This window comes from Protopterus annectens, chromosome 13.part0 (assembly GCF_019279795.1).
Source record: "Protopterus annectens isolate FY-2018-M chromosome 13.part0, PAN1.0, whole genome shotgun sequence".
In the NCBI taxonomy this organism is placed as follows: domain Eukaryota; kingdom Metazoa; phylum Chordata; order Ceratodontiformes; family Protopteridae; genus Protopterus; species Protopterus annectens.
In genome coordinates, this window is record NC_056747.1 from 80,162,830 (window position 1) to 80,307,008 (window position 144,179).

Genomic DNA, 144,179 nt, shown 5'->3' on the forward strand with positions numbered 1-144,179 from the left:
ACTTTATCTCACACCTCTTCTGGCAATACCCCTGCCAATGTACCTGAAAGGTCTGTAATTAGGTCCCTTTGGAGACATGTAAAATGTGCCAGGTTGTTCAGCGACCTTAAAGCAAAGGTCACTGAAGCGTAAGTCAACTTCCCTAGTCTGTCTGTCATCTGTGACTCCCTGTTTGGTGGATGGACAGCCGAACTTTCTTCAGCAAGTTCTTTCTTAGTTGGCACAGCCACAAACATAGAATCTACTGCCAAGCCTCTGGACCAGTGGGAGTGGTCTTGTGGTGGAGAGAGGAATTTATCAGGTCTTTGGGGTATCGGCTCAACAGTGTCAGGGGCCATCCAGGCAAATTGCGCAATGAGCTTAACCAGCTCATCTCCAGGTGGGGTCACCAGGAAGTAGAGGGTCGAGCACAGAAGGCTTGCAAGAATACAGATTCCTCAGTAGAAAGGTTGATGGGCTTCCAGTCACCCCTTTGTTTAGGATCTCCAATATGTCTCCGAATGAGACATCCTCAGGGAGTGACTGTGGGGACCACTCCCTCAATGAAATCTGTATCTTCAGTGAGGGATTCCTCAGGGGAATCGATGTGGTTCCTCTTGCACATTCTCTTTCGGGGTGGCTCCTCAGTGGGACCTTATGAGGAGGACTCCAAAGAGCAGGTGCCCTGGAGTAGAGTTTCTTGTTGCTCCCATGCCAGATGTCCATGCGTAGTGGGCTGTGTCAGCTGCATACCAGAGGAAAGGGAAATGTCAGGTTCCGACGCTGGGTGTCTCCCAACTCCATGCTTGCAGAAGCACGAGCCCTCTCCATCACCTGGAAGGCAGGCCCACCTGAACAGGGATGGGAGCTGGGAACTGAGAAGAACAACCTTGGAACTGGGGTCACACCCTGCTGAAATGAGCCCGCTTCCAGGATAGGAGGCCCGTGAGGACTAGGAGCTTCCTAAACAACCGGAACCATAGACGGCACCATAGAAAAAGCTGGGGCTGAACTAGCGGTCACGGTGCAGACAGGCCAGTCACAGTCCCAAGGGTGGATTAGCTTCAAATGGACTGAAGTTGAGAGGGTAGTCTCCGGAAGCATGGAAGGTAGCATCAAAGAAACCAAAGAAGTTGGCACTGGGAAAGACATCAGTACCGAGGACTCCAAAGCCTGAGAAGAGGTTGAAGGAGGATATGTTGGAGTCTGTGCAGAAAAACCTTCAGCTCCAGGTGGGCGGGAGGTCTTGGTAGGGGTTGGAATGCTTCTGGCAGCTAGGAGCTGATTGACAAGCCTCCCTACATTGAGTTTGTCAAGACTCCTGGTTGAATGTGCAGATATTCCGGAAGGAGAGTCAGGTCTCTTGAGAAATGTACTATACTGTAGTCCAAAAAAGGGGCTGATTGTAGGAGAATATATGGTCCTGGGCAAAATTTCAGTTTTCGGCACCAAGGTCGAAGGAGCCATGGGAGAAATTACTGTAGATGCCGAAATTGTGTCTGGTACTGAAGGAATTATCAGTACCGAAGCAGGTATCATTGCTGTCAGTTCTGTGGATAGCGTTATTGACTTCAGCACCATAGACAGAGCTACAGGCTCTGGTGCCAAAAAAGTCAGAGCAGATATTTTTGGTAATTTTGGTGCCGGCTGAGGTATGGTCTGAGAAGATTTTGGTTCCTTGGAACCTGGAGAAGTTGGATCTGAATGGCTTCTCTTTTTGCTTTCTTTTCTGGGAGGCGATGAGACCTCCAGCTCAGAAAGGGCTTACGAAAAAGGAGTTTTTAGTAATCCCTTCAGGATCAATTTATTTTTTTGCTCTGCTAAAGTGCGAGAGCTAAAATTTTTACAAAGATCACACAGCGGTTGAAGCTGAAGATGAGGAACCCCGAGACAGTAGACACACAAAAGATGCCCATCAGAGTTGGGCATCTTTTGCCCACATTTGTCACACTGCTTGAACCTGGTCATCCCTTTCTTGTCAGACATAGTTTACAAAGAATAGTCACAATGTTGACTAAACAGGACAATAGTCAAATTAAAAAAAATAGTCACAATTTTGACTAAACAAGACAATAGTTAAATTCCAATACACTCAAGGTAAACACACACACACACACACACAGACACACACACACACACACCTTGAAAGAAATAGGGAACAGTGCTTACTTTAGCTGCATGGCTCTGATTCATGAATAGGAGAGGAGCAAACGCCCCAGGGTTCTTCAAGTCTAAAAGGTAAGCTTTGAGCAAATGAGGAGGAGGGGGAAGAAGAAAATAGGGACTGGATTACAAGCTTTTTTGTAAACATTCAGCGGCGAATATCATGATGATACAAACAGATAAAGGTCCTGGAGAAGGTGAAAAAAGAAGTTATGTACTCACCATAACGTTCCGTGTGAGTTGTTCATCTTCCCTTCATTCTTACAGATGGGAGTCAGCCTACTACAAAGCTCGAGGTCTTCAGACAGCTTGAGGCCAAGTGCCTATCCCATGATGCACCTGGAGTTACCTCAGATCTTGTTTGCTGCATATAATAATACCATGTGTCATTCTATCACTCTTTAGGAGAAAGCCATAGAAGGATTGAGCAACCAGGAAGAATCTAGTATCTCGGTCCTCGAAAAACCCTGGAGGGGGTAGGAGGGTGAGATGTAAGAATGAATACGAGATGAACAACTCACATGGAACGTTATGGTGAGTACATAACTTTTTTATGTGAAGTTGCTCTATCTCACCATTCATTCTTGCAGATGGGTAGCGTCCCAAGCACCATCTTTCTCAGGTGGCTCACGGGAATATGTTTTTCAGGACAGTAGACCCAAAGAAGGCCCTGTCCCTGGAGGCCTTGTCAACTTTGTAATGAGTGATAAAGGTATAGGGTCTTGACCAAGTGGCTGCTGCACAGATGTTGTTTATACGAAGCCTAGCAGAAAAAGAAGATGTGGACACTGCTCTGGTAGAATGAGCCTTAATTTTGTGTCGTAAGGGCATATTAGCAGCTGAATAAACAAATTTGATACGATCAGATAACCATTTAGACAGTGTTGTTTTTGCTACTGGCATACCTTTTCTGGAATCTGAAAAGGAAACGAAAAGCTGTTCTGATTTTCTGAACTCTTTTGTTCTCTCCAAGTAAAATCTGAGCTGTCTATGAACATCAAGCTTGTGCAGCATATACTCTTAAGTTGTCGGTGTGTTTGGGAAAGAACACTGGCAAATCTATAATCTGGTTAAGGTTAGTTTCAGTACAAAATTTGGGCAAGAATGAAGGATTTGTTCGCAGGGAGACTCTGTCAGCATGGAAAATCAAATAAGGAGGCTTTATGGACATGGCCTGAAGCTCTGACACTCTACGTGCAGAAGTGATGGCTACTAAGAAGATAGTCTTCCATGACAAATATTTCAAATCGCATGAGGAAGCTGGTTTGAAAGGTGGGAGAATAATGCATGAAAGCATACAATTTAAATTCCATGGGGTATAAGGGGATTTCACAGGTGGTCTGAGATGAAAAGTCCCTTTGAGAAAGGCTTTGGATAGTTTATGTGACATTATGTTCAATCCTTCAAAGCCAAGGTGAAAATTAGAGATAGCAGCAAGTTGAACCCGAACTGTTGCTGCTGCAGCTCCTTTATTGAAAAGCATAGTCAAGAACTGTAATATGGAGGCAATAGGGGCTTGGTAGGGATCAATGTTATTTTGAGAGGCTCATATAGAAAATCTTTTCCATTTGCTAAGATATAGCTTCCTAGTAGAGGACTTGTGAGAAAATATCAGAATCTGCTGCATTTCATTTGAGAGGTTATGGAACCTGGCTATGTTGGGAATTGGAGCAGACAAGCTGTCAATTGTGAGGATGAAGATCTCCGACAAATGCTTCAGAAGATATGGAACTGGGTCCAGAATCCAAGGGTCTTCCAATTGATGAAGTCGAAGGAAGGGGAACCAAATCTGATGAGGCCAATGAGGGGCTATTAGAATGATGGTCCTTCCTGGGGCTTTTGCTTTCTTTAATACTTTGGGTATCAAGAGAATTGGTGGGAATGCATAGAGGAGACCCGGAGGCCAATCATGTACGAGTGCATCCCTTGGGGCTTCTTCTGGAGGGGGAATCAGGGCAAAGTAGCTTCTGCATTTCGTGTTCATGTGGTTGGCAAAATGGTCGCAGCAAGGCTGGCCCCACCTGTGGAAAATTCTCTCCGGTATTTCTTTCTTGAGGGACCACTCGTGAGGCAAAAAAATTGCTCTACTCAGTTTGTCTGCTATCACGTTGGATTTCTCCGGGATGTGCTTTGCTAACAGAAAGCACTGGGTGGATGTAGCCCACTGCCATATTCTTAGGGCTTCACGACAAAGGGAGTAGGACCTGGTTCCTCCTTGTTTGTTCAAGTACAAAACCACTGACATGTTGTCCGTCTGAATCACAATTTTTCCCAGAAGAAGAGAATCCTGGAGGTACTGCAACACTAAAAGTACTGCTCTCATCTTCAGGACATTGATATGCAGATGTACCCTCTTGTTCAGTCCACGTGCCTTGGGCTTTTCTTCCCTGAAAATGCCCCCCCATCAGGGAAGTGTCCGTGGTCACTGTGGCCGCTGGTGGGGGTATAACAAAGGGACGACCTATCGTTACATGAAGAGAGGTCAACCACCACAGAAGATCCTTTTTGCATGTGTTTGTGATCATTATGAGATGAGACATTGGGAGCTCTTGGTAAGACCAATGAGTGAATAACAGCCATTGCGGAATCCGCATGTGCATGCGATCCAACGGTATCGCTAATATTGCAGCTGCCATCATGCCTAACAATTTTAGTACTTCTGATACTGGAGCCTTGTCTTTGGATATGATATTGTAAACCTGCTGAAGGAGTAGTAAGACTCTTTCTGCTGGAAGTCTCAAAGTGGTGGTGGTGGTGTCCAATTCTGCTCTGATAAAAATGATATGTTGCGATGGCGACAAGGTAGATTTTTCTGAATTTATCATAATACCCAGATGACTGCAGAGAGAAAGAGTGGTGTCCCTGGCTTGTATAAGCTAATGCCAGGTGGTGGCGGTGAGGAGCCAATTGTCTTGGTATGGAAACACCTGGAATCCTATATGTCTCAGGTGAGGCGTGACCACTGCCATACATTTGGTAACACTCTGGGGGCTGTAGTGAGACCAAAGTGCAGGGCTCGAAATTGGTAATGATTGGCTCGCAGCCAGAAGTGCAGATGAGCCCTGGATGGTCTGGCCATTTTGATATGGTAGTATGCATCCTGGAGATCTATCATGCACATCCAATTGTCTTTTCCTAAGAAGAATATAGAATTGGACCTCTACTGTTGCCTGTTCCCTGTAACTGTCCGGGACTTTTGTTGTCAATGGAGGGGGTCAGGCGAAAGGAATGAAATATCCTCTGGAAACTATACTTTGTACCCAGTTATCATTTGTTATTTTGAGCCAGGCATCTGGATACAAAGATAAGCGACCCCCGACTGCCTCCAGAGTAGGACAGTCAGGCCTTCTTTCAGGAGCAGTTGTAGGGCTTCCCAAAGAACTGTTCTCTGTCGCCCTGGTTTTGCAGACCTCCTCTGCCACGAGGGTGGCATCCTCCATTATTGCCCCCTCCTCTGCCCCTGGAGGGGGGGTTCACCACGTGTGTCCTGAAAGTCTCCTTGGGCTTTTCGGAAACACATCTTTCCTCCCCTTTGACCCTTAGGGGTTGGGTCTGCTAGGGGTGGAAAAATGGACTCCGATGGCAGAGTCTTTCCTTCCTGTTCACACGTGGTCAAAGTTTCCTTAACTTTGGGCCCGAAAAGGGATGAGCCATCAAAAGGGGTGTTGGCAAAGGATGACTTAAAGGGCTCCACAAAGGAACACAAACGCATCCAGGAGTGTCTCCAAAGAGCAATTCCTGTACCCGCTGCCCTACTCATTCCATCAGGTGCATATGAAATGAGGCGCATGGATGAGTTCACTATGGAACTGAGGGTAGCAAGCTGGGAGACAGCTTTTTCTGAAGCTCCTGCAGCTAATGTACCCTGAAGAGTATCTCCAAGCTCTTTTAGGAGATCTCTTTGCAGTCTCGTAAAATGATTGAGATAGTTCAGTGAATGCAAGGAAAAAGTCACTGAACTGTACGTGCACTTCCTGTATCTATCCATGATCCCTGAATCTTTGTTAGGAGGATGGATACATGAAGAAGTTTCCAACATTTCCTTTTTGGTGGCTGCTGCCACCACCACGGCATCAACTGGCACTCCCTTGGTAAGAAAAGACTTTTCCTGGGGGGCAGAAATAAATTTATTAGGCCTCCTGGGGATAGGCTCCATGGTGTCTGGACACTCTCACACCCTTCGTGAGACAAGCTCCATGAACTCATCGAAGGGCGGAGACACCCAAGAGGTGGAGGGTTGAGACCCGAAACCCTTCAGGAGAAACGATTCATCTTCAGTAGGGTTGGTGGACTGCCAGTCACCCCTCTGCCTAAGGATTTCTAATATCTCAGCAAATGAGATATCCTCAGAGGGGGACTGTGGAGACTCTTCTGATTCATCCAAGTTGGTATTGGATGTGAGAGACTTCTGCGAGGAGTCTAAGTGCTTCCTCCTACAGATTCTCTTCCTGGGAACCTCATTAGTGGGAACTTCTGGTGAGGTCTCAGAAGAGCAGGGGCCACACAATGGGGCTTCCTGAGGCTGTGGGTCTCTACGCTTAGAAAGGATCTGTGAAGCAGAAGCGACACAGGTGCTTTTGGAGAGGAGGTAGCCAGATCTGAAGTCGTAAATGTATTAGGAGACATAACTCTCCTCATGGCTTTGAAGGCACCTCTGCTCTGATGAGAAGAGACCGACGGATCCGAGGAAACCATCGATCCCCCCGACACTGAGACAGTAGGCTCCAAACCAGAGGTAGGAGCTGAACTCATCCAAGCCTAAACCCCGACAGGCAAAGTCGGAACTGACAATTCAGTCTGACTATCCTCCCCGTACTCGACCAGAGAGTGTCGGCTCCTAAACTCCTCGATCAGCACCAAGGACATCCGAGTAAATGGGACCAATGACACTGGACAGGCATCGGCTCCGAAGGCTCAACGATCATTAATTCCGACACCTCTGGCTCCGAAGGACCGGTATGGCTTCGAGGAGGAAATTAAGTAAATGGCAATACAGTCTTTGGTTCCAAAACCGCTTGAGTCGGAGCCAATAAAAATTTTGCAAATGCCGGTGCCTGTAACAACTTCTGCACCACACGACCCACATCCAAATCGGAAAGCTTATCAAGGACCGAGATGAATGGATGGATGGATGAATGGAGGCACTGATAGCAGGACTGGCGATTTAGGTACTTCGGATACCGGTTCCAGGACTGGGGACCAGCTCCAAAAAGACAAGACGCTCAGCTCCAGGGGCTGAGGAGCCGACGTTGATGTTTTATTTAATTTTTTTACTTCCGAAGAAGTAGAAGCTTTGGAAGATTTTGAAGATTTACTAGACCTGTCCTGGTCACTCAAAGCTTCCTGAAATGATAGTTTTACTAGTCATCTATCAATTAACTTTCTCTTTCTCTCCTGAAGAACCCTGGAATAGGAGGAATGATAGGTGGAGAAGCTTTCCTAAAGGTGCAAGGCTCCCAAACAATATGCACAGTTGACATGGCTATCTGTAACGGACATTTTCTGTCCACATTTTGGACATTTTTTGAAACCTGACTTAGGATGTTTATCCCTATCCTGGTCAGCCATAATGAACAACACAGCATCAAGAGAAAAAACTACTGTAATATAATAAAGACACACCCAAAAAATATTTAAATAAGCCCTGACAAAAACTATGGGCTAAATATGCTGTGACAAAGTGTCACTCTAAAACACACACACACACCTTAACTAGTTATCTAAGCACTTTAAGTAGCTAAATATATAAAAAACTATGACAAATATGTCACTTATCAAAGGCACACAAAGTACTAATTAAACTACACTAAATATAAAGGCCTAGAGAAAAAACAAAGGCTAAAAGCTATATCTAAATATGAAAAGGAATACACACTATAAAGATTTAAAGGCTATAGAAGCTAAAAGCTAACTCTAAGTAGAGAAATAACAAAGTTATTTAGAAAAATTATTGATAATAAACTTGTACTGGCCCGAGCTATGCAGAGGAACTTCTGCTCTATTGCAGCGGCAAACTAGATCTGTGGTAACTCCAGGTGCATCATGGGATAGGGACTTGGCCTCGAGTTGTCTGAAGACCTCAAGCTTCGTAGTAGGCCGACTTGGAGCCAAGGATCGGCTCCGAACCCATCTGTAAGAATGAACAGTGAGATAGAACAACTTCACATGAGCTGTTTTGTGAGATATGCACAAGAGGATTAAATGAAGAAGTCATCAAGGCTCTCTGTAGTATTGGTTCACAGAGTTAAAAAAACACCCACAGTAAAATGCTGTGGTGGAGAAGAGGATTTGTGGCTTAGATGTGGTAAGGAAGTAGCAATAACAACTAGGGCTATTAGAGCTGCTGAATGAAGAAACTAGACTTTTGATATTAGGAACTTGAAGTGAAGGCAAAGCATTTTCAGGTTAATATGTGAAAGAAGAAAGAAGAAAGAATCACCTAGGTGAGAATAGGCCATCACAGACACCAGGAAAAAGATGAAGAAATTAAATGACTTTTATTCATCATTGCTAAATGAGTATATGACATATTTCCCACATCATCATCATCATCATCAGCCCCCATTTTCCCATTTTTCTACATGGGGTCAGGGTCTTTCCCAAATCTTCCTCACCACATTGTCTTCTGCTTTTCTACACATGTGCCCAAACCACTGTAGTCTGTTCTCTTTGATCTTTTCTGCAATTGGAGCTACTTTGGCTTCTGCTCTTATGTCTTCATTTCTTCTTCTGCCCCACAGTGTGCATTCTATCACCTTTCTCAGGCACTTCATTTCCATCACCTCTAGCTTCTTCAACTGTTCTGCCTTTACTGCCCAGGTTTCTGTACCATACAGTAGTACTGGTCACACCACTGTCTTGTGCACCTTACTTTTCAGCTTCTTTGGCATTTTTCTGTCATAGACTATACCTGATACTCTATGCCAGTTGGCTGCAGCCCCTCTGATTCTAGCTTTGACCTCTTCATTTAGACTACCCTTCTCCTCAACTACTCCTCCCAGATACTTGAAGCTGTTTACCTGTTCCACTATCTTCCCTTCTATCTCTATTCTGGGTCCACTTTTAAATATCGAAATTCCAAAATCTCGACTTTGAAAAAAACGTACCCAAAATATTGAGATTTCAGAATCTTGACATTTAAAAGTGTGTTAAAAAAAATAAAGTAAAAGAAACTGTTTGCAGGGGGAAAGCCCCCCTTGCACCCGCCACACCCCCCTACTTAAATATATCAACTCCGAGATCGCACTACAGTGAAGAGAATGGTAAGTGCAACAGGAGATACCGTTCTCTTCACTGTAGCGCAATCTTGGAGTTGGTATATTTAAGTAGGGGGGTGGGGGGTGCAGGGCCCCCCCCCCCGCAAACACTTTATTGAAAGTCTCTGTTTTTTTAACACACTTTTAAATGTCGAGATTCTGAAAGCTCGATGTTTTGGGTACATTTTTTTAAAAGTCGAGATTTCGGAATTTCGACATTTAAAAGTGGATCCCTCTATTCTCAGCTTCTTCTGATTTCCCCAATTTGCTGCCATTACCACCGTCTTATCTGTGCTTAGTTTCATCCCATGTGCCTTCAGATTTGCATTCCATTCTCCTATCCTTTGCTGAAGTTCTAGCTCAGAGTCTGCCTGTACTGCCACATCGTCTGCATACAGCAGCTTTGTTGATCCATCCCCTCCAACCTGTGTGCTAATGTAGTCCATCACCAGTATGGACAGTAGTGGGCTCAAAGCTGAACCCTGATGTACACCCACACCTACTGGGAACCCCCCTGTGAGGCCGAGCACCATCTGTACTTGAGTCATTGGGTCCTTGTACATAGCCTGCACTAATTCTACCAATATTTCTGGGACTTCAAACCACCGCAGTACTGCCCAGATCAGCTTTCTTGGGAACTTGTCATATGCTTTCTCCAAATCAATAAAAAGCCCAGTTGGAATCTTTCCTCATCTCTAGTTTCTTGTCAAGTATCTGTCTCAATGCAAACATCGGGTCAGTTGTGCTGCATCCTGATATGAATCCAAACTGCTCATCTCCCATCTTACATTCTACTACTCTGCGTACCCGTTTATCAATCACCCTCTCCAGAACGTTCATGCAATGTGATAGAAGTTTGATGCCTCTGCACTGCTCACAGTTGTGGATATCCCCTTTGTTCTTGTACACTGGCTTGAATATGCTTATTTTCCAGTCATCTGGGATATGCCTTTCTCTCCACACTGCTGTTAGTACCCTCAGGAGCTATTTCTCCCCTATCTCACCCAGCATCTTTATCATATCTGCTGTGACCTCATCTGAGCCTGCTGCTTTCCCTGACTTCATCTTCCTTAGTGCTGTTCTTATTTCTTCTAGGATGGGCTCCTGTTGTCTCATCGTAGGCTGTTTCTGGGGCAGTACAGCTTCTGTGGGGTTTTCTTCATTCAGAAGCTGCTGGAAATACTCCTTCCATCTGCCTTTGATGTCCTCTGTGCTGGTGAGCAGGTTGTTGCTGGCATCCCTTATGAAGGGTATCTGACTATCTTCTTTATCTTCCTGTCTTTGCCTTGCAACCTGATATAGTTTCTTTGTGCCCCTTACTGAGTCACTTTCCAGAAGATGGTACAGTGCCTCTGATGCCCTATTCTTTGCTATTGCAACTTCTTTGTTAGCCAACCAGTAGTCATTCCTAGCCTGGTCAGTCTTTTCTGTCTCCCACTTCTTCCTGCACTCCTTTTTTCTTTTGATGACTTCCTGGACTTCTATATTCCACCACCAGCTTTCCTTACGTACCTTATTTCCATACCTGGCTCAGCCACACATCTTTTCTGTAGTCCTAACACATACTGCTTTTAGGCGCTGCCATTCTACAACTCCACCTATTTTCTCCTCTTCTTGGGGTGCTAGAGCCCTGAGTAATTCCTTGAACTGTCGTACTTTCTCTCCAGTCACCTTCCAGGTCTTCAGCCTGGTCTCTGTTGACCTTAGAGCTTTCTCTGACCACTGCATGCAGCTGATTGTGGCAACTAGTGGTTTATGCTGTGGGCCGACTGTTTCACTGGGGATGACTTTGCAATCATGGATTCTGCCCCAGTGCCTTTTCATTACTAGGAGGAAGTCTACCTGAGTTGCATGTTGACTACTCTTGTATGTGACCTTGTGACTGTCTCTCTTTCTGAACCATGTGTTGGCTACTATTTCCCACACTGTGAGGTAAATGTAGAAATTGGGGTTGGTCGTCGATATACCATATGATGGGAGAAGATTGAAGAAGGCCAAGAGTAACTCAGATGAGGTTTTAGGGAAATAACCTAGACAGAATGTACTTGGTGTGAATTGGTAGATGTGTTAATCACCCTATTCAGATATCTATGTAATATGTCTTAATAAGTCATCTTGATCCCAGGAGAAAGTAAAATGATAAACTTTACCCTGTTTTGCATGGACAAGTTATTCAAGATATCAGGTTTACAAACAGGCAGTTGGTCATATCAGACTAGCCTGTTTATGCACCATGTAGCATTGGTGCTAACTGTGATTATCAAAAGAGGTCCTAGAGTTCACAAATGGTTCAGACTCTTTAAAACATTTAACATTGTCATTTAATTGATGTTTATGTGCCTTTTCTTGGAATGATGGTCTCAAAGACCTGGTAACTTGATTGCCCAGGCCACAGCTCCCCACCCCAAAGTGAAGGCTGAAGCATGCATGGTTAGATTGGAATGGGGATGAAGGGGAAAATAAAAGACCTGGATTGGTCTATCCACCAGCAAGTTACTTTCTTATCAAAGTTCATTACAGAAAAGACAAAGGGTGCCGGTGCTGGTTCCGTATAAATTTGAGAAACCACTGCATTTTTCTCATGTATAATCCGGCTAGTGGGATCATTAGAATAGTAGAGGTCATATTTCCCGAAGCCTGTAATATTCCCTTGCTGTAGTTATACACTGTTGAAAAAAATGAAGAAACTCTTCATGGGAAAAGGTTATGTTTTACTGAGGCAGTTAAGCCATTATCTAAGAGATGTCTAGCAAGTATCCTAAAAATGTCACTCTGTGAAAAGAAGTGAGAGATGACTTCTCTCGGCTGAGACAGATTTTTGGCAAATAGGAAAGTTTCTTGAAAGTTTTGAATAGTTTCTGCAAATATAAGGTAGTCCAAATATGGAAAATGTGAATGTCTTAAGGCCTGCAAAAGCAATCACTGATCCTAGACACTTTGTGAACGCCCTTGGGGCTGTGCGTAGACAAAAGGGCAAAGAAGAACACTGAAAATGTGAACAAAAACAGAAAACCTTTAAAAGTATATGAATTTTCTATGAATGGGAATAGGGTGATAGGCATCTTTTAGGTCCACAGCCACCAAGAAACTTAGAGGGGGAGATCAGAGGAAGAAGGGCCTACAGGGTGACCATTTCTTGGAATTCATAAATTCCAATGCCCTAGAGCAACTAATTCATAGCCCCACCAGGGGTACCACTATTCTAGACCAGGTCATTACCAACATGGGAGATTGATGCTCTATACCAGTGGTCTCCCCCTCATTGGTCAGATCAGACCATAAGCTAATCACCCTTGACATCCACACCCCCCCCCCTTTAAGAAATCTCCGTAAAAAAACTTCTCCAATGCCATCTTCATGCTTCTCAAGTCAGAAATAATAAACTTCATGACATCCATTCAGATGGGTACTGGAAGTTCAACTTCTGAATCCTACACTAAGGTGCTGTACGAGCACATTCACTCATGCATGGACCGAGCCATCCCAAATAGAACCAAGACACTGTCCTCTAAAAAAGGAAGCCAATCTGGTGGTCCCTTGCCATAAACAAGCTGTACAACAGAAGGAAGAAACTGTTGCAGAAAAGGGAAAGAATCCAGGATTTAAATAAACTCCCCTCACCAGCCTCAGTAGAAAGCTGAGATCCCTCATAAAATCTTCCAAAGCTAGTTACGAAAACAAAATTGCCAAATATTCCAAAGACAACCACAAGGCATTCTGTAGCTATGTCAAGAATCTAAATGGCAATACTCAGATCTGCTCTGAGATACAGCAGAATGGCACTAGATATACTGATCCCAAGGATATTGCCAATATCCTGGCAGATAGATTCAGTGCCAACTTCACCCCCCTCTCACCCTCTAAAGAGCCCATCTCAATACCGAAAGAATGCCAAATTCCATTTATCACAGCCACTCAGGTAAAAACTGCACTCTCCAAAGCCAAGAATACAGCATCTATGGGACCAGATGACAAACCCTTGCTGTGTACTGCATGAGCTACACAATGAACTGGCACCTCACCTATGTGTCATGTTTAATCATAGCCTCACTTCAGGCTTCATGCACACAGAGTGGCGCACAGCTACAGTCATCCCACTCCACAAGGGGGATCCACTTTAGATCCTGGGAACTACCGTCCCATCAGTCTGACGAGCCTGATCTGCAAGGCCATGGAACGTATTATCATGGAACTTATAAACAAAGACATTGGCAACCTTCAAACACTGGACCCCACCCAGTTTGGGTTTGTGAAGGGCTGATCTTGCCTCCTGAACCTGATCGACTTACTTCGAATCAGTCTCCAGAGCTGTGGACGAGGGTAAGGTGGTTCACACAGCCTATTTGGACCTCGCCAAGGCTTTCGACACTATCCCCCACTCTGGAATCATAGATAAACTTACTAAGCTGGGCATTAATCCCTACATCACTCGATGAGTTGCAAACTGGCTTACTGACAGAACACACACTGTAAAAGTAGCCAACTCCAAATCCAGCTCCAGACAAGTGACAAGTAGTGTACTGCAGGGTTCTGCCCTGGGACCACTCTTGTTTGGCACCTACTTTTCTGAAGTACAGACCCAACACTAAGGGACTCTGGCTTACAAAGTTCACAGATGACTGCAAGCTGGGAGCCATTATTGAATCCCCAAATGATGTGGATATACTACAAAAGGGCCTTACCGAACCAGATGCCTGGTGCCAGAGCCATGGGCTCAAGCTAAATGGCAAAAAATGTATAGTTGTCCCCTTTGGGAAAAACCATGCACCTGTGAACTACTACATAGGTGGCAGTACACTAAACACCGAAAGTGTGATAAGAGACCTAAGGACCCAGATGGACAGTGGTCTCACCTTTGATAATCACATAGCCACAACAGTTAGAAAATCCTTCTACATGGCACACCTCATCACTAAGTGCTTTTCATCCAGAAAAAAGGAGGTTATTGTCCCTCTGTACTCATCCCTTATTAGACCCATTATAGAATACAATGCCCTGTTTGGTTTGTACCTCACAAGATATCTGCAACAACTAGAAAGGCCGCAGAAATACATCACAAAAAGAATCACAGGCCTAAGGCAGGTGCCTTATGCTGACCGTCTAAAGAAACTGCAGCTATACTCTGTTACATATATCACCTACTCAGAGGTGATCTCTGCGTAACATATGAGGCCATGTCAAACCCAGAGTTGTTGGACATGCTGCACTTAAAAAAATCCCAATCCCTCCGAGCTACATGCTCCAGGGATCTTAACATTGTCATCATGATGAATAGAACATGCTGGAGAGATAAGTTCCTGACCCAGAGACTACCCATACTCTGGAATAGGCTGCCGATACATGTCAGGCAGAGCGCCTCAATGGCCCTCTACAAGAGGAACCTTGACGATTGGATGGGCGATAGGAAATTCACTCCAGGGATCACATCAGTAGCCCTGCTAGCCAGGGGTCCAGGAAAATAAATAATTTGTGGGAAGCAATAGCCAGGGAATTGTTTTGGCTAGGCTTGTATGGCCGATAGCCTAGTACCTACCTATGAACCTATAAACTCTGAAACCTTGATGTGAAGATTTAGGATGGGCAAGACCAGAATGGACCTCCAAGTTCTTTTTTTTTGGGGTACTATAAATATTTCAGAATATAATCTTTTTCCTTTTCAATCTTCTAAAACAGATTCTATTATACCTTTGTATAGAATATGGGAAATAATTGGAGGAAAGAGGTAGGTTGATTTTGAGGAGTGAAGGGGAACATTTAAATTTCGAAGGAAAGCTTCCCACTGCTACCTATACCTATTTTGAATGCTTTCTAGTACTATGACATAATTGTAATCTTGTTCTAAAGGGGGAATATAAACAGAAAGATTCCTTGAAAGGTTTAGATGGTTGCTAAGGTGGTGTGCAGAGGGTGATGGAAGTGGGACATAGCCAGTCATTTTTCTTATACTGAGATTGGGCCTGAAGTGCCCCTCCTTTTTTTTTCTTAGAGTTGCCCTGCCACTGCTTTTTAAATTGCTGTTTCCCTGATTTTTGTTGGGATTGTTTAAACAGTTTCCTATAAAGTGGCTAGGCTGGAAGGGTTAATTTCTGTTATATGTGGGGATAGAGGATTGAAATAATTTACCTAACCCTCTTGGATCAGTTTCTCCCTCTCATCAAATCCCTAGCAGAGGAGATGTCAAATAATGCTTCCTTATCAAGAGGGCATTAAGAATCCGAGATTTGACATCGTGAAGAAGGTTTTGGAATCTTAGCTATGTAAATATGTGCATTATTGATCCCAGTTGTTGCAGCTCTAGAAAAAGCATCTAAAGAATCATCACCGTCATCAACCCCCTTTTCCTATTTTCTATATAGGGTCAGTGTGTCATGTCAAATATCGCCATCTCTATCTCTCTCTCTCTATTCAGTGCCACTGTCCTGCCTTCTTCAGCACTCATGCTTGACTGTCACAGGTTCTCTTTCACACAATCCATCCACCTCTTTGCTGGACAACCTTGATTTTATTCCTCTTGCCTTCTTCCTGTCTGTCCCAAATCTTCTTCACCAGACTGTCTCCTGCTTTTCTGCACACATGCCCAGACCACTGTAATCTGTTCTCTTTGACCTTTTCTGCAATTGGAGCTACTTTAGCTAGTGCTTTTATGTCCTCTTTTCTTCATCTGTCCCACAGTATGCACCCTACCACCCATCTCAACACTTCATCTCCATTACCTCTAGCTTCCTCAACTGCTCTGCCTTTAAAGTCCAGGCTTCTATACCATACAGTAGTACTAGTTGCACCATGTTTTGTACAACTTAGTTTTCAGATTCCTTGACATTCTTCTGTCATCTACTACACCTGACACACTGTGCCAGTTGGCTGCCGCACCTCAGATTCTAGCTTTGTCCTCCTCATTCAGACTTCCTTTCTCCTCAACCAGCCCTCCCAGTTGATACTTGAAGCTGTATGACCTGTTCCACTATTTTCCCTTCTATCTCAATTTTCAGGTTCTTCTGAACCTACCATTTGCTACCATTACATATGTCTTATCTGTACTCAGTTTCATCCCATGTGCCTTCAGTTTTGCATTATATTCCCATATCCTTTGCTGTAGTTCTTACTCAGTTTGCCTGTAATGCCACATTGTCTGAATACAGCAACTATTTTGATCCGTCCCCCCAGCCTGTTTGCTAATGTAGTGTATCATCAGTATGAACAGCAGTGGGCTCAGAGCTGAACACTGATGCACATCCACAACCCCTCTGTTCGACCAAACAATGTTCGTAATTGAGTCACTGGGTCCTTTTATATAGCTTGTACTAGCTCTACCAATGTTTCTGGGACTTTGAACCACTGCAAGACAAGTCAAATCAGCTTTCTTGGGACCTTATCATATGCGTTCTCCAAGTTTAGGAATGCCCAGTTGGACTCTACTCATCTCTAGCTTCTTCTCAGCTATCTGTCTCACTGCAAACATCGGGTCAGTTGTGCTGCATTCTAAATGATTCTAACTGCTAATCACCCATCTTACTTTCCATTACTCTGCATATTCGTTTATTGGTCACCCTTTCCAGAACCTTTACACAATGTGGCAGGACTTTGATATCTCTGTGCTACCTAAGTTGTGAATGCCCCCTTTGTTCTTGAATGCTGGTACTAGTATGCTTATTCTCCAGTCATCTGGGATAAGCCTTTCTCTCCACACTGCAATGAGTACCATCAGGAGCCATTTCTCCTGTATCTCACACAACAACTTTATCATGTTTGCTGTGACCTCATCTGAGCATGCTGCTTTCTCTGACTTCATTTTCCTTAGTGCTGTTCATACTTCTTCTATGGTGAGCTCCTCCTCTTCTCTTATTGTAGGCTGTGTCTGGAGCAGTACAGCTTCTGTGGGGTTTTCTTCATTCAGAAGCTGCTGGAAGTACTCCTTCCACCAGCCTTTGATGTTGTATGGACTGGTGAGCTGGTTGTTGCTGGCATCCCTTATGAGGAGTGTCTATTTTCTTTATCTTTCTGTCTTTGCCTTGCAACATGACGAAGTTTCTGTGTGCCATCTACTGACTTACTTTCCAGAAGATGGTAGGGTGCCACAGATACCTTGTTCTTTGCTACTGCACTTTCTTTCTTAGCTTATGTGTTATCCCAGCAGTATTCCTTCCGAGGCTGGTCTGGCTTGTCTATCTCCCACTTCCACCTGCATGCCTTCTTTCTTTTGATCATACCTCTCAACCATATCAAATTCCTCAGTAAATATCGGTTTTGAGGGCAAAATATTGGGGTGCCACAAATTCCTAAGTGGCCCCTTTAATTTCTGAATTTCATGGGGGGTTGAATATATATATATATATATATATATATATATATATATATATATATATATATATATATATATATATATATATTTTTTTTTTTTTTGGTCAAATTTTTGCTGAAGTCACCACATGTGGTGCGTGCATGATGATCTTAGCTTCACACAGCAGACTGCCAGCTTGTCAGAATTCAGCTGAAGGCTCAAGTGGGTGTGTACTCTCTCTGTTTACTATTTTCTGTAAGGTAACGTGGTTGCCATTGCAGCAGTTAGCAGGTTACAGTGAATGAACGGAGCGGTGGAGTGAACAACTCTCTCATCTCGAGCAAGCACCAGGCAGTTGTTTTTGTTTTAAATTAGTAAAAGCAACTGCCGGCTCATTCAGTATCATCATTACTACTCAACTGACGTGCAGGAGTTGAGGGCTGCAGAGTTGGACTGATCCGTGGGTCTAAGAAATACAAGTTGAGAGGTATGCTGGGAAGTGTAATGTAGAACTGTTATCAAGGACAATGAGTATCAGAATAGGTGAAAATAGCTGGCAAAGCTTGCAAGGGCTAAAATAATCTTTCTGCAAAGAAAGTCTCTCAGCATTGTTAATACTTTTTTACTGCACTGCAATAACCTGTTCAGCTCTTAATATTTGTGCAAGTAGGAAAGGAAATGTTTTCTGCTGACAAAGAATTTGATCTGCAGCACAGCCTTGTTTATATTAAGCCTGGTTAATGTTTAGCATATGTTAAACAATGCAGAGAAACATACAATTAATGTGAGCAGGGCATGTTTTGTGTCAAATATATCATAATGGAGTCTTTGCATAAAACATTACATGACAGCCCTTACTGATGTAGCCTCTAGTCTCAGCCTTGAAGTTAACTGCTTCTTATACAGGCCTCTAGGCAGATTATGTTTGATGCTTTAGCTTGTAATATTACAACACAATAGTTTATGGACATGTTAAAAATTCATGAGGCAGGAATTTTAAGTGAACAGTTAGGAACTGTTTAGTCATGGTAGTAATCCTAGTTTGGAAGACCCCTGATAGTCACTAGGGAAACTTCTTGCAGAAGTGTTTGGAGAGAAATGTGCCCTAGGTAGAATTGATTGCTGTGATTTGTAAAATTCTTTATAATAAAAGTTGTAAAGTTTATAGTGAACTGAAATCTCCACTCGTTGTTTACCTCCGATCTCATTACAAGAGTTTTCCCTTTTTTACTTCCCCTTATGCAAAGCAGTCATGTAGCCAGTGATGTATTTAATGACATAATCCAGTTTGGTATAGAACTGACATGAATGATGGTTGAGAGTAGAAATGCCATTTAGAGAAATACCAGGATGTTGAGAGCTCTGACAAAAAATTTCAAATATTATATCAACAACAAAAATGAATTCTACAGTGTTTTACATATATTTTAGAAAATGAACTTTGGTCTTGGATCAGGCAAGTGACTGCAGCAGAGTGTGTGTGTGTGTGTGTGTGTGTGTGTGTGTGTGTGTGTGTGTGTGTGTGTGTGTGTGTGTGTGTGTGTGTGTGTATTCACATACTGTATGCATCTGGTAACAAAAAATTGAAGATACAATTTGGTGCGTTTAGGCTATTATTTATATATTGATTCATTTGTTTGATCTCACTCTGAAGCCTGAGCTGTAGAAAGTCAACAAAATGGCTGCGTGTGTGTGTCTGTAGTTTTGGGGGTTGGTATTAGTTTGTGCTGTGTGTCGTAACACTAATGAGCTAAAATACATCATAATGGATATTATGTATTTATCCATTTCAATGTATGCTCATGTGATTACTGTTTACATCTATTAATGTCTAAGCCTCTGCATCAGGTCTACTTAAAACCGCAAATATATATGGATCGAACCATATGCATCGAAAGTGCAAGCTGTCGAAAACTGTAAACGGAAATCTCCGTAGGTGGAGATTTCCATTTACTTCAATGTAGTGCGATCCTGGAGTTGGTATATTTAAGTAGCGGGGGGTGTGGGGGGGGGGTGCAGGGGGGCTTGCCCCCCGCCTACATCTTTTTTTTTTCTGTGTATTTTTTTTCTTTATTAACTTTCGAAAGTTTAAGAGTTCGATGCATATGTGTCGATCTTTATGCATTCTAACTTTTTACTGTTCGAGTTAATAAAGTAGACCGTCTGCATCTTATCTGTGTTTGTGCATATGCATGTGTTTCTGTCTGTGTGAATATGTGTGTGTGTGTGTAGACATTATTAAATACTTGCGTAACTTATATTTTTTATGTAAAATGCTTCTAACAACAATTAATATCCTATACCAACTTTGAAACAATAGACAGAGGTAGCATTTTTATATCAAAAATATAAAAAATACATGCATACTAATAATAAAGCAAATACAAAGCAATTTATCAGGTTAGCTTGACTCATTCTTTCCCAGACTCTGAAGTTTTAGGGTAAATATTATAATAAATTTGTATGTCAACTGCATAAAGTACAGTGAACTGACTGTAATTTTTAAGTTAATTAACTATTTACCTGAGACTGTACTAATGGGGGTTACTGATTGCAAGGGCAATAAACACCACTTGGCTGCTTTGTACTATATGGAATATGTTTAACTAGTCTATGTCAAGGATACATTTTGCTCATGTATCTATGTAGGAATATATCTGTTAGCTCCAGAGGCATTCACATTTTATAGGTTGTACCCTCATGAGGGCTAATTTACACATTGTGCCACCATATCTTGGGGTTCAAATTTATAAATGCATATACTTTGAGTGCTATGATTGTGGACCCTCTGCTATGATTTTTGCTGGTTTTGTGCTATTATTTTGAAACTGAGAGTTGGAGAGCTGTGATAGATTCTGAGGGTGAGTAGGTTTACACCCTTAGACACATGCCATCTAGACAGGGAGGAAATGAACTATGAAATTACAAAGAGTACATGCCTTATTTTACAACAAAAAAAAAACACAAGTGTATGTTCCTCAGGAGATATTTCCAATGATATGGCAGATGTTAATATAACCAGAACACAACTGTTTTATTTATATTTTGTGCTATTTAGGTTCATAGGTTGGTACTAGGCTATCAGCCCTAGGGCCTATACAAGCCTAGCCATAACAATTCCCTGGCTATTTCTTCCCACACTATTTACTTCCCTGGACCCCTGTCTAGCAGGGCGACTGACGTGATCCCCAGGGTGAATTTCCTTTCTCCCATCCAATCGTCAAGGTTCCTTTTGAAGACAGCCAAAGAGGCACTCTGCTTGACATGTATGGGCAATCTATTCCAGAGTGTGGGGAGTCTCTGGGTCAGGAACCTATCCCTCCAGCATGTTTTGTTTATTGTGATGACAAGGTTTAGATCCCTGGAGCGTGTGGCTCTGAGGGATTGGGATTTCTTTAAGTGAAGCATGTCCAACAGCTCTGGGTTTGACATGGCCTTGTATGTTAAGCAGAGATCGCCTCTGAGTAGACGATATGCGACAGAGTATAGCTGGAGTTTTTTAAGGTGGTCAGCATAGGGCATCTGCTTTAGGCCTGTGATTCTTTTAGTGAGGTATTTCTGCGGCCTTTCCAGTTGTTGCAGATGTCTTGAGAGGTACATACCAAATGGGGCGTTGTATTCTATAATGGGTCTAATGAGGGATAAGTACAGTGGAACAATGACCTCCTTTTTTCTGGATGAAAAGCCCTTAGTGATGAGGTGTGCCACATAGAAGGGTTTCCTGGGACTGTTGTGGCGATGTGGTTATCGAAGGTGAGACCACTGTCCACCTGTGTCCCTAAGTCTCTTATCACACTTTTGGTGTTTAGTGTACTGCTACCTATATGGTAATTCACGGATACATGTTTTTTCCCAAAGGGGATAACTATACATTTCTTGGCATTGAGTTTGAGCCCATGGCTCTGGCACCAAGCATCTGTTTCTGTAAGGCCCTTTTGTAGAGTATCCACATCATTTGGGGATTCAATAATGGCTCCCAGTTTGCAGTCATCTGCAAACTTTATTAGAAAGAGTCCCTTAATGTAGGCCTGTACTTCAGAGAAGTAGATGCCAAACAAGAGTGGTCCCAGGACTGAACCCTGAGGTACACCACTTGTCACTTGTCTGGAGCTGGATTTGGAGTCGGCTACTTTTACAGTGTGGGCTCTGTCAGTAAGCCAGTTAGCAACCCATTGGGTGACGTAGAGATTAATGCCCAGCTTAGTAAGTTTATCTATGATTCCAGAGTGGGGGGTGGTGTCAAAGGCCTTGGCAAGGTCTAAATAGGCTGTGTGGACCACCTTACCCTTGTCCATGGCTTTGGAGACTGATTTGAAGAAGTCAATCAGGTTCAGGAGACAAGATCGGCCCTTCACAAACCCAAACTGGGTGGGGTCCAGTGTTTGAAGGTTGCCAATGTCTTTGTTCATAAGTTCCATGATAATACGCTCCATGGCCTTGCAGATAAGGCTTGTCAGACTGATGGGATGGTAGTTTCCAGGATCCAAGGTGAATCCCCCTTTCTGGAGTGGGATAACTGTAGCTCTGCGCCACTCGGTGGGCACGAAACCTGAGGTGAGGCTATGATTAAACATGACATTTAGGTGAGGTGCCAGTTCATATTGTAGTTCATGTAGTACACAGCCCGGGATGTCATCTGGTCCCATGGATGCTGTATTCTTAGCGTTGGAGAGTGCGTTTTTTTACCTGAGTGGCCGTTATTACCGGAATTTGGCAATCTTCCGGTATTGAGATGGGCCATTTAGGGGGTAAAAGGGGGGTGAAGTTGGCACTGAATCGATCTGCCAGGATATTGGCAATATCCTTGGGATCAGTATATTTAATACCATTCTGTTTTAGCTCAGAGCAGATCTGAGCATTGCCATTTAGATTCTTGACATAGTTATAGAATGCCTTGTGGTTGTCTTTGGAATCTTTGGCAATTTTATTTTCATAACTATCTTTGGGGGATTTTATGAGGGATCTCAGTTTCTTACTGAGGCTTGTAAGGGAGTTTTTGCATCCTGTGATTTTTCTCTTTTCTGCAACAGTTTCTTCCTTTTGTTGTCAAGTTTGTTTATGGCAGGGGACCACCAGATTGGCTCCCTTTTTTTGGATAAGAGCATCTTGGTTCTTTTTGGGATGGCACGATTCGTGCATGAGTGGATGTGCTCGTACAGTGCCTTAGTGTAGGATTCAGCAGTTGAACTTTCGGTTCCCGTCTGCATGGGTGTCATGAAGTTTGTCACTTCTGACTTGAGGAGCATGAAGTTGGCTTTGGAGAAGTTTTTTATGGAGGTTTCCTTACTGGGGGGTGGGGGTGGGATGTGGATGTTAAGGGTGATTAGCTTATGGTCAGACCTGACTAACGAGGGGATGACCATAGGTGGGGAGCATCGATTTCCCATGTTGGTAATGACCAGGTCTAGGATATTGGAGCCCCTGGTGGGACTATGGATTAGTTGATCCAGGGCTTTGGAATTTATGAATTCCCAGAACCGTTGGGCAAAGGTGTTGGTACATGAGTAGTTTTCCCAGTTAATGGCAGGGTAGTTAAAATCACCCAGTATTAGGGTGTTTGTTTCTATCTTAATATTTTTCAGTATGTTTAGAAAGGTGTAGTGAGAATCTTGGGGTATGGTGGGAGATCTGTAGCAGGCTACAATTTGGATTGCAGTCTTACCTAGTGTTAGTCGCACCTGGAGAATTTCAGATGCATTGTGTTGGGCAACTAGCCTGGTGGTGTGAATATCCCTGGTGAATACTGACACTCCTCGACCTTTAGTGTTTCGGTCCTGGTTTGGTGGCCGAAAAGTGTGGTAAGAGTTGTAGCCTGGTATTGCAGGGGTGCTCTCTGGAGCCTTGAACCAGGTCTCAGTTACTCCACAGATATCGATGTTCTCCATTTTTAGGAGTGCCTCGAGAGAGTGCCTTTTGAGGTTTAGACTTCTAGCATTGAGTAGCATTACCTTCAGATTTTGCATGCTTGTACCTGTTACATTGGTGGTTTTGTCCTTTGAACTTTGCCTAAAAAAGGCACTATAGGGGTGGCAAGAGCCTTAGCCAGTAACCTGAATCCCAGAGGCGACAGGTGCAGACCATCTCTGACAAAGCATCATGGTCTGTCAATCATGTCGTCCCAGGCAGACAGATAGTGGATCCCCTTTGAATGACACCAGAAGCTTAGCCAATTGCTGAAGTCAATCATTTTGTCCTTATATTGTGGTATCATTCTGGGCGAAGGCAGGATGCTACTCAGGGCTAGGGTCATACTTGCCTGGGCAACATGATCCGAGAGCTCTTCCATGTCTCTTTTCATGTAGTCCAGAGAGGTATGTCTCAAGTCATTCACTCCAACATGGACAATGACAGAGCCATATTTGTACTTGTTGTGGAGTGACTTGAGTGCATGCGTTATGTGGCGGATCCTGGCACCGGACAGGCAGCTGACTGTAATTTTCTCCTTGTTCAACCTGGTGAGTGGGACATCAGTGTGCCAGACTATAGAGTCAACTATGACTAAAGTGTTAAGTATGTTGTCTTGCCTTAGGGGCTGTTGCTGGGTAGCACACTGGTGTTGTGAAGTATGTGACACTTTGGTTGTGATTGGTGTTTGTTTGCGTTTCAGCTTCAGAGGTCCTTGTTGCTTGGGCAGGTTACTGTTAAGGGTCTCTGCATGTGTGGATTTAGTATTGTTATATGTGGGAGTTGGTGGTGTGGGTTTAGAAGGGCTATGTGTTGCTTGAGGTGTAGTGTGGGTGTTAATCTTGGGTGGAGAGAGCTTTGCTTCCATTTTGGCTATGTAAGTGCATCTCTCACAGGTTGTAGTGTTGGGTGGTAGAAGGGGAGGGTTGTCTGTGTACATGAGGCAATTGCTGCATTGCCCCAGTATGCCCAGATTCACCAGGTGGACAGGAGAAATCACCGGAAGCTGACCCTTGGACATGCCTGGTTTGGTGCTTTTTTTTTTTTTTTTTTGTAAAGTACAGGAGCTGTTTTCCCTTACCTTAGCAAGGTAGTTTCCAGTTATAGGCTGTTTAGTGCCTACTATGAATTTCTTCTTATTAACAAGGAGAGATGAGTGCTTGTATCAGTTTAAGGCTTCCTAGTGCTTTCCAGCAGGTATCAGAGCAAGTGCTAGTCACAGGGATGCTTTAAGGTAAGATGAAAAAAAAATGCACACTGCAGTGTGCACTAGAGAAGTTAGATGTGAAAGTAGGTAACTTAAGTTTTACCTGTTAGAAAGTTAAGGTTTAGTGGAGAGTTACTATTTTTAAAACAGCAAGATATTAATGTAGAAGGCTGAAGCAGTTAATTTTATTTTTATAAAAGAAAATTATATTTTAGTTTTGCAGTTTGCACAAGTTCAAAGTTTGGTAAGTTCAGATATTAATATAAATAAAACACCATGCTGTTTATGCGGTTTCGTGATCATATTTTGTCTCTTCTTCAGTTTGCATTGAAAAATTGGTATCTCACAATCCCACTGGAGTGGGTGGGGTTACATAATTATGTATGCAAATTTGATTTTGGCCAGTTGTACCTGTTTTCCATAGGCATTTGTCCAGATTTGTCATGATTCCAGGTTGAGAGGTAGACTTTTGATGACTTCCTGGACTTACGCTTTTGACCGCCAGCTTTCCTTATGTACCTTACACACAACTCAACTGTCCAGATTTTTGCAGAATGTCTAGATTTTCACCTCATATTTTTTGTCTGTTACTCATAAAATTTGTGCTTTTCTGGCAAATCATTGAGGACTGAAGTCACTAAAAAATATTAAATAATGACAGAAAGTTGAGTTTCAGATTTCATATACTTCAGAAAACACAATGTAAAATCTATTATTCTAGCAATTTTCTAAGTTTATAAAAGCAATATTTAAAATCTGCCCATATTTTAGGGCCTTTGTACCCCATTAATTTTGGAATTGTCCAGTTTTCCTGCACTGAGAGGTTAAGAGTTTGGTACCTCATTTTCATACCTGACTTGACCACGTATCTGTTCTTTAGTTCTCACACGTGCTGTTTTGAGGCTTTGTCATTCTTCTTCTTCAGCTCCACCTATTTCCTCTTCTTCTTCTTGAGGTGCTAGAGCTCTGAGTAATTCCTTGAAATATTGTACTTTCTCTCCAGTCAACTTCCAGGTCTTCAGCCTGGCCTCTGTTGACCTTAGTGCATTCTCTGACCACTGCTTGCACCTGATTTTGACAACCAGTGATTTATGCTGTGGGCCGACTGTTTCACTGGGGATAACTTTGCAATCACTTATTCTACCCCAGTCTTCTTACTAGGAGGAAGTCTACTTGAGTTGCATGTTGGCCACTCTTGTATGTGATCTTAAATCTTTAAATACTGCTTTTTATAAACTTAAAAAATTGCTAAAATAATAGATTTTACATTACTATGCATTTTCTGAAATAGATGAAATCTGAAACTCAGTGGTCGGGCGGTGCAGTGGTGCAGCGGTCGGTATGATTCTCGTCCAAGCTGCCTTCTGTGCAGAGTCTGCATGTCTTCCCTGTATTCGTGTGGGTTTCCTCTGGGTGCTCCAGTTTCCTCCCGTATTCCAAAGACACATCTGGAGCATTTCTCCCTGGGCATCTGCTGAAAATGGATTCTGTCCCAGTTGGACTTTCCTAGTTAATGAATGTTAAATAAATAAAATAAAATCTTGTGATAGCCCCTCTTTCTGAACCATGTGTTGGCTACTATCAAGACAGTTGACAGATAGAAGTCTAGAGTGGACTCTCCTTCTTTTTATTCCTGTTGCACCACCCATGTGGACCCAGGCAGTCCTCATATCCTGTTCTGTCTGCCCTGATATGTGCATTCAAGTTACCCATTATTAACATCATTTCATGTTGTTCTGCTTTATCTAGTAGGTCCTACAACTGATGTCTAAATGCACTCTTTTCCTCATTATCAAAAGTCTGTTGTGGGGCACAGGCCAATAATATGAATACTCCCCTATCATTAGGATGGAGTCTGAATGTCGTGTGCCTGTCACTACTTCTGATGACATCCCTCACTGTTTTCTGAACCTTCTCCTTAACCACAATTTCCATACCATTTCTAGCATGACCTCTTCCTGAGTAGTAGACTCTGGATCCCAAGCCAAGTGGCTTTGCTGCACTGCCCTTCCTTCTTGTCACCTGGAACTTCCTACTTATCATGCCAACCACTTCCACACTGCATCCTGCCAGTGAACCCTCATTGAGTGTAGCAATTTTTAATGCACCATAAGAGCATCTCAGAAAATGTAGAGTGACTTGTGTGATCAAGGAAATCACTGAAGGTAATGAGGACTTAATGTCAAAAGAGAGTAACTCAGAACTGATTATCAGTGGATATTTAATCATGTGTGCCTGACAATTAATTGCATGAAAGCTAGGGTAGAAGATGTATAATCTTTCTTCCCATAGCATTCAAAAGCTCTGCCATTCTTGTCTGAAGGTATGGGATTAGAAGCAGTAAGATGTTTAGGGTCAGTGCTTCTGGTTAAAAAAAATAACAGATGGGTTTAATGCACCTTGTAAAGCCTGTCTGACTTCTTAGGTGCAGGGGCCTGACTGTCAGGTGAAGGACAAGAAGCATTAAGAGCATCATCTAATGCACCAGTGATAGGAGGAATAGCCAAAGGTTTAGGTCATAGTATCTCCTTTGTGAATCATAAATTTCTTTTTGTTCCGACTGGGATAGGTCTTTCTTCTTGCCTAATTTGTCAGAAAAGGAAATTTCCTCAAATGGAGAATCAGAAACTAATATTTTTTTTCAAATGGGAAGAAGCTGATAAAGCAGCCTGAAGTGACTAAAAGGCTTTAAAAAGATCTTTTGCACAGGAAAAATCCTTCATTCCCATCTTCTTTTTGAAGAAGTGGTTGCAGGAAGAGAAATATGTTTAACTTTCTGGTTCTTTCTGGTTCTTTTTCTTACCAGTATCTAAAAAGAAATTCAGAGTAGATTCCAACATATGGATTTCAACACAGGTGCACCTCTTCATTAATTAGCACTTGTGAGATGCTGTCTGGCCCTTCCAAGATAACCAAGCATAGTTCTCCCTTCTTAGTTCCATCCCTGGAAGAAGTGCTAGACTCATGACTTTAGTGGCTTTCCAAGAGGTAACACCAGAAAGTTTGGAAGAAGCAAATGAACAGTCTTAATTAATCCAAGATGGCCACTGTGGAGCCATCTGTCAAGTGCCAGGGAGGAGAGGAAGCAGCAGAAGCTGTTTTCAAGGACCTTTTTAATCTCTTTTTTTCATGCTAGCTGAAAGGGGGGAAAGTCTGAGGTACAGACACCTGCTATCATCATCAGCTTAACAAGGTCCTTAAGCTGCTGGTTCTGTAAGTAAAGGTTAAGGAAGCAGAGACAACATCTAATCTTTTTTGGGGTAAACAATGAACAGACGGTGCACGACCAGATGTCATGTCCCTCTACTAAGCAAAAAAGACAAGCTGTGTGGGAATCTCTATACTGCATCTGCTGTCCACAGAAATATTTTGCCTTTCTTCTAAACATTAGCAATAACAACAACATATCACAGAAATATGGGAGGAAAGTCTGCAAAGGGAAATTTACCTGCCCAAATATATAGAATAAGACAACTGTTGCACCACTGAAGACTCAGTGAAAACTGAGTATGGCTTGTACCTCAATGAAAAGAAAGTTCTGAATTTTGGGATCTATACTTCTCTATTTATACCACAACAAAGTGCTTCCTCAGACATATGTTGTATGTGGAAGGCACCCAAAAGCTTTGAATACTGGTCAGACATCTGATCTTTTGCAGGACACCTCCGATATAGCTTAGGCTACTGCAACAGTGATCTAATGATGAACATAAAAAAGTCATACTGAACCATTAAGAAGGTAAACTATTAAAAAAAAAAAGAAAGAAAAAGAAGGCAAAACATTTAATGAGTTGGGTGCTTTCATTCATAAAATAAAGGGAACCTCATTAAAACTGCAACAAATAACAGTATTCTCTAATAAAAATACATAAATCATGGGGTTAATCTAAATAATAAATGTGATCACAGTTAAAAAAAAAGTAGAACTTTTTGATACAAATACCAAACAGAAAAAAAACTGATGTTAAATAACTACCTTAATGGTCGAACCTTAAGTAAACATTTAATGTTTAAAGGCTCATTAAGACCTAGTGGTTTATCAGCAGCTGAAAAGAGTTCCTGGCTTCCAGAAAATTATCAGAATCTTCAACAAGGAGGTCATGGGAAACATGTTTTACCCTAATGAATGCAAATTTCTTGATTTACTTTTATGTTTTTCAGGAGGTAGATTTAAATAATGCTGTTTTGTGGTCCTTGTATAATGGCTAAATAATACTTATAAATTCTCCATAAGAGCTTTCTTATTGGTATTACCCAAATAAAAGCTCTTGCAGAAGGAGCATCAAGTAATGCAGACCACTCTTATTGTTTTACAGTTACACTTGTCACAAATGGGGAGAACACAGTTAAGGTGGATAAATACTAATATTAAACTATTGTCTATATGTCTACTGTTTGCAGAGAACACAAAGAAAAGTATCACCTTTACTTTATATCTTAGTGGTTATCGCAGGCTTCTCCAATAATGATTTCAAGTAGCAAGCTTTTTTAAATAAAGGTTTAGTAGCAATAGTTTTCATTAAACCATTATTTCCCAATATAATGTTACAAATAATTTTAGGTAAAGTTGGTACTTTTGCTTGTGGTCTCTGCAAAAATGTAGATACATAGTTCAATATTAGTTTTCATTCATCATCATCTTAACTATGTTTTGTGGAACCATCTCCAAAAAGGGGAGTGTAAGGGCTTGACACTTGCAAAAAAACTTATTCTGAAATAAGTATTCATTTTGGTTTATTTACTCCATTATGTTCTGCAACATTGAATTATACCACCTTTATCATTTCCTACATTCCAAACCATGAGTGTGTATATATATATATATATATATATATATATATATATATATATGTGTGTGTGTGTGTGTGTGTGTGTGTGTGTGTGTATATATACACATATATGGGTCTGCTTTGACCCACTGAATTTCCACTTTAGCGAAACTTAGTTTCGCAAGTCCATTTTCGCAAAAGTACATTTATCCAAAAATGCACTTTCGCGAAACTACAGTTAACTGAACAATAAAAAAAATAAAATACACTAAACCCACTTATGCAGGGGGCAAGCCCCCCTGAACCCCCCACACCCACACTACTAATATATACTAACTCTGAGATCAGACTACAGTGAGGAAAAGTGAATATTCCCTTATCCTCACTGTACTGTGACCTACAACAACCTCCCCTCCCATACATCAGTTAAGGTACACTGTACCTGCACCACTGCATCAGGAAGTCTGTACGGTGAGCTGTAGTTTTGCAAAAGTGCATTTTCGGATAACTAGACTTTCGTGAAACTGGACTCGCAAAACTAAGTTTCGCTAAAGTGTAAATTTGATGGGTCAAAGTACAAAGTAAACCCATATAGATATAGATATATATAGATATCTATATATATATATATATATATATATATATATATATATATATATATTTTTTTTTTTTTTTTTTTTTTGCAGTCCTTGCCCCACCAGTGTCTGTTGATCATAAGCCCCCTCCATGGCAAATTGGACTATTTGTTCCCTAGCACTGGGATGGGGTCAACCAGAAGAGGTTATCATTGTGACTGCCATCAGGAGATAGTTAGAGGTTTTCTCTATTTATAGGTTATAGATAAGTATAGACAATCAATTTGCAATTAATTTCAAGCCTAGTCAATAAACAATATTTAAAAATTCCTTCCAGCCTCAACAAGTACATTACTAGATAGACAGGACAGAGAATCTGAGGCCACCCATAAAACCACCGAGGTTTACCTTGAAGGTGGCAAGGGTGCTACTCTGCTTGACATGTAGTGTACATTTGCACTAGAAATGAGGGATATTTTGTGATATGAATCTATCACGCCACTATGTCGTATTTATTTGTTGATGAAGGTTTAGTTTCTTTAGTATGGAATTTGAGGAAACTTCTGTATAAAGGAGAAGAAGGTCAAAGAGGGTCATATCTTTCATGGCTTGAAAGGTTAGATGCAGATTCCCATGCAGGAGTGTATAAGAAACGGAGTGTGTGTGTGTATATATATATATATATATATATATATATATATATATATATATATATATATATATATATATATAGGGTTTCTGTTTCATTGAAACATGTAAGCGATTAGTCCTAGACCCATATATATATATATATATATATATATATATATATATATATATATATATATATATATATATATAAACTATATGTAGAGAGAGAGAAAGAGAGAGAATCTGCACTGATAAAGTAGAGCTGCATAAGCTGTACTAACCTGTAATAGTAGATGTTCATAGAATACACTGCCTTATTGGCATTTGGGTAGTAGTGCCCTGCTACCCTCCTGAGAGTCTCTCCCACAGCCTGTCTGTCCAATTTGGTAGACCAATCACCTTGCAGTACAGGGACTGCCTTACAGACCCACAGACAGGACATCTACTCTTACAGGTAATTAGGACTTACCCAACTGTATATACATATATATATATATATATATATATATATATATATATATTTAACAAACCACTGCCTTACATGCATATGGATTGGGTTCCAAAGCTTACTGAAATTGGGGGTAGGAGGAAGGATAGGGGTCAATAAGCTGCTGGAGAATGATCAGAGTGAAGCCTGCTCTGTATTTAGATAAGGCAACCAGGTTGGAATGCTTCATAAAGGTATGGACAGAGGACCAAATTGCTGCCTCTAGAATATTTCTACAGTCCAATCCTTTCCAATATGCCACTAAAGAGGAAAAGACCCTTTGGAATGTGCCTTTTCCTTGCCTGGATGTGCCTTGCCATGGTGGGTTTTCACAAAAAAACAGTACCAGAGGGCAACCAGTGTGCAGTGGCTTTCTTAGAGACAGGTTGACCTTTCTTTACCCCTGAGAAGGAAAAAAAAACCTTTCAGCCTTCCTAAAGAGTTTCATTCTGTCAATATAGAACCTGAGCTGCAAATGCACATCCAAGGTATGAAGTATCCTCTCTCCCTTGTTCTTAGGTTCTGGAAAGAACACAGGGAAATTAACAGACTGTTTGAAAGTGAATTCTGAGACCACTTTTGGCAAGAAGGATTTGTGCGTAACACAAACCTATCCCTGTGGAAAATCAGGTTGTCCCACAGTGTGAACTTGCAACTCAGAAACTCACCTTTTAGAGGTCAGAAACTCACCTTGCAGGTCAGAACAGTAAACAAAACAGTTTTCTTCATTAAGAACTTGAGATCAGCTTGAGCTGTCAGTTCAAATGGTGATAAGGTCAATTTTTAAAGAACATAGTTGAGATCCCACAAAGGAGGAATTTGCTTGCGAATGGGTTTCATATGCAAAATTCATTTCATGAACTGTTTTACCAGAAGAGGAGAAGAAAGAGGGGGATCCAGAGGAAGACAAGCTGAGATGGCTGCTAAATTTACCTTAATGAATGCATACGACAAGCCATCCTGACGTAGCTCACACAAATAATTCAAGACCAGAGGGATACTAACCTCCCTTGATCCTCTGTTTCCATTTAGTCATCACTTAGAAAACCTCATCCATTTGTAAACATAAGATTTTTTGGTAGCATATTTCCTGGCCTCCTTTAATATCTGCAGCACATCCTCATGAAACAAGTGCCTAAATGGATTCAGGCCACTCTTGTCACTAACTATTATTTTATTTTATTTATTTTATTTTACATTTGTTAACCGGGGGTGTCTGACTGAGCCGAAAAGGCCCTTTTTCAGCAGAGGCCCGGGGAGAAAAGCTCCACAAAGAAAAATTACAGACACATTTAGTTATTTAGACATAATCAGTATACACACAAATTACAAGAGACATGTTTTTACAGTGGTATGCGGCACAAACAGTTACAGTGGAGAGAACAATCAAAAAAGATAGTAATTTTAAAAATAAAGGTAAGTAATAGATTTGTGGTGTACAGCTGAACTTTGGAATGTAGGTAGAATACATACATAGTACACAGGTACAGTACATACATTGTAGATTAGCCAGTGTTTGTGAGTAAGATTGAAAAACTATTATAAATTGCTCTAGATTTAGTATGCATATGTTATCCGCTTTCACTAGCCTGGGGAGCAATCATGGCACTGCCAACTTTGCTTGAGATGTTGCCTGATGAGGTCTTTAAAGGTGGCTTTGGATGATGTGTTTTGAATGCTAGTAGGGACAGAGTTCCATTTTTTAGCCACCGAACTACTATATAGTGTATCTCCAAAGCTATTGTAGCTGTTGGTGACTTCTAGTAGTAGTTTGCTTGATGATCTAAGAGGCCTTTTGGCTGAGTGATGTTGTACTAGGTTTTTGAGGGCAGGACACTTATTGGGGAGGTAATAGATAGAATGACAGAGGCAGAGCTGATTGTAGGTTAGGAGGTTGGGCAGTTCAAGCCAGTGGAGCTGTCTCAAAGCAGTACAGTGATGAGTTCTATATGAGCAATTTGCAGCAAACGGGCAATTCTGTTATAGCAAGCTTCCATTTTGCTTAGTTCAGTTTTGTTGAGATTAGTCAGAATGGGAGATGCATAGAGTAGGGTGGATAGAAGTTGGGAGCGAGCAATGGGCTGATCTTGTGTTGTTGGTAAGAAATGGTTTGATACGGTAGAGTGACCCCAGTTTGGCATGTACTTTTTTAATAGTTAAGTTCAGATGACTATCAAATTTTAGGTGGGAGTCTATGGTTATTCCCAATAGCTTAGCCTGTGCCACTGGAGCAATTGGAGTAGCATTTGTGGAGTAGATAGTGAATTGACTGTTAGTGTTTTTGTTAGAACTGGTTATAATCATAAGCTGAGTTTTATTTGAACTGAGGGTAAGTTGGGCTTTGGTAAGGTAGTTTTCAACGTCAGAGAATGCTAGTTGAGTTGTTTGCAGGAGGGTGGGAATGTTTTGTGCAGCACAGATTAAGGTAGTGTCATCTGCATACTGAATTATAGATGCATGCTGTGTGAAGGTGTGGAGGTCATTTGTGAAGACTGTGAATAGTAGTGGTCCTAAGATAGAACCCTGTGGGACTCCTATAGTTATGGGCAACTGAGGAGAGAGAGAATTTTCCCAATTCACAGCTTGGTACCTGTCAGTTAAGTAGCTTTGGAACCAGGTAAGAGTGGAATTAGATAGATGATATTGGTTTAGTTTGTTTAGCAGGATTTGGTGTGAGACTGTGTCAAATGCTTTGGACATATCCAAAAAAAGAGTTGACACTTGCAGGCCTTCATTTTTGAGATGGTTTACTGTGTCTGTGAAGCAGAGGAGAGCTGTAGTGGTACTATGGGCAGGTCTGAAACCATGCTGAGTAGGTGACAGGATGTTGCAGTCTAGGAGATAGTTTAGCATCTGGGTATGGATGCATTTTTCTAGGATTTTGGCCAGGGGGGAGAGTAAAGCAATGGGTCTGTCGTTATTAAGTTCAATGGATGTCCCGCCTTTATGTATGGGTGTAACATAGGATATTTTCCAGAGTTTGGGCACATAGTTTTCAACAATTGATCTGTTTATGAGAGTGGAGACTGGGATAGCAATAGCATCTGCTGTAAGTTTCAAGAAATAGCTGGGGAGTAGGTCAGCTGCTGTTGATGAGGTTTTTAGTTTGGAGAGCATGCTTTTGATTGAAGTGGTGGAAACTGTTTTGAGGGTAAAGCTAGTATTAGAGTTATTTGTGTTGGGGGGGATAGTGAGGAAGGAACTGTCCTGTGATACTAAGGATAGAATTGAGTTCACAAAGTGGGAGTTGAATTGTGTTTCGATGGGAACTTTAGTGTCAGGGGTGGTTGGTTTGGGGGTAGCCGTTTGGGTGGATTTTAGTAGCTGGTTTACATTTTGCCAAAATTTTTGCGGGTTATGTTGGTATTTAGTTTGTAATGTTGTGTAGTATGATTTTTTATCCAGCCTAATGCATTTTTTGCACGGTTGCGCAGTTCTTGGTACTTAGTTAGGCTTTGTGTTTCTTTGTTTTTTTGATAGTAACGCCAGGCAGTGTCTCTGGACTTGAGGATTTGTTTGGTTTCTTTACTGAGCCAGGGGTTTGTAGAGGTTCTAACCTTGATTTTGCGCAATGGAGCGACAGTGTCTAGGTGTTGTAGAAATGTTTTGTTGAAATATGCTACAGCCTGGTCAAGTGGGAGGGTTTTAGGGGTCCAGTCACAGTTACACAGTAAAGTGTTGAGGACCCCAGGAGAGAATTTTTTTGTGTTTCTATTGGATATATAGTTAGTGGTTTTGCATATGCTTGTTCTACTACATATAAAGTATATTATGTTGTGGTCACTTAAGGTGTCTGGGAGACTGCCTGTGTGAGGGTACAATGTGGGGTTGCTAGTTAGGACCCAGTCAAGGATGGATTCCCTTTTAGATTTTTATCACACCTAGTTGGAATTTGGACTAGCTGCTGGTAGCCATGGAGATTTATTAGATTACTTGGTGGTTCTGATATACAGGTGAACCAATCTAGGTTGAAGTCCCCCAGAATAAGGGTTTCTTGTGAGTATGTGGAAGAACACCAGGATAAGAAGTCTTCAAGGCTAGCAGGTGTATTACCAGGTGGAATATAGATCACAATTGTGGTGATGACCTTTTAGGGTGAAGTTGAAGTTGTGAGATAAGTATGTCCCAATTATTGGGGGAGGGTAGGAGTTTGGTAATTGACGGACAGTTAAGTTGGACTTGTAGAGTAAGGCAGTTCCACCCCCTTTACGAAGTGGTCTGTCTTGTCTAATGATATTGTAGCCGGTAGGGAGAACTTCTGAGTTAGCTATGTTTTTATTTAGCCAGGTTTCTGTTAAAGCAACTATGTCTGGGGAGTAGTGTGCTATTGTGGCCTGGAGTTCAGGTAGTTTATTTTTGATACTTCTAATATTAATATTTAGCATTAAAAGATGGTTGTTTTTGCTGCTGTTGATGATTTGCCCAAGGATGAAGAAAGTGGGGGTGTTATGTTCTGACATTTGTGTTTGAGCAGTTTGTGTTGGACAGGATGGATTTGGGCCTGGGTTGGGGTGGATATCCCCACTTATGGTGAGCCTGGAGTTAAAATGGTTATACAGATGTTGGAGTTTGGTGAGGAGTGTGAGAAAGTATTGTGTTTTTTGGAGTAGGAATGAGAGCATATGTGTTTAGTTCTGAATTGGTCCGTTATGTAGTTCTTGAATAAGTGTGGGCAGATATTGTTATAATGTGTGGTGTCTGTGTATGAGAGTGCATAATGCAGTGTTGTGCTACTAAGTTTAGGGATATTGCTAGAGTGATAACTTGTGGTGTTGTAAAGAATTATGAGAAGACAGACTAGATTTAGTTGTGTGATAGTCATGGTTATAAAGTTTATGTTGTTTCTAGGTGGGGGGTCTGAATAGGAATTATAGGGTTGCACTATATGTGGATGGGGAAGTAGTGTGGGTGATGCAAAATATGCCTAGTGGGAATGAGAGTGATTGGGAGTATTTTGTGTGGAGCAAGTTGGCGTGGTTTAATGTGATATGACTTGAGGAGCTGTGATTGGTGGAGGTGATGTGAGGGTGAGCTGTGGGTGTGGCTATGATTACTATAAATGTAGAGGTAGTGGGGGCGAGAGGGAATAGGGGGCAGGGCAGGGGAGTGGAGAGAGCCCGAGCGTTAGCGAGGGTGAACGGAGCGGGGCAGAGCCAGAGCCAACCAAGGCAAGAGAAAAAAGTAAGTATTACTTTACAAATCTGAACACTTTTAAAACAAATTCCTGAGGTCTAATGGCTTACCGGCTAGCAGAATGTAATTGCTGAAAGCACTTGTGTCCTGGTGGGAGACTAGAAATTTAAAGATGGCTCCATGCTCAGCAGGATTCTAATATAGACTTTGTATTGGGGAGGGAGATAGCACAAGGGGTGTAAACCAGGTGGAATGCAAAGAAACCAGAGAGGCAATCAGTGGAAATCAGTGAAGGCCTCAGAGAGGGTAAGTAATAATTCAAACTACCTGTAAAGTGAAGGAGAGAAGAGACAGCAAAGTTTATTAAGGTTGGGAGTGTGTCTTTACATTGACTTGCTGATTAGTAACCAGTTTGTGCACAGATTAGAGTAGGGAGATACATTAGCAATGATAGAGATGCAAATAAGCAGGTGATCCTCCAAGTGATACAAACTAAGGCAGAAAGAACTGAGAGGGCTGCTTGATGGTTAATTTAATTTAGTCACAGGGATGTGAATTAAATATATACTGTCTATTGGACAGTTAGGATTACTGTACTATCAGGGGGACACAAGGCTACAACAGTCAGTTTTATTAGCAAGCTGAGAACTACTAAGAAATACTGCTAATGTAATAGCTTCACTCTCATAAAACATACAAGTAGAATGCCTGGGTGGACTGACCCTGCTCTTGAGGCTCACAATGTATATCCTTGTTTAGTTTGCAATACTGATTCCTTCTTACACTGTATAGATGGAGTGGTAGCCGCAGACTGCAGATTTGCTTGAGTGTGCTCCTGCTCTTGAGGCTTACAATGTATATCCTTGTTTAGTTTGCAATACTGATTCCTTCTTACACTGTATAGATGGAGTGGTAGCCGCAGACTGCAGATTTGCTTGAGTGTGCTCCTGCTCTTGAGGCTCACAATGTATATCCTTGTTTAGTTTGCAATACTGATTCCTTCTTACACTGTATAGATGGAGTGGTAGCCGCAGACTGCAGATTTGCTTGAGTGTGCTCCTGCTCTTGAGGCTCACAATGTATATCCTTGTTTAGTTTGCAATACTGATTCCTTCTTACACTGTATAGATGGAGTGGTAGCCGCAGACTGCAGATTTGCTTGAGTGTGCTCCTGCTCTTGAGGCTCACAATGTATATCCTTGTTTAGTTTGCAATACTGATTCCTTCTTACACTGTATAGATGGAGTGGTAGCCGCAGACTGCAGATTTGCTTGAGTGTGCTACTGTATAGATGGAGTTGTAGCCGCAGACTGCAGATTTGCTTGAGTGTGCTCCTGCCCTTGAGGCTCACAATGTATATCCTTGTTTAGTTTGCAATACTGATTCCTTCTTACACTGTATAGATGGAGTGGTAGCCGCAGACTGCAGATTTGCTTGAGTGTGCTACTGTATAGATGGAGTGGTAGCCGCAGACTGCAGATTTGCTTGAGTGTGCTCCTGCTCTTGAGGCTCAAAATGTATATCCTTGTTTAGTTTGCAATACTGATTCCTTCTTACACTGTATAGATGGAGTGGTAGCCACAGACTGCAGATTTGCTTGAGTGTGCTTGGCTAGCAGAATGTAATTGCTGAAAGCACTTGTGTCCTGGTGGGAGACAAGAAATTTAGTGGGCACATCCCAATCAACCTTCAGGCTACAGTTAAAAATACATTGGGGGCATATTAAAATAAGGCTGAAAAAAATTACTGCTAACAAACAAAACTGCAGGCACCACTGTATTGCCATTTAGGATTTGAACTGTCTTGAACTGCCTCACCACTTTACATACAGCTTATCTCCACACACAATATTATTCAAAAAGCCAATGACTGCCTTGCTTTTACTCCTATTCTCCATTCTTATCACCATAATGTACTACTTCAATCTAATGAAAGTACAGCTGTGTAAAGTCTTACCATAACAGTAGATGTCCTTCTTTTCACTGTTGTAATATTAATTACAATAGAGATCCCTGCCTTGAGCAGCTCAACATCTGGACAGTATACCAAAGCCTTTAAATTGTAATGGGTACACCGTACGTCACATGTATGCTCCCCACACTTGGTGTAGGGCATAAAGGGGACGTCCAGACATACCATCCTCAGAAATGAAAAGCCCCAGTAGGAATGACAGCTTAAGGATATCAGTAGGAAACAATTACATCCAGAAGGAAAAAAGGACCAGCGGGAGGAGGGAGGAAGAGAATACTGCAACAGTGAATAGAAGGGCATCTGATACAACCGTACTATGTCTTTCCATATCACTATTGAAGTATGCATTACAATAGGGAGAGTACAATATCTCAGGAAGAAGACTGAGACGAGGAAGAGCCAGCACAGCCTTCAAGAAAGCCATGAAGAATGGCCCTAGCAAAACCAGCTCTGACCCTAGAAATCACATCCAACTTATAGTGTTTGGTAAAGGTGTGCACAGAAGACCGGGTAGCTGCCTCAAGAATAGAATTAGTATCTTACCCCTTGAAAAAAGCACCATAAGAAGCCACATCTATAGTAGAATGAGCCTTAATAGAAGGAGGGCTCTTCCCATGGAAGGAATAACAAAAAGAAATAGCTTTCAATACCCAAGAAGAAATTGTTTGCTTGGAAACAGACAAACCTAAAGACCTAGGATAAAAAGAAACAGAAAGCTCCTCAGATTTATGAAAAGCTTTTTTATCCAAATAATATCTGAGCTGTCTATGCAAATCCAAGGTGTGCAGAACCTTCTCCCTAGCAGATTGCAGAGAAGGGAAAAAGTGGGCAAATGAATAGCCTGATTAAGAGACAACTCATTAACCACCTTGGGCATAAAAGAAGGATTAGTATGAAGGGACACCCTGTCCTTATGAAAAATTAAGAAAGGAAGTAAAGCCATAAGGGCTTGCAAGTCAGACACCTGTCTGGCAGAGGTACGTACTGAAAGAAAAACAGTCTTCTAAGAACAATGCTGTAAGGAAGCTGAAGCAGCAGGCTCAAAAGTAGCCTGAATCAATTGTTCCAAAACAAAATTAAGGCCCTGGAAAGGAATGACAGGCTTTCTTGGAGGCCTAATGTGAAGGACACCTTTAAGAAACTGTTTCACCTCAAATCTAAAGGCCAAAGGGGGAGTCAAAGGCAGATATGCAGAAATAGCTGATAGGTGGGCCTTAACAGAAGAATATGCCAACCCAGCATTGAGCAATTCATACAGATGAGAGACCCAAAGGAACATCTGCAGTAAGTGGATCCAGGTTATGAGAAAACACCAAACAGAAAATCCCTTTCATTTGGACAAATAATATTTTTCTTGTAGTGAGTTTCCTGGCCTCCTGCAGGACCAGAAGCACGCCTTCAGAAAAAAAGTGTCTGAATGCGATCAAAACACAATCACCCACAATGTCATTTGAAGAGTAGACAGGTGGGGATGGATGAGATATCCCTTGTCTTGAGTGAGTAGGTCCACCCTGTCAGGTAACTTGTGATGATTGCCCTTGGCTAAATGCAGAACAAAAGGGAACCAATACTGTCTTGGCCAAAAGGCAGTCACCAGCAAGATTTTGGAAGCATCCTGTTCTATCTTGAACAGGACCTTCAGCATGAGAAGAAGGGGAGGGAAGGCATAAAGAAACATCCTCTTCCAGGAAAAAAAAACTTCTAGGCCAGAGGACATGGGACTATGGTGCAAAAGAGAGGAAGTTGTCTGTTCAGAGGGGAGGCAAACAGATCTACTTGAGGAGTCCTCCACTGGTGGATAATGTCCAGAAACACATCCCTGTGAAGCATCCATTCATGGGACTGAATTAAGGACCTGCTCAGAGTGTCTGACACAATGTTCTGAGTGGAAGGGATATAAACTGCCTGAAGAGTCACTTGACACTTGACAGCAAGATCCCATGCCAGAAGTGCCAACTGGAAAAGAAGATAAGATCTCATTCCTCCCTGTTTGTTGATATACCACATCACTGAGATAATTTCTGTGAATACATTGAGAGGCCCTGGAGAAAAGAGAGACTGAAAGGCCTGAAGAACCAGCAGAAGATCTCTCATCTTTTTGACATTGATTGATCCTTCTGCTGACAAGGCGACTGCAACCCCTCTACCTTTAAGGAGCCAAAAGCATCCACTCATTGGATTGAGTTATGGACCTGCTCAGAGAATCTGCCACTCACTATGTTCTGATCTGAGGGAATGTAAACTGCCTGAAAGATCACCTGATACTGGATAGCTAGATCCCAAGCTTGAAGAGCTAGTCTGCACAGGAGATAAGACCTTGTCCCCCCTGCTTGTTGATATACTACATCACTGTGGTATTGTCTGTGAGAATTTTGAGGTGCCCTGGAATTAAAAGAGGATGAAAAGCCTGAAGAGCCAAACAAAGGGCTTTCATCTCTTTGACACTGATGTGTTCTTTCTTTTGTCTGAGAGACCAAAGGCCTTGCACTTTCAGAGGGCTGAAGGAAGCCCCCCACCCCACATCCAAGGCATCTGTGAAGAGTTCATGAGAGGGGACTGGATGTTGAAAGGAATGCCCTGGGTTGAGGACAACTGATGAATCCACCACTGAAATTCCATCCTGAGACATGGAAGAAGAGGGAATACAAATTCTAAAGGATGAGAATGCTAAAGCCAAACTGACTTTAGAAACCACTGGAGCTTTCTCATAAGGAGCCTGGCCAGAGGAAGCATAGCAATGGTGGATGCCATGTAACCCAGGGCCCTCACAAACTCCCTGGCAGTAACTGAAGCCAGAGGAAGAAGGGATTGAAAGAAGGCAATCAGAGTTAAATCCTTGAGAAGAGACAGGGATGCCAGCACTGGAACAGTCTGGAGCCTGCACCTTAGAAAAGCATGACACTGAGAAGGAGTCAAGAATGATTTTTGGAAATTTATAGTAAACCCCAGGCTTTCCAGGAGATATATGAAATCTGTAGATGCTGAAGTAAAATGCCTGCAGAAGAAACCTGAATGAGCAGATCATCCAAGTAAGGAAAGATCTGTAGTCCTCTCATTCTGCAAAAAGCAATAACAGGAGCAAGCCATTTGGTGAAGACCCTTGAGGCAGAAGAGAGGCCAAACAGCAAAGCATAGAACTGAAACTGCCAGGAAGCAACAGAGAAATGCAAAAACTTCCTGAAAAGTGAATTAATGGGAATATGTAGATAAGCATCCTTGAAATCCAGGGAAACTATAAAAGCTTGAGGAAGTAGAAGAGGAAACAAGGTTTGAAGAGACAGTTTCCAGAAAGAAGGAACCTTCAAAAAGGTGTTTAACTGAGAAAGATCCAGAATGGGTCCCCAGGTGCCATCTTTCCTGGGGAATAAGAACATTCTAGAGTAAAACCCTTTCCACTCTGAGGAACTGGAACATATTGAATTGTTCCCTGAGCCATATGACCCTGAAGCACCTCAGGAAAAAAGATAGTTGTTCCTAAGGAAGCTGAGGAATTCCCAAAAAGGGGGGAAGAGATTTCCAAACCATGTAATACCCATACCATGGTGAATTATGGAAAGAACCCAGGAGTCTTGGGTGACCCTTAACCAAATAGAAAGGGACAGGGGAAGGCACAGAGAAACAGGAATGTAACTAAGAAGAGCAGGGGAAGGATCATCAGACAGCTCATAGTTTGTCAGAAAAAGAAAGCTTCTGAGAAGGAGTTTGGGTAGCCGTAGCTGGAGAAATCCTTCTACCACCCTTCTTGCCTTTGGGGGGAGGCAGAGACTACCTACAAACAAAAGCAGGCTTGTCAGGGTAAGTCCTTTGAAATTTGGGAACAGATAAAACAAAAATATATTTCAAATCCTGTAAAGTCTCACCCCTTTGTTGCAGGGACTTAAACAATTTATCATCAGCAGAACCAAACAAATACTTATTACCTGGAGGGGTAGCCATGAGTTTTGCCTTTATATTGTCAGGCAAAGGTTGAAATCTGAGCCAGGAATACCCTCTCAATACAGAGCCAAAAGCTGCAGCCCTAAATGAGGCATCAGCTGCATCATAGCTGCATTTAATAGAATGACGAGCAACCCGAGAAGACATCCCTAGTAATGAAAGAGCAGAGGCCTCCCCCTCAGAATCAGGAAGATCAGAAATATCCTGACAGGCCTGAGACAGAAGAGCCAAGACATATATGGACATATGTGTCTGATAGTTTACACCTCTAAAAGCCAGTGTAGCAAAAGTATACTCTTTGTTACCTAACCTCTCCATAGTTCTGCTGTGCCCTTGTCAGAGGGAAGCACCTTTGCAGACGGCAACAGTTTGTATGGTTTATCGGAGGCAATTGACATCACAAAAGGGTCAGCAGAGGAGGACTTATAAAGAAATGTGCAATCATTTGGCACTTAGTAAACCCTATCAGATTTTATGGGGGCAGGGGGCTGGGAATCAGGATCCTGAGAAGCTGTACAAAATGCATCCAACAATCAGCAAGGACAGGAGGAACAGCAGAAGTTCATTGTACCTCTTCTGAACATCAGACTCCTGTGCACAGTCCCAATTAAAAAATCCATCATTTGGGAAATAGTGTCACCAAAAGAAATCTCCTAAAAAGGAGAGTCAGGATTGATGTACGCTTCTTCCTCAGAACTTTAATCTAAGGAAGAACAAATCTGAGAAGAATAAGTCAGGGATTCTTCATCAGAATCTGCATCAGCAGAGGAGGAGCCCTGCTTCCTTATCCTCTTAACAGGGGTAAAAGACCAAGGAGGAGAAGCAGCAGAAACCCTTTGTGGAGGCTTTCAAGGCATAAGGGCATTAAATAGGCCTTGACTGAAGTTTTGTCATTCACTCTGGGCGTCCTTAGGAGTAGGAGCAATGTGCTTAGTTTTTGCTTCTTTTTTCAGAGGGACATCACCCTTAAAAATGTAAGTAGGTTCTGACCTCTGGCAACATTCAATGATAGTAGTCAGTATCTCTTCCCTTACTAAAATCTGAAGGACTCCCCCAGGCCCTTCGGTAATTATCAACTGCAGTTTCCTCTGAACACCCAAAGCAGATATCTGCAAGGCCTCCAGGGACATGTGTGAAGCCAGATCTATGGCGGACTCCAATGCGGTCGTAACAGAGGAATCCGACAAGGAAACTGGACCAGTCCTTCAGGCTATCACTAGCCTCAAGAGAGACATCCAGTGAGGGCAGTACAGCCAAAGAATCCAACCAAGCTTTCTTGCCTTCTTTTTACAGATGGCTGACCCTCTGGTCAGTAAGATCATTCCACAGTGTCTTTAACAGTTTAAGTCACTGGTTTTCTGAATAAACAGCTAAGGGAGAAAGCCAACTATACAACATCTTAGGGACAAAAGCTTAATAAATCGCACAAGACATATGATGAAGCACCTCAGCAAAGTAATCATTGCTTGTGATGATCTTTATGGGGAGTCTGTTTCCCACATTTCCTCTTTCTGGATGACATGAAACCAACAACCAGAAACAACTCAAAAAAGCAATAAGAAAAACAAAAAATCTCAATGGGGCACTTATCTGAAACCGGATTGGTAACCAGCAGACGAACAGGAGTTCAAGACTGACAATAGAAGATAGCACTTGGACTGGCGACAAAGAAGTTCAGAGGATGGTACATCCAAACATCACCTTTATGCTCTACATCATGTACGGCATACACAATACAACCTAAAGGCTTTGGTACACTGGCTGGACTTCAGGCTGCCCTACACAAGGGATGTCTATTGTAATGAATACTGCAACAGTGATATCAAAGAGCATCAATATATTCTCAGCACATATAAACCACACAAAACTCTCTTGCCAAAATCTCCCCTGTACTCTCTCACTAAAAATGGAATTCTATCCCTTTGAAAATTAGATCCAACTTGAACTTCTCCAACTTCAAACAACTACTAAAACACTATTTTAATAAGATTTGGCATGTCTCCTGAACTAGTCTTTCCTCCTTCCATCCCCCAACATACTTTGAATATGTTTGGAGAGAATGAATTAGTAAAATGTATTTTTATATCAAGGACTGTGATGATGTGAGGTATTAGCTGCTATGCCAGGAGAAGTAGGGCAGTGGATTTGTAACATATGCCAGCATAGCTAGCTGGAATTTAGTAAAGCAAAGGAATTTAGCAAATATGTCATTTGTATATCAAACTGATTTGTACAGGTGCTCTGGCTGAAAATGTATTTGTAAAGCAGCTTGCATTAAAAATGTACCAAAAGTAGGTCCTGCTGGACAGAAAAGGAATAAAGACTATATTTTAACACTTGTAATGAATATATTGTAACAGAGGATACTGGAAGAGAAGAGGTTAATCTCAGTCCAGCTAACTTTGAAAAATAGTCTGAAATTAAATTACCTGGTTTAGGCCATAAAGATTGTATCTTACAGTTCTGATTGCAGCCAGAGACAAAAAGTCTGTAAAACACAGGACTAGGAATCCTACTATATTATCCTTAGGGGTGAACTAATTCCTACCGTGGAAGAGTGGAAGTTTTAGAAATGGTTTTATACCTTCCAGATGACTATAACACATTTTAGCAAAGCTCTATGTGTGTCTGTGTGTATTATGACACATATGTGCTAGATTCTGGTTCAGTTTCTAGTAAAGGCGATAGCTTGGGAACAAGTCAGATGACGAGATGTATGTGATGTCATTCTGTAATCCAGCACTGAAATGATACTTTAATACTAGATGAGACAGAAGTCTCGGGGCAGTCTGTTTTTGAAACCTGACACAGAAGGACCACTCACCTACTTAACCTTGCCTGGCTTTAGTAAGTAACCAGGGGATAGTAATTCTTTAGATCAGTCAGGAAAATATAGTGAACTTAGTTAAGTACTGTTTTTTTTTGTATCTGTGTGAATCTATCCATCAGTGTTATTTTTAGTATTTCCTGTGACTGAAACTCTGGTGTTTATTGTAAATAGATATTTAGTATTTTCATGTTCTTTTATTATTTATTATTAAATATATTTAAACTTTTCATTTTGGCTGGTCTTTTAGAGAATATATTAATATTTGAGAGTACTTATATTTATTTGGTGACACTGTGGCTGCTTCTGAAAGCCTGACTGCATTGGTCAAACACTACCATTTGTATTAGTATTAATTGTACTCAGTATAATTTGGTACCCTTAAAACAGCCTTAGAGTAACTAGCTTTGGAGTGCTCTGGTGGCAGTATCTACCTTATAATATGGGCAAAGGGGGCATAGCCATTAAATCTGTGCCAGCCTTTCCCAGGCATGTGTGTGTGAGCGTGTGTGTGTGTGTGTGTGTGTGTGTGTGTGTGTGTGTGTGTGTGTGTGTGTGTGTGTGTGGTCTGCTACTTTGAACAGGGATACAGAAAAAGAAGTTATGTCTTACCATAATGTTCCATCTGTATTGCTGATCCTCATTCAGTCATTACGCATGGGTATCGGTTCTGACCTCGGAACTGAGCCGGCCATTTTCCAAGCACGTGTCAGCTACAAACTCTCGAGCTAAACTCTTACCCATAACCCCCCTCTCCCTGTTACCTCAGATTGAGTTTGCAAGTCAAAAGAAGGTAGAGGTTACCTCTGGCCAAATAACCTAAGAGAATCGGATGGTGAGATCCACTAGAAGCGACAGGAGGGGGAAGGAGGGAGGGTCGTAATGACTGAACAAGGATCAACACTACAGATGGAACGTTATGGTAAGACATAACTTCTTTATCTGATATTGTCAATCCTTTTTCATTCCTTATGCATGGGACAGAGTCCCCAGCTACCTCTATTCCTGGGAGGCTCTCATGGAAGGACATTCCTGAGCACCATAGAACCAAAAGATGCTCTTCTCCTGGAGGCCAAATCCAATTTGTAATGATTGATGAAGGTATGAGGCGTAGCCCAAGTCGCAGCTGCACAGATGTCATGTAAAGAAGCTCTGGCAGGGAAGGCAGCAGAAGTTTCCACCGACCTTGTCGAATGAGCTTTCATGGTAGTAGACAACAGGATAATAAGTTGTGTATAAATGAAGGTCACACAGTCCTTCAACCATCTAGCTAATGTGATCTTAACAACAGCAGATCCTAATCTAGGTCCAGAATAGGCCAAAAATAACTGGTCAGATTTACGAAAGGACCTAGCCCTGTTTAAGTAAAAACGGATTTGCCTGTGGATATCTAGGGTATGTAGGCAATACTCTCCTCTGTTTGAATGATTGGGAAAGAAAACTGGCAATTCAATGGTTTGATTAATAGACATTTCAGAGATCACTTTTGGCAGAAATGAAGGATTAGTTCTCAAATACACTATCTCTATGAAAAATCAAGTATGGACTCTTGATACACAAAGCTTGAAGCTCAGAGATACGTCTGGCAGAAGTAATGGTGATCAAAAACTAGGTTTTCCATGACAAATACTTGAGGTCGGAAGAAGAAGCTGGTTCAAAGGGTGGCATTGTCAGAGCTTGTAGAACTAATGATAGATCTCATGGTTGAATAGGTTCTCTAAAAGGTGGCTTCAGATGATTCACACCTTTTATGAAGGTCTTGCACAGTTTGCGAGACATAAGAGAGGAATCTTGGACACCCTCATGGAAATTAGAAATTGCAGCCAAATGAACTCTAATGGTAGAGGCCGATAGACCCGATTGGAAAAGGTCGGTCAGATAGTCTAGTATTATCGACACTGGTGCTGAGAAGGGATCTACTTGTTTATCTTTCAGCCAACAGGTAAATCTTTTCCACTTGCTTAGATAAGTAATTCTAGTGGAAGACTTATGAGATGCAATGGGAATATCATGTACTGGTAAAGAAAGACCATTCTGCCTGGCAATCAAGGGAATTGGAGTAGCCAAGCTGTGAGCTTCAGGCTGTTCAAGTTGGGATGAATCAGGTTCTATGGGTGTGAGATCAACTCCAGGGTTGGATGGAGAATCCAATGTCGATCTAGTAGGTGAGGCCAAAGGAAGAGGAACCAAATCTGATGAGGCCAATATGGTGCTATGAGGATCCCCTTGCTCTTCAACTGACGGGCTTTCTTCAGAAAATGGGAAATGAGGGGAAAGGGTGGGAATGCATAAAGAAGACCCAAGGGCCAATCTTGGACTAAACCGTCCCTGGGTGACTGTCCCGGAGGGGGAATCAGGGTGAAGTAGTTGCTGCATTTGTAGTTGGTCGGGGATGCAAAGAGGTCGCAGCAAGGATGGCCCCAGCGGTGAAAGATCTCCGCCACTATTAAGGCATTCAGGGACCACTCGTGAGGTTGTAGAATGCACCTGCTGAGTCTGTCTGCTATCACGTTGGAACTCCTGGGAATGTGCGTTGCTAGAAGCAAACGTTTGGTAGCCATCACCCATTGCCATATCCTCATGGCCTCTCGACAAACAGGGTAAGATTTGGTTCCACCTTGCTTGTTGATGTGCCAGACCACCACCATGTTGTCTGATTGAATCGCAATCATCCCAGACGGCAGCAGGGGATGGAATGCTTGCAATGCCAGAAGCACCACCCTCAGCTCTAGAACATTTATATGCAGATGGGCCTCCAGTTCGGACCAAGTGCCTTGGACTGTCTTTCCCTGACATAGCCCCCTCACCACATCAGGGAGGTGTCTATGGTCACTGTGGCCTTGGGTTGCTGGGGGAGAAGAGGTGAGACCATTGTGACAGATTGTGTGTCATCCACTGATTTAAATCCTGTTTGCACCTGTGGGTTACTCGAATCTTGGCTGAAAGAGGATGCTGAAAAGGATACCATTGGGTGAGCAGTAGCCATTGTAAAAGCCTCATATGAAACCTGGCCAGGGGGACAATGGTGATGGAGGCTGCCATGGAACCCAACAGCTGTAGAACAGAGTGAGCTGTAGATTTTTCCCTTGAAAGGATTGGAATCAGTTGTTGCTTTATCCTTAAAATTCTGTGCTCTGGAATGGCAGCTCTGCAGTTCTTTGTGTCCAAGATAACCCCTATGAATTCTGTCGACTGAGATGGGGTGAGATTGGATTTTTGCCAGTTTATGGTTATGCCTAACCTTTGTGCAGCGAGGAGAGAGTATGCCAGGGCTTCTTCCAGTAGATGTCTGGTGGGGGCGGAAATGAGCCAGTCGTCTACGTAAGGAAACACCTGGAATCCTTGAAGTCGCAAGTGAGCTGTAATGACTGCCATGCACTTTGTGAACACTCTGGGGGCTGTAGAGAGTCCGAAGGGCAGTACTCTGAACTGGTAGTGACTGGATCCCGCATGGAAGCGCAGGAATCTTCTTGATGGCCTGTCCACTTTTATGTGGTAGTACGCATCTTGAAGATCTATCGAGCACATCCAATCGTCTTTTTCCAAAAGCGGGAGAATGGACTGTATTGTGACCATCCGGATTTTTTACTCTCTCACAAACTTGTTCAATACACTGAGATCCAAAATTGGTCTACAGTCCCCGGTTTTCTTTGGAACCAAAAATAGTCTTGAGTAGAATCCGGATCCTATCTGGTCTGGAGGGACTTTTTGGATGACTCTCTTTCTTATCAGCTTTTCTACCTCTAGTGCTGCTTCTTCCCTTTGACTGGGTAGAACGTTGGGAAGGTTTTTTGAAGGGACAGGACAAATATCGAATAGGATATAATAACCTCTGGTTATGATGGTTAGCCAGGCAGAAGGGTACAAAGAGAAATGACCCCCAACCACCTCCAGAGGGAAGGAGTTGGGCCGCTTTTCAGGAGCGCTGGTAGGATTGGCCAGGGAAAGAGTCCCTGGAACCCTGGTTACATGGACCCTCTCTGCCCCGAAAGGAGTGTCTTCCCTGTGAGTTTCCCCCTCTGCCTCTAGGGGAGAACTTGGCCTGTGTGTCACGGAAAGGACCCTGAGATTTCTTGAACCACGTCTTCCCACTCTTTTGGTTTTGGGAGAAAGCACGTTGAGGGGAAGAATAACGGGCACCTATGGCAGAAAGGGTCTTACCGTCCTGGTCACATCTGGCCAGTGTGCTTTTAACTTTGGGTCCAAACAACGAAGAGACCTCAATGGCAGTGTTAAGAAAGGAAGCCTTAAAGGGTTCCATGGAATTGCACAAGCGCATCCAGGCATGTCATCTCAAGACCGCAGCTGAACCCGCCGCTCTAGCTGCTCCTTCTGATGCATGAGATATCAGTCGCATAGAGGAGTTAGATATTGACTCAGTGGTGGCCAGCTGAGAGGCCACTTTGTCACAGACCTCATCAGACACAGCACCAGCCAAGGTTTCAGAGAGGTCAGAAATCAGATCCCTTTGAATCCTGGTAAAGTGTGCCATATAATTCAGGGACCTGATAGTAAAGGTCGCTGATGCAAAGGTGTGCTTCCCTACCCTGTCCAGGGCCCGGGACTCTTTGTTAGGTGGATGGACAGTCTGGCTTTCTTCTTCTGCCGGATCCTTTTTTACTGCAGCCGCCACCACCAGATCATCCACAGGAAGACCTTTTGACCAATAGGGATACGTAGCAGGAGGGGACAAAATCTTATCTGGTCTCTGGGGAATAGCCTCGACGGTGTCAGGAGCCTTCCACGCACGCTGCATGATGAGCCGGACAAGTTCTTCGGCAGGTGGAGTAACCCAGGAAGTAGGAGGCCAGGCGCGAAAAGCCTGCAGGAACACAGACTCCTCAGAGCTCGGATTAGAGGGCTGCCAGTCACCTCTCTGTTTAAGGATTTCGAGGATATCACCAAAGGATACCTCAGAGGGTGACCATGGGGATCCTTCCCCTCATCAAAGTCTGTGTCTTCAGTAAGGATCTCCTCTGTGGAGTCCATGTGCTTCCTCTTACACAAACTTTTCCGGTGGACTTCCTCAGAGGGAGAAGCTGGGGAAGACAGCTGAAAAGGGGTTTCCTGTGGGAATATGTCCTGATGCCCTTGCACACCGTTGTCTGCTAGGTGCGACTTGTGAAACCAGTGTACCAGAGGAGGGTGGGGGGATAAACAGCCCAGTATCGCCATCAGAAGTGAAAGCCTTCTCCATCAGTTGAAAGGCTGGTCCACCTGAAGAGGAGTGAGTGTCCAGGACAGGGGTCACCCCTTCCCTAAGTGGCTCAGCCTGCCGACTCAGAGTCCCTGAATGGCTGTGGAGCAGCAAATTACGTGTGTCACAACTGTCATCCTGAGTCGTAGCAAAACTTTCCTGCCATGAAGGCAACTGCGGTTCCTTAGTGAGATCCATAAAGGGAACCGCAGAGGGAGAAGACTGAGCTATATCAATGGACTTCAAAGGCAATGAAGGAGGAGAATAAGAAGGGGTCTTTGGGGATGGGTGATCACCTCCCAAGGGGGGTGGGATACCTCTGGCCAAAAGCACTTGATCCACAAGACGCAACACATCATGTTCGGAAAGACTTTTGGTGGACCTCACGGAGACTGAGGGAGAAACAGGCCTGTCCATAGAAGAGACAAACTCGGTGCCCACCTCATCAGTCCGCACCAAGAACAATGGTGTAGAGAGAGACTGGACTATGGGCGTCTGCACAGAGGAAGTCATCGGTGCTGAGGTCACGGTCTGCACTGACAAAAGGATTGGTGCCGAAGTGGTTGTCGGTACCGAAGCTGGAACTGACAAAATTGGAGGCAACAACTGAGGCATTGGTTCCGAGTAAGATGTCGGAGCTGACGTGGTCAAGGTCTGCGCCGACTGAGCGGTCGGTGCTGATACAGTAGTCGTAATAGTCTGAACTGAGGAGCCCCTCAGTGCCGATATAGTGAAGGCTGCAGGAGAAGACGGAGCCGAAATCACTAATGGAGCTGAAGGCCTTGGTGTCGAAAGTCTAGGCACCAAAAGCACTGGGGCTGACTGAGTGAGCTCCAGAGCAGAAACTTTAGCCTTTTTAGGTTTTGGTTGGCGGGAGGCCCCAGCCAGGGATGAAGGCAAAGACTTGGCCTTAGTATGAACATCCAAAATTTTCTTATGGGCTCTAGAAGGGGTTGAGGCCTCCGACCCATAAATAGCCTCTGAAAAGGGAGATTTAAGAAGTCCCTTCAGCAACAGCTTGTTTTTCCTTTCTAACAAGGTTCTGTTAGAAAAATTTTCACAGATAGTACAGGGCGGGTCAACAGATAAATGGGCCGCCCCCAAAAAATAAACGCACAAAAAGTGTGCATCAGATGTAGGTAATTTGTGTCCACAATCATGACACCTTTTAAAACCTGGACTACCTTTCTTATCCATGATAGGAAAAAGGGATAGTAGAAAGGGTACCAGTAATGGTACAAAAGAATACCCGAAGGTATGAAAAAAGGAGATTACCAACAATGGTAGGGGATAAATACCTTGCAGTAAAAAATGTAGAGAAAAGAGAAGAAAACTCAAGAAAATATGGTCACTAGATGCGATAGGGTAAGAGACAACAAATAGAAACTTTTATGACAGAAAAAGTTATATAAATGACTATTCTGACAAGAAATAACTATACTTAGCTCAAGAGAAGCAGCTTGACACGACTGAATAGCAACGCGGCAAACGAAATCTGAGGTAACAGGGAGAGGGGGATTATGGTTAAGAGTTTAGCTCGAGAGTTTGTAGCTGATGCGAGCTTGGAAAATGGCCGGCTTGGTTCCGAGGTCGGAACCGATACCCATGCGTAAGGAATGAACAAGGATTAACAATATCAGATCACTGGTTTCACAGAGAGGGAGGTGGAGGTGCTCGCTTGGAACAGTCAGCAAAGTACTCATCTCTACAGCTGTGTCAGTGTGGAGTCTTATTTGGGGTTTTGAGAGAGAGAGAGAGAGAGAGAAGGGGAAGCCCAGTCCCAGGATGGAGTGTATTCCCTGTGTGTTCTAAAGGGAAATTGTGCTTGGTGCAGAGAGCTGCATCTGGAAGTACTGTGTGTATCTATATTTGTTCCAAGTGAACTTCCCTCACAGGTGTCCATGGTGAAGATTGAGGCTCCTTGATCAATGGCCCAGAGCAGGGACATCACATATTGGTGGCAGTGGTGGGATATTAACTGAACCTCTGAAGCCTGTAAACAGTTATCACTGAAGGTGTGTGTACTCTCAGCAGCCACAAAGTAAACATACAGAGTTTCGTTTTCACAACAGTTTTATTTATTTTTTGTAAGTTTAGTTTACTCAATGAAGGCTGGCAATGATGTCAGCACTGGCTTATGGCAAGCTGACAAAGAACCAGTTAACCAAGGTGTGTGAAGCCAAAGGACTGGTGCATGCCAACCACTCTGAAGTGGAAATTATTTCAGCTTTAGTCACAGCTGTAGTCCATACCAACAACCAGAAAGATAAAAAGTCTGGTGAAGGGGATTTGCAGCACTCAGAAACAGGACAGTTCGTCTTTTCCTCAGAGGACTTAAAACACATCTGGAGTTAAAGAGACTTGAACTGGAGGCCAGACATTTGGAATTAGAATCAGTGGAGAGACTGCAGCAGGCAAAACAGATGGAATTAGAATTGGCAGACAGCCCGCTGCAATTGGAGGTCGAATAAAATTAGAGATTGTTTGGAGGCTGAAGAAAATGAGAAACAACATTAACATAAGAGGGAGATGCTGACTCTTTGTCAGGCTCATGGAGGTAATGGGGAAGGGAATAACCAAACCCCAGAAACAATAAAGGTCAGTAGATTTCTTCCACAGTTTACAAAAGGTGATAATTTTGATAGTTTTATTCATATATTTGAAAGAGTATGTAAACAGAATAATGTTGACCAAGGGCTCTGAGTATGGTTCCTGACCCCCTTACTCCACTGTAAAGCTGTACCTGCTATTTCTAAATTGTCTGATACTGATTATTTAAACTATGATAAAGTTAAATGATGTTTATTGGAATGTTTTATGTTAACACGTGAAGCTTAAAGAAAAACATTTTTTGAGCATAGACCCAAGGCAGATGAAAGTGTATGTGATTATATTCCTGAGTTAAGCACTTATTTTCATAAGTGGGTGAGTAGGTGTCAGTTCACCACTTTTGAAATGCTGGCAGACCTTTTGGTAAGGGAACAAACCATTAGCACTTTGCCTGAGAACATGAGAATTTGGTTGGCAGGCCAGGAGTGTAACTCTGCAGATGAGGTGGGTAAAAAAGTGGATCTCTACTTAGCAAGCAGGGAATCATGGCACAAGATAGGGATACTCAGTGCTGCACATGGATAAGGGAACCCATGGTGGGCAGCTTAAACCACCCAAACAGAGTCCACCAGTAACACGGGAAGCCACTAGTTCAGGTACATGGCCAGGATCAAGGGTTAGATGTTTTAAATGTAACCGGGGGGGGGGGCACGTAGCATACAGATGTCAATGGAGGCAAGGTGGGGAACAAAAGGTGGGGGAGACAGCAAGTGGGAATAACAGTATGGCAGTGGTAAGTTGTCTGGAGACAACAGGGGTAACAGACTATCACCAAAATGTATATCCTATCTTAGTGGATGGAAAACAGTTCACTGCTAAGAGAAACACAGCATCTGATATAACCATTGTCAAGCCTGTAGTTGTTAAAGAGGAGCAGTACTTGCTTGCCAGACTCCATTCCAAATGCCTTTGGCCAGGGTTCACCTTGACTGGGAGGGTGGAAAAAGAAGCACGCAAGTAAGGGTGTTTGAGGATATGCCTGCAGATGTCTTGATAGGGAATGATTCTGATAATGCAGTACTGTGTGTGCATGCAGTTATACACAGTCAGGCTTGGAAACAGGCATATGGAGATGGTAGCCTGGGATAGACCCAGACAGACCCCACACCTGAAGCCAGGGTTGGTGATGTGACTGTTTCAGGGAGGAAGCTATCCTGCAGCAGTGAGCCTGGAGATAAGCCGCAGCTGCTGGTAGGTACTAATGTTCTCTTGGATAGAGTGACTGCAAGGGCAGAGGTGAGTGGTAGTGCCCAGGCTCACAATGAGGCACCACTGTCAGAGGATACCAGACTTCCTGTGGAAGGGGAGCAGGGGAGGGTCACAAAAGTAGAGTTGAGATAGACTCTGCTCTTGGACCCTACACTAAGAGGCTACTAGATATCATGAGGAGGTGGCTCTGTCCTCCATCAAGGCAGAGAAGGTGGCAAATGCTTTGTTGGATATTTTCAGCAGGGTAGGTTTCTTAAGAGAAATACTGACTGACAGAGGTGCCAGTTTCATGTCAGACTGGCTGGCTTGTCTGTGGGAGCACTGTGGGGTGAAGCACTTAAGGACCCCCCCCAGACTAATGGTCTTGTGGAGAGGTTAAACTCTACAATAAAGACCATGCTACAGGCATTTGCAGACAATTTTAAGAGAGAGTGGGAAAATATCTGCCCATCTGCTGTTTTCATACAGAGAGGTACCCCAGGAATCCAGAGGTTTTTCACCCTTTGAGTTGTTGTACTGGCATAGGGTGAGGGAGCCTTTAGATTTGATTCATGATTAGTGGGAGGGTGAGTGGGAATCCCATAAGGAGTATGTTGTGGCATATGTCCTGAACCTCAGGGCAAGGCTTAGGGAGCTCATGGGCCTGGCCCAGGAGAACACAACAGGAGCCCAACAGCAGAAAAAGATCTGGTGTGACAGGAATGCTCAAGCCTGAGAGTGTGCTGTGGGACAGCAGGATATGGTTCTTATTCCTGTCAGTTACAGTAAGCTGCATGCAGCTTGGGAGAGACTTCAAAGTGTAAGGAAGGTTAGTGACGATAACTGCATGGTAAACCTGCTAGGCAGGAGGCAGCAGCACAAAATGAAGCATGTTAACATGATGAAGCCTTACCATGATAGGGAGGCCCTTGTGCTGTATATTTGCAGTGGGTGGCAGGAGGAGTCTAAGGGGGATCAGGTGACTGATCTCCTCAGTAAGGCTCAGGGTGACACCTCAGTGGAAGGGGTGGCAATGTCCCAGCAGCTATCCTTTACTCAGGTTCTAGAAATCCAAGCAGTGTTACAGGAGTTTGGGGGTATGCTCACTGGAAAACCTAGGTGCAGCCACCTGTGGATACAGGACCACAAAGGCCTATCAAGCAGGTCCCTTATAGGGTGCCTGAGTGAGTCAGAGAGACTGTTAGGGAGGAGATATGGAAACTGTTGGAACTGGGAGTAATCCAGCAGTCCCTAGGCCTCCCCAATGGTGCTGGTACCAAAGAAAGATGGCAGCACCAGGTTATGTGTGGACTACAGAAAACTAAATAGTCACCCAGAGTCAAATGTTTACCCTATGCCTAGGACAGATGAACCCTTAGAGCAGCTGGATGGGGCTAAGTATCTGACCACTAATAATGTGACCAAGGGCAACTGGCAGGTGCCATTGACTCCCACCATTACAAAGAGGTCAGCCTTTGTGATTCCTTTCGGATTGTACGATTTCATGAAGATTCCCTCTGGGTTGAAAAAATGCCCCAGCAACCTTCCAGAGACTGTTAGATTGTATCCTAGCAGAAGCAGGATATTATGCCCTTGCTTACCTGGACAGTATTGCTATCTACAGCCATTCTTGGCAAGAGCACCTTCAGCATGGCAGTGAGGTCCTGGGCAGACTGCAAAGGGAGGGGTGACCATTAAGTTCAGTAAGTGTCAGGTGTGTATGGCAGAGGTCTCCTACCTGAGACATAGAGTGGGGAGTGGTAAGATCAGGCCAGAATCTGCCAAAGTGGAAGCTATGTAGGAATGACCTGTCCCTATTACCAAAAAGCAGGTGAGGGAATTCTTGGGGACAGCAGGGTACCCTAGAAAGTTCATTCCCAATTACAGCACCATAGCTGCCCCTCTCAAAGACCTGATGAGGAAAAACAGGTCAGATACGGTATTATGGATCACAGCCTGCGAGCAGGCATCCCAAAAGCTTAAAGGGGCTTTGGGAGGACCTCCTGTGTTAGCCAGTTCAGATTACAGCAAATAATTTGTTGTGCAGGTAGATGCTTCAAACCATGGGGAGGGGGCTGTACTCAGCCAGGTTTTCTCAGAGGGAGAAGAGCACTCAGTTGTATATCTCAGCTGCAGACTCCATCCTTGTGAGGAATGTTAGGCAGCAGTAGAAAAAGAATATCTAGCAATAGTATGGGCACTGCAGAAACTTCAATCCTATCTATATGGAAGGACATTCACTGTAGTTATGGCTACATCGAGCCAGCCAGCAAAATGCCAAATTATTAAGGTAGAGCCTATGGTTGCAGGTATATGATATGGTATGACAGTGCAGCACCATAGTGATGAGGTCAGCAATGCCATTGTAGATGGGCTCTCAAGACAGGGTATAGGTTAATGTATTCCCAGACAGGCTCATTCTTCTCAAGCAACATTTCTCCTGGGTCACTTAAGAAACTAGCTTGAATCTTCAAAGAGGGGAGAGATGTGATGATGAGAGGTATTGCCAGCTATGTTAGGAGAAGTAGGGCAGTGGATATTTAACATATGCCAGCATAGCTGGAGTTTATATTTCAAACTGATTTGTACAGGTGCTTGTGTTGAAAATCTATTTATAAAGCTGCTTGTAAACTGTACCAACAATGGGTCCTGCTAGACAGAAAAGAAGTGCACCAGTATGTCAGACTGTACTGTAACTGTTGTAATGAATATACTGTAACAGAGGATACTGAAAGAGAAGAGGATAATTTCAGTCCAGCTAAATTTGAAAAATAGTCTGAAATTAAATTAGCTGGTTTAGGCCATAAAGATTCTATCTTCAGCACTTATTACAGCCAGAGACAAAATGTCTGTGAAAACCAGAACTAGGAATCCTACTGTATTGTCCTTAGAGGTGACCTAATTGCTACCCTGGAAAGATGGACGTTTTTGAAATAGTTTTATAGTTTTCAGATGCTATAAGACATCTTAGCAAAGCTCTGTGTGTGTATTATGACACGTGCCAGATTCTGGTTCAGTTTCTAGTAAAGGGGGTAGTGTGGGAACCACAAGTCAGATGTCTGTGAAGCTATTCTGTAATCCAGCACTGAGATGATGCTTTAATACTAGATGAGACAGAAGTCTCAGGGCAATCTCTTTTTGAAACCGGACAAAGAAGGACCACTCATCTACTTAATCTTGCCTTGCTTTAGTAAGTAACCAGGGAATAGTAATTCTTTAGATCAGTTAGGAAAATATAGTGAGATTAGTTAAGTACTCTTTTTCTGTATCTGTGTGAATCTATCCATCAGTGTTATTTATAATATTTCTTGTGGCTGAAACTCTGGTGTTTATTGTAAATAGATATTTAGTATTTTCATGTTCCTTTATTATTTATTATTAAATATATTTAAATTTTTCACTGTGGCTGGTCTTTTAGAGAATATTTTAACCTTTGAGAGTACTTATATTTATTTGGTGATACTGTGGTTGCTTCTGAAAGCCTTGCGTCATTGGTCAAACACTACCATTTGTATTAGTATTAATTTTACTCAGTATAATTGGGTACCCTTGTAACAATCTTAGAGTAACTGTCTTTGAAGTGTTCTGGTGGCAGTATCTTCTATATAGTCTGGGCAGAGGGGGCATAGCTGGTAAATCTGTGCCAGCCTTTCCCGTGTGTGTGTGTGTGTGTGTATGTGTGTGTGTGTGTGTGTGTGTGTGTGTGTGTGTGTGTGTGTGTGTGTGTGTGTGTGAGTGTATGTGTGTGTGTGTGAGTGTATGTGTGTGAAAACCAAAGCTCAAAGAGAGTGTGTGTCAGCTACTTGGAGAAGGGATACAGAGCAATGGTTTCACAGAGAGGGTGTGGAGCGCTTGGCTTGGAACACTCTGCTGAGGACTCAACTCTACAGCTGTGTCAGTGGGGAGTCTTATTTGGGTCATGGAGAGAGAGAGGGAAATCCAGCTCCAGGACAGACTGTATTACCTGTGTGCTCTTACGGGAAATTGTGCTTGGTGCAGAGAGCTGCATCTGGAAATAGTGTGTGTATCTATCTTTGTCCCTCACCACTGTCCATGGTGAGGATTGAGGCTCCTTGATCACTGGCCCACAGCAGGGACGTCACAAAGACAAATAAATTTTTGCCTAGGCTAGATTATCTGGTCATCTCTGTACCAAATAGTGTAGTCAGTGTGTTTAATATAATTTCTGTGAACTACAACTTGTGAATACTTTTAAGTATTGACAATGTTCTTTTTCAAGTTGTTATAGTTGTCCAAATATTTACACTATATATAAGTTTACACTGCATGAACTGAAGTTGCATTTTTACTTAATTAATATGTCATTCTTCTGTATTAGGTATTATAATAACTTTATTTTAACTGTAACCATATTATGTCAATGTGGAGCTTTTGTCCCCAGGCCTCTGCTGAAAATGGGGTATTATCCCAGTTACAGTTTCCTAGGACACAAATGTTAAATAAAATAAATAAAATAAACAAATAAAATTGAATTATCCAGGCTGACAGTTGAAGTATCTCCAAATTAGGGTACACCAGTTACCCTTGAGAATATGTGAGCAGATCCAGAATAGGAGGAAGTCTGTGGTAATTGCCCTTGGCTAATACCATTAAAAGGGAGAATCGAGGTTGCCTGGGCCAGGAGGGGGTCACCACAATGATCCTTGACATTTCTTTCTGAACCTTCAAAAGTGCCTTTTGAGTAAGTGGAACAGGTTGAAATGCATATAGGGACAATCCTGTCCAAGTGAACAAGAATTTGTCTGACCAGCAAGTATGGCTGCAAGAATGTCTGTAATACAATGTCTCCAGCTGTCTGTTTTGAAAGGAGTCAAACAGATCTAACTGAGGCATTCCCCATATCTGGACTAGATCCTGAAACAGCATTGTCTTGAAGCTGCCACTCATGCAGTTCTACCCTGGATACGCTTAGTCTGCCTGCCAATATATCCTGCTCTAATGGGATGTATGGTGCCTGAAGAGAATGCTGGACAGCTCCCAGGCCATCATAGATAACTGGTACAGAGGGTATGATCTTGTAGTACCTTGTTTGTTGAGATACCACCATGACTGTGGTGTTGTCCACAACCACAAGGAAAAGACCTGGACTCCAAAGGTGGTGAAGGACTTTGAAGGTATAAAACACCACCAACACCTCCTTGATATTTATGTATTTCTGTGCATCCTTCGGCCCCCAGTGGTTTGCTGTTGCATCCCCAATGACATAGCTTCTCAAGCAAAGTCAGACAAATCTATCTGGCCAGATTGTACTGGCACAAAGGGGAGAAAGGAAGTACTGGACTGATACTAAACTTTTCTTTCACCAGTGTAACTCTCATCTGATGAAGGGCAGCACCAGCAGCTCGGATTCTGGGGAATGAAGGTGCTGGGTCCAACAATTTTTGTCATGTGAAGATGAGCTAGTGGTATAATGAGAATTATGAATGCTATCATTCCAAGAATTTTTAGGAATTCTCTGACCGAGGTGAAATTTATTTATTAGTTTGTTTGTTTGTGTTTGTTTTCTTGGGTAATGCACCAGTCTTCATGGATATTTTTCTGACTCAACCTGTGGAGTCTGGTTAAGTGACTTGCTCAGAGTCACACAGTTTAGCAATGGAAGCTAGGGGAATCAAACCTTGCACCACTGGACCACAGGAAACAGCTCATTAAAAGCTCCTTAATCCTCTACGCCATCTGCTAGATGCAGTCTTGCATCCTTGGAGAATTCCAGAAACATTGTCTGGTAAGAGAGGATCTTGCCTTCTGGAATAAAGGCCATTCTGTTGTGGAAGTCGATTAAACACCCCAGAAAGACTAGTCCTTGCAAGGGTGTCAGACACGACTTTCAGAGTTTCAGCTGGAACTCAGTGTAGGACAGGAAAGCCGAGATCTTCTCTAGAGAATTCAGACACCTGGACACAGTCTCTGCACAGATCAGCAAGTCATCCAAGGAAAAATGTGAATGCCCAGAGTATGAGAATATGTCACTACTGGGACAAGGAGTTTGATAAACACTAGCAGTGCATTGGATGACCAAAGGGTAATACAGAACCAGACACAATAAATCTCAGAAATCTATAGTGATAAGCAATGAAAAAATGATGATATGCATCCTTTAAGTCCAGGGACAGGGGTCCAGTAACAGGGGAAGCACTATCTGCAGGGTGAGCATCTTGAAGTTGGGGACCTTGGCTAATGTATTCAGAAAGGAAAGGTCAAACCCCAGCCTCCATGACAGCTCTTTTTTGGTGATTAGGAAAATACTGGAGTAAAAACCTCTCATTTTGTCTGAAGGAAGGACCTGTTCTATAACCCTTGAGTCCAGCATTTGCCAGACAATAGGAGGGAATAATGAAGTCTAATCTGACGGATGAGGGGGAACCCCTTTGAATGGAAGCAGATGCTCTTTCCACTGCCATCTGCAGCCCCTGCCAATCATTTTTGTCAGAAACCACTGAGGGTCAAGCCACCTTGTTTAGAGCTTACTTTGGAGATGTGGCACCTGGTGGGGAACTTAAGACAAACAGGTACGGCACCTCGGCATAGTCATATGCTGGAAGGAGGATGATTCTTTTTGGGAAAGGAATCCCTCTTTTTAGGCTTCACAGGGTTCTCATCCTGCTGTTTCCTTTTATTGCCTTAGTTTTTGTTAGGCTTGGAAGGTTGGTGAAAATTATTCTGCTTGCAGAAAAGAAATTTAGGAATATGAAACATTTTCAAAACCCCTTGCATGAATTAACCTCCATTATTCCAGTGTTCAAGGAGCTGATTAGCTGCTGTACCAAACACACAGTCAGACTCAAATAAAGCATTCAAAATCTCTTTTTTGAACTCATCAGAAAAGTTCTGGCTGTGCAACCAAGCATACCTCCTTATCACCACTGATGATGCTGCATTTCCAGTAGTAGTAGTAGTATCAGCCCCCTACAAGGCACTGAGAAATATTGGAAACAAAATATCTTTGACATAGACATTTTGCTCAGCAGGTAAAGATGCAGCAAACTAGTCTAAACTACACATACATCTCAACACAAATTTCCACATAAAATACTGGTAATTAAACACTTTAAAAGCCACCATGTTGGACTGAGCCAGCTTCTTTCCCTGAGATTCTATCCATTTGACTTTAGCTGAAGGAACAGGATTTGAAGAAGACTAATTCCTTTTATTAGAAGAAGTCACTAGGCTCAGGAAGCAGGGTCTGCATACAAGGAAGGGAGGTGGGGGTTGAAGGACAGGCATGGCTGAACATACCCTGAATTTCTTAAACGCTTTTCTAGGCAGAACCTAAATGAGCAAAGGAGAATTACAAGCTCCAGTGCTGTGATAAATGTTAGAAAGGTCTCCATGTTTGGAGCCTCATCCTCCAAAAGATTATAGGGTCTATATTAGAACACTGAAGTGTTAAAACATCGAATGTTCTAATATCGACCCCTATTCAGCTAATGCTTGAAATAGCAAAGCTGCAAAACACAGAATATTTTCCTAGGGAAAGGATTCGGTGGGCCGTTTCTGTGGCTTTGTGAAGTGTGTATGTGTGGATTATGTATTTTGGTGTGCTTGGGCTGTGTGTGTGTTTTCTTGGAACAGCAAATTTTTTCCCTTGTAAAAAATTTGCTGTTCTGAGCGTTCAAGTATATCACATTTCGAGATTCCAAGGTCGAGCTTATGGTGTTCGATATTTTGGAATTTCGATAATGTGATATAGACCCAAGATTATAACCTTGCTGTTTTCCGAGGAAGTCAACAACTGCTCTCAGCTGAGTGCATCCCTAAATCTAGCCAACATTTGGGTAAAAGAAAAAATTCTGTTTGGGTTCCTGAACCTGTTCATCATCAGAGAAAAGTGACTCTGACAAGAATGAAACCTCAGACACTGGATCCCCATTCAAAATCAGGATACTTAAATGACTGACTGATGATGGAAATGCCAGCATTATTCATAACCTAGGTATGCATCCTGTAATGACTGCAAGGTCAGCTTAGTACAAAATGGACAGATCCCACTGTTTTCTCTCTAAAAAGCAGTCTAAACTCTTATTTCTGCAGAGACACTAAACAGAATACTGCACTGAGAAAAAAAGACATAAATTTCAGTGGCCCAACACAAACAATGCAATACATGTCACAAAGACTCCCAAACTTAATAAATAAAGGCTAGTTTCAGCTCCACATACATAGAAACAGCCTAAAATAGCCTAAGACAAAGAATTAAATATAAACTTAAGAAAATTCCAGTCAGAAAGTTTTCACAAACAAAACGGTGCCAAAATAGTGATTTAAACAAACCATCATTTAAAGTACTTCAAATCTAAATTATCTCAAAAATGTAATCATAGCTCTAGATGAAAACATTGTAAAAACAGAAAGTTTTCCTGCCAAAACTTTTAAACAATGGAAATAACAGCAGCAATTTTTCTCAACATTCTGGCAGAACAAGGCAATGAGAGGAACTGCACTAAAATGGCCCTAGGACAGAAACTCAGTTAAACATTTACCAGTGGCCATAAAACACATTCAAATGATCAAAAAACCCTACAGAAACTCAAAATTAGCTTTAAATAGGCAGTATAACTCTTATACTGAAAGAGAAATAAAAGTCAAAGAACATAGAATTTTCCAGTAAGGAAAACACAAGCAAATTAGCAGAATACACAATTCAAGCACAGTTAGAAAAAGGCAGAGGGAGGACTAAAATCCCAAAAGGGTTTCTAATATCTGAGCTAAATATCTGGAGTAAACCAAAGAGGAGTGCAGTCTTCTAAGATGGTCTTTTCTTATTGTGGCACAAGAAAACTGAAGAGATCCTGTCTGTGGGATTGAAGGGCAGTACTGGTCCTCCCAGATGATCTGTGCTTCACGCCCACAGATAGGTAGTTACAGGAGTTCTGTGTTTTGATAAACTGCCAGACTGACGGTAGCAGGTACTAATGCCTACATGCCAGTAAGGAAGTGTGTTGAACATCTGTAAATGTGATATTTATTGCAACACCCATGCTTCAAACAATAAAACTGGAGCATAAAACTCCAAATTAATTGTCATTGTGCAGTGGAGGGCATATATATATATATATACTTTAATATACAATCGCTAATACCACAGCATAACAGGGAAAGGGCATATTCCCCATCTCCACTTGTACAGCAATCTCACACCTTCACCTGCAACAACTAACTGATCTGTTGATCAAACAAACTTGGCAGAACACCTTTCGCTCATACAGTCATCAACTATTTTGCACAACCCTATATATATATATATATATATATATATATATATATATATATATATATATATATATATATATATATATATATATATATATATATATGTTTATCTTCATAAGTGCGTTATGTACTTGGGCGAATCCACTATGTGTGAAAGGAGGTTCCCAAATTGGCAATACCTTGAAAAAAATTGTCCGAATGTGCAATGAGTGAATGCACATTGGCATTCGCTCATTGCAGATTCAACATTTTGGGTGTGGATTGCACTATAACGGGGATCGGGAAATGAACCCTTTCCCCACTGTAGTGCGACCTCGGAGTTAGTATATTAAAGTAGGGGGTGGGGGTGCAGGGGGGCTTGCCCCCCTGCAGTACGATGTGTCTTCAACATTTAAGTTTGAAAATCAGCGAATCTGCTGTTCGATTTGCTGATTTTCGAACTTCGGAGACTGTCACAGTTTAAATTCACACTTTTGGTCCGCACAAAAGCGCGATCGATATTGTCATTTCCGACAATATGAAGGTAAACCTATATATATATATATATATATATATATATATATATATATATATATATAGTATATCTGAGTGTACATTGTGTTGTTGCCTTGTACATTTAAACATAAAAAGAATCAGCAAGGAAATATTCAGTTTGGACCTGTGTACAGAGACTGTGTACAATTAATCATAAATTTAAGCAAAATTCTAACTCATAAAATATACAGAAGAGGCAAACCGCAGCTGCTGTTGAATTATGATATGGTAAAAAAGCAAAAGAAATAGCGTAGCACAATTTTTATTTCCGCTTTCGTCCGTAGACTTCATCAGAATAAAATAACTCTCAAAAACTACATCTTTTATACAACCAAAATTACCACATACTAATTAACACTAATCATCCAATTAATAAAATACCATTTTTTAAAAAAACATGAAACCTAAAAATGGAATACTTTACAAAATGTGCAAACAAATCAAATCATTACTTTTGTCTACTTTCAATTTTTGATGTTTTAAAAAACATTTCACATTAATTGACTCATTTAGACCCGGTGGATGGTCTGACTTCAATTTTATTTGCCACTGAGTTTCCCTTTGTAATAGCAAGTTCGATAAAAATGCCCTCTTTAAGCATTCCCTGGTATGTAGGTCTTTTAGTAAATTTTTGTTTTCTATTTTAGAAGTATGTTATAAAGACATGAGGGAAGGAGACTTCAAGAACTTGCTATTACAAAGGGAAACTCAGTGGCAAATAAAATTGAAGTCAGACCATCCACCGGGTCTAAATGAGTCAATTAATGTGAAATGTTTTTTAAAACATCAAAAATTGAAAGTAGACAAAAGTAATGATTTGATTTGTTTGCACATTTTGTAAAGTATTCCATTTTTAGGTTTCATGTTTTTTTAAAAAATGGTATTTTATTAATTGGATGATTAGTGTTAATTAGTATGTGGTAATTTTGGTTGTATAAAAGATGTAGTTTTTGAGAGTTATTTTATTCTGATGAAGTCTACGGACGAAAGCGGAAATAAAAATTGTGCTACGCTATTTCTTTTGCTTTTTTACCATATCATAATTCAACAGCAGCTGCGGTTTGCCTCTTCTGTATATTTTATTAGTTGGAGCTTTGGTACTTGGTTTTTAAAATTCTAACTCACTTGATTGAGAAAGCTAGCTTGCCCTGTTTCCAGCACTTCTCCATAGCATTACCCCCACTTCAACATGTAGATTGCTTTGTTACTAAATCTGTGTTGCTAATGGTTATCATTTTTTTTTTTGGTTTGTGCATCTCCTCAGGCTAAGACTGGAATAGGTCCACTGGGATCAGGCTTCTACCCCTTCAACAAACAAATAAATAAATACATTAAACAAATGGATAGGTAACAGAGGTGGACATGAAATGACTGTGGGCTGCTCTGTTGGGAAGAGCTAGTTCAGACCATTAAAACCGGGAAATGAATGGGTTATGTGCAGCAGCTCATTGTTACATCAGTTCAGTAGCAGTCTGTGTGCTGTTTACAGAACAGGAGTTATTTTGTGCCTGACGTTAGCTCCTTTATGTCAAGATGGTGATACTATTTCAGAGTTATTCATTGAAATATGTGATGTCACAAGGTATCTTTGCAGAGGTTTAAGACAACAAATGGACACTGTCTCAGCCATGGGGAAGACAGCAAACAGCTGAAATTTCCAGATGACAGAAGTATGGAATCAAAAAGCTGGAAGGCATTGGGAAAGCTGGAATGGGTGAGAGCCATTCTGGGAACACTATGTATTGAAAAATACTTGGGCAGGTGTCAGTATGTTGTCTGGGATTAGAAATGGTACAGCAGATAAGTTTGATCTAGGTTGAAAATCAAGTAAGTGTGTTATGGCATTTACAGTGTGTGGAATGGGGATGCATTTAGATTTCTCAAGCACTGATCAGTGATCCAGGCTCTTCCTGAAAGAGAAAATGCCAGCATCTTTTGGTCGGATTACTCAGGCACATTTTCTCCTACACGCATAAGCATAAATATATCCAAAGTCCAATGTTTTCCAATGTATCATAAATCACAACAAGAAAGGTACCAGCTGTGTTCCACCATTCTGAAGATGGTACACAGCCTGTAGGTTAATACTGCTAGGGGTAAAGAATGGCATGCAGCAGAGTGAGCTCACATCTTTAACAGACAGAAAGCTGCCTAACAGAGTTTTGGATATCTAGCATTTTTCTGTTTAGCAGATTACATCAAAAATCACTGGCATGCCTTGGTTCAAAAAACGGTAAAATTGCAAGAGATGTATAAAATATATTAACTTGGGCAATGATTTTATTGAACAGGCTTTGATATGGCCAGAGGAGCTGGTCAAGCAGTCGTTATCTACCCAAAGTTTCCTTCTTCCATGTTTCTATGTAATAACTGTACTGGTCAGTTGGTGAAGCTTTCTTCTGGATTTAAAGTTATATCCATTTATGCTGCTCAGTTTATCCAGCTATCTATTACTCTATATCACTCTTTTTTTCTAGCTACTTCTATTTCTTAGTTATGCTGCTCTGTTAACCTAGTCATCCAGCCATCTGTCAGTCCATCCATATAACATTTCCTGTGTACCACTTTATTTCTATCTTGTTCCATCTCTCCCTGTACATTTTTGCTGCATTTTGAAACTCCTCATACCTGCCAGCTGTCATAACCTTCAGTGCAGGTATACCCACTTACCTCCCACCATGGGGGTAACAAACTGACCTCAACATGGCTAACTTTCAGCCAGTAATCAAAGGTATATACTTTAAGCCCTAAATATTTATCCTGTTTTGGCAACCTTCAAACACTGGACCCCACCCAGTTTGCGTTCGTGAAAGGCCGATCTTGTCTCCTGAACCTGACTGACTTCTTTGAATCAGTCTCCAGAGCCATGGACAAGGGTAAGGTGGTCCACACAGCCTATCTAGACCTCGCCAAGGCCTTTGACACCATCCCCCACTCTGGAATCATAGATAAACTTATTAAGCTGGGCTCTGGCTAACAAAGTTTGCAGATGACTGCAAACTGGGAGCCATTATTGAATCCCCAAATGATGTGGATACTCTACAAAAGGGCCTTACAGAAACAGATGCTTGGTGCCAGAGCCATGGGCTCAAGCTCAATGCCAAGAAATGTATAGATGTGAGAGTGTTCAATCTCGCCGTTTGTTCTTACACATGGGTTCGGAGCCGATCCTCGGCTCCGTGTCGGCCGCTTGCAAGCTCTGCATCGAGAAGAAGCTCGAGATCACCTAATACCCACAATCCCCCTCTGCCTTTACCTCAGATCTAGTTTGCCGCTGCAGCGTTCGCATCACTGGGTCGAGCTCGAGCATCTAAGATAAGATTTAGGATTTATTCTTATATTTTTCTTAGTACTTTTATTATAAAAAGCTTGTTAGTTGTATATTGTGTGTGTGTGGTAAGGTTGAGGGATACTCGGTTCCGTTAAGTTTATTAAAACTTGTTTAGAGTTCTCCTCGGGGCCTACCACCCCTTACTGGATTGACTACCGGATTTGACTACCTTACCGGATTCGACAATTTCACCGGACTTGACTCTCTTAGTGGACTTGACCTTTCAGTTTTTATTAGTGACATGTCTGAAAAGGCTAAATCGGGTTTCAAGCGTTGCCAATGTGGGCAAAAGATGTCAGTAACTGACAATCATAGTTCCTGCGTCTACTGTCTTGGCCCTCTCCATCTGCAAGAAGACTGCTCTATTTGTCATTCTTTCAGTGGGAGGGTCATGACAGATAGGCGCAGGAAACTAATGGATAGAGGTTTGTTAAAACCTTCCTTTCAAGAGGCTCTGGATGCTTCGGACCAGGCATCCAAATCCTCGAAGGAATCGAAGACATCGGAGCCCAAGTCATCGGCTCCGAGCTCTTCAGCTAAAGTTAGATCACCGGTTCCACAGACTTCGGGGCCGAGTGTTCAACTGTTGTCAGTTTCCGAGCCTCGAGTCTTGGAACCGGTGATGGAGCTCCCTCCCCCGACACTGTTGAGGTCGGCTCCGTCTTCGATTCCTTCGACCCGTTCTTCCAGGCCCCTCTCCGACACCGATGTTGACCGTGCGGTGCAGAAATTACTGGAGAATACGACCTTATCCAAACTTATCTCGGTTTCCACCCAATTGGTGTCGAAACTTGAAGGCCTCCCATTATCTCCATCTCTTCCTCCTCCGAGACCTGTCCAGTCTTTGGAGCCGGAAGAGGCTGATCTACTGATTGTGGAGCCCTCGGAGCCAGAACCGTCCTTTTCTCGGTCGGCTCCGTTCACCTCGACTCCGTCGGATCCGGTACCGGAGTCTCGGAGCCGAAGATCCATCCTTGGTTCCGGGGCCGAGAGTCGAACCGATGTTTCGGTTCCGACTCTTCCTCTCGGGGCCTCGGCTCGGATCGATTCGGCTCCGTCCTCGGGGTCGATGCCTTCGGTGCCTGTTTCGGGGATTCTTCCCATCTCTTCGGAACCGGGAGATACCTCGACTCGGGACCCGGGGGCCTTCGATCTCATGAGGAAGGTGTTGTCTACCCAGACAACCACATCAGTAGAAGCAGCCTCTCCTCCCCATAAAGGACCGTTATCCTCCTCTGCACCAACGGCCACATCCAAGCGTCGAGCACCGGTGTCTCAGCCACCCCTGGAGGGTGCCCCCTCTTCCTCGGAGGCTTCTTCGGATGCCCCCCCCGAAGAAGTCCCCAGGAAAAGATTGTGTAAGAGGAGACACTTAGATTCTCCACAAGAATCTTTGACATCCGATACTGACTTGGATGAGTCAGAAGGGTCCCCAAAGTCACCTTCAGAAGATGTCTCCTTTTCTGACATCTTGGAGATCCTAAAGCAGAGAGGTGATTGGCAGTCCCTTCCCCCTTCTGAGGATGAGTCAGTCCTGCTGAAGGCATTCGGTGCTCGCCCTTCCTCCTCCTGGGTCACTCCGCCCTTCGATGAGTTAATGGAGCTGATTGCTCGAAGGGCGTGGGAGACACCTGACACGGTGGAACCAGTCCCTAGAAAGCCTAATAAGTACATTACTGCACCCCAAGACAAGGCTTACCTCACAAAGGGAGTTCCAGTGGACGCCATGGTGGTGGCAGCGGCCACGAAAAAGGAGATGTCGGAATCTTCCTCATCTGTCCATCCGCCTAACAAAGATTCTAGGACTATGGACAGATACGGGAAGCTCATTTTTAGTTCAGCGGCTTTTTCTATGCGATCCCTGAACTATTTGACCCATTTTACATGTCTACAAAGGGATCTAATCAAAGAGTTGGGAGATACCCTCCAGGGTACTACAGATGCTGCGGTTTCAGAGAAAGTAACGGCACATCTCAATACCCTTACATCCACTGTTAACTCATCCATGAGGCTGATATCATACACAGCCGAAGGATCGAGTAGGGCAGCAGCTTCAGCGATTGCTCTTCGTAGACAATCCTGGATGCGCTTATGTTCATTTGCGGAAGCCTTCAAGTCTTCCTTTACTAACGCCCCATTTGATGGTGCCACTCTCTTTGGCCCCAAAGTAAAGGAGACCCTTATCCGGTGTGAGCAAGAGGGAAAGACTCTGTCTGCTGTCGGAGTCCGTTTTTCCACCCCATCCAGACCGTACCCCAAAGGGCAACGTGGTGGAAAAATGTGGTTTCGTAAACCCCAAGGCTCTTTCCCAGGCACACAGGGTGATGCCCCCTCTAGAGGCAGAGGAGGGGGCAGAGGTGGAAGACGCCGCCCTGGCGGCAGAGGGGGTCCGCAAAACCAAGGTGACAGGGATACAACCCCTGGGAAACCTTTCCAGCACTCCTGAGAGGAGGCCCGACTGTCCTGCTCTGGAGGCAGTCGGGGGTCGCTTAGCTTTATACCCTCAGGCCTGGCAGAATCTTACTACAGACAACTGGGTAAAAAGCGTGGTTACCAGAGGTTACAGAATACCCTTTCTATCCACTCCCATTCCAAAGAAAAGACTTCCAGATGTGCCGCCCCATCTGCGAGACCCAGCAGCTATAGAAATTTCAAAGCTGCTAGAAAAAAGAGTCATCCAACCAGTCCCAGCGGACCAAATAGGATTCGGAACTTACTCAAGGTTCTTTTTAATTCCAAAGAAGACAGGGGACTGGAGGCCGATTCTGGACCTAAGCAACCTCAACACCTTTGTCAAGAAAGAAAAGTTCCGAATGGTCACGCTTCAATCGATCCTTCCATTCTTACAGAAGGACGACTGGATGTGCTCAATAGATCTAAAGGACGCATACTATCACATCAAAATGGCCAGGGCATCCAGGGATCATTTGCGCTTCCGGCTGGGAGCCAGTCACTATCAGTTTCGAGCCCTGCCCTTTGGTCTGACCTCAGCCCCCAGGGATTTCACCAAATGCATGGCAGTGGTAGCGTCTCATCTGAGACGCCTAGGATTCCAGGTGTTTCCGTATCTGGACGACTGGCTCCTTTCTGCCACCACCCGGCGTCAACTGATACAGGCCAGAGATTACACTCTACAACTTTGTGTTCACCTCGGAATTTCCGTAAATTTCGAAAAATCTTCACTACGGCCATCACAGCATGTCTTATTCATAGGAGCGGAATTAGATACACATCATTTAATTCTAAGGCTCCCTCCAGAAAGGATAGCCTCACTACAAAGCCACATTTCTCTCCTTCTGTCATCCAAAAAATCCCCAGCAAAGCTGGTTCTGAAGGTCTTGGGTCTCATGGCAGCTTCTCTCATTGCGATACCATTGGGAAGACTGCACATGAGAGTTCTACAATGGCTACTGTTTGCACAATGGTCGTTCCAACAGCTACCTCTGACACACGAAATTTTGATTACAAACATATGCAAATCACACCTAACCTGGTGGCTTCAGACTTGCAACCTTTCCAGCGGAAGACCTTTCGTGCTACCCACGCCGACAGCGACGATAACCACGGACGCTTCCCTGATAGGGTGGGGGGGCATCTTTCAGGGACAGACAGTCCAAGGCGAATGGACCAATTTGGAGTACAATCTGCACATCAATGTTCTAGAGTTGAGGGCAGTGTTTCTAGCATTGCAACACTTTGCTCCCCTTCTTCCTCTAGGGACTATTGCAGTTCAGACAGACAACATGTCTGTAGTCTGGTACATAAACAAGCAGGGGGGAACCAGGTCTTATCAGCTATGCAGAGAGGCCATGAGAATTTGGCAATGGGCGGAGTCCACGGGTCGCTTTCTGATCGCAACGCACATCCCGGGGTCATCCAACGTCATAGCCGACAGGCTGAGCAGAGCAATCCTGTTGCCTCACGAGTGGTCCCTCAATCAGTCAATTGCGAAGACGATTTTTCGCAAGTGGGGCCAGCCTTCCTGCGATCTTTTTGCGTCTCCAATGAACGCCAAATGCAGGAGCTACTTTGCCCTATTACCCCCTCCAGGGAAGTCCCCAGGACGCTGGTGCACGATTGGCCCCCGGGTCTCCTGTACGCTTTTCCTCCCTTTCCCCTGATTGCAAAGTTTCTGCAGAAAGCCAACAACCTTCAAAGGACGATAATCCTCATTGCCCCATTCTGGCCTCGTCAAATTTGGTTCCCCTTTCTGTTGCAACACCGCATTCGGAGACCTTGGATTCTGGACCCAGAGCCAGATCTACTGACTCACTCGTCAGGAGTTCCTCACCCTTCTCTCGAATCACTCCATCTAGCAGCTTGGCTGCTCCTCTTCCCTTTTTAGCCAGGTGTGATTCTCTTACCCCGGCAATTCAGAATATATTAGTGGCTTCTCATAAAGCTTCCACTACAAGGACCTACACCAGTAAATGGAAGCGTTTCGTCTTCTGGGCGAATTCACATAATTTGGACCCTGTCATAGCTCCGTTAAACAAGATCTTGGAGTTTTTAACAGAATTGTTCCATGAAGGAGCTTCTCCTGCCACTTTAAGAGTGCAATTGGCTGCCATTTCCAACTTTCATGTGGAAGAATGTGGGGCACCTGTGATGGCTCACAGACTTTGTAAGGCTTTTTTAAAAGGATCTTTTCATATTAGACCACCAGTTAGAACTCCTACATCACCTTGGAATATGAACCTTTTACTATCTAAATTGATGTTGCCCCCTTTTGAGCCAGCCTCCGCTTGCCCATTGAAGTTTTTATCGTGGAAGACTCTCTTCTTGGTAGCCATTACATCCGCTAGGCGAGTGTCTGAGCTTCAGGCTCTTTCTATTAAACACCCTTATTTGATCTTCCACTCTGACAGAGTATCTCTTCGCACTAATCCATCCTTTCTACAGAAAGTTTGCTCTACCAATAATATTAATCAGTCCATTGAGTTACCCACCTTTTTCAAAAATCACACTAATAAATTAGAGTATATGTTACACAAATTGGATGTCCACAGACAACTCAGGTTTTATTTGGAAAGAACAAAGGATCACAGGAAATCTGATCAACTCTTTGTAGCCTTTGCTGACAGCAGGAAAGGTGTAGCGGTTACTAAACGAACTCTTTCCAAGTGGCTAACTGATTGTATAATATACGTTTATGATTCTTCAAATCAAACCTTATCTGTCAAACCTAAAGGGCATTCTACAAGATCAGTGTCTACATCCTTGGCTCACGCAGCTCGCCTACCATTGGACACGATTTGTGCAGCTGCTACTTGGGCTAAACCGCATACATTCATCTCTCATTACAAAGTGCACAGGGTTTCTAGGGATAGGGCAACCTTTGGTTCCACTGTGCTCAAGAACGTTCTCCCGTGAGTTCCTCAGGAGCATGGAGCTAGGGACGCTACCCATGTGTAAGAACAAACGGCGAGATTGAACACTCTCACATATAGAAGTTATGTCCTTACCATAACGTTCCATGTGGAGTGTTCATCTCGCCTTTGTTCTTACATTCCCACCCTTCCCACCCTTAGGAAGAACGTTCAATTTGGTGCCTGGTCTGGAGTATTATCCTTCTGCACTGGCAGTGGTTGTATTGGTATGATGTACATGTGTATATATATATATATATATATATATATATATATATATAGATGATTTCTTGATAATGTCAATTTTGGCATGAGTGTGCTCTCTCTGGCTGCTGGTTTGCTTGCAAACTAGATCTGAGGTAAAGGCAGAGGGGGATTGTGGGTATTAGGTGATCTCGAGCTTCTTCTCGATGCAGAGCTTGCAAGCGGCCGACACGGAGCCGAGGATCGGCTCCGAACCCATGTGTAAGAACAAAGGCGAGATGAACACTCCACATGGAACGTTATGGTAAGGACATAACTTCTATTTATCCCCTTTGGGAAAAAACATGTACCTGTGAATTACCACATAGGTGGCAGTACACTAAACACCGAAAGTGTGATAAGAGACTTAGCGACACAGGTGGACAGTGGTCTCACCTTCTATAACCACATCACCACAACAGTCAGGAAATCCTTCTATGTGGCACACCTCATCACTAAGGGCTTTTCATCCAGAAAAAAGGAGGTCATTGTCCCAATGTACTCATCCCTCATTAGACCCATTATAGAATACAATGCCCCATTTGGTATGTACCTCTCAAGACATCTGCAACAACTGGAAAGGCTGCAGAAATACCTCAATAAAAGAATCACAGGCCTAAAGCAGATGCCCTACACTGACCGCCTTAAAAAACTCCAGCTATACTCTGTTGCATATCGTCTACTCAGAGGCGATCTCTGCTTAACATACAAGGCCATGTCAAACCCAGAGCTGTTGGACATGCTACACTTAAAGAAATCCCAATCCCTCAGAGCCACACTCTCCAGCGATCTAAACCTTGTCATCACAATAAACAAAACATGCTGGAGGGATAGGTTCCTGACCCAGAGACTCCCCATACTCTGGAATAGACTGCCCATACATGTTAAGCCGAGTGTCTCTTTGGGCCTCTTCAAACGGAACCTTGACGATTGGATGGGAGAAAGGAAATTCACCCCGGGGATCACGTCAGTCACCCTGCTAGACAGAGGTCCAGGGAAGTAAATAGTGTGGGGAGAAATAGCCACGGAATTGTTATGGCTAGGCTTGTATAGGCCCTAGGGCTGATAGCCTAGTACCAACCTATGAACCTATGTATGCATTCCTCAGCAAGTGCCCAAGTGGTAGCGTGCAAAGGATAGAGTGATGCATAGAGTGATGGCATGTTGCTGTGTCACATGGGTGGTTTAAGTTCTCAAATAGCTCTGCCTCCCTTTCTAAGATGGCACATTCTGTCAGATGTCTAGTCTCCACTATAAATGCAATGATAGACTTATGTCCCAGAGTCAGGTGTCCAGTACCCTCACCCATCGAGGAAAGCAATCAAGTCAATCTTCATCATTCTTCTCCCTCTCCAACTGGGTCCTCCAGTGCCTGGGCCATAAACCAAACACGGCTTGCCTGGGTCATAGGCAGCGCTTTAGCCTTCTCTGTCACAAAGCTATCTCTCTCCTTGTAGATTTCTATAATATCTGATTCTATCTATCTATCCATCTATCTATCTATCTATCTATCTATCTATCTATCTATCTATCTGTCTATCTATCTATCTATCTATCTATCTATCTATCTATCTATCTATCTATCTATCTATCTAATCTGTCTGCTAAACTATTTATCTCTGCTTCTACCTCTAGTAGCTCTGTACCTCTCTAAGCATACTGTGTCTGAGAAGACAAAAGGGACCATCCCATTTCAGTACACAGAATTTTCACTTAAGTAAGATGGGAAGAAGTTTAATGGTGGGATTTACACAGATTTATTCAATGATGCAGTCTGGTGGAAGTCTCTTATGACAATCTTTAACTGCAATTAATGATGTCATCAATTAGCTGGTTCTGTGATATAAATGTTGAGTGTAGTGAATGTTTTTATCTGCATTGAGAAAGAGTTGATACAACTCAAAAGCTTTGTGCTTTTACATTCTGCTTTTTGAATAAACTACGAACGATTGAGCTCTCTGCTTATTTTGTTTTAATCTTTAACATGCAATAGCACTGGCAGTATGTCAATGAGATTCATGAATGTCACATTGCCAATACTAGCACACAGGGCACATCTGTGTAACAGATCTAGATTTGCACTGAGAAATTAATTAATTGCAGCACAGCACAATACAAATTAGCAATCTACTGTGCTATACCGCAGCACTGAGGCCAGCTATGTACTACAATAATACTTTTTTTTATCTCTTCTTTCACTGTCTGTTGATCATCTGCCCTCACCTAGCTAATTAACTGATCATTCATTCCCTATAACTGGGGCAATGGTCAACTAGGAGGGGCCATCATTAAGATAGCTATCAGATATGGCTCAAATTTTTTGCATTTTATACCCTAACACCTGCACGCATCTCTCAAAGCACTGGTGAAGGGTGTGTAGTGAGCTGAAAGACATACCCTCACTTCCACTTGGGTGTTCCCTTCCAAGTAGCCCTGCTTCTCCTAAAGCAAGCTAGTCTCTCCCATCTCCATCAGCGAGAGCACACCACCCAATGTGCCTCCAAGTGCACTCAATCCTCTTCATCCCCCCCATTCCCCAGAAAAGGTAAGCAGGCCATGTCCCTTCACTCCACCTCTCCCTGCCTGGCTCCTCCAACACCAGGGCAACTAATGAAATACTGATTGTTGCAGTCACAGTCAAATCCCCGTCCTTCAGTGCCACAGAACTAAGTATGTTTTCTGATATTATTGTGGCTATTCAAGCCGTGAAATACAGGCAGCTCAGTGGCCCCATCCCATACTGACAATTTTATGCCTACGTTCACAGGTGGACTGTAATGCAGAGAGATGAGTAGCTGTACTGCAGAGCTCTTCCTCAGTGTGATGACCCACTGCTGGATCAGTAATCAAGGAGCCTCAATCCTCACCACTGGCAACAGTAGGGGATGTAGGGTCTATATTAGAACACCGAACATTCAAAATATCGAGTGTTGTAATATCGAACCCTACCAATCGAAAATACCAAACACCGAACGTTCAGAACAGCAAATTTTTTTCCTAGGGAAAAAATTTGCTGTTCCAAAACACATACACACAACACAAGCACACCAAACAAACAGCAATCCACACACATACACCTAAAATCTTACACCTAACCCTACACTAAACTAGACACACACCACTAACTATCCACTTACCTTAACCCAAACCCTAACCCTAAGGTCTGTCACTATCGCACACTCACCTGACCCTCGCCCTAACCCTAACTCACCTAACCCGCCCTAACCCTCATGTCCACACAATCGCACACATACCTAACCCGCACTCAATCGACACTTACCTGAACCCGACCCGTAACTTTCCAACAATGCGCTGAAAATACCGAAGCAACAGAAACGGACAACTGAATTCTTTCCCTAGGAAAGAATTCAGTTTTCTGCTTCTTTGATATTTTCAGCGTTCGCTGAAAATGGGTCGATATTAGAACACTCGACATTTTAAATGTTCGGTGTTCTAATATAGACCATGGGACGTACACTCAGAGGATGACAAGTACACACATAGTACTTCCAGATGCAGCTCTCTGCATCAAGTGCAAGTTCACAGTCCACAGAAAGGCAAAACAACACTGAACCAAAATAGCGTATACTCGTTTATTATCCGCTTTCGTAAAAAACTTCCTCAGAATAAATTCATTTAATACAACCTCCTTCTTAAATACTGGTACCACAGTCAGGTGATTAATTAAACAATTAAATAATCAAATGTTAAAAAACCTTTAAAATTTCTTTTTTAAAAAAACTTTTCTTTTAAAAAACAAAAAATATCAGATAACTTTTATTTTCTGTTTGTTATTTGAGAGCAAAGTGAGAATGAATTAACCCCCCAACTTTGTTAACATTTAATTTGCGTTGTTTTAAAAAACACTTGACGTTAGTAGCTTCATTAAGACTGGGGGCAGTGCAAGTTCCCTTAAGAGCACACAGAGACCACAGTCATTCCAGGGCTGGTTTCTCTCGCTTTCTTCAGATCCCCAATAAGACTCCCCACTGGCACAGCTAGAGAGTTCAGATCTCAGCTGAGTGACTAGGCCAAGACCTCCAGCACCCTCTCTGTCCAACCAGTGTTTCATTCCCCTGCCTATGTAGCTGACACACACACTCTTTGAGGTTTGATTTACACACACACACACACACACACACACACACACACACACACACACACACCTGGGAAACGCTGGCAAAGGCTTACTAGCTATGCCCCCTTTTGCCCAGACTATAAGGTAGTTATCACTACCACCAGCCAACTCCTTATCAGCTACTTTAAGGCCATTAACAATGGGTGCCCAATTTTACTGTGCAATGTTACTATTAATACAAATGGTACTTTGACCAAGAGCAAGGCTATTAGGAGTGGCCTACAACCACAGAAATATGCAAGTACTCCTGGAACTTAAATATCTCTACAAAAATCAGCTACAATGAAATGTTTAAATATATTTAATAATAAATAATGAACAAAAAAATACTCAGTATATATTCACAGTGACATCAGAGTTCAAAACCACAGGAAATATTTAAAACAATATTGCAGGACAGTCTCAAATAAATAAAGAAAAACATCTAAACTATGCGTCACTATATTCCTGACTAAATCTAAGAGAACTACTATACCCCTAGTTAACATACTTAAGAGCAAGGCAGATGTGAATGTTTCTTGTTGTTGCCAGGTCCAACACAGAATACAGAATGCTGTGTCTCTCTCTAAGAAACTTCTTTAATCAATATCTCAAATATTACTGCTGGGATAGATTGCAGAATTACATCATTTCTTGTCATCTGACTCAGTCCCAGGTAAAACTGCTGGAAGCTAGCAGTATTTAGCACCTACCTGTGAAAATACATAGACCTCAGATCTTTGGCAGATGCTGGAAGTCATAAAACAATTCCATTCCTTCATATTTCAAAACTAGTAATTGTTTCACCTTAAAGACAATACAGAAAACTCCCTAGTATAGACATCCTGTCTCTTGTTGCCATAAAGTAATTTAATTTCAGCTATTTTTCTGAAGTTTTGCTGGACTGAAGTTAACCTCCTGTGTTCCAGTTTCCACTGTTAAAATATATACATTTAAACAGTTACAATAGTGCATGTACATTTCTGTTCTCTTCCAGTAGGGCAGACTGTTGATACATTTCAAGTATTTTGCAAAATTCTTTTCAACACACGTCTGTACAAACAAGTTAGATATACACATAATATACAGGTCTAATATGTTATACGTTGATAGTCACAAATGACATATAATTATTTACAAAATTCTAGATAGCAATGCTGGCAGTATCTCCCTTTGTCAAACTCAGTACCTTGCCTGGACCCCTCTAAATGTTTCACTATGTAACTTGTCTTGCATACTGCAGGGGCTTCACAAAACACACTGCACCATTGTATTTCAGAGGTATGCAAAGTCAATTATTCATACAGCATATTCACTAGCTGCATCTAAAGTGCAGAATTATACTTTGCGTAACCCAGCACTTCAGTGCTGTGATTCATGAGTGGCATAAAGGGATCGTCCAGTATGTCACACTACTCCAGGGTGATTTTTTTTTTAAATTAATACTGTATTAAGTACTATAAAATGCATAATGTGTTTGCAACATTTAGCACAGCTCTGATGTATGGGTTAAGGTATTCTTTCAAAATCTTACCCATAATCTAATGACAGAAGCTAGAAAACTAAATGATTTAACTGTTGGCAGCAAAAAAGAGTGGGATGACATCATACAAAAAAAAAAAAAAGAAGAAAAGGACAGATAGGTGTAATATATATAACCAATAAAAACAGTGAATGGAGAATATTTAGGATATAAATTAAGGACATCAGTAACAATGCACACTTCAGCCAAAGAACACTGGTAAAGCAGCAGTGGTACAAACTGAACATGATTAGGAGCAAGAGTGACAGTGCACTGGTCATGTTTAAGGCAGAAGATGCATTATGATTCTCAATACAAAAACAGAAGATTTGCTTGACAGGAGCTATGTTTCTACACCTAAATAACAATATTTCAAACTAGACATTAAGGAATTCTTCCAGCATATATAATCCTTTGTTTTTTGATGTCCAAAGATGAACTGAGAACTTAAAGCTTAAGTCACTCCTTTCATCCGCATTTTTCTTTTCCTGTTCATTTGCTCTCCATTCATTCATTTTCTTTTCTCTGCCTTAGTCTTTCACTCTCATATGCTCTCATTCACACACTGAAGCTGCTCTCATCATAACCGGTCAACAATGAAATAGGATTTATGCAAGAAGACTGTTCTTAAAAGTGTCAACAAGGTAAAACATTCAGTTCCTTTTAGGATATTATTCCAAAATATGGGCCCCAACAAAACTATCTTAAGCTTCATACCCTCATCTCTCCCCCCTCCTCTTTCCTTGCACTGAGGTTGCATGTAGAGCAGAGGTGTGAGAAAATGTTTTAAAATAAAATTTGCTTGCAAAGTTGCATGCTTGGTCAAATATTTACCTGCACTTCTTTGAACGTCTTTGCCAAAAGCACCATTTACTTTCTTCAGAAAAATCTATTTAAGGCCTTCTGCAGAACAATTTCATGCAATCCCAGCAACTGCTGACTGATACAGAAATATTGTTCTTCAGCGGGCTGAATTAATGGGATATTTTTCTGTCATTATCTCTTTCTTAACCTTGTCAGAGCATAACATTATTTCAGAAAAGAAAATGAAGTGCTTTTAGTTTTAGTTTTATGTTAAAGTTAAAATGATTTCAAAACAGTGGCCAATATTTTGGGAAGACATTAATCTGGCAACAAAAAAACTTAATGAATTAATGAGAAATTACATGACCATAAAAGCCTCTTCCAATCTGTGATTTCATTTCTCCCAAGGACCTTAAAATGGTTATACAAAAAGCTACTGAAGCTTTACAACCAAGACAACTGATAAGCAAATGGCTGCATTTGCAAAACGTTCTTATCTGCAGGGGTATGTTCTCTTGAAGAAAAGTGAAACTTTTGTCTTGATAGACAGGGATATTAGTCTACAAATACTTGAAAATTCAAAGTCTAAAGTTTATCTAGACAGGAGTACCCAAAAATGCATTCTGATGTTTCCTTTTTAAGTCTTCAGTACAAACAGCTGTCTAACATTATTTATTCCAACATGTCTACAGAGATCAAGGGTAAAGTATTCACATCCATCTCAGGCAACATTCACCTCAGTCCATGTATTTTGTCAAACATGAATTAAGCTCTACAACGTTTATATGAAATATTAGTCTGACTTGTATATTTTTGCATTACAAATGCTGAGATAACTGAAATGTATGTTCTTCTATACAAAGATCCAAGTTCCAGATGCCCAAAACTGAAATGGACATAGTGTAAGTTATGTACTAAAGTTCCATCCCACCACCTAAAAAAGTAGTCAGTAGTTTCACTGTTGGAACACCACTTTTCCTGAGTTGCATATAATGCTGTAATTGATCATACTAGATTTTGTGTGTGTGTGTGTGTGTGTGTGTGTGTGTGTGTGTGTGCGCACACATGTGTTTGTGTGTGTAAATGCATGAAAAATGCAAGTTCTTATGAAAATACTCTTAAAAAAAATGACATGGATGCAGTAGGAATTACATGCCAGGAGATGGGACATTCACAACAAAGACAAAATGGTATTAATATTTTTACTCCACATCTACAATTTTCATCTACTATGGTTTCAAATGCCTAATGCAGGTGTAAATGAAAACAGCAAAAAGACATACCTAAACATGAGACATCCTGCCTTTCTAAGTTTTAAGCAATCTGCAGCAGTTTTCTTTCAACCACAGTAATGTCTGTAAGACTTATCCAACAATCATCATATCCCCATTTATGCCTGATTCCATCAACACTTATTACTCTTTATTTCACTAGCCAAAAATTCCATTCCACCACCATCCTTTCTATAAATTAATACTTCCTCATGACAGCTTTGAATTTTCTTCCCATCAGTTTTATTTTCTTTTCACCTGACATTATGGGAATTTCCTTTTTTTATTCCACTTTCATTCTAATTTCTTGTAGTACCATTAGTTGCTGAATGGAAAGGATTATAAAGTTAAAACTGTGTGTTGGATTCATTTATATATATATATGTTGGATTAATTTATATATATATATATATATATATATATATATATATATATATATATATATATATATGGGATCACTACTAAATCCCGAATGTTCACAATCTCGAAGACCGGAATCCCGAGACGAGAATCCCGAATGCCGGTAATATCGAACGTTCACAATCCCGAATATGGTAATACCGACTGCCTGAAATACTGGAAATCAGTACATTTACATCATCACCGTAAAAACGTTATGAAATACTTTTGCTGCCATTAAAATTCAGCATCCCAGACAACAAAGTGTGTAAATTTAAACATAAACACACTCCAGACTTGCAGTTTTCAGTATATGTAACACCAGCAGTAGAAAGCATATAAATCCAGCATTTTACAGCATATAAATGAACTTGACACTTCCGGAAGTAGGCATCACATGACTCTACAGTATTTTTATAAATACAGTTTCTACTTTGACAAACGTAATCCCATTCATAACTGAAGATCCCTAATTTTAAAAACCCATTAACGTTGCAAGTGCTCATTAAAACATGTTAAACAGCGTTTGACTTTTGTAAATGATTTTCAGCACCCACACTATTGCATGGACGAATACCATGCACGTATACTCCTTTTGATTATATAGCAGCAAGTGAAAATTATTGTCTAGCAATAAGTTTACGGTGCTTAGGAGTTGAAGGATAACCAGCAGCCAGTCTGTCACGCAATCCATCCACACGGTAATATTTCCTAGCCAAAGCTGAAATCTAATTAAATGTGTACTACTCCTTTTATAGCAGGGAGCTATCAGAGGTAGTTCGTATGGATTATGTTTTGTGGATGTGTGAAGTAAGTGACAGTATACTACTCCTTTTATATCAGGGGACTGTTACAGATTACTTCCTATGTGTTTAACTTTGTGGATGTTTTACATCAAGATTATGAGTTTCGGGAATGTGTATTTTCGGTATTGCCGGCATTCGAGATTCTCGTCTCGGGATTCCGGTCTTCGAGATTGTGAACATTCGGGATTTAGTAGGGATCCCATATATATATATATATATATATATATATATATATATATATGGTTTCACTTCATAATCTCGAATTGCTGAAATCTCGAATTTCAGCATTTCGAAACTATAAAGCCGAACCATTCACAATCCCGAAACCCACAATCACGAATCACACAATCACAAACATACATACACCATATACCACATAACACACATACCATTTTATCCACAGCACACAAACCACACAACCCTACACTACATGTAAGCAGGGGGGCAAGCCACCCTGCACCCCCCTACTTATATATACCAACTCTGAGATTGCACATTAAAAAAAAAAAAAAAGAAATCACACCACAGCATTCTACACTCGCACACAAATACACATCACACATACACAAACATCAACAAATCCAACACTCACACTTAGACCTCCCTACCCTTACCCACACATACAATGTACAAACACACACACATACACTCACTCACCTTCAATTCCAGGCACCATACCACCCATACACTTCACATAACATACACTTTCGGCATTCTGCATTTTCAGCTTCATGGTCTCAGAAAGCTGAAATTCGAGATTTCAGCATTTCGAGATTATGAAGTGAAACTATATATATATATATATATATATATATATATATATATATATATATATGTATATAAAGATATTCAGGGTATATAAATGGTGGCAAAAATAAGAAGAGTACTCTTCAGAGAAAAAAGTATCCCTGATTTAGTTATGTTTTTTTTCTCCATGGACCAGAGATGCTCATTAATTTTCCTATGAGGTTTATATGATACTGTATAATTAATGGTCTTATTTTATGATACATGAAAACAGCAGTGCTAACTAGGTTGACTCATGAGAAGAGAATATCATCATACAGTAACATCTGACACAATGTACAACAGTCTAATACCAGTACAAAAATAAGTGATGCAAATCATTAAGTGCATGTATTAACGATGCATGCCATATATCTAGGGATGGCTGCTATCACTTACTGTCTTACTTCAGAGTGAAGTAAAAGAAACAGGAAGGAGAATAGGAATTCTGATTCTTATTAGGTTGCATTTACATGAATACCCATATGACACAGTTTCCACACATACATGCATTCCACTTTCTGCTTTCTGCTAAAGAAACCATACTGCAATGAATCAATTATATCTGTGCTAAAAAAGTGAACTGGAGGTTTTACTATGCCAAACTAGTTACCTCTGTGACAGCTGGGCTAAACAGATTGTGTAGTACATGCAACAGATAATTCATATTCAGATTCAAATTTATTTAAGCGCCAACTGAAACTAAGTACTGTTAAACACAAAATATGACAAACAGATTTTGTTTAGAATTAAAACTAATGAAAAAAAATTAAAATTAGATTACAATGATAGGTAACAAATGGAGGCCCTTACTGACCTTTTGAATTTAGCCAGCATGGCAGACTTTTTCAACCACCAGTCCCAGAGGAACAGAGTATTATATAGATATTCAAATCACACTAAATAAGATCAGCTATCAGTTCATAGCATGCTATAGAACCCCCTTCATGTCTCCAGAAAATTACACAATATTCCAAAATACTGTGGAAGAACAGTGTTATCCTACATGATTTGACTACCCACTGATTAACGGGGGAACCTATACCAACAACATAATGCAACATAAGCATGTTGAAGGAGCTCCAAACTGATCTGTATGTGATTAAGTGGATAGACAGGACTCATACAGTAAGACCTTGTTTGCATCATCTGAGAACATGAAGATGACCAGTGGAGTTCCTCAGGGATCTATGGTGGGATCTTTGCTGTTAAGCATCTACTTCTCAGCTCTCCACTTATGAAGTAAGGGTCTTTGGTTAACCAAGTTTGTGGATTATTGTAAGTTGGAAGTTGCTAAGTCACCCTCTGACATACATGAGCTGGCACTTACGTATTATCACAACCAGATTTTCGCGGTTGCGGTAATACGCTTGTTGGCCCAAAAATGGATTGTGGGAGTAAACTTAAGGTTGAATTTGATGTTTTTTGTGGATACAACTTAGTTTGTCCCAAATTTATAAGCTAAATTAAAGCGGAAATGTGCATCCCTTGTGTAAGTCAAAATTGGTTACATTGCTGTCGTACTGTAGGAAATGAAATGAAGACGCCCGGGAAATGTTTGTTTGAACTGCTGCTGTACTGCAAGAAGGATTATTACAAAGTTGACAATACATTTTTCAGAGAATAAGACATCAAGAGCAGCAAATTTTGGGGGTAAATTACTGTCTTTATTTTACAAACATTTGAAAAGAATTTAAGTTAAAGAGAATAACAAAGAGATAAAGTTGTTGTACAATGGAGGCTAAACTTAATATTACATGTGGTGTTAGGTGGTACTATGATAACCATGTATGGAGTATTTGAAAGTACCGGATTATTTTTTCTTTTCAGATGGATAGTAGTTACTCTTGAAATGTTTTCTGGATGTTTTGGACAGCATACTTGTGGATGTTTTCTAGATGTTTTGGGCAGCATATTTGTGGATGTTTTCAGGATGTTTTAGGGAAGCATACTTATGGATTGTTCAGTCGCTGGTTTACACTTTTTGTGTGTGTGGGGAAATTGTCTGCAATTGCTGTCAGCATTGCATCAATGCAGTCTTTCTTCTGTGCAAGCTTTGTTTCTTGCCAGATATATTCAATTAGGTAAGAGTCCAAATGGTGTCTTGCAGTCCCTCTCTGTTTTTTGTTTCTTCACTTAACAGATCCCCACATTCTCTTTGTGCTGTGTGTGCACTCCTGTATCTGGATCTACAAAGTTATAATTATGGTTTACTTTCTCATGAGTAAAACCAGCTTCTAGTTGTTGTGTTTGATATGCCCGCCATGAATCTGAGTAAATAGTAGTGCCCTCTTTTATGTACTCTTTGATTTTGCTAAATAATGTTGCAGCTGTTCTATTGGCGACTTTTACAAGAAATGTCTCTCTTATCACCCTACATATCCCTCCAAATACCCATTGTTGAGGGGGAATACAACCAGCATTACTTTTATGACAAGTAAAGAGAGTTTTGTCTATTTCCACAATACACCCTGGCCCTCAGATTTGTTTCTTGTCCTTTTTCTCCATTTGTAAGACACAGACATCATGTAAATAGTTACTACAGTCTATGACAGTCTTGTCAGCCATATCCACTTCTTCCTGACAGAAACTTATTGATGTCATCTACTTAAACCAACAATAAATGAAACGGACAACAGTGGTAAAATTAATTCTACTGCCTTCAAAGAAATTGCCAACTCGACCTCCTATATGTTGGTAACATTTCTCTGTATTGCATTTCCAAAAGATTTGCTTTCTCTAGTACAATCTCATTGAATGTCCAGAACAGCATTCTTTACTCAAAGATATAGTGCTATTGACTCCTTTTCTGTCCTTGGCAAATCCCACAAACGCATTGTGTATATACAGCTTATTTTTTGGGTTCAGTTCACTACCAGTTAATATCTACACAAATCATCTTTCCAAATGTCAAGTTTAACTTTGACAACATTTACCGGCTTAAGATAAGTACACATAACTGGTGCAGAAAATGTATTATGAGTGACATGATGTCGGGAAATGGCATAGCTTCAAACAAACAGTCATTTGTTAAATTGTATACTGTTCTTCCTACCTAAACAATGTTTTTTCATAAAGTTAACATTGCCAGTATGATTCTGCACACATTTCTGGTTACATTCACACACCGGGAAGCAAGCGGTATTATCGCAAAAAGTCTGGTTGCGATAATACGTAATACTTGTCAATAGCTGGTGTAATAAAAAGGGGATCAAGCTCAAAGGCAAAAAGTGCACCCCCAGCTTCATTTTATAGCACAGATAACACACCACGTCAAAATGAAAAGGTCTTGAGAAATGCTGGCATGTGGGTGGACTGTACAGTTCCCTTACATTTGACCATCATGTTGTAATAATGGTTAGGAGATCCTTTCGACTTGCATAGCTCATAAGCAAAATGTAGTTCACCCACATCAAAAGAAGTCTTCACCTGCTTGTACTCTACTTTCATTGGACACATCACTGAATACAATACCCCTTGGTGAATTGCCTTACTAACCATGTCAAGCAACTGGAAAAACCCCAAAGATCTGTAGCTAAAAAGGTCACGGTCCTAAAAGATCTGAACAAGAAAGGCTAGAGGCTTCATCCCTAGATTCAGCTTCATATAGATTCTTTAGAAGAGACATTGGATCTTTATGTGGTTAAAAGGGATCTAGTAATCCAATAACACTTATACCTCAATAAATCAAACAGCTCAGCTAACTCTACAGACAGAGATCTAAATGTACTTCAACAAATAAATGATACTAAGAGAAGGGATATATTTAATGTGCAGCACTACCCCTTCTCTGGAACAAACTCCATTTCCAAGTTAAGTAGTGTGACATACTGTCTGCCTTTAAAAAGTAGCTGGGCAGCTTGGTGGGTGTTCATAAATTTATCCATGGTATAACTGGCCTGGCCCTCCTTGAAATGACAGGCAAGAACTAAGGGTGGGTACTGGCAAGGTGGAACTGGCCACAAGGCTCAGTTGCCTTCTAGCTCTTCTGATCCTATGATGACAAAAGGCATGCATGCCAGGGTATTGCAGTTTGACTCTTGGAATTTTTAAAAAGCTCAAAATAGAGGAACGCAAATGTCTTAAAGGGCTATACGGGAACATAAGCTCTTTCACACAGGAAATCAGCAAGCAAAGGAGAATGGTATTTCTGGAACTGAATTCATCCTCAAGTCTTGGTGAGTACCTTCATGAGGTGGACCCCATTTTTCACAAAATCTCACCAAGACGACAATGATATACACACTGTATTTTATATAACATATATCATGGAAAGTAGTACATTAAAAACTAAACAAGATTTCTGGGTGCACAAGACCCAGGATAAAAAAGTGCCCAATCCTGGTAATCGCAATGGTGCCAGGAATGGAAAAAAATGACAGTGTAGAATCCTCAAGATACAGAAACATTCCTACAATGGGACCAAGCCAGGCCCATGGTGAGGATGGCCCCCTTGTTGTAGAAGGAAGCAGCAGTCTACAAAAATCACAAAAATTGGTAGGCCAGAAAAGAGCCATAAAGACGACAGAGCGGACTATTGAGGATAAGAAAGAAAGTATGTATTGTTACTATTATGCAAGAAGCCCATAATTTCCAGACAGAGGATACACAAAAAGATTAAGAAAGAAATTAGAGAAAAAAAAACTGTCAGAACCTTCAAATACAAATTTGTGTTCATTAATACAACAGATACAACAACAACAACAGACACAACAGATACAACAGAATACAAAAAAGCAGCCCCAAAGATATTTGAAGAGAAATACAAGCAAAGGCATCCAGATATGGAAAATTTCACAATAGAAAAAAATAAGATCACAAAGAGGGAATGTAGAACAGAAGATTATTAGAAGTTAGAAATTATGGGATACCTGCGAAGTGAAGGATTTAGTGTAGAAAGTCCAACACAGGTTATATCCCAGCAAGACAGAACAACTAGTAGCCCAAGTAAGGAGAAACAGGAGGAGTAGGAAACATCTGAAGAAAAATATGGACATGGGAAAGAAAAAGAGATTTAATATAGTGTAGTGTTTATGCAAAGGAAAAAGCAAAACTAATCAATACAAAAAAGCAGCACCAAAGATATTTGGAGAGAAATATAGGTAAATGCATCTGGATATGGAAAATTTTACAATGCAATACAAAAAAATAAGAAAACAAAGAAGAAAAGTAGAAAAGAGGATTAGTAACCGAGAAGTTAAAGAAACAGAAACTGAGGTTATGGATTACCTGCAAGGCGAAGGATTTGCTGTATAAAATCTTATATTGATAAGATTAGAGCAGGACAGAGCAATGAATCCTCAAATTAAGGAGAAACCAGTGGAGCAGGAAACTTCTGATCAGTTGCCATATGAAGATACTTTGAAGCCTTCCTCAGGAAGCCAGTACAAAAGTTCAGCTGGAGTTGCACAGCAAGAGAAGAAACAGGAAATTCTGGAAACTCTGACACAGTCATTGTTGTGGAGTGATAGGCTAGTAAGTTTCCATATGAAAGAGCAAGGATAACACAAGATGAAACTGAAAATGTGGCACAGGAAGATGCTTTGGAGCTTTCTGTAGAATGAGTACAGGAAATGGAGAAAAAAGAATGTGTCCTCAGTTTAGAAGAAAATGATCTAAGAGAAGAGTTTCTTAATTTAATAGAAATGGACAGATATATTAAGATCAATGAAAGAAAGTCAATAAAATCCAAAAAGTTAAAATCTTGATAAAACAAATGAATACAGTAATTAGGACTGTTCATAGAGATTAATTTGATATAACAGAATTAAATAGGACATATCACTGTGCAGCTAAATTAATAACAGATAAAGCCTTACCACAAAAACACAGGGCAGTAAGGGAAAAGGAGGAGAGAAATCAAATCCCATCATGGAAGTATCGAATAGAGAAAATTATAAAGCAATTGAGACAAGAGGTGTCACTGTTAGAATGGTATAGAACAGGGAACAGATCAACAACAATATTCAGAAAGACAGACATGATAAAAGTAATGCGCAGTATTAGAATAGATCAGATTCTATCATGCATTATCACAAATAATACACTAAAAATATCAGCATATGCAGATAAATATAAAGGAAAAGTACGAAAGTCAAAGCCAAATTAAACTGTATTGTCATACAAATCAACACAGAGGAAAAAGTATGTATTACTGCACGAAATTTCGATACTCAGTCTCATACCATATGAATGACAGTTTACAGAAGTAAGATAGATTAAATTAATAAAAAAATTAAATTAAATAAAAATAAGTGGGATATAAAAAAGTACATAAAGTAAAACAAATTGGAAAGCTCTACTTACATCAGAAACACAACAAATACAACAGCAGGAAGAAACCCAGTAGAAATATAAGGATATGCAAAAAAAAGTACTATAATAAATAAGAGAGGCACACATGTAAACTTACCCACCACCAATATATACCATAAACTTACAGTTCACAGTAATCCTAGTGCAGATAGAGACATATGAAGTGAGCTATTCAGATTTACTGATGACCCAAAAAAGTTTTGTAGAGAACTGGGAAACAAGGCAATAAGAATTGAAACACCACCAAAAAAAAAGAAATAGATACACTTTGGAGAAGTATCTATGAAGATCCTGTGGAACATAACAATGATGCTAAATGGACAAAAAAAGTAAAAGAAAGAATAAGAAGTTCAAATGGACAGGATATGAAATGGGATGAAGTAACAGCCAGCGAGATTGAAACAAAGTTATGAAAAGCTCCTAAATGGAAAACTCCAGGCTCAGATGCAGTACCTAACTTCTGACGAAAAGAATTAACATCTTTACATTAAGATTTAGACATGAGTAAGAACTATGTCTATGTGCACCCCAGACAGACACCAACCTGGTTAACAACAGGAAAAACAATGCTTCTACTTAACAGCGATCCTGCAAGCTATCCTAAAAACTACAGACCAGTAACTTGCCTTCTGATGACCTATAAACAATACACTGGAATTGATGCTGATAGAGTTTATAGTCATTTATAAGAAAAATCAATCATGGCAATAGACCAAAAAAATAATAAAAGAAAGTCATATAGAACAAAGGATCATTTGTTGTTAAAGTCACAATGGAGAACTGTAAAAAGGGGGAGAATCTAAGTATGGCATGGACAGACTACAAAAAAAGCATTTGACAGTATCCTACAGTCATGGATAAAAGAGTGCTTTAAAATGTATAAGATACACCCTACTCTGAACGATTAAATTACAACAACCATGAAACACTGGCAAACAACTTTGCAGTTAATCCATGATACAGGAAAAAAAATAAGTTATGTACCTACCATAACGTTCCATGTTAGTTGTTTTCTTCTCGCCTTCTTTCTTGCTTGTTGAGTTCGGAGCCAATCCTCGGCTCCGACTCGGCCATCGTCAAAAGCTCGAGAGCTGCTTACTGGCTCGAGGCCCCCCTATATCCCATGATGCCTGGCGCTAGATACCCAGATCTCATTTGGTAAGTCTAACTGCAGACATAATAATAATAATAATAATAATAATAATAAGGGAATCCTATCCTAGAATGCATAAATGTTACTGGAGAGACTACTAGTCAGAAAGAAATAGCCAGAGAAGACTCAGCCAGTGAAAAAATCAAGAAGAACTCTTCTCGGTCAACTAGGATAGGGGGATGGAGGGTGGGACGCAAGAAAGAAGGCAAAAAGAAGACAACTAACATGGAACATTATGGTAGGTACATAACTTCTTTATGTTAAGTTGTCTCTCTCGCCTTCATTCTTGCTGGTTGGGACAGCGTCCCTAGCACCTAAAACTCTGGGTAGCACATCAGAAGAGACTCTTCAGAACAGTGGAACCAAAATCAGCTCTGCTCCTGGAAAGCAGATCTAACTTGTAATGCGAAATTAAGGTATGTGGGTTGGCCCATGTAGCCGCAGCACAAATAGATTCCATGGGCAACCTAGCCTGAAAAGCCACCGAAGTAGCTAAAGCTCTGGTGGAGTGACCTTTTGGTTTGACTGGTAATTTTTTATTCCTGAGTTGATATATGAATGTGATGATAGAAGTCAACCACCTGGATAAGGTTACCTTGGAGACCGGAAGACCTTGTTTACCTACTGCATACGACAGGAAAAGTTGATCTGATTTTCTAATGTCTTTGGTTCTATGCAAATAAAAGCGTAGCTGCCTGTGAACATCTAACTGATGCAACTTATATTCTGCCCTGTTGGAGTGGTTAGGGAAAAACACAGGAAGGTCTATGGACTGATTCAAGTTACTCTCTGAAGAGACCTTAGGAAGGAAAGAAGGATTAGTCCTAAGAGCAACCCTGTCATTGTGGAACACGAGTTATGGGGGATGGATAGAAAGAGCCTGTAGTTCCGAAACTCTTCTGGCTGAAGTAATAGCTACCAGAAAAAGGGTTTTCCAAGATAAGAACTTCAGTGAACAAGAAGCTGCGGGTTCAAAAGGGGGCAAAATTAGCAAAGCTAAAATCAAATTTAGATCCCACGGTGGTGGAGGATCTCTGACTGGGGGCCTGAGCAGAGTGGTTCCTTTGAGAAAGGCTTTACAGAGCTTATGGGGCATGATACTGTTTTCCGATAGGCCAATGTGAAAATTTGAAATTGCCACTAACTGAACTCTAATTGTAGCGGAAGCGGACCCTGCATGGAAGAGCTCCGCAAGAAATTCCAAAATGGAGTGTACGGGGGCTGAAAAGGGGTCAATACTTTTTGCCTCTGCCCAGGGAGAAAAACGTTTCCACTTACTAGCGTAAGTTTTTCTGGTCGTAGACTTGTGTGACGACAAAAGGATTTCGTGCACAGAGGGGGAGATATCTGGGAGCCTGGCTAAGGTTGGAAGTGGAGCAGCCACGCTGTGAGCTGGAGAGATTGCAGGGATTGGTGCAGCCCATCCGATTGATGAATCAGGAGGTCTGGAACTAGGTCCAGAGTCCAAGGCTCTTCGAGAAGATAGCGATGCAGGAACGGAAATCATATTTGTCGAGGCCAGTAAGGGGCAATGAGGATCATTTTGCAACCCAAAGCAGTAGCCTTCTGAATTTGTTTCGGTATGAGGGGGAAGGGAGGGAATGCATAAAGAAGTCCCTGGGGCCAATCGTGGACTAGAGCATCTCTGGAGGAATGCCCGGGAAGTGGAAGGAGAGAGAAGAAGTTGCTGTACTTGCTGTTGAAGGGAGTTGCAAAAAGGTCGCAGCAAGGTTGGCCCCATCTGCGGAAGATTTGGTCCGCAATTACCTGGTTCAGAGACCACTCGTGAGGCATGAGAATTGCTCTGCTCAGTCTGTCTGCTATGATGTTGAACCTCCCAGGGATGTGCATTGCAATCAGAAACCATTGGGAAGAGATCGCCCACTGCCAGAGTCTGAGGGCTTCTCGACATAAGGGGTAGGACCTGGTTCTGCCCTGCTTATTGATGTACCACACTACGGACATATTGTCCGTTTGAACTGCAATGGGCCCGGTAGGAAGAGAGTCTTGAAGAGCCTGCAACACTAAGAGCACGGCCCTCATCTCCAAGACATTTATGTGCAGATGATACTCGTGAGGTTGCCAGGTGCCTTGGACTGTTCTGCCCTGATAATGCCCCCCCCCCACCCGATCAGGGAAGCGTCTGTGGTCACTGTAGCCACTGGAGGGGGGAGAACAAATGGTCTGCCGTGGAGTACTGACATGGAGACCATCCACCATGCAAGATGCTTCTTGCATGCCTGAGTGATCATAATCATGTAAGACATGGGAATTTGCTGAAAAGACCATTGAGTGAAAAGAAGCCACTGGAGGATCCTCATGTGAAAACGAGCTAGAGGGACAAGTACGATCACTGCTGCCATGAGACCTAGCGTCTGAAGGACAAACCTGGCTTGAATCCTTTTGCATGCTAATAAAACCTTGACATGCTGACGAATCACTAACACCCTGTCTGGTGGGAGGCTCGCTAACATGTCTTTGGTATTTAAATTTGCGCCTATAAATGTGATAGATTGACAGGGCGACAATGCAGACTTTTCGAAATTTATTGTGATACCTAGCCTGGAGCAAGTGTGGATGGTGCAGTCTCTGGCTCGCAGAAGATGATGTCTGATGGTAGCAGTGAGAAGCCAGTCGTCGAGATATGGAAACACCTGGAATCCTTGCCGTTTCAGGTGAGCGGTAACTACTGCCATACATTTGGTAAACACCCTGCGGGCTGTGGTGTGACCAAAGGGCAGAGCTCTGAACTGATACTGGCTGGCTCCCAGCCGGAAGCGAAGGAATCTTCTGGAGCGTCTGTCCATTTTCATGTGGCAGTACGCATCCTGAAGATCTATGGAGCACATCCAATTGTCCTGACCCAGAAAGGGTAAAATGGACTGACGCGTGACCATCCGGAACTTCGTTCTTTGTACAGACTTGTTTAGTCTGCTGAGATCCAAAATGGGTCTCCAGTCCCCTGTCTTTTTTGGTACCAAAAAGAACCTTGAGTAAATTCCGGATCCTTGTTGGTCTGCTGGGACTTGCTGAATGGCCCTTTTTCTTAGCAGTTTTGAGACCTCTTGCACTACTTGGTCCCTTATATTGGGTGGAACATCTGGAAGGGACTTGTTTAACCTTAAGGCGTTGCGAATGAAGGGAATTTTGTAGCCTCCGGACATGACGGACTGTACCCATTTGTCTTGAGTTATGTCTTGCCAGGCTCTTGGGTACAGCGATAATCTTCCCCCGACTGCCTCCAGAGGTGAGCAGCCTGGCAACCCTTCAGGGATGCTGGAAGGGCTTGTCAGAGAAAGATTCTCTTCTGCCTTGGTTTTGCAGACCCCCTCTGCCACGAGGGCGGCGTCTGTTATTGTTCCTGCTCTGTCCCTGGAGGGAAACTCACCACGTGTGTCCGGAAAGGCTCCTTGGGATTTCCGGAACCACATCTTTCCACTCTTCTGACCCTTAGAATATGGTCTGGAAGGAGTGGAAAAATGGACTCCTATGGCAGAGAGAGTCTTGCCTTCCTGCTCACACCTGGTAAGGGTGTCTTTCACCTGTGATCCGAAGAGAGAGGAACCATCAAACGGGGTGTTGGTGAAAGACGCTCTGAAAGGTTCCGCAAAGTTACAAAGCCGCATCCAAGCGTGCCTCCTTAGGGCCACGCCTGTGCCTGCAGCTCTACTCGCACCATCGGCTATATACGAAATGAGCCACATGGAGGAGTTTACCACTGAGTTAAGAGTAGCTAGCTGGGAGGCTGCCTTAGCCTGGGCCTCCTCAGCTGATGGATCTTGGAGGGTATCTCCAAAGCTCTTTCAGGAGATCCCTCTGAAGACAGGTAAAGTGGCACAGGTAATTCAGGGACCGCATGGAAAAGATCGCTGAAGAGAACATCCGCGTCCCATATCTGTCCATCGTCCTGGACTCCTTGTTAGGGGGATGGACAGATGAAGAAGTTTCAGCCAATTCCTTCTTTGTGGCCGCTGCTACCACCATGGCATCAACAGGGACACCCTTGGTCAAGAACTGTTTGTCCTGCAGGGCAGTAATGAACTTGGCAGGTCTTCTAGGGATCGGTTCCACTGTGTCTGGAACCGTCCATGCCTTTTGAGCCACCACAGACATCAGTGGGTCAAAAGGCGGAGACACCCAGGAGGTGAAAGGTCGGGATCCAAACGCATCCAGGAATACCGACTCATTCTCGGAAGGGCTTAGGGTAGTCCAGTTTCCCCTCTGCCTAAGCATCTCAAGGATGTCTGAGAAGGAGACATCTTCAGAGGGGGATCTTGGGGACCCTTCTGACTCCTCTAAGTCGATATCCAATGTGACAGACTCGGGGGAGTCAACATGCTTCCTCTTACATTTTCTCTTGCAAGGTGGCTCCTCTGAAAGATCAGAGGAGGCCTCGGAAGAGGAGGATACGCCCAAGGGGGTGTCCTGGAATGCTGGATCCCCACGCTTGGGGTCTGGAAGAGGGGCAGAGGCTGACGCAGGCACCCTAGGGGGAGGAGCTGATGGGGTCGATCATGGGACTGACTCAGGGGCCAGTACACTCCTCATCACCTCAAAGGCGTCCCTGCCCGGACGCAGAGAAGGCTCAGGCTCTGAAGAAACAAGAAGCCCCCCCACACTGAGGGAGACGGCTCCGAGGCAGATGTGGGAGCCAAGCTCACCTGCGCCGAAGCACCGAGAGGGAGAGCGGGGTCGGACAAGGGTCCGATGCCACTCGCCCCCTCGGAGTCGACGAGGGAGTCTCGGCACCCAGATCCCTATAGGGAAGGTACCATGGAAGGGATCGGAGCCGACGATGGAACCAAAAGAGAGGGTATTGGCGCCGACGGTTCCATGACTTGAACCCCAACAAACTCTGGCTCCAAGCTCATAGGAAGAGTCAGAGGAGGAATATCTACAGCTGTGGACGGAGCCGACTCCTGATGAGGAGGGCTGGACAACATTTTAGCTAGGGCCTGCGATTTTAAGAGCCTACTGACCACTCTTTCCAAGTCATGGTCCGAAAGTCTAGAGGACCGAGAAGAGTGGGATGATCAGTGACTACGCTCCAATTGGAGCAGGGGCGACTTCGGAGCCGAACGTATCGACTCCTGAGAAGGAGACCTGGATCTCTTTCGACTCTCAGCCGGCTCCGAAGACCGTGTCGGAGCTGACTGGGAGGGAGGGACATCGGTTCCAGCCAGAGCCGAAATGGCTTGTGTGGCTTCACCCAACGATGGCTCCGAACTGGGAGCCGACGGTTTAGATGGCCTGGAAAATTTTGCCGGCTGAGCCTTCGCCGGTGAATCTTGGGGTTTAAGCATACCCCTCAGAATTAATTTATTTTTGCGCTCCTGCAGGACTCTTGGACTGAAGGCATGACAGACAGAACAAGAGTCCTGCAGGTGCACAGTGCCCAGACAATAAACACAAGAAGTGTGACCATCTGTCAGAGACATCTTCTGACAGCATGAATCACACTTCTTGAATCCAGACGGTTTTGGATCCTTGGACATCCTAAGGAAAAAACCAAGGACAAGTTTCCACAAAGATGGTTAAGGTAACCAACAGTAAAAAAGTTAACACTCTACAGTTGCCACAAACCACTACAAATACCAATACAACCAAAAAAAAAAAATATCTAAAACTATCACTAAACACTAACAGTGATTAATTAGAAGAAAAAACATTTTTTTTTTTTTTATTTTAATGGGAGATAGAAAGAAAGGCTAACCTCTAACTTAAACGGAAAGAACCTTTCTGTGGAAAAGGGAGAGAAGGGGGGAGGGGAAACTCTGTAACTAAAATGAGCTTTTTAAGGAAAGGTGTAATGCTTATCTAGAAGAAAAACTAGCTACAATACTAAAGTCTAACTAACGACTAATTCTACACTATCAATATAGATTTTTAATAAGAAAAAATACAAAAAAATAGTAAAGCTTATACGACCTGAGCCAGTAGAACAACCTCATAGCAGAAGCGGCAGACGAGATCTGGGTATCTAGCACCAGGCATCATGGAATATAGGGGGGCCTCGAGCCAGTAATCAGCTCTCGAGCTTTTGAAGATGGCCGAGTCGGAGCCGAGGATCGGCTCCGAACCCAACCAGCAAGAATGAAGGTGAGATAGACAACTTAACATTTATTATTCCAGGGCTAAAAATCCAAAGGGGGATATTCCAGGGTGACTCTCTGTCACTGCTGCTCTTTTGTCTTGCCCTTAACCCATTAAGCTATCTACTTAACAGATTAGGTCATGGCTACTGTTTGGCTCCCAGAAAACAACAAAGTGTAAAGAATTCTCAGCTTCTTTTTGTGGACAATTTAAAACTGTACAGTTCATCAGATGAGGAACTGAAAGCACAGCTGCAAGTAGTCAAAACTTTTTAAGATGATATATCTTGATAAATGTGTAAAAGCAACCTTTAAAGCATTAAAGCTGCAGCACCAAGAAAACATCAGTTTGGGACAGGAATGTGATATAAAAGAACTTGAGCACGAAGGAGTGTATAAATATGTGGGAATTGCTGAAGGATCAACAGTAAAACATGAACAAATGCGAATAAACTTAGTAAGGAGTGGTGCTGCGGTAGCATTGTCGCCTCACAGTAAGACGCTGTCCGGTTCGATTCTCAGCTAGAGCGTCTTCTGCGTGGAGACATGCGTGAATGGGCGTACCTTCATTGAAGGTTGTGCGTCAGGCCTGGCAAGCCGGTACGTAAAAATCAACTGCCAATCATTAGCGGACCAGAGTTCCGCTGTGGCGACCCCTAACCGGGAAAAGCCGAAAGACACAAACAAACAAGGAGTATTTTAGAGCACTTGACTTAATACTTAAAACAGAGTTGACATCTAGAAACAAAATCCAAGCTGTAAATCAATTTGCTCTTCCTGTCCTAACGTACAGTACGGAGTGATTGACTTGGCCCTGAAGGTGTTTGATAGGTTGGACAGGAAAACAAGAAAGATGCTTAATGCTCATCAAATGATTTATAAAAATCAGTGCATACAAAGACTATATGTTCCCTGTTATGAAGGAGGTATAGACCTCCTCAAAATTGATTACATGTATGGATCTGCAATTGTAGAACTGCATACATATCTGTTGACCTCACAAGACTCAAACATAGTGAAAGTTTTAAAATATGAGGAGAATAAGTCTAAGATGACTTCCCTGTTTAGTTTAGCAGAAGCATATAGGTGTCAAGAGGGAATGGAAATCAAACCAGAAGTAGATAAAACTGAGGCAGCAACTGAATATGCCAAAAAAAAAAAAAAAAAAAAAGAATATAAGGTGAAGGATCAGATGAGAAGGTAAGAAATGTAAAAAATGCATAAATATAGTTGCAAGTATAGAAAACTCTTGGAACAACCTCATGTCGATCAGGATCGAATGCAGGAATGGTTAAGGAGAGGAGAATTTAAACCAAAAGACAAAAGGTTAATATCGGCAGCCCAAGATAGTGGACTATGTACACATTGGTTTACAATGTCCCTTGAACATATGGGAGAAACAGACAAATGTAGGTTTTGTAAAACAGAACTGGAAACAGTTGCACATCTTGTTGCTGGCTGTAATATACTAATGGCAGAAGGACTGTATAATGAAGGGGATAATAATGTGGCAAGACTGTTGCATTTGGGATGGTGCAAATATTATAATACCAAAGTACAAATGAAAAACAAACTGAAAATATGCCTCTGTACAAGTGAAGATTCACAGTTGAATATACAAAAAGCACTTGCAAGGTGTTGCAATAAATTCCAAAAGCTTCCAAGTGGTGAATCCCAAAGAAAACTTCCTTTTATTGACACAAATACAGGCTTAAGCGCTTTTGGCCATGAAAAATGTCAAACACTTAAATACCCTTCAGTAACAAAAAATTACTTTTCAATTAACCAATTCATATATTTTATACAAGTAACATAAATAAACTAAAAACACTACTATAAGACACTTATAAAAACTGCAATTCTACTTGCATGTGTTATACTTTGCTTTTCTATGTAAAACAACTTTATAATTCATCCCACTATTAAGACCAGGTTTGTTATAAGCATTGAGCAAAGTCTGCCATTTAAGCTCTTTGTATGCAAGCTCTCCTTTTAAGCACAGGGAATATCCCAGTAAGATAGTTAGTAATTTATTGGAAGGTGCAAGAAAAGAGACTAGGGAAGGAGAAGAAAGGGCAAAGCAGGATAAGAATTGGCAAGCGGCCATGCCCTTAATCTTCACAGTGGACAGTGAAGCTATCAAAGGAATTATTAGTAATAATTGGAAAATTTTAGTAGCAAATAAAGAAGTTAAGGCTGCAGTGGGAGAAGAACCCATATACATTAATAAAAGGGCTAGGAATTTCAAAGAGATTCTAGAAAATAAGCGTGCACCCAGTAATAGTAGTTAAGGGTATGTATAAGTGTTTAGACCGCAAATAGTGCATATTTATAGCAGAGGGACACTATGTAGAAGTAAGTACCTATGGAAAAACCATTACAGTGCCAGGTAGGTTTACATGCAGTTCAGAGTTTGTGGTATACATGGCAAAGTGCCTAGCATGTAATTCCTTCTACATAGGAAAAACCAATAGATCACTGAGAAGAAGAATTTATTAACATTATTATGGAATAAAAAAGAAAGATTACAATAACGCATTGTTTAAACATACATTAGAAAGTATGCAGTTGTAGGCGCTGTTCTCCAGTAACAATAAAGGTTTTCCTCTTAATAAAACGTGGAAACTCAATTTCAATAAATTCAAGGTCCAAGTCCAACAGACCACTAGGTAAAACGTTTCAAGACACCAATTTATTTGACAAAAAAAACAGATTAAGCGCTTTCATCTCCCATGTGGAGACTTCATCAGAATCTGTTACACATACAAATCTTCAGTTTAAATACATCTAAGTAAAACACACTTAATTAATCTTGACTTCTAATAGGCTGGCCATTAATTGACACTAATTAACATTGAGGTAATGCTGAACCAAACCTTTGGTAATTTACACTTGAATGTTAATACAAAGTTGTAGAGGTTCATAGGAATTCATGATATTAACATTTCATAATTTTGTTTCCAACTTATATAAATGTTGTAAAAATTAAATACAAGTAAAATCATCAAAGAAATTGTGACAGGAAATACTCATTTCTTATTAATACATTAGTTTGGTGTATAAATACCAATAAATATATAAAAATATAAAAAATATATATAAAATGTATGTAAAATATATATATAGTATAAAAATATTGTATGTTAAAACCACATTTATTCTTGTACCTTAAATAGTGTTAACAACTATATTTTAAGCTACACCCTTAATAAAAATAAAATATATTATATGTACATGCTCCATAAGGACTGAATCTGAATATTTTATTTATTTATTTATTTGTTTACATAAGTTACAACAGTTAACCATCTATCGATGTCTCTTTGGGTCATCAGCGAGAATCTTAAGGGCTGGGTTGATGGATATGTGGTCATTCAATCCATAATTTCCACATGCGTCCAACCTTAACTGCCAAACCATCTCCCTAAATTCCAGTTTGGTTTCCCAATCCCCCCCCCTCTCTTGCTTCACCACCTCTTCCAATATCCAAAATTTAAAATCTGCATCTCTACATATCCGGGTATGTCTAAATAAGGCGTTGTTGTCGTTCATTTTGATAATATCTCTATTATGTTCATATATACGTGCCCTTAAATTACGTTCAGTTTTCCCTATGTAGTATTTCAGACATTTCTTACAGTAACACAAATATACCACCCCTTTTGTGTAACAACTGTAGTATTTACTACCTATCAATTTCAAATTTATATGGGAGAAGAACCCATATACATTAATAAAAGGGCTAGGAATTTCAAAGAGATTCTAGAAAATAAGCGTGCACCCAGTAATAGTAGTTAAGGGTATGTATAAGGGTTTAGACTGCAAATAGTGCATATTTATAGCAGAGGGACACTATGTAGAAGTAAGTACCTATGGAAAAACCATTACAGTGCCAGGTAGGTTTACATGCAGTTCAGAGTTTGTGGTATACATGGCAAAGTGCCTAGCATGTAATTCCTTCTACATAGGAAAAACCAATAGATCACTGAGAAGAAGAATTTATTAACATTATTATGGAATAAAAAAGAAAGATTACAATAACGCGTTGTTTAAACATACATTAGAAAGTCCCAAGTGTTCAAAGTTTTTGTTTTCACTAATAGACTATGTTTCTCCTGATTTCAATGGGGACAAAGAAGGAGTGTTTGAATACAAAGAGCTTAAATGGCAGATTCTGCTCAATGCCTATAACAAACCTGGTCTTAATAGTGGGGTGAATTATAAAGTAGTTTTATGTAGAAAAGCAAAATATAATAAATGCAAGTAGAATTGCAGTTTTATAAATGTCTTATAGTAGTGTTTTTAGTTTATTTATGTTACTTGTATAAAATATATTAATTGGTTAATTGAATAGTAATTTTTTGTTACTGAAGGGTATTTAAGTGTTTGCCATTGGGATTATGGGTGTTTTTGATGAAGGCCATTTTCATGGCTGAAAGCACTTCAGCCTGTATTTGTGTCAATAAAAGGAAGTTTTGTTTGGGATTCACCACTTGGCAGCTTTTGGAATTTATTGCAACACCTTGCAAGTGCTTTTTGTATATATAATACCAAAGTAGCTGAAAAACACTGGAAACATGAGCCACAAAGCATTACAGAAAATGAAGTTTATATTACATGGGATCACCCATTACCAACAGTTCAAGAAATAGATGTGAGATAACCAGATATCATAGTCCATGAATAGAAGACATGAGTAGCATTGTTCACTGAAACTGCTACACCCAGTGACTATAGTGTCGTACGTACAGAGAGACACATATTCATAAAATACCAGGACTTGCAGGCAGAAACAAGGGCAATGTGGAAGAATAATACCCAGACAGTTCCAATAGTAGTAGTAGGAGCAATGGGTCTTAGAAAAAAAGAATTTACGATTATACTTAGATTTGTTACCAACAGATCAATTTTGAAATCCTGACACCCATATGATCGACAGTCATATACCCGAGATGAAAATGGCAAAACTTGAAAAACCCGAACATCAATTTTTTTTCCCAGGATAAGTAATGCTATGTAAGATCCCCAATGTCCTTCTTTGTCCCATATTTTCTACCTAATATGGAGTCCCTATACATTCAGCCAAACACCATTCTTCTAGGGGACTTCTACTACCCCTCCATCAACTGAGAGACTTATATATCCCCTAACATGTATGCCCAAGGACTTCTTGACTTTATAAATCCAAATTTGTTGAACCAGCTAGTTCACACACAAACTAGGAATAAAAATCTCCTAGACTTTTTCCTCATCAATATTGAACAGCTCTGTTCTCCACCAGTTGTAATTTCCTCCTTAGTGAAATTGGACCATAAATCAGTCATATTTACTAAAAGACTGAAACAGAAGGCACCGTCCAATAACTCAATATTCAGACATTATGCCAAACCTAATCTACTAAAATCGAGTGACAACCTGGTTAAATTCAACATCCCATTCAAACCTGATAACCTCTCTGAATATACAGAATTCTTTACTGACAAATTCTATTCTGCACATGTAGTTAGCTGCAGAGATGCATCTTATCCCCTCTAAAGTAAATGCAATGTCAAATTTAAAAATAAATCCCTGTGGTAGAATCCAAATATAAACAGACTTTACAAGAAAGCTCATTGTATGTTAAAAAAATAAATGCAATGCTCTAGATGCCAAAAACATTCTTGCTAAACTTAACAGGGAACTCCATACCCTGATCAAATCAAACAAAGCTAGATTTGAGGTAAAAATAGCCACCCAAGCAAGTCTTAACCACAAAGCCTTCTTTAACTATGTCAGAAATCTCAGAAACAATGCTGAGCACTGCAAAGAGCAAATAGTAAATTATATAAAATACTCAGACCTTGAGGACATAGCCAATCTACAAGTGGATATGTTTAGCTCTAACTTTACAACATCCCCACTACATTTCAGGATCACCCCCCCACCCCCCAAGTACAAGCCATCAAAGCACTATCCAAGGCCAAGAGCATTGCTTTTATGGGGCCAGATAACATACCAGGATGTCTACTGGCCAGTTTGAAATAGGGCCTGTTAAACCCCTACAGAAGCTATTCAATATCAGCCTCCAAACAAGCTTTGTGCTGGATGAATGGAGGACAGCAACAGTCATCCCTCTGCACAAAGATGTGGCATTAACAGACCTAGGCAATTACTGACTCATTTGTCTGACCAGTCTTATCTGTAAGGCTATGAAAATGATTATTATGGAATTAATAAATAAGATAAGTAAACTATAAAATCTTAACCCAAGCCAGTTCAGTTTTCTCAAGAGCAGATCCTGCCTACTTAATCTGAATGACTTCCTCAAGAAGGTTACTGAAGCAATGAATGAAGGAAAATCAGTGCACATTGCATACCTAGACCTCACAAAGGAGTTCAACACCATCTCACACTCAAATATAGTTGACAAACTCACTCAGCTAAATGCAAATCACAATGTAACTCAATGGATAGGAAGCTGGTTCTCTAAAAGAATCTAAGAAATTAGAGTGTGAAGCTCTACATTCTCCAAAAATCCTGTCTCTAGCAGTGTACTCCATAGTTCAGTCCTCAGGCTAGTTCTCTTTGGAATTTACTTCTCAGAAGTCAAAGCCTATATTAAGGGTTTATGGCTAACAAGTTTGCAAATGACTCTAAAATTGGTGCCATCATGAACTGTCAAGAAGACATCAAGATCCTCCTACATGGCCTTTCACAAACAAAAAGCTCCTGTCAAAACCATGGGTTGAAACTAAATGATGTAACATGTATAATAGCATGATATGCCCTTTACCTATTACAATGACAACACACCTCTGAAAGTTTATCCAGTAGTTAGAGACCTGGTAACCCATGTAGACAATAAACTGTCCTTTGATCATCATCTACTCACTATTGTAAGAAAGTCTTTTTTTATTGTGCAACTTATTAGCAATAGTATGGCATCTAGCTCAAGGGATGTGATTATTCTACTGTATTCAACACTTATTATTGATTATAATGCCCATCTCAGTATGTACCTGTCCAAACCATGACACAACATGAATGACTACAATGCTTTCCTCACCAAGAAAATTAAGGGCCTAAATCATAAAAGCTATACTGACCATCTCAAAACCCTGTCTCTCTCTTTTTAGTATAACATAGGCTACCGAAGGACGATCTCTGCTGTACCTACAGAACCTTAGCCAATGCCATCCTTTAGGACTTCCTGCACATCCAAGTCCAACAGTGGCATAAACCCCCACTCAAGAAATCTTAATCTCTTCTGCAACATAAATAGAACATGTTGGAGGGATGTATGTGTACCATGGAGAACATCGTTTCTCTGAAATCATCTTCCTCTCCACAAATAGCAAAGTTTGCCTGTTACTCTACTGAAGTGTAATCTGGATAAATGGATGAGAAACCACAAGCTGACTCCTGGTTTGGCACCTTTGTCCCTTCTGTATAGGGGTAACCTGTAATGTCTGTCTGGCTCTGGACTATTCATACTTAAAATACAAGGACCCTGGGGTGTTCATACTTAAAATACAAGAACTATAAACCTTTTGTGAATGCATCTCAAGGCTTTTCAGGATCCTCACAGACCAATAATTTAGTAAGTAAATATGAACCAATGAATCTATTAATAACTGGTGCGTGTTAATTATAGAAATAACTACTTTCACTCCTGTTGCTTGTCTTAAGTCCAGTAGTTTAGTGCAGGATATGAAGGCTATGTCTAACTTGTGAGCTTCATCCTAAAGTACCAGGATTTAAATCCATCAGTCTTTATTTGCCTGCTTTGTGATTTGGAACATGTTTCTTAATTAGACAGTGCTCCAGTATTACCACTGAAAGTGTGCATGTGTCTAGTGGGATTTTACCTGTTTAGCAAATAAATTTAAAAAAAAAGTTCTCTTACTGAGAGCATACTCATGACATTTTACCCCTTCTAACAGTAGGAAGCACTACCTGCTAAGGATGGACATAGGCAGGCATACACCAAGGACACTATGGTCTACACTTTTTTAAGTTGTACTTGTTTTTTGGGATACTGACTGAGAAATCTCCATAAGCATGCAATCATGCTCTGTATGGGGTGGGGTTACACTTGTGGAAGAACTATATTCTAGAAGGTGGTGTAAAAACTAGTGTACAGTTCAAAAATACTGGCTACACCTCTGGGTAACAGCAACTCAGAATTGGAGATGGCCCTACAGTAAGGGGGTCCACCTAGTGGAAGTCATAATCAGAAGTTCCAGTTTTATGAAAATTACATTTGTAAGAAAATCCTAATGGTACATATATTCTTAATTTCCATAAGATTTTTGGAGGGGGAAGTTAACATCTCAACAATAACAATAAAAACAAATTTTCTGGTTTAAAAGATGTAATTCTTTACAGTTGAATAAGACATCTAAGCATAGTAATCTGTTTTCACAGCTGACACGCATTTAGCTTAGAGTCATACAGTAAAAAAGTATTAAACCAAGCTTGAAAAGTATTATCTAATTCACAGCATATTACATTAACTAGAATAGCATACTGCCATTCATGTGATCTATTAACTTCACAGTCATAAACAAAAATTTAGAGAATAATTAAATGACTTGAAAGTACAGTGTACTCAATGTTGCAGTCCTGACTTATGGAATTTCCTGCTGTGGAATCCCTTGGTTTTCCAGACTACCAGAGAACATTTTCCCCCCTTCCTGAAGCCGATGGATGCCCTATCCGACATCACTACATTTGGGTATAAATGGAGTTGGACAGTGCCATGACCTCAGTACTTTCTTGCCTCCAACAATAGGAGCCCCTCAGTGTGTCCTTGAGGCCAGGAATCTGGGACCCTGTATTCCAGAATAAATGAGAAGGAGGAAGAGGGCCTCCCTGACTGAGGAGGTGAATGTCCTAGCCTATCCCATAGGCTAGAGGGGAATGAGGGAGGGAAAGAGTACAGCAACAGTGAATACACATAAACATCTATATGTATGGCGAGTGTACACATCTGTATTATGCCCTTCGTGTCTCACTGTTGCAGTCTCAACTTGAGGGATGACTCCTAAAGCTGAAAAGGAGGGTGGATGGAAAGATAAAGAACAGGCAAGGATGCCCTGCAAAATGGCAGTGGCAAATCCTGCTCTGGACTTGGAAAATGTATGAAGACCATAATGTTTGGTGAAGGTATGCACTAAGGACCAAGTAGCTGCTTCCAAATGTCCTTGGTGGCCACCACTTTAATATAAGCAGTAGAGGTAGCAATAGCCCTAGTGGAATGTGTCTTTACAGCATCAGGAGGCTTCTTACCATGATGGCTGTAGCGAAAGAAGATACAATGGGAAATCCATTTGGAAATAGTTTGTTTAGAAACTGGTCTCCCCTCAGAGCTACTGGCAAAGGCCATAAAACGTTGGTCTGATTTCCAGACATTCCTGGTTCTGTCTAAGTACTAATGCAGTTGCCCATGCACATTGAAGGAATGGAGGATCCTTTCTATCTTGTCCTGAGGGTTAGTAAAGAATGCAGGTAAGTGTAGTCTGGTTCAAAGAAGTCTCTGTCACCACCTTGGGTATATATGAAGGGCTGGCCCTGAGAGACACTCTATCTGGAAGAAAAATGATGAAAGATTCCACACACATAAGGGCCTGAAGCACTGACACCCTTCTGGCTGAAAAAGGCTGTTTTCCAGGTCAGGAGTTTTATATCAGGGGGAAGCCACTGGTTCAAATGGTGGAAGGGTGAGCTTCTCCAAATGAAACTGGGGTCCCAGTGAGGAACAGGAGGTTTCCTGGGAGGCCTAATGTGGAAAATCCCTCTCGAAAACTGTTTCATGAGGGGATGTGAAAAGAAAGGAGGTTGAGAAGACAGGCAGAAATAGCTGAAGCATGGATTTTTACAGAGGAGTAGGATACACATTTTCAAAAAGGCTGGATAAGTATGACAGGATAAAAGGAATCTGAACTTGACAAGGGTTTGTCCCTTCTGCCTGCACCAAAGAATGAATCTTTTCCATCTGACATAATAAGATTTCCTAGTGGTAGGTCTCCTGGCCTCTTTTAGGATATCCAGGACCTGCTTGTCAAGGTGACCCCTTCAAAGGGATCAGGGTATCATCCAAGCTGTCAATTGAGAGTGTGCAGGTTGGGCTGTATTATTATGCACAAGAAAAAAACTAAGAATATTGAAATGCCAAGCAACAATGTTTAATCACGAGAAAAGCTTTGATTATATCAACCCTTCTTCAGTGCATTAAAAACAAAAACTTTTTCAAACACTACATTTTATAAAACATTTAAATAAATAATGTGACACAGCCCATTAATTATCATTTAAAAACACAGTACATAAAAATAATGTACTCAGTACATTGCCTAATAACTAAATAATTAACAATTCTAACTTTTTAAACAACTTTAAAAACACAGCATGTTGTAACTAATGTAGGCACGTTTCTTTCATTTTTAAAATAGGTTTGATGTTAATCATAGCATTTATTCCAGGCTCAGAGTTCATCTGCAGATGCAGAATCCAATTATATTCACATAACTCTAGCCTGTTTAAATCTCTGCTCGTCAGATTCTTTTGCACAGTTTGTATAACTCTAAACTTAAAAGATCAATGCATTTATCAATAATGTGCCAAGCTAGAGCATTTGTGCCACTTTCCTTTGTATTTCTGAGCAATGCTCTATGATACTATCTTTCGATGTGCATGTCCACTTACCTATATAAAATGACGTACATTTCACACAGGCAGCCAGATATATAACATTATCTATATTACAAGTTACAAAGCAATGGAAATGATATTTCCTTTTAGTTACTGGATGCATGAAAAAATTATCAGTCAATACATATTTACAACTTGCACAACTGAAATAAGGAAATGTTTCTAGTCTACCTGCGTGGCATTTTCTGTCAGTAGTTGACATGTCTTTATAACATAACCATTTCCTCAAGTTTGAACAATTCCTGTAGGCAAAAGACGTTTTTTCACTAACAATTTCTTTAATTTCAGGCATAGATTCCAAGATGCTCCCATTTTTAGCAAAAGTCCTCTTCACCTGATTGGTTGTCCTGTTGTAAACTGTAATGTAACGTAAGCATTCCTGTCTATTTGACCTAATTGAATTTCTAATCTCAGGATTATGTGCTTTAAAATACAGCTCAGCAGAATGCTCTCTACTATTCATAACATGCATTTTAATGTTATCCAGAAATTCTTTTCATGACCTCTTTCAACAGACTTTTGTAGCATCTCATTCATCTCTTCTCAACATTTAGTATCCCTAGTATTAAGTCTGCTTACTCGTAAGAATTGACTTTTAAATATACCTTTAAAAGTATGGGGTGCGTGCATACTGGACCTGTGCATGTACCTATTAGTTTGGCCCTCTTTCCTAAAAATACTTGTTATCATTGCCCATCTTAACCAGTTTCACATCAAGAAATATATTTCATTGTCAGATGAGTTGAGTCTGAGTTTCAAGAAACTGGTTGTTTTACCTAAACACTCAACAAACTCAGTCAATTCAGAATGATTACCCTCCCAAATTAGGAAGATATCATCCACAAAAACGCTTATAAAATCACACTTTATATCTAAACAAAACCAGGGCATTACAGACAAATTCATTTTCCCATTGGTTAAGCATGATGTTAGCATATGTATTAGCAACAGGAGTACCCATTGCTACTCCAGAGGTCTGATGGTCTAGAGTAAAAACCTTTTCCTTGTAAGGATTTTGGAACAGGTTACATAGAGCTGTGAGTACACAAAAGCTCTATTTGGATTAAGGCCTCTGTATTTTGGTTTGAACAAAAGTCTGGGAAGCCTGAGTGAATCAAGGGTTGTTTGAACTTGAGTTATAATCTCTTTGAATGATGTTTAGCACCCACAGATTTCCAGTAATGAGGGTCCAGTTCTTGAGAAAAAGAAACAGTCTCCCCCCAGCTTGGGGGGTTAGAGGGAAGGGAGGGCCATGCAAGAGTCATGGTTGCACCCTGCTAGGTCCCTGGGGCCATTATTCCAAAGGCCTATCGTGGTCAGACAGCCAGTATCAAGACTGCTGGTGCTGCCGTTGGCTCCTTTCCCTACAAGGTTTCCTTTGTCTAGGTTTAGACTGGGAGACTGGAAAGGGCCAATGTTTGGTACAATAATTCCAGCTGAATTGAGGTGGTTAGACCTGGAGGAAGTCCTTGACAGTTCACATGGCTTGGCCTTATCCTCCATTTTCTAAAGGACAGCTTCAAGCTTAGGACCAAAAATCTTTGTCTAAGGAGGATATGACATGCTCAGGAAGGGATTGCTCCCTCAGCCAGGCATGTCTTCTAATGATGGATTCTATGGCTGCTGACTCACTGGAGGCTTCCAAGGCATCATAGCTTCAGTGCTGAGAATGCTTAGCCACCTGAGAGCAGAAGTTGCATAAATACATTTACTCATATGAGACGGCCTTATTTTCAATTCCTATTAAAAAGAAGTTATGTACTCACCATAATGTTCCATGTTTGTTGTCCAGTATCTCACCTTCAATCTTGCTGGTTGGGTATGGAGCCAAAACTCGGCTCTGACTCAGCCGTATACCAAAGCTCGAGAGCTTCTACTGGCTCGAGGCTGAGTCCTATCCCATAGTGCTTAGCGGCTGTTCCCCAGATCTCGTTTGAGGGAGAAAGGTTCCTATGATATATTCAATATCCAAAAAGATAATATATGAAACATATTGTCATAAAATTAACAAGAAAGGGCAAGAAGGGAATCAGACCTTATCTGCCAGTTTTTGAGAAATTTCCTCTAGATCCTCCAGGAAGGGGGATGGCTGGGAGGGAAGCAAGACTGAAGGCGAGATACTGGACAACAAACATGGAACATTATGGTGAATACATAACTTCTTTATGTTATGTTGTCCCATCTCGCCTTCATTCTTGCTGGTTGGGACAGAGTCTCCAGCACCTTTTTCTTGGGTGGCTCAAGGGAATAAACTCTTCAGGACAGTGGAACCAAAGGATGCCCTGTTCCAGGAGGCCGCGTCTACTTTGTAATGAGTAATAAAGGTATGAGTATTAACCCATGTAGCAGCAGCACAAATTGAATCCAATGGAAGTCTGGATTGAAAGGCAATGGAGGTAAATACCGCTCTAGTTGAATGCCCTTTGATTTTCCCTGGTGGTTCTTTATTGTGGGAATCATAGACATATGTGATGGTCTCAGTAAGCCATTTGGACAAGGTAACTTTTCAGATTGCCAAACATTTTTTATTTTCTGAATAGGAGACAAACAATTGGTCTGACTTTCTGAATTCTTTGGTCCTATGCAAGTAAAAACACAACTGTCTATGCACATCCAGTTGGTGGAGTTTATACTCTGCCTTGTTGCCATAGTTCGGAAAAAACACTGGTAATTCCATATTTTGGTTTAAATTCACTTGAGAACAAACTTTCGGTAAGAAGGAAGAATTTGTTCTGAGGGAGACTCTATCTTTGTGGAAGATCAAATAAGGTGGACGGATAAACAAGGCTTGCAACTCTGATACTCTCCTGGCTGAAGTAATTGCTGTCAAGAAGAGTGTTTTCCAAGATAAAAATTGAAATAAACAAGATAATGCTGGTTAGAAAGGAGGCAGGATCAATGATGATAATACTAGATTGAGGTCCCAAGGAGTAGGAGGTTCTCTAAAGAGTGGTCTTAACAGAAAAGTACCCTTGAGGAAAGCTTTGCACATTCTAGGGACATTAGAGTAGATCCTGATTCTCCCACATGATAATTAGAAATAGCAGCTAATTAAACTAGAATAGTGGCTGCCGCTGCTCCTTGATTAAAGGTTTCTGTCAAAAATTCCAGAATTGCAGGTATAGATGCTGTAAAGGAAGCTATATGCTTTTTGTTAGCCCAACAAGAGAACCTCTTCCATTTGCTTGCATAAAGTTTCCTAGTCATATGCTTGTGTGAGGAGACTAGAATGTGACAAACTGGAGGGGATAATTCCGGAAGCCTGGCTAAGATTGAAGTGGAGAAACCAAGCTGTCAGCTTGAGGGTGTGGAGGGAAGGATGGAGCATTCCTGACTGATGCATCAGAAGATCTGGCACTGGGTCCAGGATCCATGGGTTCTCCTGAAGGTGGGGCCAAAGAAAGGGGAACCAAATCTGACGAGGTCAGTATGGCACAATGAGAATTAATCTGCAACTCAACAACTTTGCTTTCTGGATAACCTTTGGAATCAAGGGAAAAGGGGGAAAGGCATAAAAAAGTCCCAGGGGCCAATCATGAACCAGTGCATCCCTCGGTGCCTCTCCTGGAGGGGAGATTAGGGCAAAGTAGTTGCTGCATTTGGTATTGAAGGGAGTGGCAAAAAGGTCGCAGCAAGGCTGGCCTCATTTGCGAAAAATTTGATTCGCAACTTCCTGATTGAGGGACCACACTTGAGGCATGAGAATCGCTCTGCTTAGCCTGTATGCTATAATGTTGGATTTCCCTGGGATATGCATTGCTATCAGAAACCGTTGAGAAGATATCGCCCATTGCCAAACTCTCTGGGCCTCTCGACATAGGGGGTAGTATCTGGTTTCCCCCCTGTTTGTTGATGTACCATACCACCGACATATTGTCTGTCTGAATTGCAATAGTCCCCGTGGGAACAGAGTTCTGAAATGCTTGCAATGCCAGAAGCACCGCCCTTATATCTAGGACATTGATATGCAATTGGTACTCATGATCATTCCAAACCCCTTGGACCATCTGTCCCAGATAATGCCCCCCCACCCTAACTGGGATGCATCCGTGGTTACTGTAGCAACAGGTTGGGGAAGTACAAACGGTCTGCCCATTGTTACCTGAGTGGGCTGAACCCACCAAAGTAGGTCCTTCTTGCAAGAGTGTGTTATGAGGATCTCATGAGACATGGGTAACTCATGTATGGACCACTGAGTGAAGAGTAGCCACTGCAACATTCGCATGTGAAGTCATGCCATGGGAAGTAGTGTTATAGTCATTGCCATAGATCCTAGGACTTTGGGGACAAATCTTGCTTGCACTCTTTTCTTGTTGAAGAAGATAAGCACTTTACCACGTAACATCTGGATCCTTTCTTGAGGTAGCTTTGCCAACATTTCATTTGTATTTAAATCTGCACCAATGAATGTAATACGCTGTGATGGCAACAAGGCAGATTTTTCTGCATTTACAGTAATGCCTAATTTTGAGAAGAGATGGATGGTGTAATCTCTCTTGCTTTGATTCATAGCTGCTTGGTGGTGGCAGTTAGGAGCCAATCGTCTAAGTATGGAAACACCTGGAATCCCTGACATCTCAGATGAGCTATGACTACTGCCATGCATTTGGTAAACACCCTGGGGGCTGTGATGAGTCCAAAGGGCAGAGCTCTGAACTGGTAATGACCGGCTCCCATTCGGAAGCATAGAAATCTTCTTGCGCGCCTGTCCATATTTATGTGGTAGTACGTGTCCTAAAGATCTAACGAGCACATCCAATTGTCTTTTCCCAGAAATGGGAATATAGACTGCAGTGTTACCATTAGGAACTTTGACTTTTTAACCAACATTAGTGTACTGAGATCCAGTATGGGTCTCCAGTCCCGTCTTTTTTGGAACTAAAAAGAACCTTGAGTAAATTCTGGATCCTAGTTGGTCTGCGGGGACTTCTTGGATGACTCTTTTTTCTAGAAACGTTTGGATTTCTAGTGTTGCTTGATCCCTTGACCAGATGGAATGTCTGGGATAAACTTTGGCAGATGAGGTGGACAGTGAAAGGGAAAGTTGTATCCCTTGGATATAATGGACTGTACCCATTTGTCTTGAGTCAAATTTAGCCAGGTTTCTGGGTACAACGATAGTCTCCCCCTGACTGCCTCCAGAGGTGGACAGGCGAGCCTCCTTTCAGGAGCGGTGGAAGGGCCTACCAGAGAATGTATCTCTCTCGCCCTGGCTATGTAGACCCCCTCTGCCACGTGGACGGCATCTTCCGTTATTGACCCCCTCTGCCCCTGGGGAAATGATCACCACGAGTGTCAAATAAGGCTCCTTTGGACTTACAGAAATACATTTTTCCGCTCTTTTGACCTTTAGGATAAGGTTTGGTAGGGGCGGAAAAACGAACTCCAATGGCAGACAGAGTCTTACCATCTTGTTTGCTCCTGGTGAGAGTTTCTTTCACTTTCGGCCCGAACAATGACGAGCCATCAAAGGGAGTGTCAATAAAGGAAGATTGGAAGGGTTTGGCAAACTCGCAAAGGTGCATCCAGGAATGTCTACGAAGAGCAAATCCTATGCCTGCTGCCCTTGAGGCGCATGGAGGAGTTAGAGATGGCGGTTAAGATTGCAAGCTGGGAATTAACTTTATCAGATAAATCCTGGGCTGTAGCACCTTGTAGTAATCTCCTAGCTTTTTTAGGAGATCCCTCTGAAGTTGCGTGAAATGTGACAAATAATTCAGCGAGCGCAAGGTAAAGGCCGCTGAGGAGAAAATATGCTTCCCATATCTGTCCATCGTACGGGAATCCTTGTTCGGTGGATGGACAGATACAGAAGTTTCAGCTAACTCCTTCTTTGTTGGCCACTGCCACCATCATAGCATCTACAGGAACCCCTTTTGTTAAATACTGCCTATCTTTCGGGGCTGTAATGAATTTTAGTCCTCCTCGGAATAGGGTCCACTGAGTCTGGAGTGTCCCATACCTTTCGACTCACCAAACCCAGGAATGGGTCGAAAGGTGGAGACACCCAAGAGGTGGAGGGGTGAGAGCCAAATGCCTCCAGGTATACCTACTCATCTTCAGAAGGGGAAAGGGACTTCCAGCCACCCCTCTGCTTAAAGATCTACAGGATGTCTGAAAAGGAGACATCCTCAGACTCTTCTAAATCCTCTAAGTCAGTATCAGAAGTGACAGACTCAGGGGAGTCTATGTGCTTCCTCTTACACTGTCTCTTCGGAGGAACCTCCTCAGGGGGATGCTCCAGAAAGGTATCGGAAGAGGAGGATCCACCCATTGTGGCTTCCTGGGGGACTGACTGTCTACTCTGTGGGTGATGGAGGGATATTGAAGAGGTGGACACCGGTCCCGTAGGGGGAAGAGAGGCTGGAGACGAAGGTAGAGTAGACTCAGTGGAGAGCACACTCCACATCACCTCAAAGGCACTGTGGTCCTGGGCCGAAAGAGACTCATGCCCCGAAAGGGCAGGAGATCTCTGCGGAGAGTGGCTTTAAGGCTGATGTGGGAGCCAAACTCACCTGAGCTGAGGCACCGAGTGGGAGAGCCTGTTCCGACAAGGGTCCGACTCAACTCTCCCCCCCCCTGGAGCTGACCAGGTACTGTCAGCCCCCCAGGTCCCTTGATGGACAAGAGCATCATGGAAACCAGAGCAGACATAGGAGCCAAGATATCAGTCACAATTACTGGCTCCGGCGGTTGCAGCACAACGACTTACATACTCTCTGGCTCCAAACTCATTCGAGTTAGAGGAGGAATAGGTGTAGTTGGGGATACCGTTGTCAGCTCCCTGATCCAATGGGGTGGGCTCGAGAGAATTTCTGCTAGGGCCTGGGTCCGAAGCAACCTCTTCACTACCCGCTCCACGCCATCTGATAGCCTGGAGGATCTAGAGGAATGACTCAAAGATTTGTGGCTACCTGACACTGACTGTAATAAAGGAGATAATGGCATGAGCGAACAGATTCCAAGGATGGTGACCGACTCCTATTTCAGCTCCGCAATGGTTCTGATGAAGCAGATGGAACTGAGGGATAACTATGTTTTTCGGGCCCGACAACTTTCGGAGGCGAGGAAGTAACAACTTTGATGCTGGTTGTCGGCTCAGACACCAGAGCTGATGAAGCAGCCTTTTTAGAAGCATCCGATTTGGTAGTCTGATTACCTTCATCCACTTTCAATAAGCCCCTTAAGATGAGCTTATTTGGGGGCAGAGCCTGAATGGCTAACTGAAAGCAGCAGTATTTTAGAGCTCCATATAACTAGTTAAATAAGACAGGAAAAATATTATTTTTTTTTTCTTCAAAGTATAAAATCTTATAAATAAAGGACTAATTTACATAATTAGAAACTTTGGTGAAGTTTTACAAATAATTTCCTGTCAAAAAGCTTGGAGATATATTCACTTGTTAAAATGAGCAACTCAAAGAATTCTCACCAGGATGCTGCCTTAAAGAAGGAACTACAACAGATGGCATCTACCCTGCAGGAGTTGTCTTTGAAGATGGATGATTTTAAAGAGAGCCTAGAAAATCTTAAAACAAGCAGTCAAAAACAGACTGACACCCTCAAGGAAATGCTACATCAACACCAGACAAGGATAACAGGAATAGAGGTTTCTCTAAATGACTTAGAAAGCAGACTTAAGGAAGAGGAAACACAGAAAAAACAGATTCTTAAACAAAACACTTAGTTGGTTAATAAAGTAGATAACTTGGAAAATAGGGAGAGGAGAAATAACATCAGGATTTTCGGATTACCTCAAAACACAGAAGGTGAGGATATTATTTCCTTTTTCTCAAGCTGGATCCCTGACTTTTTAAATTTAAAAGAAGGACTTTCCTTTAGCATTGAAAGGGCACACAGAGCTCTTGGGAAACCTGCCACTAACTCAAACTCTCCTCCTAGGTCAATAATTATCAAATTTCTTTCATACTTGGACAAGGAAATGATTTTAAGATCTGCTTGGTGGAAGGCACCTTTAAAATATAAACAGAGCCTCATAAGATTTGATAACGACTATTCATCCAGAATAATGGAACAAAGGAAAAAAGTGTGGCCAATGATAAAGTTTCTGAAACAAAATAACATCAAGGTACAACTTGCATATCCAGCTAAGAATACTGTATGCCAACGAGATGAGGACTTTTATTGACTTAGAGCAAGCCTCTTTATTTATTAAAACTAATAATGTGATTACTTTGCCAGAAAATATGGATTGGATGTCACCTTCTCTCAAGAGGACAAAAGAAACAGATGTCTGGATAGATGTCAAAAAGAAGAAGCAAAAGACTGATACTGTTACAGCCAAATCTCTCAAAGCATCTTCTGTGATATGAATTGTTTTAACATTACTTTAAAGGACCAATTGTACTGCTTGGAATTTTAAAACAAAGGTAACTAACTACTAGAATCTTTATCTATATTTTTTGAAAATAGATGAGACACGAGAGTTTTCACATTACCTCAGGTATGTAAAACAGGGTACTTTTCTTTCACAGAAGGAGGGGTTATATAGCACATAAAATATTTATACTGTAAATCAACATACATAGTATATGTGTATTTTCTTCTAATTTTCTCTTTTCTTTCTCCCTTCTCTCTTTTCTCAATATTTATTTTAACTGCATCTTGTCTCCCTTTCTAAATTCTCTCCTATTTACAAGTCTGTATATATTTAATAACTCACTATCTATACATAGATATATAATAGTCTAAAACAATCTAGTTTTAAGGCTGACTAATTGGAATAGTGAACTTAATTAATTGTTATTACAATATTTATTAGATTAATGATAGTCACTGTTATGCTTATTGGGATTGGGGACATGTTCGTGATTAACTCTGAAATGTTCCATGCATGTACATATGTCCTTTGAATTATTTCCTTTTAGTATTAACAAATACATTTTAAAAAAGGAGGGAAAAATGTACTGTTGGTTAAGAAAAGTGAAGCTTTCTTCACAGTCTATTAGCGTTGCCATAGCAACAGTAAACAACTGCTGCAGTTTCTAAGGACACCGTGAACCTGCGAAGTGCATTTAGCCTCACAGACAACAAATAATAAGAAAAAGTAATGTTGTTTAGTTATTAAAATGAAAAACAACCTAAGCAAGATAAAATAAATACGTAACAGGAATATTTGTAAATATTTTATGATTTATCCTCATAGGATTACATATTCCTGGAAACACAACTGAAATGTTCTCAAACTACATGTGCACTTAAATGTAGCTGTTTGATTAAAAGGTATTACTCAGTCTAACATGCTGATTTCACAAGCTGTCTGCACTGCAAACGTTACATTTTATATGTTACTTGAAACTGTCAGTCTCTAGAGCTTATGAAAAGATACATATTACTTTTTGCAACATGTTATCTTTGCAGTTACCTCACGCTCTGTACAAACTCACTTGGTAACTGATAGCTATTCATTTAAAATATCAGGTTTCTTTTCCATAATAAATCTTTATTGTTATATTATTTTCAAACACAAGTAAGAATTTAAAATATCACTTTAAATATTAAATGTGCCCTTGAAATGCTACTGACATTTTGACAAAATATAATCTGAACTGTAAAATGAATGACTTGAAAGAAGTGAAGTAGTGCATAGATTTCAAAGACGGTTCTTGACACTACAGTAAAAGTAAAAATATATATTCACAAGGAAGTATTGAAATGTTTTAGTCTTCCAGTTAAAATAGCTTACTGTCAACATTTTGCGATATCAGAAAGTTTGAAGAGCTAGGAAATTACTGTTCTTTGTCTTTATAATGATTATTAGACAGATGTTAGACTGTGCTTAGCTTAATGAATTGTGACATATGTTTATGAGGAAAAGTGGACTAAATTACTCACATTGGACTACACATTCCTGGAAACTCAACTGAAATGTCCCCAAATTACTTGTGAATTTAAATGAAACTGCCTGATTAATAAGCATAATTTACTTTAACAACCTGAATCCATAAGCTATCTGCTCTATATATGCTACATTATATATGTTACTTGCACACGAAAAAATACATATTATTTTTGCAACATGCTATATTTGCACTAACCATATATTCTAAACTAACTCAATTGGCAACTGACAAGTTATTTACTTTAAACATCAGTCTAAATATTAATTGTGCCCTTGAAATATTGTTGCTGTTTTGACAAAACAAAACTTGAATTGAAAAAGGAATGATTTGAAGAAGTGAAATATTGTACAGATTTCAAAGACAGCTATTGAAATGTATACATGCAAGGAAAAATTGAAATGCTTTATACTTTTAGCTAAAATAGCTTATTGTTAACTTTTTGCTTTATCAGAAAATTTAAAGCACTAGGAAATTATTTGTAATTTGTCTTTATAATGTTTACTAAAGTGATGTTAGTCACTGACTTGTTTAATAGATTGCGAGTCATGTACAAGACAAACTACTGAATGTTATTTCTGTTTACCTATGTTTGCTGAATTTCTTTTATTAGTACTGATTTAAAACAAGGGAAAGAAAGGGAAGGGAAATCTCTGTTTTTGGTCAAGGGAAGAGAGGCTTAAGAGTATTCTAACTGCCCCGAGAACTCTCTAAGATGCTCTAAATACTATTTGATTAATACTTACATAAGGTAAGTCTTGATTACCATATAGGTACCTTCACATTCATTCTAGACCTGATGTGATTACCCATTCTGGAAGCAGGAGGTGCCCTGTGCAGGATGGGAATTGTCAGGGTGATCATAGTTTATTCTTAGACTCTGCTTTGTAAATCTATAAATATCTAAAAGCACTGCACACTAGAATGTAGGGCACCTCTACTCAGAGTTAGGATACCACTGATAAGCCATGTCTTTTCATAAGTGTAAGCTGAAGCTGGTGAGCTGAAGAGTGGGAAAGTAAAGTAAAAAAAAAAAGATGATCTTATTCTTCCTCTCCTGTAAGACCCTGGCGCTAAAACTATGGCAGATGGAGCAGGAATCTTGGAGATGGAGAGGTCCCAGACAGTACACACAACTAGTGTGTCCGTCAGTTATGGACATTTTTTGAGTGCAGGAATCGCACTTTTTAAGTCCTAATTTGTGTTCCTTAGTTGGTTCTTTAGACATAACTAACTATAAGGAAAAAACACTCTATAGCCATAACAAAAATTATAAGCCTTAACACAATAATGGAAAGAGAAAGACAGTAAAACAGGAAGGTATATATTTTTTTTTTTTTTGTTTTTTTTTTTGTTAAGAGAAGAGGAAGAAAGGAAGGAGGAGAAGTCTCTAAGTTAAATGACTATCTCCTCCACTGGAGGAGATGCCTCTAACTTAAACGGTGCCTCCTAAGAGGGGAATAGAAGGAAGAGAAAGGACAAGAATCCTCTAACTAAAACGGATTCTTAAAGAAAAAAACAGCCGCAAAGGGATAAATTACCAAGTTTAAGAGAGAAAATTAGCGCAAGGCTATTACAGTAAAACTAGTATGTTATAAGAGATAGTAATTAGAAGATAAATAGTATTAAGTTATAAAATATAAACTTTTACAAGCCTGAGCCAGTGAAGACAATCCCGAAGCTTCAAGTGGCAAACGAGATCTGTGGAACAGCCGCTAAGCACCATGGGATAGGACTCAGCCTTGAGCCAGTAGAAGCTCTTGAGCTTTGGTATACGGCCGGGTTGGAGCTGAGTTTCGGCTCTAAACCCAACCAGCAAGAATGAAGGTAAGATGGGACAACATAACATTTTTTTTTCTCCTGGTCAAGAATAGTTTCCTGATACTTCACCATATGAAAATGGCATAGGTTCATAGGTTCATAGATTAGTACTAGGCTAACTGCCCTTATGGGCCATTTTAAACCTAGCAAATTACCCCGTGTGAGAATCAAACCCTGCACCTTGTGTTTGTAAGGCAAACACCTCAACCATTATGCCAACCTCAAAGCCCTAATGATGAGGGTAAAAGAGGTGTAGACTTTCTTTTACAACAAAACTCTTTGCCACCTTCTTTGGCAATCTCAAGCCTAGGAGAACTGGCCAGCTCTGCTTTCCTTGTCTGTACGCAACAGGTTTTTGCAAGAGCTAGCTTTTGCTCCCTTAGGGCCTACAGTCACCACTTCAGGATCTGCCACAGGGTTCTTAGAAATGTGTTCGTGGGAATCTAAAACCCTGTAAAGTCTGTGATGCTTTTGAAGGGCAGGGGGGGCAAAGAGTTTTGTTGTAAAGAAGAATCTAGGAAGATATCATGTATCACCTCTAAGACTGGGGGAAAGACAAGGGGTTCATGCTTAGGGAGTTTAAGAAATTCACTAATCCTTTTCTTGGATTGGGTATAGTCCTGAGCTTCCCAACTGAAGTGCTCCCTCAAGGTATGCAATGTCTCCCCAAAGAAAATATCCTCAGGGGGCAGGAGGTTGAGGCAAGTTTCTCCTCATTGTCAGAATCCCCATAGGAAGCAATAGATTCACCCTCCTCAAGAGTGGCTTCCTCATGATCAAGCCATCCTCCAAGTAATAGGAGTCAGAAAATTCCTGTGGTGAGGTATCCCCTTTCTTTTACCAAGGGATGTTTCAGGAGGAGGGAAGTGTCTGGATCCGATCAAGGAAATCAAACTCTTAGCCACCCTCACAAGATCTTGTTGGTCAGCCTAGAAGGCTGAGGTAAGGTAAGTGTAGCATTTTTGTGAACGGCCGTACATTTTGGCCTAGGGCCAACCTCCTTACTAGTACCTGGATGAACAACTGACTCGTGCAAATGGTAAGACAAGGTGATCTCCTAATGAAGTGAAGAGCTGTCACTGGCTTTTGAGTGGTTATTGCAAGCCAGAGCCTGTGAAGTTGTTCCAGACCAAACCAATGAGCTATGTTTTCCAGCTGGTAAGGAAGTAGAGGGACCCAGAGGCATATGGAACTCTGAATGGGTCTCGATAGGGGCCTGTGCCACCATCTTAGTCGTTGAAGAGGACTGCAAAGGTGCCTCACCTTCTTTGGCAATCTCAAGCCTAGGAGAACTGGCCAATGGCAAACAAGCATCGTCTGAGGTCCTAAATCTGAAACTTTTCATTTTTCCCCCTAGGGAGATCTACATCAGTCTGACTAGTGGACAACATGGTAAGTGAATACCTGGTGACTCACTGAAATATTTAGCTAGAATCTTGGCCCTACACTTGATAGTTGTGCTAGTAAAGCAAGCACAAAACTGACAGTTTGGAATGTTGCGTTCTGGCCCCAAAAAGTCACACAAAAAGAATGAAAGTCCCGGTGTGGTGTGAGTTTGCCACAGCGGAGGTAGTTATTAACTTTCTCTGACATTAGTCAAAAAGCACATAAAAAGTTCCTTAATTGGCTACTTAGCTTTAGTAGTCTTCTTTATGTGGTGTGGACTGAATGAAGTACTGACTAGCACTCTGTTTCGGGCTCCTACTGCAAGAAAGAATTGAGGTCATGGTGCCAACTGAATCTCTTTATACCCAAACATAGTGACATCGGATAGGGAATCCACCAACTTCAGGAGGAGGCAAAAATATTCTGTGGTAGTCAGGCAGGCCGGCCATCGGCTTCCACAGTGAGAAATATCAGAAGTCAGGACTACAACAGTGAAACAAAAAGAGCATCTTAAAGTTGTTTCAGCAATGTGGCTACTGATAACAAGAGGAAGGAGCTATGAATATGGAATTACACGAAGGACATACTATTTAATTGCAGTACCTTCTCACTGGAAAACAATTGAAAAATGAAGACAGATAGCACCAGAAAGTAGATGTAGGAGCATTCAAACACATCAGAGTTGAAAGATTTGACAAAAGCCAACAGTGGCAGGGCTGTGAAATAATCATCAAAGTAGGTATAATTTCGGAAAAGCACAACTGGGGTAGAACAAAGAGGAGAGCAGTTAACTAGATCACTAGAACACTGGATGATAGGCTCCTACATTGCTTAAAAATCCTGGTGGGATCAGAAACAGAGCTTGGGCAAATTATATAGCATATTGGCCTTTTTTAATAATTTTTGCTTCACTGTGACTAAAAGCAAACAGGAAGGCAACAACCATCCCAGCTTTCAAGAACTTTCTACTGCTGCTACAAAATGTAGGGCACTGCTAAGGCTCCATATTCAACACAGTATATACATTGCCAATGAACTATAAATTTAACACAGTGCTAAACTTCAAATGAACTTACTAGTTTTCAGAAGGGATGAAGTCTAATTTAATTCCAAAGCTATGCTTTTCAATAAAATGCTTACTACTTTTATATTGTACCTTTATTAAGATTATCATATTATTCATTTTGTCTCTTTCTCTATCTTTCTTTCTCTACTCTCTCTCTCTCTCTCTCTCTATATATATATATATATATATATATATATATATATGTATGTATATGTATAGATATATTACAGAATAACATGATAGTTCCACAAGGAAATGCTTAGCAGATGGTATTGGAAAGCAGAGTATCTGATAAGCTAAGGTTACATTAGATGGAGTATTTGGAAGAAGAGAACATGTTTGGATAATGGGAAATGCAAAGAAACTGGGAAATGAGACTGTTCCCCTTAAGGGAATTACCTGGAGTCCCAGGTAATAAGATCAGCTGGATTGTGGGTGCCTTTATAAGGGCTGTCACTTCACAATATTGTAGAAATCAGTTTTTTGAGAGCACAGGAGGTTGGAATGATGATTGTAAGGAGATATAATGTACTGAGGCCAGAGCAGTCAGCTCTGTGATGCCAGCCCTGGATTGAAGCTTGATACTGCCAGTGAAATCCTAGCAGTTTTTTTACATAGAGTTGTTTTATTGCAAAAGGATTTTTGTCTGAGACTTCTTAGTTTTACTTCACCTGCCAGGTATTAGTGTGTGTGTGTGTGTGTGTGTGTGTGTGTGTGTGTGTGTGTGTGTGTGTGTGTGTGTGTGTGTGTGTGTGTGTGTGTGTTTGTGTGTGTGTGTGTGTGTGTATATATATTTTTTTTCTTTTGGAGGATTTTAAGCAGCAAACAATCCACAAGTTCCTGTAAATAAGTCTAAGATAAAATGAGGCTAACTTTGCCAGGGACAATAAAATACAGCAGTAGTTCAGGCAACAGTTCAATCTATAAAAATAAAACAATTCAGTCTTTCTTCCCTACTAGCATTAGCAAATTATATTCCTTTGCAACAGTCTCAGGTAAAAGAAATCAGTCACCAGGACTTTAGGTAGCACTAGCAGTTATTCCAAGTAGACTACTGTCTCAAAGCAGACCACTCTGGCTTCGGTCTGTCTCTCTTTAAACAGGTATTCAGCATCATCTGGAATATCACTTTAGCAACTTCACAGAAGCTTCCCAATAAATTCTCAACAATTTCTGCCATATTGTTGTTAACTTGACCTTAAAAAGGCACAGGTGCACATGTGCAGTTAATTACCCTTTCCTCTGGTGATGTTACCAAGATGGACAAGTCCTTATTTCCCTTTCTAACTGCAATAGTTATTGTTTCCTCCACCAGCTCACCAGAAAATACATCTACTTTACTTATAGTACTGTCTCACTCTAGAAACCATGCTACATGCCTGTTTTCTCTCTCTCCTGAGCCATTTAAACACGCACATACACATACCTTGGCTCTAGATGATTGTCACTGCTGCAGTGACACCCCAACCCTATTTACAAAAAAGGGGAAAAGGGGTAGTGAATGGATGTATTCTTTTTCTCTTACTAACTCACCTTTACTCCAACACCATACCTGTATAAGTATTCATTCTAAACCACTAAACAAATTGTGATATCCATTTGTTGTTATTGCAACTGAGAGCAAGTGGGTGAAAGGAAAACATGTTGTACTCCCACATTGCTGCAAGTATCAAGACAGGAACTCCCTAATGGGGCAGGTGGTGTCAAACAGCAGAATATCCCTAAAGTATTATAGTTCTGCAAACTGGCAGCCAATGTACTATTGCTTGCAGCAGTGTGCAGATAGTGTACATGTGTCTAGCATTGTTCTGCAGTTATGATTGCACAGTATGTACAAGGAACAGTGGCACACTATATTAACTGATGTAATACAAGCACATGGAGTATGCCAGACATACATAACTAACAGCTATATATTGTAGTTAAGGGCAATAGCTGTAAATATATCCATATTAAAAGTTTAATTTCCACGGTGATCTTTTGGATATACTTCTTAGGACTCATCTACGCTTACTGCCAATGTATGTTTTCATAGGCATAATCAGTTTTCTGTTTGTGACACATACATGCATCATCAAGCCAGGCAAGTAATGAGATATGTTTGCCTGGAAAGTTTTCGCCTTTGGAGAAATGGCTAGATGTCAGAAAAACAGAAGTTATGTACTGACTATAACACTGGATCCTCTTCATCCTAGTCAGTCTGATATGAGTACTGGGACTGGAACCACTTGTCAGATCCACCTGTTTGTCAGTGATCTCATCCTCAAGCTCCTGAACTGTACCTTATCATAATGCCCTGCTTCCCTACTAGCCTCAGACTGAGTTTGCCTACTATAACAGAGGTACCCCCTGGTATCATAATATTCTAAAGCAATATCTGGAAAAAAGCGACAATTTAGAAGGCTGACAGAAGAAGGGATGTTGTATCATATGGACTAGAAAGAAAAGTATCCAGCATTAAGGTAAGTACATAACTTCCTTATCCTATTTCATCCATCCCTCCACCCATCCCATCTGACTATTGGCACAGAATCCCAAGCTCTCTTTTCTTCCTGGGTGGAATTATGACAGGATACCTTTCAGAACCAAAGCTCCAAATGAAACTCTGGACTTGGATATCACATCTAGTTCGTAATGCAAGGCAAAGGTATGTAAAGTGAACCATGTATCTTCAACACACATTTCCTTCACTGAAGAGTTTAGGGAAGAAGATAGAGGAGGCAGCTACCAATCGAGTGAAATGAGCTTTTGGTTTGGATAGGACAGTCTTGCTCTTACTGGTGTAGCTGAAGGTCATACAGTTCAATAACCATTTGGATAGAATTTGTTTAGAAATGTTTCGCCAACTTGTTTGGGGAGAAGGAAATGAAAGACAGACAATCCTTCCAAAAAGATGTGGTACTGTGTAGATAGAACCACAGTTGACACTGAAAATCTAGTTTGTGCAGCAACTATTCTCTGTTAATAACAAAGACCAAATCCAGCAAAATTCCACCACCAGCAAGATAGTCCAGGAATGAAAAATGCAGGCCAAGAAGAGCTTCCAGTAGTTTAATAAAACACAGCAAAATTGACAAGATTGAGCACTTTCATATAAAAATATTTAAATACCCCTCCCTATAATCACATGACAGTTTGCGTCATCAATGCACTCACTTGTAGAAAAAAGCATGCCTTAAATCAACAACATTACAAGTTAAAACTTAAAAAAATATTATGTTGTCTATTACTTTTCAAATATAAAATGAAAGTAAAAATAATCCTTGCTCAACAAAAAGTTGTTTTATATATATATATATATATATATATATATATATAGTATGTTGAAATGCACAGAACAATAGCACCTGGCTACACAGTATAAGATTTACGTTTTAAAACACAAGCTATAGACACCCCTTCATTGAAACCAGGAGGGTTGGTAGCATTTAATCTAAACTGCCAACGCAGTTCCCTTTCTTCCAATTTATCCTCCCATGGTCCCCCTCTAAGGTCTTGTAACACTTGTTCCAAAACAAAAAAATCGAAAACTGTGACTGGGGTATTCTATAATGTGTTTAGCAAGGGCATTTTACTATTCAGTTTTCTAATATCAGCTTTGTGTTCATATATATATATATATATATATATATATATATATATATATATATATACGCTCTTTGATTTTCCTCTTTGTCTTGCCTAAATAAAAACTTTTACACAGTTGACATACAGCTGCATAAACCACCCCTAAATTGCTGCAGTTACAAACATTCCTGGATCTAATTGTCATTTGGTTTAACACCAGGTTATCACCTTCCAGTATGTCATTACAATAATTGCAAAAGCCACATTTATAGGTGCCAGCCCTTTTGTTATTGCATCCATATTCACAGTGGACAGATGTGTGCTCAAGATAATTTTTAATGGTCTTGCCCCTTCTAAAACTAAACTAAACTAAAACATTAACAGTGTCATTGTTAAACTCAGTGCATTCACATAGGAAATCATGGAACCATTCCAGACCTTGTTTGTGTGGTATAATTACATCCACTGTTAAAAAAGCACAGTCCCTTGAAAATTCCAAGTTTTTCATTTTACACAAAAAATCCCATGAGTCCTTGCAAATATGTTCAAAAGGTTCCAAACACTTTTTTAACAAAGAATCCACGTAGACCCCAAGGGGAGGGATTTTGGATTCACTGGCGTTTACAATTGGTCTCATTGGTGGGTCAACAATGTTCTTGTGAATCTTGGGGATCCCGAATATACACGGGACAACAGGATGTAATACCTGAAGAAACCTGTGTACTTCCAGTGTGATTCATAGGTTCATAGGTTGGTACTAGGCTATCAGCCCTAGGGCCTATACAAGCCTAGCCATAACAATTTTCTGGCTATTTCTTCCCACACTATTTACTTCCCTGGACCCCTGTCTAGCAGGCCGACTGACGTGATCCCCAGGGTGAATTTCCTTTCTCCCATCCAATCGTCAAGGTTCCTTTTGAAGAGGGCCAAAGAGGCACTCTGCTTGACATGTATGGGCAGTCTACTCTAGAGTCTGGGGAGTCTCTGGGTCAGGAACTTATCCCTACAGCATGTTTTGTTTATTGTGATGACAAGGTTTAGATCCCTGGAGCGTGTGGCTCTGAGGGATTGGGATTTCTTTAAGTGTAGCATGTCCAACAGCTCTGGGTTTGACACAGACTTGTATGTTAAGCACAGATCGCCTCTGAGTAGAAGATATGCGACAGAATATAGCTGGAATTTTTTAAGGCGGTCAGCATAGGGCATCTGCTTTAGGCCTGTGATTCTTTTAGTGAGGTATTTCTGCAGCCTTTCCAGTTGTTGCAGATGTCTTGCGAGGTACATACCAAATGGGGCGTTATATTCTATAATGGGTCTAATGAGGAATGAGTAAAGTGGGACAATGACCTCCTTTTTTCTGGATGAAAAGCCCTTAGTGATGAGGTGTGCCACATAGAAGGATTTCCTGACTGTTGTGGCGATGTGGTTATTGAAGGTGAGACCACAGTCCACCTATGTCCCTAAGTCTCTAATCACACTTTCGGTGTTTAGTGTACTGCCACTATGTGGTAATTCACGGGTACATGTTTTTTTCCAAAGGGGATAACTCTACATTTCTTGGCATTGAGCTTGAGCCCATGGCTCTGGCACCAAGCATCTGTTTCTGTAAGGCCCTTTTGTAGAGTATCCACATCATTTGGGGATGCAATAATGGCTCCCAGTTTGCAGTCATCTGCGAACGTTGTTAGCCAGAGTCCCTTAGTGTTGGCTTGTACTTCAGAGAAGTAGATGCCAAACAAGAGCAGTTCCAGGACTGAACCCTGAGGTACTCCACTTGTCACTTGTCTGGAGCTGGATTTGGGGTCAGCTACTTTTACAGTGTGGGTTCTGTCAGTAAGCCAGTTGGCAACCCATCGAGTGATGTAGGGATTAATGCCCAGCTTAGTAAGTTTATCTATGATTCCAGAGTGGGGGATGGTGTCAAAGGCATTGGCAAAGTCCAGATAGGATGCGTGGACTGCCTTACCCTCGTCCACAGCTCTGGAGACTGATTCAAAGAAGTCAATCAGATTCAGGAGACATGATCTGCCCTTCACGAACCCAAACTGGGTGGGGTCCAGTGTTTAAAGGTTGCCAATGTCTTCGTTTATAAGTTTTATGATAATATGTTTCATGGCCTTGCAGATCAGGCTCATCAGACTGATGAGGCAGTAGTTCCAGGAATCCAAGGTGGATCCCCCCTTGTGGAGTGGGATAACTGTAGCTGTGCGCCACTCAGTGGGCATGAAGCCTGAGGTAAGGGTATGATTAAACATGACACTTAGGTGAGGTGCCAGTTCATTTTGTAGTTCATGTAGTACACAGCCCGGGATGTCATCTGGTCCCATGGATGCTGTATTCTTAGCTCTGGAGAGTGGGTTTTTTTACCTGTGTGGCCATTATTACCGGAATTTGGCAATCTTCTGGTGTTGAGATGGGCCGTTTAGGGGGTGAGAGGGGGGTGAAGTTGGCACTGAATCGATCTGCCAGGATATTGGCAATATCCTTGGGATCAGTATATTTAATGCCATTCTGTTGTAGCTCAGAGCAGATCTGAGCACTGCCATTTAGATTCTTGACATAGTTATAGAATGCCTTGTGGTTGTCTTTGGAATCTTTGGCAATTTTATTTTCGTAACTAGCTTTGGCGGATTTTATGAGGGATCTCAGCTTCTTACTGAGGCTGGTAAGGGAGCTTTTTGCATCCTGGGATTTTCCTCTTTTCTGCAACAGTTTCTTACTTTTGTTGTAAAGTTTGTTTATGGCAGGGGACCACCAGATTGTCTTCCTTTTTCTGGAGGAGAACATCTTGGTTCTATTTGGGATGTCATGATTCATGCATGAGTAGATGTGCTCGTACAGTGCTTTAGTGTAGGACTCAGCAGTTGAACTTTCAGTTCCCGTCTGCATGGGTGTCATGACGTTTGTCACTTCTGAGTTCAGTAGCATGAAGTTGGCTTTGGAGAAATTTTTTTATGGAGGTTTCCTTACTGGGGGGTGGGATGTGGATGTTAAGGGTGATTAGCTTATGGTCTGACCTGACCAATGAGGGGCTAACCATAGGTGTGGAGCATTAATTTCCCATGTTGGTAATGACCAAGTCTAGGATATTGGAGCCCATGGTGGGACTATGGATTAGTTGATCCAGGGCATTGGAATTTATGAATTCCAAGAACCGTTGGGCAAAGGTGTTGGTATACGAGTAGTTTTCCCAGTTAATGGCAGGGTAGTTGAAATCACCCAGTATTTGGGTGTTTGGTTGTATTTTAATATTTTCCAGTATGTTTAGAAAGGTGTAGTGAGAATCTTGGGGCATGGTGCAGGATCTGTAGCAAGCTACAATTTGGATTGCAGTCTTACCTAGTGTTAGATGCACCTGGAGAATTTCAGACACATTGTGTTGGGCAACTAGCCTGGTGGTGTGAATATCCTTGGTGAATATGGACACTCCTCCACCTTTAGTGTTTTGGTCCTGGTTTGGTGGCCGAAAAATGTGGTAAGTGTTGTAGCCTGGTATTGCAGGGGTGCTCTCTGGAGCCTTGAACCAGGTCTCAGTTACTGCACAGATATCGATGTTCTCCATTTTTAGGAGTGCCTCGAGAGAGTGCATTTTGAGGTTTAGACTTCTAACATTGAGTAGCATTACCTTCAGATTTTGCATGCTTGTACCTGTTTTGGTGGTGGTTTTGTCCTTTGAACTTTGCCTAAAAAAGGCACTATAGGGGTGGCAAGAGTCTTAACCAGTAACCTGAATCCCAGGGATGACAGGTGCAGACCATCTCTAGCAAAGCATCATGGTCTGTCGATCATGTCGTCCCAGGCAGACAGATACTGGATCCCCTTTGAATGACACCAGAAGCTTAGCCAATTGTTGAAGTCAATCATTTTGTCCTTGTATTGTGGTATCATTCTGGGCGAAGGCAGGATGCTACTCAGGTCTAGGGTCATACCTGCCTGGGCCACATGATCCGAGAGCTCTTCCATGTCTCTTTTCATGTAGTCCAGGGGGGAACGTCTCAAGTCATTCACTCCGACATGGACAATGACAGAGTCATATTAGTATTTATTGTGGAGTGACTTGAGTGCATGCATTATGTGGCGGATCCTGGCACCCATTCAGGAAGTTGACTGTAATTTTCTCCTTGTTCAGCTTGGTGAGTGGGACATCAGTATGCCTGACTATAGAGTCACCTATGACTAAAGTGTTAGGTACGTTGTCTTGCCTTAGGGGCTGTTGCTGGCTGGCACACTGGTGTTGTGAGCTATGTGACACTTTGGTTGTGAATGGTGTTTGTCTGCGTTTCAGCTTTGGAGGTCCTTATTGCTTGGGCAGGTTACAGTTAAGGGCCTCTGCATATGTGGATTTAGTGTTGCTATGTGTGGGTGTTGGTGGTGTGAGTTTAGAAGGGCTATGTGTTGCTTGAGGTGTAGTGCGGGTGTTAACCTTCTCCTCTTGACTGTCTAACACAATCTTGGGTGGAGAGAGCTTTGTTTCCAGTTTGGCTATGTAAGTGCATCTCTCACAGTTTGTAGTGTTGGGTGTTAGGAGGCGAGAGTGGTCTGTGTACATGAGGCAATTGCTGCATTGCCCCAGTATGCCCAGATTCACCAGGAAGACAGGAGAAATCACCGGAAGCTGACCCTTGGACATGCCTGATTTGGTGCTTTTTTTGAAAAGTACAGGAGCTGTTTTCCCTTACCTTAGCAAGGTACTTTGCAATTATAGGCTGTTTAGTGCCTATGATTAATTTCTCCTTATTAATAAGGAGAGTTGAGTGCTTGTATCAGTTTAAGGCTTCCTGGTGCTTTCCAGCAGGTATTAGAGCAACTTCTAGTCACAGGGATGCTTAAAGGTAAGATGAAAACAAAAATCTCCCCCTCTTCCACCATGTCTTGCAGAAAAAAATCAATTCTGCAGTATGCCAATTTGATGTAACTCAATGACGTCTCCTCATACAAATCACAATTTGTGACACGACTTATCATTTTGTACAAGTAGTCTTCTCTGTTCTTGACCACTACACCTTCCCCTTTGTTGGGTTTCATGACCCTTAAATGTTTGTTCTTAGCTAGTTGAAAAAGCAATGTATACTCATGGTTATTCAAGTTACTTGTGTTATTATGGTTAAATTTACAAAGGGCTCTGAAATCCAACTCTACCATTTTTTCAAACAATATTAAGGGCAATGGAGAGTTAAATGTGCTTCTACATTTCAAAATATTGCTAGTAAAATCTGTTTGACTTCCCAATACTAGCCCCAGATTAATTTTTCTGAGGTATAATTTCAAGTCAATTAACAGCGTATCTATTTTAAATTGAGCAGAAGGAACAAACAACTCACCCTTGCTGAGTAGATCTACATGTTTAACAGTACATTCAAAGTCACTGTAATTTAATAGTTTAAAGTCATCTGAATGATTAAATATCAACAAAGGTCCTTCTGTGGCACTTTCCCCTTGAAAGTCAGACTCATCGTCAGTTAATGCACTAAGTTCCTCAATTATGTTGTATGATATTCCAGTGGTTGCTGCCACCTGCTTCCCTGGTTCATTTTCCACTGGTTGTGCGAGACACTGTTCTGTCTCTGATTTTTTATTCTCTCAGAACGGCAAAAAAATTCCCCCTGCCCTGGCTCTAAAAGGCTCTCCTGACATTTGTTGGGGTTACGCCTGGCAATTTCTGCCTGGCAATTGGATGCTGTAGGTCTAGGATATGCCCTCCCTTCTTCATAGGCCACCCGGTCCCTCTCACATTTCTTTTCCTTCCTAGTCCTGATAAAGTCTGAGTTTGAGTCTGGGAGGGGACAACCATAATAGCCTCTCTAGAACATGTTCTTTGACCAGCAGTTAATAAACAGCTTGGTGTTTGCTCAAATTCCTTATCGGCCTGCATAACACCATCACATCTTTTTTGTAAATTATCCACCTTTTGAGTAAGTACTTGTACCAACTGAGTAAGCAAGCCCAGGTTCTGGGAAAGTTTCTCCATCTCACCTGCTTTCACTCCGGGTCCAGCCATACTGGTAAACGCAAAAAATAGGATAACCAAAATAACAAAGACCAAATCCAGGAAAATTCCACCACCAGCAAGATAGTCCAGGAATGAAAAATGCAGGCCAAGAAGAGCTTCCAGTAGTTTAATAAAACACAGCAAAATTGACAAGATTGAACTCTTTTGTATAAAAATACTTCATCAGACTCTGTTACAAAAGCACAAACACCAAGTTTAAATACTCCTCCCTATAATCGCATGACAGATTGCATCATCAATGCACTCACTTGTAGAAAAAAGCATGCCTTAAAGTAACAACATGGTACAAGTTAAAACTTAAAAAATATTATGTTATCTATTACTTTTCAAATATAAAATGAAAATAAAAATAATCCTTGCCCAACAAAAAAGTTGTTTATATATATATATATATATATATATATATATATATATATATATATATATTATGTTGAAATGCACAGAACAACAGCACCTAGATACACAGTATAATATTTAAGTTTTAAAACACAAGCTATAGACACTCCTTCATTGAGACCAGGAGGGTTGGTAGCATTTAATCTAAACTGCCAACGCAGTTCCCTTTCTTCCAATTTAGCCTCCCATGGTCCCCCACTAAGGTCTTGTAACACTTGTTCCAAAACAAAAAATTGAAAACTGTGATTGGGGTACTCTATAATGTGCTTAGCAAGGGCATTTTTGCTATCCAGTTTTCTAATATCAACTTTGTGTTCATATATACACTCTTTGATTTTCCTCTTTGTCTTGCCTATATAAAAACTTTTACACAGTTGACATACAGCTGCATAAACCACCCCTTTACTGTTGTAGTTACAAAAATTCCTGGATCTAATTGTCATTTGGTTTAACACCAGTTTATCACCTTCCAGTATGTTATTACAATAATTGCAAAAGCCACATGTATAGGTGCCAGTCATTTTGTTACTGCATCCATATTCACAGTGGACAGATGTGTGCTCAAGATAATTTTTAATGGTCTTGCCCTTTCTAAAGACCACGGTTGGATGGTTCCCTATTTTGTCTCTGAATTCTTTAAACAAAGAAAAAATCTGCCAGTTTTTGATCAAAATACGCCTAATCTGAGGGGCCTCATTGCAAAACTCTGTAACAAAGGCTTTTTGCATAATAGGCCCATCCACTTGTCTCCTTGAAAATGCACCTGTGGCTAAAGTGCAAGTGGAGTGTATAAGGGGTACTATATCTCCCTTCATTATTTTCTCCATGATATTATCCCGAATCATGGCAACTGTGCCCTCGGGGTACCCCCTCTTGTGTAACATGAGCCACAGTGTCTCACATTCTTCCACAAAATGGTTGTGAGAGGAAACCATTCTGGTCAATCTAATATACTGGCCTTTGATGATTCCTATTTTTTGATGGAGAGGGTGGTTGCTCTCAAAATGTAATAAGTTGTTGCTGTAAGTGGGTTTTCTGTAAGTTTTACTAGCCCATTGTTCATTCTGATAATCTTTAAAAATAGTAACATCCAAATAATTGGTACTTTCCAACTGAATGGTGTGAGTAAGCCTCAAAAGAGATGTTGAGGAATTAATAAATTCCATAAAATTTCGGATCTTCTCTGGGGTTTATCCCAGATGATAAAAATATCACCCAAAAAAACAGAGATATAACTTCCAAGGTTTACCTCATAGTGTCCGTAAAGAACATGTCATTCCCATTGCAGCAATATTATGTTGGTAAATATGGGGGCACAAGACGCCCCATAGCTACCCCTTTTTTCTGCCTATAGTATTGCCCCTCCAGAAAAGCAAAGTTATTTTTCAGAACCAATTCCATGCATGAAACAAAACATTAACAGTGTCATTTTTAAACTCAGTGCATTCACACAGGAAATCATGGAACCATTTCAGACCTTGTTCGTGTGGTATAATTTGTGATTTTGTAACAAAGTCTGATGAAGTATTTTTATACGAAAGCACTCAGTCTTGTCAATTTTGCTGTGTTTTATTAAACTACTGGAAGCTCTTCTTGGCCTGCATTTTTCATAACTATTCTACCTTATTTGAATGATTTGGGAAGAATACTGACAGATGGCTTGGTTGGTTGGTTGCTCCAAGTTATATTCTGATGCTATTTTAGCAGCAAAAGATGGCTTAGTTCCCAGAGATAGACTATATCTTTGTGGAAAATCAGGTAAGAGATAGTGAAGGACAAGGCATGGAGTTCTGATATTCTTCTGGCAGAAGTGACAGCAACTAAGAATAGAGTTTCCCAAGACATAAATTTTAGGTCTGTTGAAGAGAGTCGATAAGGGATGTTCCTTCAAAGCCTCTAAGATGAAAGACAGATGTAAGAAAAATAATAACCCTTTAAAGAAAGCTTTGCATATTTTGTAAGAAGCTAAGGAGTGATCTTGGAATCCAAAATAATAGCTGGAGATAGAGATAAGTACCTTAACTGTTGAAAAAAATAGATCCCTATTTGTATAGAGTTGTCAGGAATATTTGCACCTCTGTTCTGGGGACACAGCATGAGTCTAGCATCAATATAGCATTGATAGGCAGATCAGTACAAATGCCCTAGCAAGGCATATAATAGAACACCCAGACCATAAGTTCAGTTTTATTGTCTTGCAAAAAGTAGACCGTAGCAGCAGGGGTGGCCCATAGCAACTTAAACTCGAGGAAATAGAATTGGCATGGCAGATCCGTACCATGGCTTATATTATGCCGGGTTTAAATGAATATGTATCTATCAAATGTTTACTCAAAATAAAAGCCTTAGCTAGATAAGCATTACAAGCCTTTTTTAATAAATAGATCCATTTAGGATCTTTTAATATACAATGTTTTAAAAATTTAGTAATTTTAAAGTAAATATGTTACCATCGCAAGGCTGGGTGATTTGGTATTTTTAATATTGAGATAAATTAGGCTTGAGAAAGTTTATTGTCTAAGGTTTACTGATTTTAGAAAAAACTATGTAAAACAAATCTCTGGTTCAGCAAACAAATGGTTACTTGTGATTTTTTATTGTTGATTGTTTTTTACTTAATTAATTGATTGCTTGATTAGACTAACACTGTGTATAAAAGGCATTCCTTTTCACATGGGATTGTATTTTGTATGTTTTTCGATGGTCTGAAGAAGTTGGCTTACCTTTTGCCAATGAAAGCGCTTGCCAATAAAGGAGTTTAGTTCTACAAGTCCACTCTCTTTTTTTGTTTTCACTAGTTTTGTTTTTTTGTCAGTACATGAGTCTATGTTCTGTATGGAAGCCCAAATGAAGAATCTTTTCCATTTCTACAGACTTTCTGAATAGAGTGTTTCTGAGAGGCTGACAGGATACAAGGGGTCCTTGGCCATTACTGGAACTGGAGATACTGTGCAGTAATCTTGACATTGAGAAGGTCTGGGAGAGGCTGCCCAGATGGGTAAGAAAGAAGATCTGGTTTCAGGTCTAAGAGTCAGGGAGAATATCTAAGGTGAGGCCTGAACAGGGGAAAACAAACTTGCCTGGGGCACTGTTGGGCAATGAGAATTACTGTTGATTTGTATAATGATGCTTTCTGATGGAACCTGGGAGTGAGGGTAAATAGTTAAAAGGTATATGAGGGGGGACACTGACAGATTATAACAATGTTGACTGCCCCTCAGAGGGTAAAAGAGCAAAGTAGTTGCTGCATTTGATGCTGGATGGGGTGGCAAACAAGTTGCAGCAAAGTCTACCCCAGTGACTGAATATCTGTTGAGGTAATGAAGGGTTGAGGAACCACTCATTAGCCATCAGGCTAAACCTGGTGAACTTGTCTACTAGGTAGTTGACTCTTTCTGGAATATGCATTGCCACAATAAAGTGATACAAACCTAATGACCATAGCCATACCCTCATAGTTTCCCTGCAAAGGAGATAGGATTTGGTTCTTCCATGTTGGTTGATATATCAAACTACTGACATGTTGCCTCTTTGGATTAAAATCACCCCCAGGGGAAGGAGGTCCTGGTATTCCTGCAATGCCAGGAGGATCGCTCTCATCACTGTTGTCAGGACATTGAGGTGAAGGTTAGATTGTTTTTTTCCCCATACGCATTGCAGTATCCTCACTTTGAAAAGCCCTCAGCCCAATCAGCCCCACCCCAGACAGGAGATGTCTGTGGTAACTAACACTGGCAGAGAAGGTAAGACAAAGGGTCTTTGTAGGAGAAGATACAGAGAATTTAGCCACTAGTTTAAATGGGTTCTGCATGATGGTAGAAGGATGCGATGAGATGGGGAGGGGGTCTAACAACTGGGGCCACTGTGTTGAGAGTAACCATTGGACAATCCTCATGTGGAAAAGAGTAAGAAAAAACATTACCAGAGAAGTTGCCATGAGACTTGGGGCTTTTACAATCAAAGCTACCACAGAATAAGGTTGTTTCTGTAGTTGGAGCTTTATTTTGATAGCATGAACGTTTTCTGTAGGAAGACTTATGAGACAGTTTCTTGTATTTAGACAACAACCGATAAACGTGATATGTTGTGTAGGGTGGAGACATGATTTTTAGAGATTGACAGAAATACCTAAGGTTAGACAGATCTGTAAAAAGTAACTTCCTGATGAGCTTAAGGCCTATAAGTTTGTTGTAAAGAGGATCCAGTTGTCCAAACAGGGAAAACTGTGAATTCCTTTGAGCCACAGATAGGCTGAGGCTATCAACAATGCACTTGATGAACACCTAGGGGGCTGTGTTGAGACAGAAGGGCAAGGCTCTGAACTGACAGTGACTGACTCAGCCAGAAGCACGGGTACCTCCCTGATTCTTTTGCAAAATTTAAGTGAAGGTAAGCATCCTGGAGGTCTATTGAGTACATCAAGTTTTTTGGCCTTAGGCACTATGACCATTCTGAATGGGATATTTTTCATGTACTGGTTCATGCTGCTGAGATCCAGGTTTGGCCTGAAGTTCTTTGTTTTTCTTGGGTACTAAAAAGAATCTGTAATAAAATCCTGACCCTCTCTGGTCTGGTTGGACCTTCTGAGTGGCTCTTTTTTGACGGACTGAGATCTCCTTTTTGGCCAGTTCATACTGGTGTGGTGGACTTTCACAACCTCTTGGTTGGCATCCATTAAAGGGACGTAGGGTTGCCACCTTTCCTTGTGGCTAAAACTGGACTTAGGCCATACACCTTGCATCTCCCATAACCCCCCAATTCACTTCCCACTTTCTGCCCATTTTGTGACATCATTGCCATGTCACATGAGGGGGAACGCCCTCTTTTTCTGATTGCGATGCCTTTTTCTGCAGATTTACTATGCCTTTTGCAAAAAAAGCATAGTAAATCCACCAATTTAACAAACTCTGATAGTCTGTTTCTTTTTTTGAAACAGAATACTGGAATTTTTACAGTGTTTTCCAGACTACCAGACAGTTTGATTTTCAGATAGACCAGAAAAAATGGGTAGGTGGCAATGGTAAAGGGACCTCCTCTGCTGCAGTTGCTGTTGGGGTTTTCTAAACAATAGGGATTTGGAGCCCTTTTGATTCCCATTGAACGTTTATTGAGGGCTTTCAAAGCTAACTCCTACAACAGACATCTTGTCTTCCTATTCAAACATCAACAATTTCTCCTTCACCATGGGACTGAACTGAGATGTGCCATCAAACTGAATGGTGAAAGACACCTTGAAATTTTTTGTAAAGTCATATAAGTGGAGCCACACATGGCAATGCACAATGAGCCCTGTACTTGCCATTTTAATTGCACCATCAGCAGTACTGTTGAGTAAGTGCATGAGAGATTTGCACTGTTCAACACTGTCCCCAAAGCTGTCTGTAGTTATTTCTGAGAATCTTGTAGAAGTGGCTTTCACATAGTATCCATACCCTGATGTGCTCGGTCCTTTTGAAAAAGGTTCATATGTGTCAGGTAGTTTAATGCCCCCAGAGCAAATGTGCCAGAGGTGTAAGCTCACATCCCCATTCTGTCTCTCATCCTAAATTCTTTTTAAAGAGAATGGACAGCAGAAGTCTCATCCATAAGCTTCTTCTTGGTGGCTGCTGCACCAATCGTAGTGCCCAACAGTGGCCCTTTTGACCAGAATTTCCATTACAATATCTTATCCAACTTGTAGGGTATAGCTTCTGTAGTGTCAGGCTCCTGCCATGCCATCTTAGCAACCAAGCCTAAAGCACCATCTGCCAGAGGAGCGACCCAAGATGTAGAGAGAGCAGAACCGTATGTGTCAAAATCACTTCCTCTTCTTGAAAGGGCAGTTTGGTGGGCCTGGATCTCCTCTGTCTCATAAATTCAAGGATTTAACAAATGAGACATCTTCAGGAGGGGATTGTGGGGAGCTCTCTTGATCATCCAAGTCCACATCTGACATAGGGGACTCTGTCGAGGAATCCAGGTGTCTCATTTCATGTTTCTTCCTTGGGACCTCTAGCTGGGACTGATCAGAGTTGCTGAAGGAGTCTGTTTGGCCAGCAGTTAGTCATTTGAGAATATCAGTTCTGCTCTGTCCACAATAATCATGAGAAGACTTAGAAGCACATCAATGGGTATCTAGGGATGGAGCCAGTGCCAAGGGAAATGGGGTATGATGTCTCAAGGGAGACACTATCATCCTCTCCATGACTTTGAAAGCAGATCAATGGTCCTTCACTAATTGGGAGTCTGACTACAGACTGCCAAAGCAGAAGTGGCCTGCACCAAAGTTCAAATACCTGATGCAGAGGAACTGAAAGACTCAGCGACAAAGATCTGTGCCGACAGCTGAAAGGCTAATGACTCTACACTGTGAATGACCCCACACAGGTTGGAGCTGAAGATGGTGCCAAACAGCCAGCAACAGCTGACCCCAAGACTCAGTTGGCTTTGAAGGTCCCAGGGTTGAGTATATCAGATGCAATGAGATCAGTACCGAAGGGGGAGAGATTACTTACAATGAACTTTCAAGCTTCAGGAGGAAGTTGGCTCTAAAAACACTGGTGCAGAGATGGGCACTGGGGAAGGAGCTAAGAGAGGTGAGTGTGGGGACAACATGATCCACCCTGGAAACAGTGAGAGGAGAGATGGCAACAACCTCTGTATACATCTTCAGAAAAGCTCTCATGGGTTCTCAATCTGCTTCTGAAGTGCTTCTGAAAGATCTAAATGATCTAAATGAAGCAGCCAAGGAAGGACTTGATGGAATGAACCTGGACATTTCCCTTTCTGATAAGTACCTTCTCAAGATCCTACAAGTAATTTATCACTAATGACAATAGTCTGCAAAGGAAACCTGCTTGCTGCAGTTGAAATGGACAGTGGTGAAGAAGTTTTCTTCTCAATAGTCTTCAGATTCAAAGAAAGCTGGGGAGGCTCAGCTTTCCTCTTCCTTGTTTTTTTTTGTCTTTATCTCTTTGCTCTTATCCATTTCCTTCCTCTTTCACTCTTCTAAAAAGCATGTGCTCAGAAGGCAAACAACCCTTGATTTATTCTGTCTGCAAAGGCTCTGAATCCAAACCTTTGACAAACAGTGCAATCTACATCAAAATGTTCTTGTTCCAAACAGGCAAGACAACAATTATGAGGATCTTTGCGTGAGATTTTGTGTCCACATTTTTTGAAACTCTTATCCATTATTTTAGTGAGACAACCAGAATAACAATAACAGCAACAGCAGAAAATAAAAACAAAACACAGTCCCTCAAGACAGCATGGCAGTTAAAATCAAAGAAAAAGAGTTTGTTTTATTTATACCCGAGAAAGAAGATGCTAGACAACCAACCTAAACACTGACAGGAGTTGAAGCAAAACTACAATTTAAGTAGTTAAAAAAGCAGGAAATTTGAAGCAGTCTTTACTATGAGAACCTTGTTGACAAAAAAAATAATAAATAAATAAAAAGTTAAGGACAAAAGGGAATAGCTAAATAATAATAAAATTACTGAGAGCACTTAGCTGGTGTAGAGTTGGTCAACCAATTCCAGTGACAGCAAAATAGATCTGAGGCTAGTATGGGGGCACAGGGTATCAGGGGAGTGCAAAGTTCAGGAGCTCAAGGCTGTAAAAACTGGCAAATAGCTGGATAACATTAAACAAGTACCTCTAGTCTCAACAACTATAACAGACATATGGACGAAATAAGATCCTTTGTGTTTTCTCCCTGGCATAAAGCACTTATTCAAGTTGCACTTTTTTGCAATAAAACAAATGTGAGGAAATAAAAACCATTGAGAGTATTTGTGAACCCAAAACTTAGGTAGTCCTGTTGTATTCTAATTTTTAGAGAATGAACAATGTTTATCATAGTCAGTGTTGCAGTACTGTTGCCGTGCAGAATCCACAGCCAGCTCAAATATAAGATTCTTTCACCTTCCCCAAGCCAGCAGATGTCCTTGAATGTTTGAGTAGAACACTGGAGTATAATCAGTCAACGCCATCTTCACTTCTTTTTTGCTATGTACTTGTATGCTCCAGAATGCATTAGTCAGAGTTGTCATGTCATTGGCTGATTTGAATTTCCAGAGCTTCTTTTTTCCAATACTTTGTGAAAGAACATTTTTAATGTTTAAGAAGTTTAAGTAGTGCATTTCTTATGGGAAACAGATTCTCCACAAAGACTTCCACTCATACTGCTTCTTTTGTTTAGGATACCAGCACAATGTTTCTGTCTATTCTGTACTAGATTTAACTCTAGCACTATTAAATGTAGGGCTGAGTCTCTTCAGCAATACATGAACTCCAGCAGGGCAGGGCCTTTGCATACTATGTCTGCCAGTTCGCAGGATGTTGTCCCTAGGAAGTGCAAAGATAAGCAGCTAAAGGAGAAGGACTTCAAAGACACAGAGGATGTTTCTGTGCCCTGACCCTGCCAAAGGTTGATGCCGCTGATGTAGGTGAGGTGCAGCTGCAGCTCCACTGGTCCAGCACCTGTTAGGCTTGTGTCCTCTGGCATGACCCCTTTGGGCACTACCGTGACTTAGACCAGCATCTCATAGTCCAACCAGACCGACACTGCTTGGATCAAAAGCCACTGGGCAGGCCACATCTTCTGACGGCATAGTTCTGATGACTAACGGTGAGGGTGGTGTCTCCTGGTTACAATAAGGGAACATATGCCTGGGAAATCTCTAACTGTATTGCAAACTGCATTTCTTTCTGTTACTTTGAACATGGTAGACAGCTCCATGGAAGGTTTAGAGAACAATCTATGGAGCAAAAGCTGCCACCACTGCATTTTTGAAAGAAGCGCCCAAAAAGACCATTTTAGAAACTGCCACCTGGTCCATAGTACACACTTTCACCAAACACTACCATCATGGCATCATCTCTAGGATGAGAGCCATGTTCTCCTCTGCCATCCTGCAGAGTCTGCCATCCTGCAGAGTCTGCTGTCCCTGGATCAAAATTAAGTCCAACTGCCAAAGTAAGAAGCTTTGGAAATCTTCCCAAGACTCAGTACTGCAACATTAATGATGATGAAATAGCCAGGGAATTGTTATGGCTAGGCTTGTATAGGCCCTAGGGCTGACAGCCTAGTACCAACCTATGAACCTATGAATATAGTACAGTTCTGCATGTAACTTACCTTAACTGTAGATGTAAGAGTAGGTCAGTGTTGCAGTGTCCTTTCTCACCTTCTCATACCTCTATTTCCTCTCGTCCTTGGATTGGATTGGGTCTCCTGAAACTATTCATCATCTTCTCATCCCCCTTCTACTATTTCTCAGCACAGGACCCTTGGTTCATAGTAGGGATGGTTGGGAAGGTCATGCTCTATCTCAGAACCATCAGACTCCTTAGACTTTGGACAAGAAAGACCTGAAGATGGCACCAGCGAACACCCTCCATTTACTCCCATATCAGAAGGCTGAGGACATTCGCCAGCTGGTGGATGATGAAAGTCTCTAATATTCAGACTCATCACAGACTTCTGCATGGCAGGACATACCAAGACTCAGTACTGCAACAGTGATTAACTCTAAGATTTACAGTTATGGTAAGTAATACACACAGCTGTACTTTTCCAAAGCTCCAGGATCTCATATTCTGCATCTGACATGTTCCTACTCTGCAAGTGTACCTGAGTGTAATAAGTCTTGACAGCTGGAGTGTTTGGGTATACATACAGTGTTGACCTAAGGTTTCTCCATAACGTTTTAATGTTGCAATTGAAAAATATAATGCCCAGAAAGCAAACGGCACAAGAAGAACTTTAATAAGAATAAAGGTTGATTGCTTTCATCTATGTTAACGCAACAGACATCATGAGAACCATTTAAAAACTTGCTTTTAGCTCAAAACAAGTATAAAAACACATTTAAACACAGACACTCTTTTTAGTAACCAATCCAAACATTTAAATCCAAAAGTCAACCATAGACTGACTATTGAATGATTTCATTAGACCATTCCAAGCTAATAGTGTTCCATGTTAAAAATTAAGGCAAAAAATAGTAAAATAATAAAAAATGTGACATTAGCAGCCAAATCATAACTTTAAAGCTCTGCTTTTCATCTCACTTGTAATGGAGATGGCTTTGTTTAAACCAGGTGGACTCGTAGCATCAAGGTGTAACTGCCATATCATCTCCCTGTGTAGTAAATGAGTCTGCCAGTCGCCAATGTACTGATCTGACTGGATCCTCTCTAAAATGGAAAATTTAAACATCCTAAAGTTTCTGCACATAACTGCATGTCTGGCCAGGGCACTCTTGTAGTAATTTTTGTTCATACTATAAATATGCTAATACATCCCTTTATTAAGCCTATTGTTCATCTTTCCCATGTAAAACATGGGACAGGAACAGCACCTTGCTAGACAGACCACCTTATCAGTATAGGAAGAATATCTATCTTTAGTCAACCATTTATTCACTTCATTAAAAAGTTCAGCTTTGATTTCAGAGTCAATGTACAGGCATTGATTACAACGTCCACGAGAATAGCAGAAAGTAATAGCATGAGAAAAAAATATATAAATTGTCTGCTTTGACATTGGCTGTCCTTTTTCTTATCTTCACAGGAAATGAATGGCTGATCAGCCATCCTGAAGAATTTTCTTCTCTTCAAGTAGTATTACAGCTGCTTGAAGATATCCACAGTATGCAAGATTTTTCCTCCTTTGTTTTTAGCCTCTGGAAAGAATATAGGAAGATTTATATTTTGGTTAAAAGAAAACTCTGAAACCACATGAAGCAGAAAGGAAGGATTAGTGCATAGGGTGCTGACTTGTTGGAACATGGGCTAAATTCTGGGCTAGGCTTGTAAGGGCATCAGGACTAATAGCCTAGTAACTTCCTATGATCCTATTGTTCTTAAAGAAAATCTGTTCCTTGCAGAAAATGAGTAGGGCTGACTCAACATAAAAGCATGTGTGATGCCCATGCACTGGCCCAGTAATCAAGGAGCCTCAATCCTCACCACTAGCATCAGTGAGGGGCATCCACATTGGGAGGATAACAAGTACACACACAGTAAAGTACAATTTCCCTTAAGAGCACAGAGAGATCACAGTCAGTCTAGGGCTAGTTTCTCTCTTTCTGTCCAGATCCCTAATAATACTCCCCACTGGCACAGCTATAGAGTTAAGATCTCAGCCGAGTGGTCAAGCCAAAATCTCCAGCACCCTCTCTGGAAACATACACACTGAGATCTGAGTTTTATATATAGACACACACACACACACACACACACACACACACACACACACACACACACACACACACACACACACACACACACACACACACAGACACTCCTGAGGGAAGGCTGGCACAGGTTCTCCAGCTATGCCCCCTTCTTGCCCAGAATATAAGGTAGAAACCACTGCCACCAACCACTACTTCTCAGCTACTAATAAGGTGCTTCCCAAAGGGTGACCAATTTTACTGTGCAATGTTACTGTTATCCAAATAGTAAGTGTGACCCAGGGTTAAGGCTAGTCTGACTTAGTGCAGTATCACCAAATACATGCAAAGTACTCTCAGAACTTAAATTACACAAAACAGCCACAGTTGAAAGATTTAAAAATATTTAATAATAAATAATAAAAACACAATACTCATCAATTCAACACAGTGCTAATACAGAGTTTAGAAATCAAAGGAAATACTTTAAAACAATATTGTAGGATAGTCTGACATAAATACAGAAAACAGCTAGACTAATATGGCTATTTCTATCTATCTCTAAGAGAAATCACTGTTCTAAATACTACTTACATACACAGCAAGCAAGTACTGATGACTGGATGTTCTTACTAGATCAAAGACAAGATACAAAATGCTGTTCTTTCTTTCTGAGATAGCCCTTAAATTGATAATACACAGTACTGCTGGGTCATTTCAGATTACATCATTCTTGACACCTCTGCTGAAGTTTCCCAGGCTCACAGAACTCAGAATTTAACATATTGTTGTAATCCTGCACCTTCCAGGAAGCCACAGAAATAAAGGACACTTTACGTGTAAAATCTAGTAATTATCTCTGTCTTAAAACAATAGAAAGAATTTGCTAGCCCAGACATCCTGTCTCCGACCTTGAGATCAAACACAGTTGTAAAATTCTTTATTTAACAGCTTTCTTCCAGCAGGGTGCACTCTGGTTACATTTTTGAGGCTCAGTCTTGTCTTAATTGGTTTATAGATATCTCTAATTGATACTTCCATGATGATATTCGATTTCTCCCCTTCCTTTCCCCTATTACCCTGTGTTCTTGTGGTAGAATTGTATCTGTTATTAATTTAGGTGCACAGTAATATATCATGTGTACTTCTGTTATATAGCATGGATCTCAATGGACAGTCCTAATTAGTGTGTTCATTTGTTTTACCAAACTTCTAACTTTTTGGGTTTTATTGACCTTCTCCATTCAATTTCTTTCATTGATTTTAATAAGTCTCTCTTTTAAATCAAGCAACTTTTCTCTTAGCTCATTTTCTTCTAATCTGAGGGCACATTTTTTGTTCTCCATTTTCTGCGGGCATTCTATAAAAAGTTTTATAGCATCTTCCTGTGACACATTCTCTTCAATTTCATTCTGTGTCACCCATTACTCTGTCATATGGGAACCTACTAGCCTATCACCCTTCATCATTGACTGCCTCAGAGTTACTACAATTTCCTGTTCCTTCTCTTGCTGTCCAGCTTCAAATGAACATTTATACTGGTTTCCTGTGACAGGCTTCAAAATATCTTCATATAGCAACTGACCAATTACTTCCTGTTCTACTGGTTTGTCCTTAATTTGGATGTCTGTTGCTCTATCCTGCTGCAGTGCTTTCTGAGTTAGATTTTTTACACTGAATCCTTCACTTTGCAGGTACTCCATAACCTCAGTTTCTGTTTCTTTAACTTCTCCATTACTAATCTTCTTTTCTGCTTTTCCTCTTTGTCTTCTTATTTTTTGTACTGTAAAGTTTTCCATGTCCTGATTCCTTTGCCTGTATTTCCCTTCTAATATCATTGGTGCTGCTCTTTTTATATTGATTAGTTTTGCTTTCTCAATTGCATAAATATGACACATATTAAATCAATTTTTCTATCCCATGTCCATATTTCTTCTTCAGATGTCTCCTGATCTTCCTGTTTCTCCTTACTTTGAAGACTTGTTACATCATGCTGTGATGTAACCTATGTTAGACCTTCTACACCAAATCCTTCAGTTCGCAGGCATGCCATAACCTCAACTTCTATTTTTTTTTTTTTATGTAATCTTTACTAATGTTCTTTTCTATATTCCCTCTTCGTGATATTATTTT